The 142494-nt window shown below is 42.0% G+C and overlaps 7 protein-coding genes across 21 annotated transcripts; 5 read left to right on the forward strand and 2 right to left on the reverse strand.

Annotated features, from left to right (window-relative positions):
• Positions 1-2936: 2936 nt before the first annotated feature.
• dop1b (DOP1 leucine zipper like protein B) lies at positions 2937-24704 on the forward strand. Of its 4 annotated transcripts, none has more exons than XM_051403870.1 (38): positions 2937-3182; positions 5788-5965; positions 6436-6617; positions 6730-6900; positions 8431-8620; positions 8799-8897; positions 9263-9386; positions 9482-9591; positions 10087-10198; positions 10332-10452; positions 10584-10703; positions 10875-10983; positions 11289-11525; positions 11622-11932; positions 12030-12427; positions 12543-12814; positions 12901-13053; positions 13223-13323; positions 13904-14094; positions 14186-15785; positions 16295-16394; positions 16545-16736; positions 17538-17672; positions 17755-17889; positions 17990-18045; positions 18127-18231; positions 18485-18551; positions 18638-18797; positions 19622-19704; positions 19796-19905; positions 19987-20136; positions 21383-21444; positions 21694-21783; positions 21887-22023; positions 22112-22167; positions 22270-22413; positions 22504-22636; positions 23449-24704. In XM_051403870.1, exons 2-38 carry the CDS (start codon positions 5828-5830, stop codon positions 23704-23706), a joined length of 6912 nt encoding a protein of 2303 aa, XP_051259830.1. In that variant the 5' UTR covers positions 2937-3182; positions 5788-5827; the 3' UTR covers positions 23707-24704. The 4 variants fall into 4 exon arrangements, with proteins under 4 accessions (XP_051259830.1, XP_051259827.1, XP_051259826.1 ...); XM_051403867.1 differs by having other exon boundaries at positions 17993-18045; positions 21655-21783; XM_051403866.1 differs by having other exon boundaries at positions 2938-3182; positions 21655-21783.
• An 8422-nt stretch (positions 24705-33126) lies between these two features.
• Positions 33127-45536, forward strand: morc3a (MORC family CW-type zinc finger 3a). The gene is made up of 19 exons (XM_051404835.1): positions 33127-33230; positions 35302-35374; positions 35894-36026; positions 36656-36882; positions 37145-37301; positions 37388-37532; positions 38289-38417; positions 38542-38661; positions 38776-38873; positions 39039-39143; positions 39250-39378; positions 40262-40333; positions 40656-40698; positions 40868-40978; positions 41152-41257; positions 41351-41423; positions 41507-42581; positions 44536-44738; positions 44875-45536. The coding sequence occupies exons 1-19, from the start codon at positions 33192-33194 to the stop codon at positions 45035-45037; spliced, it is 3201 nt and encodes a 1066-aa protein (XP_051260795.1). The 5' UTR covers positions 33127-33191; the 3' UTR covers positions 45038-45536.
• A 2776-nt stretch (positions 45537-48312) lies between these two features.
• Positions 48313-58345, forward strand: chaf1b (chromatin assembly factor 1, subunit B). Its single transcript, XM_051404839.1, has 14 exons — positions 48313-48407; positions 49121-49256; positions 49896-50028; positions 50216-50336; positions 51401-51504; positions 51642-51738; positions 51901-51985; positions 52245-52338; positions 52470-52539; positions 52641-52732; positions 52839-52998; positions 53769-54344; positions 55704-55792; positions 57332-58345. The coding sequence occupies exons 2-14, from the start codon at positions 49131-49133 to the stop codon at positions 57430-57432; spliced, it is 1848 nt and encodes a 615-aa protein (XP_051260799.1). The 5' UTR covers positions 48313-48407; positions 49121-49130; the 3' UTR covers positions 57433-58345.
• Positions 58346-60147: 1802 nt separating this feature from the next.
• On the forward strand, positions 60148-70343 carry si:dkey-229b18.3 (zinc finger and BTB domain-containing protein 11). Of its 3 annotated transcripts, none has more exons than XM_051404836.1 (8): positions 60148-61638; positions 62003-62070; positions 62335-62563; positions 63825-65236; positions 65267-65851; positions 66098-66313; positions 68962-69102; positions 69367-70343. In XM_051404836.1, exons 1-7 carry the CDS (start codon positions 61293-61295, stop codon positions 69064-69066), a joined length of 2961 nt encoding a protein of 986 aa, XP_051260796.1. In that variant the 5' UTR covers positions 60148-61292; the 3' UTR covers positions 69067-69102; positions 69367-70343. The 3 variants fall into 3 exon arrangements, with proteins under 3 accessions (XP_051260796.1, XP_051260797.1, XP_051260798.1); XM_051404837.1 differs by having other exon boundaries at positions 66101-66313; XM_051404838.1 differs by having other exon boundaries at positions 65297-65851.
• Positions 70344-87281: 16938 nt separating this feature from the next.
• On the forward strand, positions 87282-114634 carry bcl9 (BCL9 transcription coactivator). Of its 6 annotated transcripts, XM_051404833.1 has the most exons (11): positions 87282-87458; positions 87682-87850; positions 89524-89689; positions 102813-103321; positions 106098-106411; positions 107630-107737; positions 107885-108071; positions 108884-108992; positions 109093-111268; positions 111757-112029; positions 112179-114634. In XM_051404833.1, exons 4-11 carry the CDS (start codon positions 103035-103037, stop codon positions 113216-113218), a joined length of 4494 nt encoding a protein of 1497 aa, XP_051260793.1. In that variant the 5' UTR covers positions 87282-87458; positions 87682-87850; positions 89524-89689; positions 102813-103034; the 3' UTR covers positions 113219-114634. The 6 variants fall into 6 exon arrangements, with proteins under 6 accessions (XP_051260793.1, XP_051260791.1, XP_051260792.1 ...); XM_051404831.1 differs by having other exon boundaries at positions 87282-87850; XM_051404832.1 differs by lacking the exon at positions 87682-87850.
• A 374-nt stretch (positions 114635-115008) lies between these two features.
• acp6 (acid phosphatase 6, lysophosphatidic) lies at positions 115009-121048 on the reverse strand. Of its 4 annotated transcripts, none has more exons than XM_051404841.1 (11): positions 120887-121048; positions 119471-119696; positions 119259-119387; positions 118430-118560; positions 118188-118267; positions 118009-118096; positions 117695-117827; positions 116774-116874; positions 116579-116671; positions 116317-116482; positions 115009-116219 (listed from the first exon to the last, which is right to left on the reverse strand). In XM_051404841.1, exons 2-11 carry the CDS (start codon positions 119687-119689, stop codon positions 116085-116087), a joined length of 1275 nt encoding a protein of 424 aa, XP_051260801.1. In that variant the 5' UTR covers positions 119690-119696; positions 120887-121048; the 3' UTR covers positions 115009-116084. The 4 variants fall into 4 exon arrangements, with proteins under 4 accessions (XP_051260801.1, XP_051260800.1, XP_051260802.1 ...); XM_051404840.1 differs by having other exon boundaries at positions 120883-121048; XM_051404842.1 differs by lacking the exon at positions 120887-121048 and adding an exon at positions 120319-120798.
• Positions 121049-122883: 1835 nt separating this feature from the next.
• gja5a (gap junction protein, alpha 5a) lies at positions 122884-133150 on the reverse strand. Of its 2 annotated transcripts, none has more exons than XM_051404844.1 (2): positions 132856-133150; positions 122884-125408 (listed from the first exon to the last, which is right to left on the reverse strand). In XM_051404844.1, the coding sequence occupies exon 2, from the start codon at positions 125309-125311 to the stop codon at positions 124160-124162; it is 1152 nt and encodes a 383-aa protein (XP_051260804.1). In that variant the 5' UTR covers positions 125312-125408; positions 132856-133150; the 3' UTR covers positions 122884-124159. The 2 variants fall into 2 exon arrangements, with proteins under 2 accessions (XP_051260804.1, XP_051260805.1); XM_051404845.1 differs by lacking the exon at positions 132856-133150 and adding an exon at positions 126514-126648.
• Between the last annotated feature and the right edge of the window lie 9344 nt (positions 133151-142494).

Raw genomic sequence — 142494 nt, forward strand, 5'->3', positions numbered from 1 at the left:
TCAAATCATAAGAAAACATCTCATACAAAGTTTTATTAGTATAGGGGCTAGTGTAATTTCCAAATCCAATAAAAGGCAAATGCTTCAAACACTATAAACAACTTCAGATCTCCTTACACTGAACGTTCAGAACAGGAAGGGCAGAACGTGTGGGTGAAGACTCACAATAAAGACTGACCTCTGGTTGACTTCAGTCCTGACTCACATCATCAAAGTATGCCATGAGTTGTCACAAGAGGTGATTGTATTTGTCTGTTTGTAATTGAATATGTTGTACAAAATACTAAAAGGTAATAAAAGTTGGATGGAAAGTGTTAGCATTCCCTTTCCCCAGGATGATGGTTGATGTACAAAGAATGGCTTCTTGGCAAAAGGGTGAGAATTTTACTCAGTGTAAAGCATTAAGTTCAACCTTGTGACATCCAGGAATTCAATTGCATTGTTTGTTTATGCTATACACTTAGCACCAGGAAGTAACAATATTCAAACGTGTTCCTGTAGTTCACACCTCTCCCTAATTTCCTCACAGGCTCCCATTGGCTACATACAAAGAAAGCATGTCCTCCTATAAGATTGTTGCTGATTTAGTTTGAACACCTGGATGTTGTTGCTATTCAATATTCTGTTTTCTGTATTCAGAATCAGAATCAGAATCAGAAATACTTTAATAATCCCAGGGGGAAATGATTTAAACTCATGCTAAATATTCCATTACAAGTATTCAGGTTTTCAGGAACACAGCTGTGCTATGTCAGGACATCTTTAAAATGATTCATTTGTATTGATACTTTAAACATAAATCACTCGTATTGACCACATAATCTGAGTGTTGGCAGTTGGGCAGTTGTAGATGGTAATAATAATAATAATAATAATACAGGAGCGCCATCTAGAGACACAAACTAACTGTACACTGTACAATCTGTGATCTGACTAAAGGAGTTATAACCAAAACCTCAGTTGAGAGTGTATCATTGTCAGAACCAATACATTTGACATTGTTATTCAAAACTATAGGAATGCAGAACAGGACTAAACACTGGACAGTATGTTACAGGAACAAGAAGATTCATTATGTGAGGATAGTGCTGTACTAATGTGATGCATAATATGCAGTATTTCACTCAAATTAGAAATAATAAAAACATAAAAAAACATTTTGACTTGTCTTAGAAGGACAGATAGCCAGTACAATATCAGGACCCTTAGTAATTATTAGGTCATTATTAATTATTTATGTTATTAATTACTAATTACACAGTCTCTTCTTGCTATGACATGTTTGTCATGAAAATAGTTATAGGAATCCAGACTAAACTAAATGTTTTCTCTTTTCAAGGTGCAGAAAGAGAAAAAATAGGGAGATTTCTGGTAAAAAATAAACAAATAGATGTCATACTATAACTGTATTTGGTGACTACAGAAATTATAAAATGTGCAGAGTCAAAACAACTGAACTGGACTTCCAGACTTATAATCTACAAAATTATTCTTATTAACTCCTGAAATAAGTTTGTTATGACCTTGTTTTGGCCACTGATACTATGGGTGGATAAAAAAAAAAAAAAACTTGGTCAGTCACAGTACCTGCACACACATGGTAAACCCACACATGTGATTTGAATTATTCCTGTTAAGACCAGCAGATTTAGTGGCATCTAGTAGTGAAGTTGCAGATTGCAACTAACTCAACACATTTAAGGTTCTGTTGCATTAAATGTAGCAGAGCATCTCCTGTTTGACCTCGGTTTGACAGAGCCTTAATTAGAATAATTGGTAACGCAACTGGTTTTTATCCTACTATTTAATCTGAAAATGGCTGCTATGAAATCTCAATCTCCTGGACGTAGCTTTATTACACATGTATACTTCTTATTAGTACTGTATGTTTAAAAATATATAGGATTATATTGGAATGTGGAATATCCTTACTCAAGTACTATACTTAAGTACAATTTGGAGACACTTCTACTTTACTTGAATATTTCATTTTTGTGCTACTTTATAGCCTATTCCACTACATTTCAAAGGAAAATATTGTTCTTTTTTCTCTACTACATTTACTTTACATATAAAACATATAATCAGGTTATGTGATACAATGCTTTACTTTAGATGAATCTATGCAACAGTGTATAAATAGTAAATAGAGTTAGTTTCACTGGGCAACTACAACAGTAAAAAGCTGCTCAGACACCAATGCATCAGTAATAATAGTCCAATAGATATAATGTATAATAGTGTAACACTGAAATATGTCATTGTGTTCTTTAATTAGTGCTTGGAGCGGTAAACTATATTTTGCTGCTGATATTTGAGTGAGTTACATTTTTTGTTGTTTCTGGCGGCCCATGTGGACAAAAGCGGTAGTGTTTTGTATTGGTACATTATCCGGTATTGGTGGGGGTTTTTATTTAGCAGCACAGGTGCTTTTCATGCTATGACATGTAGAAATATCTGCCTAATTTCATTGTATGTATTTAAAGTTATTGTATGTTGTATAATACGTCACACAATAATCCCTTAATTACCTATATCGAAACAAAACTAGACGATATCAAAACATTAATTTTTTTTTATTATTTGCAGTAACAAAATAAACAAATAAAATTCTGGCTAAGGTTGTTTTGTCATAGACTGCGTGGTTGCATTATTGTTAAATATCTGGCAGTGAGGTGATAGGTTTGTAAACACTGTACATCCTGGACTATACCAAAGCCTGAGGGCAGTGAGTTCACAGTCATGTGTACATTTGCGTTTAAAAGCTGCTCGGAAGAACTGGTTTATTTTCGCTCTGGGCGAGAATTTAGTCTAATTTCTTTTTCTCGTGTGCTGACTTTTCGACTTCGGTTTTAAAGAGCAAACATCTCCTTTACCGTATGAAATATTCCCGCCCCACCCCCCTCTCTCTATCAGAAAGTGAAGCGTCCGGCTGCGTCCGGCTGCGTCCAGCTCTGATTCAGCAGAGTTTGAGGATCCCGCCCCGTTGTGACTGTAACCCTCTGGGGATGATTAGTGACACTCACTCCTCCTCTGGACAAACAAAAGGGGTTTGCTACTTGTTTCCTCTGAAGCAATGATAGCGTGAATTGTGCACCATGAGGACCGGGCTGTCGCCTCTCCGAGTCGGACCACTTTGAAGCGACTGTGCTCCGGCGCGTCTCGAGCTCGTTTCTCAGCTGGTGAGTCACTGATGCACCTGATGGCTAGCTTATCTTGTTTATGCTTTTAGCTGTTTGCTCTGATGCTTATATGCTGTCTCTTTACAGCAGTAGTATCACACTTGCTGATTTATTATATTAACGTTACTTAAAGGTTACGTTTTTTTTTTTTTTTTTAGCTAGCTAAGTTATATTTAACGCTACGAATTTCCCCCTTGTTCGGTTTTAGTAGCTAATGACGAAAATGTGTTTCAGCTAGCTGTGCACAAACATATTAGACTAACGTTAGCCCACCTGGTTCTTAGTCTTGGAGGCAGTGATATCATAATCCAGTGTGTGATCTGAGGTCGTGCAGTTATATAATATACTCAGCAGTAGGCTCGACTGATGCTACAGTATACTCACAGGCCAAAAGCTGCAGCAGACAGCTGTCATTTGGCCACAGTTTAGTTATTTTCCTCTGCAATTTGACAGCTAAACACAGTGAGATTACAGCCTGTGGTGGTGGTGGTGTCAGTCAGGTGACACAGACCATCAGTGCAGCTTGTTGTGTGCCATAGTGCGTGTGTCCACCCTCAAAGCACACACACACACACACACTCCTCACATTAGCCTGTAGAAATGAATGCTTTTATCGCACTTGCTGGTTTGCTGATACATACAATGAGGAAGTGAGAATGCACTTTTAGTTCTGCTTGGCCTGCGCAATTTGATTATCTAGCTGTCACCTGTGATTAAACTGTTTTTTAGGATCCTCATTTGCTTGAAGGTTGCACACAAATAAGTTTTCTGTTTGCAGGAAGAATTATGGGCCATCTAAGGAGCAAACATCTGAAGTGGATCTGTGTAGAATAGCAACACCTAGATTGTGTGTATATATATATATACACATATATATATATATATATATGTAGCGTTTAATCCACTGGTAACAGGGTTGTAGCCAGGATTTTCCAAATACTGCAGTCACGGGTCCTGCATGTGGCTTTTAGGGATTAGAAGTGTTTTGATGTCATTAGTCTGTTTTCGTTAAATATGACTAACCAGTTGGAATATTTCACTCATTTATAACAACGCTGACATGGTTTTAACAGGGTTTTCTTTTCTTATCTCAGCTCTTTTTTTTTTTAATTTGTGTTGTAGTTGTTTAAAGTTGTTACTGATACAAATGTCCTGTGAAGTTCACCATGTGAAATGTGTTATAATGTTATATTTGCTGTTATTGTAACAACCAGCTGCACAATTACCTGTTAGGTACATTTGTTGGATCAGAATTAATTGTGGCGATAGTATGAAAGCGTAATCAGTTCATGGAAGGACTCTGGAGATGAGAGAGTTATCGCTCCTGTTTTCTCCACAAGAAATAAACCTCTACTACTGTCTCATTGCCGTGGGTTGAGATCTGGGTTAGCCTTTTTTCCTTTATTATCGCACTGAAGATCAGCTGTTGGCAGTATGATGCTTCCCCTAATACCAGTTATTATTTTCATTGTAGATTAACCTTAACAAATTCATTGATTTGACATTTATTTATTACTTGCTACATATGTAAAATGTCACAAAAAAATCAATTCACTAGAGTGATGTCTCCATATCGTTATTATTTTGATTGAGCAACGGAAAAAACCACAGTATTTGAAGATGGAAGATATTAGTACATCAGCAACAATTTTCACATTTTTAAAACATAAACCAGCAAATGTTGGGTGTAATTTAATTCCCATTGATTATTTGTCTGTCAATAGGCTGACAATACAAAGCCGCCCTTAGCACGTGTTGTTGGGTTTGTCCATGATGGTAAAGCCCCTCTCAGCTCAGGCACAGGGAGTCCAGATGTCTGTGCTCCTCTAATCCTGCCCTCCTACTCCCCCACCCGACTTTCTGTTTAGCTTCGTTCAAATACACTACATGCACACAGACACACACACACTCACACACACCACTGCCTATGCCATGTGCTTGAAAGCAGAAAGTTACTTTTCTCTTTCTGTCGTATATTTAGCAGTGGTGACCTTCTGAGTGTTGGGTTTTTTGCCTCTGTGGCCTATAATAAGATTTTCTTTAAAAAAAAAAGCTCTACAGACCTTTTTAACATCTTTCAGCTCACTTTACTGATTGGTTCAGTCTCATCACTCTGATTAACCTCGTTTCAAGCCCCACAGCAGGCAGTTATTTTCAGTGATAAAAGCTGAACAATACCTGCCTAGTACCAAACAGCAGACAGACAAAGTTAGCATATGTCAGTGAACGTAGTGGCGCTTTTAGTTGCCACTACGTTGTGTTTGTGCCCAGTCTATGACTTGTTTTTCTCTGGAAGTGCATGCAGGGCCACACAGTTTGTGTTAGAAAGACTCCTCCCTCTTCAGACTGAGAGACAGGTCAATAAGACAAACCCTGACCAGTCATGAATGAGGACATTTGTCTCCACAGCCTCGCAGCTTGTGTATATCAGTGAACAGCGCTAATTGGCTAATTTTATTTGCCATAAACAAGCCTCAGAGTCAGAGGGATATAAAGCAGGTTGCAGACAGACAGAGACTATCCTGTAACTGATTGCTCTTGTGAGTGTGATAAACGTACTGCCTCTTTCTCTTACAAACTCTTGTTTGTCTCATCTCTTGTCCAGAAATATTGTGCTGAACATGCTGGTATCAGACTGATGTATCATGGATCCTGAGGAGTTAGAACTGCAGAATGACTACCGTTACCGTAGCTATGCGGCGGTCATTGAGAAGGCGCTGCGAAACTTTGAGTCTTCAAGTGAATGGGCAGATCTCATCTCCTGCCTGGGCAAGCTTAATAAGGTATGATTTTACAGTGGTTTTAATGCCATATAAATACTGCTGTTCTACTGTGATATATTTATCTAAATATCTCAACATCCTAAGTCATTCAGTGTCATGATGATCTGTGATCTGTTGTCTTATGTAGTCTTTTCTTTTCTGGTGTCTGCATTTTGCGGGTTTCAACTTCTCAGCTGCTTTGTGTGTTTCAGTTCTCAGTACTTATGAGGAAGTTCTTGTTTCTTAGTGAGACTCTCTCTCTCTTTTACAACCATACTCCTCAAGTCTTCTGGCCATTTATTTTAGGCAATAAATGTGCCACTCGCAGAGCAGATATTTACTTTGGAGTGTCTGTGTGTTGATTCACACAGAATGGAATCCTTAAAGCACACAGGGAACATGAGACCAAGAACATTTTCATCTGTTAAACATGAAACTGTGCTATGACAATATGCACAGTGTTTTTCCTTTCTTCTGTCTTTTTCTTTCAGGCCCTGCAGAGTAACCTTCGCTACTCGCTACTGCCCAAAAGGCTGATCATAGGGAAGCGTCTCGCCCAGTGCCTGCACCCAGCTCTGCCGAGCGGAGTACACCTCAAGGCTCTGGAGACCTACGAGGTCATTTTCAAGATCATTGGAACAAAATGGTTGGCCAAGGATCTGTTTATTTACAGGTGATGAAACTGGCAGAAATTTTTTACTGCTTTAAGGAGAGTGCTGGCCAGATTACGTGTGCAGCTTTTTAATGATTAAACTTGTGGGTGTGTGTCTCTTACTGGTTTCCAGTTCAGGATTGTTCCCGCTGTTGGGCCACGCAGCCATGGCAGTGAAGCCTGTGTTGCTGACACTTTACGAGCGCTACTATCTCCCACTGCAGAAGGCTCTGCTGCCCAGTCTTCAGGCCTTCATAACAGGACTACTTCCAGGCCTGGAGGAGGGACTGGGGGTTTACGACAGGTAAAGACTGTGTTTGTCAGGAGAAAGAAAGAAATGATCTCAAACTGTGTTTTTATTTGTGTTTTTTAATTTTAAGAAGAAGGCTGATAATATTCTATATTTTCTAGTCGTCATCAAATTATGAAAAAGACTAAAACCAACAAGCGAGTTGCTCCTGCTAACAAGCATTGTCTGTGTAGACGAAGCCTGATATAGTTAATTCCTCTGAGCAATAGAGCTCCAGCGTCCAAAAACTATTAAAAACACATCAGTGAGCCACACTATTGCACTGGATGACATGTTCCTTCATTATGGTTAACATGAACACTGTAGTGAGTTGGAAGCAAATGAGATACATATTCCTAAATTATTAGAATCAGATCATTAATATCATGTATAAAATATAATTTATATTGTTTATAATATATTATGATTGTGTATTCTTGCCAGATTAGCTTGTGAAAAAATAGAACCAATGGCGAATCACTGCCGATCATGAGCCGCTGTGCACTCTGTCTGAAAACCTAAGGAAGTGGACAATGCTTCCTGGCACTTCTGCCTCCAAACAGCTCTCAATGTGCAGATAGACATGAGAGAGAGTGCACATATAAAGCACTCTGATAAAAGCACTCAGTAAAGTGATTCAAAGAAAAATATAGAGACAATTCTATCAAAGACAAATCAAGAGACATTTAATATTTACATTATAGACACTATCGCTGACCATACACAGTCCAGTCATATACAAGGTTTTGACCTGGTGTTGTTTTCAAATAAAGTATACATTACATTGACTCATTACAGAAGGAACAGATGGGTTTGGGGCTGAGAGCCACAGATAGGGTCTGAAGTGGGAAAGCATTAAGAGATGGTTTTTTTTTTTATAACAATATAATCCTTATCTATTCATAATCCGTCAAACTTTCACTGTTTATGTATGTTTGTATTCAGGAGGCTACACTTGGTATCAAAGAGTAAATTAGGAAGTGCTAAACCAAAAATTCCAGTGTAACAGCAGCAAAGTGGATAGAGAAAAAACAGTATAAATTAAGAGCAAGAGTAGGGAAATAATAAAAACACTGTACAAGAGAAAAAACTGTAAGAATCCACAACAACAGATAACACAGATAACACAAAATAGTAGCAGCAGTTGCACATGGGCAATAGATTGCACAGTAATTATTGCTTATTATTATTATTATTATTATTATTATTATTATTGATGCCGAGATGGGGGGGGTGTTACTGGGAGCAGTGCTGGTTGTTAAACAGTCTGACAGCAGCAGGAAGGAAAGACCTATGATATCTCTCCTTAACACATTTGTGGTGAAGGAGTCTGTCAGGGCTGAACATGAGTTTGGATTTACAACTTTGACCCCTTAGGATTGTACACTGCCTAAATAGTACTTTTATACTGAAACACCGTACAGTTCTGATCAGGATTGATTGGTATCACCAACCATAAGGTCAGCCTGACACTCTGGAGTATAGATTTATAAGTGGATGTATTCATGAACCTCATGTCAATGGGTTTTTATCCATTTTGTCCAGGACTGATGCACTACTGCTCAAGTTGTCACTGCTGGTGGGTCAGCAGGTCTTCTATGGTGCCCTGTGGGGCACTATGCTCATCAGCCCCATGGTGCGACTACCCGCCTCCGTCTTTATAGTCACACATTTTGACCGCAGTGAGTCCCTGCGCGAGCAAACACACATGCTAGGCTACGATCACCAACTGGTGGTGAGTTTCTGTGTTTGTCTGTTGTATGTATATACTGCACACATATGGTATGAAGCACATTTAATAATGAAGATCTACACTTATAAAGATATTTTTGTATTGTTGTACAGTCTCCTCCATCACTATCTTTTGTCATCTGTCTGAACATAAGAGCTTCTTGGTTTCTGTTTGTCTTCAGGTAAAGTCAGTTTGTCTTTCTCTGCAAGATTCAAATGTCCTGGTGCAGAGGAATATGCTTGAAATCCTGCTCTACTTTTTCCCCTTTGCTGAATGCATGGTAGGTACATTTCTAATCACCGTCACTTCCTGTCTTTCTGGACAACATCTTTGAGGTGTTTCTCCTTTTCTATTCCTGAAATCACTCAATCAACATCACTAGATTTAGGTTATTTAGGAAACAAAAACAGGAATTACAGAATTGTTGCATCCTCTGATGGCTATCACTGCTATTGTTAGCTATCTAATATTTTCTTTTGTTTATTCTGAGCAACCACTGTTGAATATTGTGTATTACTTTTGTGAGTTACCTCCAATACTACTTCTCTACCATTTCCATTGAACACAGGGACTGTACTGTCATTACACTCCCATGCTTTCTTGTTGTTCCTCAACCAACTGTTGCTATGCGTGTTGTTGGTTTAGGACCCAGCGGAGGCCAGTATTGCCATGAGTGTCAAAGACATGACCACAGTGGTGTCTGCAGCCTCGCTTACACTCCTCCGCAGAGACATGTCTCTCAACAGACGCCTCTACGCATGGCTTCTAGGTGCTGGTCATTTAATTACACTTCAGTAATGAATTACCAACTTCTATGTTTCTCAGTTAACTCAGTATTGTTTGCCTCTCTCTATGTGTTTTCAGGGACTAACATAAAAGGAGGAATGGTGGCACCACACCCCACCCTCTCCACTACTACAGAGGAACATACATCCTACTATTTTAACACCTACTCTAGAGATTACCTTGTGCAGGTGTGTTAGCACTCACATATTAGCACACAAACACACCACAAAGCCTAAAAAAGAGAGTATAACCTGTTTTGTCAGTGTTGTTAAAGAGTTTGACATTTTGGGAAATATGCTTATTCACTTTCTTGCCTAAAGTTAGGTAAGAAAATCAATACCACTCATGTCTGTATGGTGATTAGTAATGTGGTTATAGAGGGGGTTATGTATCAGACTATTTCTTGGCTGAGAGCAGTAACTTGTCTGTTATCACAGTGAGGTTCCAGGCAACCTGCAGAGATTCCAGAAAGTGACTGCGCCGGCCAAGTATTCCCATAATAACTAACATATTTCCCAAAATGTCTTAACTAAACTAAACTAAGAAAATATGTGCAGTAAACAATTCCTTAAAGATAATTCCTAATTTACATGTCACATCTTGGTCAGGTGTGTTTGAACACTACCAATGTATCTTTGCCACCTGTGTTTCTTATTCTTATGTGTTTGTTTCTTTCATTTCAGGCTCTGATTAACATCCTCAAACAGAAGGGTGTGGAGAATGACCGGGAGAAGGTGATTGAATACCTCCGGCCTTTTCGCATCATCATCAGTCTGCTGGATAAACCGGAGATAGGTAGGCAGCACTGAGCATTACAGTACACAAATACATAAATATGCTGAATTACTTGATCCACCACTCTTGTTGTCAATATGTCAGCTTTACTCTAAGCCTGTTTAACTGTCATAATGACAATGCTCCTGCACAGGTCCAGTGGTGTTGAGCAGCGTGTTGTTGGAGGTGGTCCGAGCCTTCAACAACTACTGTCGAGAGATGCTGGGGGAGGAAATGATCACTAGCTCAGGGCTCTCGGGCAACCAGCTAGCCAGGTGAGAGTGATAGATGATTGGACAGATGCAAGGATGTTCATTGCTGAATACATATTTAACTGAACATGTAACAAAATTGCAAATGACAACCACAAACAAATTATGCTTTTCTTATGTTTTCTTCTTAACAGTAAGATAAAAGAGAATAAGAATGCATCAGAGATTATAAAGACGGTGAACATGCTCGTGAGCTCCATGAACAGTGAATACCTGTGGGAGTACATGACCCGACGCTTGTGCACGTCTCTCAGGTATGGTGGGCATGAGGGTAAACCTAATTACCTGTCAGGTGTTGACTACACAGTATATGATGCAAACTTTAAAAAATGCGAGATTATAGGAAGAGGCATTTACATAGAATGCAGTATTAGAGCAGTATCAACTGTCAAGGATCACCATTTTTATTTCTGTCTTTGCTGTAGTGACAAAGATGATCCACCAATGCCTCCTCAGCAGGACCGCTGTCATCCTCCTCCTTCTGTGACGGAGATGTCCAATCTTATAATTTTTCTGCTTGACGTTCTTCCTCTGGTAAATAACTTGCGCACTTGCACGCATCTGTTCCCTCCCTTGTGAAACAAAATTGATGCCGTGAAACTTACACTGGAAGGGGGGTCTTTTTTAGACCCAGAACAAATACTAGAAAGGCAAACTGGTGTTATTTTGACAAAATAAACAAAAATTGATCTTTTTTGCACACCTGGTATTCACTCAGGTTAGGTTCAAACAAATATTGATTATTACTCAGCATGAGTTGACTCAAGTCTAACTAACACAAACACCTAAAGAAATTTCTGTATGCAAACAGTGTGTTTTACATGTATTTTTCCACACAGGAGCTCCATGCTGACATCCAATCACAGTTCCTCCCTGAGATGCTGAGCACCATGCTTTGCACTCTGCGCAGCCATATGGACACTGTTAGCCTGGAAGATGTCACACAGGGTCTACGTGCTTGCTTCAAGGTCCTGAGTAAGATCCAGATGCCTGTAGCTGATATGGATTCGGAGGCAGGGGAACACACAGAGAACATGGAGTTACAATCACCAGAGGAGGAAAGCAAAAAGACTCAGGTTAGGCATTTTGCCGCTAAATCCTACACACTGGTCCTTCAAATGATATTTCTGATGTTTAACTGTGCCTGATATTATTAATTATACTCTATCTAGGATATAGAAATCGAGGGAAAAAAAGATGGTGGTGTTAGTCAGGTTAATGGTCACCATGGAGATGAAGAGCTGAACCGAGAAAGAGGAGATGAGGCAGAAGCTGCAGATGGTGTTTACCCGACACTCAGGTCTGAAGACAGTGGACTGGGCATCAGCGCCTCACCATCAGAGCAACATCTCCCACCAGGGATGGGGTTGCAGGCCGAAGGAAATGGAATTTGCAAAGAAGGCGAGGGAGTGTGGAGGAAGGGAGGCAGTGTAGACACCATGAGCCAGTGTCTGCAGGACATCCTGGCGTTCATAACCACTAGGTAAACTACTCAGACATGAAATTAGCTGTAACCTACATGGACCTCTTTTTTTTTTTAACTGTGATTTCTAAATATTTGGCCTCCTTGTCTGTTTCAGATACCTGCTAGTGCAGGTGGAGGATGTCAGGGGACAGGAGGAAGCACCCCAGCCTGAGCTAACGGTTGCTTTGGTGGAACAGAAGTCTTTGATGTCGAATAAAGGGGGACAGGAAATTAAAGACAAACTGACTGAACTGTTCACTCCTAAGCTTAAAGCCCGGCCTACGTCTGACGCCCAGCTCTCAGCAGCCCCCATAGAGAAGAAAAAGGAGCGTGGGCATTTAGGACTGGACTGGGCAGCTGGCTACATGCCCCGGGGCAAGGCAGAGATCTCTGAGGCATGTCGACAGGCCTTCACCGCCACCTGCCACCTGCTGCTGGAGTGCACCACCTTCCCTGTCTACCTAAGTGAAGAGGAGACTCTGGCTCTTCACAACGACATGTTTGGTCACACAGGTCAGCACACAAATGGATTGTAATCTTCTAACAACACTGTGACCACCTTCTCAGTTACATAGAGTACTCTAGCACTTATATATTAAACATAATTAAAACGTTTTGTTTTCCATAGGCAGTGACATGGACAGCCTGCCAGTGTGGTTGAGGTCCTTGATGACACTGTGCTGCCTGTCCAGAGACTACAACATCCAGCACACTGCAGTGGCCTCCCTGCTGGAACTCATCAACCACTCCCAGTCCCTAGCACTGGTCATCCAGGACAAGCACAGCCGCTATCAGACATGCGAGTCCAACCCTCTGAGTGGGCAGCTGCAGATGGTCACCGTGCCACCCATCTATCCTGCTCTGCTTCGTGCCATAGAGGAGCACACAGATTTCTTTCAGGTGAGGTTATAGAATCGAAAAATGTAACTTAAAGCGATAATATGAATTTGGTATTTTAAGATTTTCTTTTATTTGGTGTGACCCAGAGGCTGTCCCAGGTACTGTGGAGCCAGCTGGACACAGAGCGGAGAGAGCAGCACATTTCCTGTGTGGAACTCTTTTACAGGCTTCACTGTTTGGCTCCATCAGCGTCCATCTGTGAGGACATAATCTGCCAGGCGCTATTGCACAAAGACAAGGTGAGTATACCTTAACACATGCTGAACCACAATTTGTTCACACATTTTAATTTCTCAGAGCATCTTCTAAATGTGTCAGTTTAATTAGGACACACAAACGGACCTACTACGAAATGTGACAAGTTGAGTAAAAAAAGCCAATGGTTTGTCTTGTGTTTGTCTTCCCCAGGCTGGTAGGCTGGAAGCACTACACCGCTTCACAGTTCTATGGCATCTGACGCGGGAGATCCAGAGCAATAGGACCATGTCTCTCAATCGCTCTTTTGACCGGTAAGTACATAGTGGAAAAGCAGTGCAGACTTCAGGCAAATGGAGTGTATTGTCTTTTTATTTTTGTCTATATTTATCTTTATCCCTGTGTCTTTGTGTAATTCTTGAATACTGTATATTCTGTCTAAGTAGTGATTTTATATGTCTTGCATCCTCAACATACTGTGTGTGTCAGGCTCTTCTGATACCTGAACCTGTCATACAAGGAGGCATTAGTGCACTTTATGCAAATATCCAACATTGAGCGCAGTGAAACCTGCAGAAGTTGAAAACAGCAAAAAGTCCCATTGAGTATGTGAACGTGCTAAATCTCATCTCGAAATCAAAAAAAAAAAATTAGACCAGACATGCCAATTTTGGAAAATGACAACTATGCATTATGTAAACTCTTTAAGGTAACAGTGCTACCTTCAGGCTAAAATTGTGTTTCCCCACTGGTGGCAAGAAATTAAGGATAGGAAATGTGTCTCTTCTTTATGTTTTCCAGTTTGTATTAACATTACATTGCATTCAGGCAGCTTCAGACTGGGAACCCTGAACCCCATCAAGCTTTCTATTGACACGTGTGTTTCTCTCTCAGGTCTCTGTGTGTTGTGGTGGACAGTCTCAGTTGTACAGATGGTTCCATAAGTGCAGCGGCTCAGCGCTGGCTGGTCAGGGCTCTTTCCCTCAATGACGTTATTCGGATCCTGGAGCCTATTCTGTTGTTGCTGCTTTACCCCTCCACTCAGCGCTGCTCCATTCTGAGAGTCAAACAAAATCTCACTGTTGGTAAGTGCTGTTGTTGGTATACGTTGCATATGTTGTGCAAGTGAATACAATTTCAGTTGGATGAAAATCTTTGGTTCTTTGGTTCTTTAAGGTAACCTAAAGGTTCTAAGCAGCAGAAGTCGAAGCTCCACCAAAACGTCTGGGACGTCAGCGGATGCCATGGCAACAGAGGTCACCACATTAAATCTCATGAACATTGTGGACCGGGAATCCCTGTGGGCAGAGTTAGACAGTGGCACAGAGTTGGCTAAACTACCAGACACTTTAGTGATGTCTAGGAGTGAGAGTGATGAGACAGAAGAGGAAGAGGCTAGAGAGGAGGTGGAGGAGGAGGAGGCAGAGAGTGAACACACTGAGTCAGCTGACACAAGTGGTGCCCAGGCGTCCACTGAGAACTCCAGCTCAGGATCTGTCCCCTACCGCAGCATTGAGGAAGGAGGTGTGGTCAACGGCCTGCGGAGGGCAGAGTCCGAGCACACGCAGGCATCTGATTCACTGTCAAGTGAGGATGAGGAGGATTTAGAGCTGGAAGCCATGGCCAGGTCTCGTCTGCTAAAACAGGAACGTGAGAAGAGAGAAGCCATCGACTCTCTGTTCCGCCACGTGCTGCTCTATCCTGTGGCGGGCGGCTGGCGCCATCTGCTCCAAGGCTTGGCACTGCTAGATAGCCTGCTGAGGAGCAGTGCTGAGTGCCCTCTGGTGGATGCCCTCTCCTCCACCTCTCTGGACACAAGCTCTGCTGCACATTTAAATCTGGTCTCCAACCTCCTGCAGCGCCACCAACAGGCTCAGGATGGTCATGGCTTCTACGGCTGCCTGCTTTCCCCTTCCTCCTCCCCCTCTGTGCCCCCGTCCCTGCTCATTGAGCTGCTGGTGTCCTTGTGTCTTCGATTCCTGCGCTCTCATTACCCTTCCTATCTGAGCCTGGGTCCTCTTGACATGCAGGGAAACAGGGAGGTTCAGGTGAAAAGTGTGGAGGTTCTGACTCGGATTGTCAACCAGCTTGGCTGCATGGCACGGGGACAAGAGAGCAATGGGGCCAGTCTGGAGCCTGTCCGCAGACTCCTCTCAGGGTGTAAAGTGCAGCAATATGCTCTGCTTACACTTTCTGCGTCCATGTATGTCAGCCAGAGGGGAACGGACAAGGGGCCACCCAAATGTGTGGAGCTGCTGGATGAACAGGGAGGAGGCCTGTCAGAGGAGAGTCTGGTGAATCTTGGAGCAGGAGGGGGGCAGGAACAGTACCCCTTACAGATGGAATTACTGAAACTCCTCCAGGCTCTCATAGTCCTGGAGTACCACGTGGGGCCTGGTGGTGCTGTCTCAGCAGCTGGGTCCAGTGGGGCATCTGGCCAGCCCGGGGAGCCTCGGGAATCCCCAACGGCCAGCACCCCCCTGGCTCGTGAGTGGCAAACTGCAATTCTTTTCCAGCAGTCCATCAAGGCAGCTCAGTATGTCCCAAGCCACCCCATCACAGCCCAAGGAATGTTTGTGTCTGCCGCAGCCAGGGCTCTGCAGCCACAGTACGGCTATACCATGCACCCACACTGGGTGTCACTGCTGTGTTCCTCTCTGCCATACTTGGGTCGTTCGTTAGGCATCATTGTGGCTCCACTCATCAGTCAGATCTGCAAGAACTTGGACGAGCTGGTCAAGCTTTACGAGCATGAGGGAGGAAAGACAAATCAGAGGTAGGCTGAGTGGCACTGAATATGTAATCCCACTGTTACAATCTGACAACTTTAAGTTAGTCTTTTTTCATGTTTAGGGGTGCCAGCCAGGTCAACCAATAGTCAAACACACAAAGGGCCAATGACTAATACCCATATAAAAAAGTAAAGGCAAGCAAACCAACCAAAGGAAGAATATTTTCTACTTGACAAGCACCATTATAAAACAGTACAAAAACAAACTGCTTAGTTTGCCAATTTGTTAATTGAAGCAGATAATCAGTTTAAGTAGGTATGTATGCTAGTGCATATCATAGTAAATGTGCAAGAACCAGTTCAAGTAGCCAACTGATTATTTGCAAAAGAAGGAAAAGAAAACAATAGTCCCTAAATTGCAGATAAAGTTGTAGAATTCAGCCACTGATATTTTTTTATCTTTACTTCTAGAAGCTTATTTGATATATTCAAAAATACAGTGAGGACATTTTTAGGTTTTAAATAAAATTATTTATGTATGTTTCTGTTTTCAGCCTGAGTGGTAGGAGGGAAAACATTGCCCCTGACTACCCTCTGACTCTGCTTGAAGGCCTGACCACCATAACACACTATTGTCTACTGGACAACAAGAGGGTGAGGGATGAATCACACAAACACACACACAAACACACACACACACACACACACACACACACACACACACACACACACACACATACATACACAGATGTACTTCTTCTATCAATGATATGACATTTTCCTCTCTCTTTCTCTTCCTGTCAGTCCTTGGTTGCCTGTGATCCTGTGGATGTCCGTAACGCACGCAGCGCCGTGATCGAGGCACTACCGCACATGCTCAGTAGTATGGCATTGTTATGGGGGGTGGTCATGAGGGAAGAGTTTCAGAGGCGTGCATCTGACTCCGCTCAGAGCACCAGACACACTTCTACCTCTGTCTACTTTAAAAGCACCAAGGTGTGTGGTACACAAACATATATAATGACACATATCGTTATGCTGTTTGTGTTTGCTCCCATACTTTATCCTATTTATCCATGTGCATGTGTTATGGGGCGTTCTATTTGTCCACCGAACTCGATCTGCGAGTCGGTTTCCTGAGTTATGAACAGGAAGTTGCAAACAGAACGCCCCGAGGTCGTATATATGACCCGTCAAGTCGTCTGAACTCAGAGGACCCTGAATTCAGTTACCAAGATGGCTACTCCGAGCATCACACTAAGTAAACATTGTGGTTTTCTACTATTTTAAGCACTTTTGTCTTTGTTGTAACCAAATGAAGAAGTCGTACATATAGCACTGTATACTGTTACCTATAGGCATGTCGCTACAGTCTTATTATGTGTTAAATCCCGCCTAATTAGTTATTTTGTAGCTTGTGCAGCTGAAATTGGCTGGAGACGCTCCATGTTGCTATGACAACAATGCCAAGTCTTGAGCAGAAAGCAGAGCAGTAGCCTAACGTTAACGTTAATCAAAACGGAATATTCAGATATCAGTTATATGTAATGAACATGTGAAATCCCCAGTGGGTGCACCGTAAACGAGATAATCACTATAACCGTTACGAAACGTCCAAACAACTATTGCAACTAAGCTCGTCGTGTTGTGTGCCAAACAGAACGCAAAAACCCACAGTTATTCGTTTTCCAACACGGATGTGACATCCCTCTCGAGCTGCAAGTCACGATTACAAGACAAAACGAACAATCCGTTATTATGGAGAATTTCATCCATTCACGTTGTGTTCATGTTTAGATCTTACGGCAGCGGATAGTGGAGTTCCTGGTCCCTCTAACTGGGCAGTATGGGGTTCAACTCATGGCCTCACTTGGAGAAGTGTGGAGCAGAAGAAAGACTAAAAGGAGACATAAAAACAAAGTAAGAACTACAGTAAGTCTAGAAACAAACAAAGGACACAGTCACACCTATCTCACTGAAAGGCTTTACATTCATTACACTCCGTCTTCTTCAGGTTTTACCTGTGGCCAGTGAGTCTCGTCTAACCATTGTGGATCTGGTGAAATCCTTGAACACGTTGCCCACAGATACCATCCTACAACTAGTCAAGGAGGTGGTGAAAAAACCACATCAGATCAAAGGAGAACAGGTACACAAACATACATGCATGCAAGAAATGTGTATTCTGGAAGTTTCTGAAGCCAAATTTGCTAAATTTTTGTAGCATTTACTACTTTTCTGTAAATTAGAAGTCAAGCCTGGTCGATATCCCCATGCTACAGTTCAGCTACGCCTATATCCAGAGGTAAATAGGAACAACATACAACACCATTCCTAAGTTTAGGTTTAATAAGACGTTTATAATAATCTGTGTTTCTGTATTCAGTATTTCAGCTCAGGCTCTGCAAGAGAATGTTGCTCCTCTCCTCAGTCTGTTACGGGAGTCTGTTCAACTCAACCTGGCCCCACCTGGACACTTCTTACTGCTGGGGTCAGTTTTAACACATTCAGTACTTATTCTGCACTCTGATTGGTAGTAGTTGTACTTCTATATTACCAAATACCATTAGGCAGTGATTACATAGACTGTATCGGGGCATACAGACCAAACCAAAAAATAAAAAACCAGACCAGACAAACAGCCATAATGATCAAAATCCATGTTGTGACACTGATAACAAGTCTGCTTAATTTATTCAGATTGTTGGAAAATATAATATTCATTAACGATTTCTGTCTTGCAGAATTCTCAATGACTTCGTCAATAGGCTCCTTAATCTGGACAACAAGAAGGACAGCAGAGACCTGCAGGTATGATGTTGTATTGCTGTGATTGAGATACCGAGCAAGTGCGTGTGAGGTACTGTGGTGATATTGATGGCGATACTGTCGTGCAGGAGGTGACTCAGCGGATCCTCGAGGCAGTGGGTGGGATCGCAGGGTCATCTCTGGAGCAGACTAGTTGGCTCAGCCGCAGCCTTGAGGTCAAAGTTCAGCCACAGGTGTGCCCTGAGGCAGACGAGGCTGATGACGCAGACATGGATGGTGACCATTACGGTAACTTTACCTCACATGGTACATGCATGCATGACCTCATCTGCAATTTCTAACCACTGGTTGAGAAAATTAACCCAGGGGATCAATATAGCCCTCTGTCAGATTGGACTTAGTAGAGCTTACAGATCACTACTGTTGCCATGGAAACACTGATCTTTCCGTAGTTCACTTGAGGTTAGTAATCCATGGATGGGCACGACTTTTTTACTCTCTTTTGAAATTTGACCTAAAAGTAAAGATCTGCCCCCGTGTCCATGGAACCCAACTGCTCCAGGTACCACCTGGAAACAGCCTTAATAAGGGGTAACACTGGGAGAGGCACAGTGGGCAGCTTTAAGCTATAATATTATAAATAAGGAGAAGCTTTCAAATTTAAGTTTATTGTTATTCCATATACAGATGGGTGTCAGATTAAATGCAAACCCTGAATAACCGTGTGGAGAGACAATGTTGTCCAGAGCTTGATGGCAAGAGGAAAATAACTCATTTATTTTATTAAATTCAGTGTTCATTATTGGGGCTCGGATAGCAGGATCTGTATTCATAAAGAATACTTAAGTGACATCTGCATTTAGATCTAATGGAACAGTACGGATTGGGCACTTGACTGTCTGGGGCATTTTCCTGGCATAGTTTAGGGGTATTTATCTCCTTAGAGGGAAGGGTAACTTAAAATCAGATTAAAGTTATTCTGAGGAATCACTTTTTTTCTATGATGAAACATTTCTATCCTATTTATCACCTATCTGCATTTGCACTTGTTGCTCTTATTACAAGCATCACAAGTGAACTCACTCTACTTTTTCTCCTTGTCTCCCGATCAGAGTCAATGGCTCAAGCTAGCACTATGGTTTCGTCTTCAGCTCCCTCCATTTACAGCGTGCAAGCTCTTGTACTCCTGGCTGAGGTAGGACTTTTGAAGTATTATTCATGGTGAGAGAATGAATGGGTTAATCTTTGTGTCTTTCTATTGCCTAACACATTTTCTCACCGTGTAGATCTTGGCACCACTTCTGGACATGGTATACCGCAGTGATGAGAAGGAGAAAGCTGTTCCTCTCATTTCTCGACTCATGTACTATGTTTTCCCCTACCTGAAGAACCACAGGTAACTACTGTTGCAGGGCTGTTAATGCTAACAGCTTTGGTCTTAATACACTTCGTCTAACTTGGGCCTGCTCTACTCTAGTGCCTACAACATGCCCAGCTTTGAAGCGGGTGCTCAGCTGCTTAGCAGTCTAAGTGGGTATGCCTATACCAAAAGGGCCTGGAAGAAAGAGGTCTTTGAGCTCTTCATGGACCCCCTCTTCTTCACCATGGATGCCTCCTGTGCTTCCAGGTTAGTAGGTGTGTTTGTTGGATGGAAATGTATTTAAACACAATTATTCACCAACCTTCTACAACCAGGAACTTATATTGCTTATACAATATATACAGTGGATGGCATCATATTAAACCCCAACATACAGGACTACACCCAGAGGGATGATCTTTACTGGATATGGACTAGTCAAATGATTGTATGCCCTTACACTTTTACCCACTTCATGATGCCATTACGCAAGGAAAATTACTAGTTAGAGACATGAAAACATTGTCACTTGAACTGTCTACCACAGAGGACACCTGCCTTTCTTGTTTTTGGATACAGATAAAGGTGTTTTTGAGAGAGTAAACTCTATGTCCTTTGCTCATAATAACACTGTCTTTGTTACAGTGAACTTCTGAAGAAAGGGGGATCGGACCAAATAACATATAGTTCTTGGGAAAGAACATCTTCTCTGTTTCTCACTTGGAAAGAAACTGTTTATCACCAAACAGGTTTTGAACAGCCAAATGGCCTCAGTCCCGTGTAGATGGGGCCTTTTACATTTTTTATGAATTTCGTGGCCACCATAGTTCCTTCTACAGGGGGAGGGCATTGTAAATTACAGCGCTAGATGCTACTATTCCTATATCCTACGCACTGGACATTTAAGTTGCAGTGTGTATTTTGACCCCCAGAATGTACTCCAATACATGTCATTACTCAGTTCCAGACAGGTTGTTTGAGTCTTCAGGAGATGTCGGTCGGAAGTTGTTGTTAAGTGTGTGAGGTTTTAGTTTTTTTGAGAAGAACTTACAGAAGGATAAATGAATAATGCTAGATTACTGTATCGTATTACTGGATTAAGTTTAATAGGTTAATCCTGCAGATGTGTTTTATCAGGGTTTTTGACACACGCTTTTTTCTTACTTCACTCTCATCTTTGGTAAAACTTTCATATGACAATATAAAACCAAAGGTATTATTGTAAAGAGTGCATACCGTGTGTGTGTGTGTGTGTGTGTGTGTGTGTGTGTGTGTGTGTGTGTGTGTGTGTGTGTGTGTGTGTGTGTGTGTGTGTGTGTGTGTGTGTGTGTGTGTGTGTGTGTGTGTGTGTGTGTGTGTGTGTGTGTGTGTGTGTGTGTAATAAAACAGTGAAAGGAACAATTTCTCCAATAGGGGATTAATAAAGTATATATTTTCTAATGTTATTACATTAATGAATTGAAGATCGCCAGTGTCTAATGTCCTCTGCCTGACTCCACTGTGTTCTCTACAGTTGGAAATCCATTGTTGACCACCTCCTGACTCATGAGAAGACCATGTTTAAAGACCTCATGAGTGAGTACAGCCTTTAGGAAATGTGTGTGGTGCTGTAAAGATAACTGTATTCAAATGTGAGAAGAAATCTGTGGGATAAAATCATTTATTAAAAAAAAAGAACAGAGGTAAATCCCTTCAGGTTTTCAAAGATGAGCAGGTTGAGTTCAGGTTTCAAACCAGTGCAGTCCATATGTCATATGTATATTGCTGTATTTATTTGTGCTTTAGGCATGCAGAGTGGGTCCCTGAAACTGTTTGCTAATGTAGACCAGAAACCGATGCTGTTGAAGCGCCAGGCCTTTGCCATGTTCAGCGGAGAACTGGACCAGTATCATCTGTATCTGCCCCTCATCCAAGGTATGGTACTGGATATTTACATGGATCTTTATGTAACAGTGTTCAGTTTAATGGTAGAAGCAGACATTCATATTGACTTTGTTCACGTCACTCCTCCTTTCAGAGCGTCTCACTGAGGCTTTGCGTATGAACCCTAGCCCTGCTGTTTCAGCCCAGATGTTACTGATGTTTCGTGTTCTCCTGTTGCGGATTTCATCTCAGCACCTCACATCTCTTTGGCCAATCATGGTCACAGAGCTGGTAAGATCCCATCTGTTGAGATGCTGGCTTTACACACAGGCCCAATACTGTAAAACTACATCTACATCTACATCTACTTGTTTTTCAGATTCGCATATTTGTACGTCTAGAGAAAGCTCTGCAGGCAGATAAAGACGTCTCAAAGTGAGTTGCTTCTTTTATTCGCAAATTCAGATTTCATTGACACTCTATTGATGCAAATAAAATATTTTACCTTATTTTCTTGTCTTCTTGTGTGCCACCTAGATTGGCTAAAGTGGTGCGTGGAGCCCTTGACAAAAATGGACCAGTGAATTTCTCTCAGACAGAGTTGGACATGTACCTGTCAGCATGCAAGTTTTTGGACACGTCCCTGGCCTTTCCTCCAGAGAGGCTACCTCTCTTTCAGATGTAAGAACCCAATTCAAAAGTTGTGGTGTTGAATTATTTTGTCTGCATATTATTTCACCTTTCCTGTGTAACTATCTGTTCCCTGTGCAGGTATCGTTGGGCATTTGTCCCTGAGGTGGATGTGAACTGCTACAGTGGCCCAGAGACTGCGCTGATCGAAGGCGAGCAGGAATGCATACCCCATGTTGTCAGAGTACTGGAGGGGATACAGCAGCGATATGGGGTAATGTTTCTGTGTTTTCAAACAGTAAATTTCAGACTTGTAGATTGTTATTCCCATTTAAAAGTCTAGACTCCTAAATTGTCATTTTTATGAGATACTTAGAATTACTGTTAGTTATAATATGCCCATGGAAAATACTTGTTTTTGATCAGGAGACACCTTAAACTTCCTTTAAGTCAGTTTAATCACAAATTTAGTTTTCACTGAAAAAACTATTAAAATAATAATGATGATGATAATGATAATAATAAACAAACATGTTTTCTTAAACCATAAACAAGATTTGTAGGCAAGGGACATTTACCTTTATCAAAAGCACCACTTCTATGTTTCCAGCAAAATCTCAGTGGTGAAACTAATCTAATCATTTTTGCCTTCCTTATTTCCTTTGATAACTGACTGTATAGTGTGGAATAAGCACAATAATGCAATCGGAGGTGTCCAGATATAGAATATAAAGGACATTAGTAGTTTCCACAAAACAAAGCAGTGTGGCATTTTCCCCATGTCAATTGTTTTCTTATACTGGGACACTTGGTTATGAATAGTCACACCATTTTTGATGATAATGTCACATAATCTGGGTCAGTTTTGGCGCAGGAGGTTCAGGAAGCTGATGTGTTATTGTGAAAATGGCATCATTTTAATGAATATCCCAGTGTCAACGCTGATAAACTTCAGCTTAAACCGAACTTTGTTTATATTGTCTTACAAGCAATCATACAAAGTCCAAAATTCATATTCATTCAGGCTTTGTTTTGTGAAATGACCACATCTCCCTCTGATTATGATGTCCTGTCCTGTTATTCCAGACACTGAATGGGCTGAGTGAGGAATCTTCCACAGAGCCTTTGGAGTTCCCCCTCCTGACTCAGCGCTCCCTGTCCTCCATCACCCAGCTGTTGCCATTCCTTCGCACCCTTTGCTGTTCCTTCCAGGGCCCTCCCCCCTACAACCACCCTACGTCCCACTTCCCAGTAGCAAACTACCCAGCAGCTAGTTCAGAAACTGTCCTGAAGAAGCTGGAGTTCATCACTGAAGATGAGTTCCTGGACTCCATGGAGAGTTAGAACCCACACATGAAGCTTTCATAAACTAAGTCTTCTTCTCAAGCTTTCTGACCTGCAGCCATACGAGTGGGATGCATAAAAATAGGCACAACTGGTGATAATATTGTATCGTGAACTAGAAAAAAAGGAATGTTTTGAATTCTGTTTTTTAATGTCTTAACTGTCTCATCTCCACATGAATTTGTGTACCTCTGAGGTGCTCTCACACTGAATCTGTATAGGAAAAACAAAGGGACCTTTGTTGTAGTAATTTAAATGGGTTTTTTGGATATCTGATAAAACATAGAAGTATTCATTACAAATTCCCAATGACTGCTTTTGAGTATCATCTCAGCTGCAAAACATCTCCACATGTAGATTATGTCAGTGTCTACTCTTTTTGCTTTCTATGGTTTTAGGCAAAAACAATGTTATTATGTAAACCAACGTCAAATGATTAACTTATTGTTATTATTAAGCATGCAGCTTATAATAACAGTAGTTGCAGTAAATATTTTTTGTTTGACCTCAAATAGCAGATTCACTGTGAAGAACCTTATTAAGTATTGTTAATATGTTCTTTTAACTTCTTCATAACCTCTGGTTAACCATACTCTCTAATACGTGCATACATTATGTCTGTTTGACTGAGAATGTAGAAACTACAGTATCTGTCTGTAGAGGTACTTCCTCTTTTATTGTTATTGGATACATTATGGGACCTCACAAGCTTTTTGCTAAGATTTATGTTAAGAGTTTTATGAGTAAGTTACTGAACGTGATTTGTGTTTTGAAATATCATTGGGTGTACCTCGCTACAATACGTGCTTACCATTTGTGGTGTTTAAGGGAAATCAGCCTTTCTTTGTAGTTGTTCATGGATAGTTTTTACATCTGCCTGTTGTCTTTTTTTCCACAGTGCTGAATGCTTAAGTAATTTATTTTGGATGTTTAAAGGACCATGTCAAGTTTTGAATTAACAGAAAGACGACTCATTAAATTAAATATTATGTTAAAAAGTGTGTGTCTTCACTTTACAGCTTTAGTTGCTTGTTTTTCTGCCTTTGCATTGGGACTCAAAATGGTGTGTGTGTGGGTGTGTGTGTGTGTGTGGGTGTCTGTGTGTGTGCGTGTGTGTGTGTGTGTGTCTGTGTGTTTGTCTGTGTGCGTGTGTGTGCGTGCGTGTGTGTGTGTGATCCAGTTTTACGACACTGCTGAAAAAATCCCATGCACGTATAGCGTAACTGAAAAACACACACACAGCTTTTATGAACAAAACAAGACGTGAACTCCAAAGAGATCAGTACAGGAAAAAACATCCTGAACACCGTAGGACATAAATTACAATGTAGCCCTTTCATGATCATGGGACAGCCTATCAGAATCATAATCAGAAATACTTTAATAATCCCTGTGGGGAAATTACTTGTTGGGGGGGAGGAAAAGGGGGAGAAAACGAGGAGAGGGGAGGCTATGATGCACACACCACTCAACACCCCCCCACCTCCATTCCCTTCTAACATTTAGCTATTCAAACTGAAAGTACAGCCCTAAATAATTAGTGTTGTTGTGCAAAAACAAAACATTACTCATTGATATGATTGTATTTGCCTCACTGAGTAATTTAATGCTTTGGAGTTTATTTTGTGTGATTACTCTTTCTGTCCTTAGTTGCCTACTTGATATAGCCTATAGCATTTAAGCAGAAATAAAACTACAGCACCCATGAAGCTGTCAAAGGCGGTAAAAGTATGTTTTTTTTATCCATTATTATTATTATCCTAACTTATAACTGGTGTATTTACTGGTTCACCTTCATCAGATGATGATGATTGGTATATAATATAGTATCACAGGAAAAACGTATTAAATTTGAAGATGTAACGCTTTTATTTTGGAAGAACTGGAAATGATCCTAGCTGAGTTAACAGCTTCTAAACAACAATATCGTACAACTATTACATTATTGTAATAACAGTGACAAGTAGTGACCAGCCTTGCCCCTTCTAGAGAAACACTGGCCACACCCTGGGTACCAACCTCACATAAGAAGTATTTCTAGGGGCAGGATATGATTTTAGGAACAAAACCATAGAACAACCCCACAGAAGACTTACCGAACTAAAAAAGTCTAACCTTTTCAGGAGCCTAAAACAGTACTGGAACCAGACCTGTCATGGATCTGGTCTCCCAGCCCAGTTAAAGCACAAGCAAGAATCACCCTCTCCACAAGACAGAGCACAAGCCAGGGTAGACTGCTGTTAGCTTCCTTAAAGGATGTATGTCAAATAGATAGACTTTATTAATCCCCTAAGGGAAATTGAGTTGTCATAGCAGCAAAGTACATTTAAATAAAACAACAACAATAGAATAAAATACTTGAGGTTAGAGATAAATAGGTAGATAGGGTGCAAACAAGTTGTAGTTGCAAGATGGTGGTAATAATACTGATGATATGAAAATAGTGTTATTGTTAATACCAGTATATAATATATAATAATAACAATAAAAATATTATTAATAATAATAATAACAATAATATGTATATATAATATGATGACTGAACAGATATACATGTATACACATAGATATAATACATGAATATTGACATAATGTAGATATGTGTCATATTTATCTGTGCAAGGTGTACATACATACATAATGCAATATATAATATGTACACACATATGTAGGACCTTGTCGTCGACTCATCATTACAAGAGATGCTTTATCCGTCTCTTAATTCAACAGCCATCATATTATTTTGATGCTGTTCCACCAGGAGAGTTTTCAAGGCCTCTTCTTTCCCTTTGACCTTTTTGACCCAGGAGGGGAGGTGAGACTGTAGCGCCGACAGTCTCCTGCACAGAGAGCCTGGTTCTTTTCAGATTCTCCGATGGGATCTCTAGGTATCAATTTGTTTTATCCTCTTTCACAGAACACTGACTCCTCCACAGATCAGAACGACACTCTACACTTTTTGGGGAAACGCTTGTTATTCTACAAAAGATGGGTTGATAATTAAGTGCCTTTTTGATTGTAAATCAGGATTAGATATCCCTGAAATGTGTTTACATCTCTTTTAGTCTGACAGGTTCACGTCCAGAGAGAAACTCCTCTGAAATCCACATCTGGTCTCCTGTTACTCTTTTCCCCCTTTCCTTTAAGGTGATTTATTTATTTTTTTTAAGTATATTTTTTGGGCCTTTGTTATGGTTGGCAGCTGGGGGTGGGGGGCAGGGAGGCGGATGGCACACAGCAAAGGGCTGCAGGTCAGCTTCGAGCCCTGGTGATTTATGAGGTCCATTTGCTAGTGGACATTCCAATAGATAGCAGAAACAGCATTTGCACTGATATAGATTTAGTTCTAATTTAGTACTATTGTAAAATATCATCTTCTCAACATTAACAGATTGCCATCCAGCATGAGAAAGTCGCAAATGTAATGTTTGTCTGATGTTGCTGTCCTCAGGTTGGACTAAGTTACAAAATCATGTGTAAAATGTCTGAATGTTTGATGGAGCCACAGTTCCCCCCCTTTTGGTAAGATTCTGGTATAGCTTAAGGTATCTTCAAAACGGTCTTTGTTTTATAATTGTGTATTATTCCAAATAGTAAATGCCTGACACATGATCTCATTCGTTATTTACTCTCGTTCTTACATTTAATTTCCGTACTTTACTTTACTTCGTTTGCGACACGTGTTGAATTTTTCTTCAAGTTATATATTGCGGCGCTGAAGTACTTTTCAAGTACTGTTATTTTGAAAGCTCAAGACACGCACCAATTTAATTCAAATACTTTTTGGAAAGTTTATATATATATCGTCAAGTATTGTCGCCTTATTCACAGAAGTTGAATTAGTTTGAAATCAAAGCTGAAGACCAATGTTATTAAGACATTTATAATCAGCCAGAAGGACGTCGCAGTAGTTGACTGCTCAAGAACACGTACAAAAGTTTTCAGCCGAACAAAGACATTATTATCCAGCCACCTTGCCCCCAACGCTCACAAGCGCAAAAGCCGCGCTGGGTTTTCGGAACCGGATCTCCTTCCACTGCTAGGCTACCAAGGACGTCAGTTTCTTCAGGCTGATTGGAGCAGTGATGAACCGCAGGAGAGCTGTGAGAGCTGGAGGGAAGCCAAAAGGGCCTGGAATTCATTAATCTCCAAACCAAGTAGGCTGACTCTAGGGTACACGACCAGATTTCACCCACAAAAGAGCTGGTGTCTGTCTGTAAGCTTTGATTCCCATCGTTAAGCTTAGAAGAATTTTTGATTAGGGCCTGGTAGTTTTAAATAAGTAATATTTTAAATCCACTAGCCGCATCGCAAAATCCACCATCTCTCCTGAATCACCCAATATTAATAATTAATTTACTGTCCACATATTCTGTTACTTGTTATTGTTTGTTTGAATTGTCATTTCATGCTATTTATTCTTCATTAATTTAGTTAATAAACATATATAACCATGTAAATGAAATCACCACTTCAGAATATAAGATTGAATATAGATTTTGAAATTGAATAAATTGATTTGAAATTGATTTGATTAGATCTGTGGAATAATTTCCTCTGGATTATTCCAGTAGCTAAACAACGGAGGTGGTGCCCCATTTACGAGTGTATTAATAATCATCAGTGATTAATTACCTTTATTATTAAGTAGTGTAACCCCTACATTATATATATATATATATATATATATATATATATACATGAGATATGAAATGATATATAGCATATGTATAATAGATACTCAACTATACAAGATATACATACAATATATAATATATTATAAATATAAATATGTACCTAGAAATGTGAGAAAAAGATAAGGATATTGTAAATATATTATATATAATATCAACATGGTTTATATTAACACATATCACATATGATATGAAGTCCAGTTCTGTGATTGTGGATCTGACAGAGGCAGATGAGTTATAGGGTCTTATTGCAGTGGGGAGGAGCGATTTTCTGTATCGTTCCAGAGCAGCGGGGTTGAATGAGTCTGTTGCTGAAGCTGCTCTTTAGCTTTTCCAGTGTTGTGTGGAGAGGATGAGAAGGATTGTCCATGATTACCAGCAGTTTTACCAGCATCCTCTCTTCCACCACCTCCTCCAGGGTGACAAGCTTAGAGCCAACAACTGACTTGGCCTTCTTAATGAGTTTGTTCAGTCTGTTGGCGTCCTTTGCCTTGATGCCCGCACCCCAGGACACCGCAGTAAAGAAGATAGTGCTCGCCACAACAGACTGATAAAACATCTGCAACATCCTATTGCAGACATTAAAGGACCTGAGCCTGGCCTCTGAGTTTGTGGACCAGTCCAGTTTGTTGTCCAGTGTGACACCCAGGTACTTATACGCCGACACCATATCCACATCTGCTCCACCAATGCTGACACGAGAGGGCAGGGGCTTGTTCCCCCTAAAATCCACCACCATCTCCTTTGTCTTTGCCACTGAGGAAGAAAATTGCAGCCGGCTCGACTACCCCCTACTGGTTGTGTCCTTTTCACGCTTAAATGTATATTCATACTGTCTCCTGTGGCAGCCGGCTCGGCTCCGCCCCCCCTTACTGGTTGTCTATTCATACTTCCTCCTGTCCCCTTGACCAAACCCCATACCCACCCCTTCTGCCACTGTTAATCACATTTGGTCTGACCACTACCTTTTGTCTTACTTCATTTCAAAACAACAACAACAAAAAAAGTATTTCTGATTCTGATTTTGATTCCCCCTGACTCCGATGTTAATCATGTAACGTCTGGTGACTGCCTGATCAACGAATACCATTTACATATTGTCTATTGTATTGTCCATGTATAAAAGTACCTTGTTTCATTTACTCTGGGTCCACTTACCGACTCAGACTTGTGCTGTGTATGTAAGTCCCTGTACTCAGCCTCCCTCCCACTCTCAACACCCCCCATGATAGCCATGTCATCAGAAAATTTCTGAAGATGACACGACTTAGTGCAGTACTTAAGTCTGCAGTGTAGGTGGTGAAGAGGAAGGGAGACAGTTCCCTGGGGGGCGCCGATGTTACTAATCAGACACACAGTTATTTATCTATTTTTTTAATTAACTTTTTTATTGATTCCATTCAGCATTTTCCCATTAGCATTTAACATCTCACACATATGTTTTACATGTATACAGAGCATACAAATACTTCACAACAGGGATCAAACACATACAGTGGGTACGGAAAGTATTCAGACCCCTTTAAAATTTTCACTCTTTGTTTCATTGCAGCCATTTGCTAAAATCAAAAAGGTTCATTTTATTTCTCATTAATGTACACTCAGCACCCCATCTTGACAGAAAAAAACAGAAATGTAGAAATTTTTGCAAATTTATTAAAAAAGAAAAACTGAAATATCACATGGTCATAAGTATTCAGACCCTTTGCTGTGACACTCATATTTAACTCACATGCTGTCCATTTCTTCTGATCCTCCTTGAGATGGTTCTGCTCCTTCATTGGAGTCTAGCTGTGTTTAATTAAACTGATTGGACTTGATTAGGAAAGGCACACACCTGTCTATATAAGACCTTACAGCTCACAGCGCATGTCAGAGCAAATGAGAATCATGAGGTCGAAGGAACTGCCCAAGGAGCTCAGAGACAGAATTGTGGCAAGGCACAGATCTGGCCAAGGTTACAAAAGAATTTCTGCAGCACTCAAGGTTCCTAAGAGCACAGTGGCCTCCATAATCCTTAAATGGAAGAAGTTTGGGACGACCAGAACTCTTCCTAGACCTGGCCGTCCAGCCAAACTGAGCAATCGTGGGAGAAGAGCCTTGGTGAGAGGTAAAGAAGAACCCAAAGATCACTGTGGCTGAGCTCCAGAGATGCAGTAGGGAGATGGGAGAAAGTTCCACAAAGTCAACTATCACTGCAGCCCTGCACCAGTTGGGGCTTTATGGCAGAGTGGCCCGACGGAAGCCTCTCCTCAGTGCAAGACATATGAAAGCCCGCATAGAGTTTGCCAAAAAACACATGAAGGACTCCCAGACTGAGAAATAAGATTCTCTGGTCTGATGAGACCAAGATTGAACTTTTTGGCGTTAATTCTAAGCGGTATGTGTGGAGAAAACCAGGCACTGCTCATCACCTGCCCAATACAATCCCAACAGTGAAACATGGTGGTGGCAGCATCAGGCTATGGGGATGTTTTTCAGCTGCAGGGACAGGACGACTGGTTGCAATTGAAGGAAAGATGAATGCCACCAAGTACAGAGAGATACTGGAAGAAAACCTCTTCCAGAGTGCTCAGGACCTCAGACTGGGCCGAAGGTTCACCTTCCAACAAGGCAATAACCCCAGCTAAAATAACAAAGGAGTGGCTTCGGAACAACTCCGTGACCATTCTTGACAGGCCCAGCCAGAGCCCTGACCTAAACCCAATTGAGCATCTCTGGAGAGATCTGAAAATGGCTGTCCACCAGAACTGGAGAGTATCTGCAAGGAAGAATGGCAGAGGATCCCCAAATCCAGGTGTGAAAAACTTGTTGCATCATTCCCAAGAGTACTCATGGCTGTACTAGCTCAAAAGGGTGCTTCTACTCAATACTGAGCAAAGGGTCTGAATACTTATGACCATGTGATATTTCAGTTTTTCTTTTTTAATAAATTTGCAAAAATTTCTACATTTCTGTTTTTTTTCTGTCAAGATGGGGTGCTGAGTGTACATTAATGAGAAATAAAATGAACTTTTTTGATTTTAGCAAATGGCTGCAATGAAACAAAGTGAAAATTTTAAAGGGGTCTGAATACTTTCCGTACCCACTCTAAATAGACAAAAATTCACAATCAAACACAAAACTCAGTAGACTCGAAATCAGTAAATTTTTCACTTCAATCCACATTTTCATTCCGTTGTCAATGTCAGCAGGGGCGTGGCGGTTGGGGATGACGAGGGTGGTGTGGGGCAGGAGGTGGTGGGAGTGTCTTGAGGTTCTTCCACAAAGGAGCATTTGAGGGGCTGCCGGGGGTAGGGGAGTTATGGTGCTATCCATTTGTCTTGTAAATCCCCCGCCCGAGTTGGAAAGTGTAAATCTTGCAGCTATCTCGCAACATTTCTCCAAGACACACCCCCGTTTTGTCGGAATTTCCGCCGTCCAGCTCGGTGCTCCTCAGAGTACACCGAGCTAAACAAGGGTGAACCTATTGAAGAATTGGTTCAACTTGTTGGCTCGTTGTTCGTTCCCCCCAGCTGCACCCCCTCCTCTCCTCTGAAAGCCAGCGATCTCTCTCATCCCACTCCACACGTACCTGGTGTTGCTGTTCTCCAGTTTGTCCTCCAGTTTTCTCCTGTAATTGTCCTTGCTCTCACTGATGCTGAGTTTGAGCTCTGTTTGTACGCGTTTGAGTTCTGCTCGGTCCCCTGATCTAAAGACCCTCTTCTTCTCGTTGAGAAGGGACTTCAGGTCGCTAGTTACCCATGGTTTGTTGTTTGGGCCGCAGCGCACCTTTTCAGTGGGGATGGTGTTGTCTATGCAGAACCCAATGCACTCAGAGACACAGTCAGTAAGGTCATCAATGTCTTCACCATGTGGCTCATACAGAGCATCCCAGTCAGTGGCCTCCAACTCTCGGCGCAGTGTTTCCATGGCCTCAGGAGACTATTTTCTCACTGTCCTCACTGTGACTGCTGAACCACAGGCTTGTATGATGGTGAGAGCCGGACTAGTTGTGGTCTGACCTGCCCAGTGGAGGCAGGGCAGTGGAGCTGTACGCATCTTTAACATTTGCATACAGCAGGTCCAAGCTCTTATTGTATCTGGTGGTGCATGTGACAAACTGGTAGAAGGTTGGGAGTGTGGATGACAGAGAAACATGGTTGAAGTCCCCTGTGATTATGATGAAGGCCCCAGGGTGCTTTTATAGCGTATGATACATTTTATAGAGGGACTATAGGTTCAAAGCCAGGATACATTGCAGTGTGGAAGAAACCCTTCAACTGGGCCAGATGTCTTTGCGTCCTCTCACACACATACACACACACACACACACTGCTTAATTCTTTTTCAATATTGCGAGGGCAGTATATTCAATAAAACACTTTGGGTTGATTAGAGTTTAATGCAATATAGATTTACTGGAAGTTTCAAAAGCAGATTACAGGTAAACTGAGCTGGTCCATGGAGCAGCTAACCTATCTCTGGTGTGTCTTTGCTTCCATCCCATTGCACACTCCTCCTGTTGTGGGCTTTAGGTTAAGACCCACCTATCCTGATCCTATTCTATCTTCTTTTGACGCCATTATTTATATAAGTAACAGTCCGATATAGCAGGTGTGTTTGTGTGTTAAAGATGCCTTTTATTTATTTTAAAGGGATTTAAAGAGTGCTCTACACTCCGGAGCAGAGGGGGCGGGAATGCACCAATAAGCTTGATGCGCACTGCCGTAAAACAAGGAGAAGAAGAAGAAGTAGCCCTCACCTCCTCGGCTTCGCCCCGCCGCTCCACGGATCGGTATTTACGCAGCGATGGCAGCGCCAGGTGACCGCGGGGTCCCGCTCAGTACAGTGAGTTCAATTTACTCTTTTTATTTGGTTTTTAGCCTTTCTTTTTTTTGTTTACTCTGTGACGTCGTTTTAGATCCACACATGACACCAGTTCACGTGAAGTCGTGAGCGGATACCCTCTATTATTGTGGACAATAAGAGTAAATATATTGTTGATACAGACTCCTCACAGCCGTGTGAGCGACTGTAGCGCTGTGTAGATATGTGGTTCATATTGCTAACAGCGTTGTCTTCCTGCAAATCACTTCACATCACGGGTTTGATGATGGTTATAAGGGTGGTTTCCGGTTTTCTTGTTAACTATTAATGTTATTACTCCGCTTAATAACATTTGACAGATAGGGGAGAGTGGGGTAAGATGAGCCATTTTTCATATTTAGGATCACTACATCAAGGCAATCATAGTTTTGTCGCTAACTAATATATCTGCATATATTTCAGGATGTTGTGCATCCCTTCAAACAAACAGAATGAGTGTAAACAAAACTGTTGTGATAATAAAGCAAGACCAAAAAAAGTGGTCTTGTGGCTCAACTTACCCCACTCTCCCCTTCTGTGTGTGCAGTTTGTATTTAAGAAAGAAACGCTGCAAGTTTCAATTATGTCAAAACGAAAGCTAAATGTTTCCCCCAAAGCTGTGAGACTATTTATATTTGTTTTTTCTGTTTATTACACTGTGGGATCAAACAAATGTCTCAAACTTTACATTACGGTACACTTAATTGTGAGTAGTTACTCAGGAGTGAGCGGGACCTGATAATTAATGAATCATTAATGGGTAGTTTGTGAATGGGCAAGTTATATAGTAACGTTAGATAATCATTTACGAGAGAACTCGATTTTTGTGTTTGGCCCTCTAACAGATAAACAGCAGTGTTGTAAACGTGAACTGTCTTTGATGTTGGACTGTGATAGATACAAATGCAGATCCCACTGTGCTGGTTGCATTAAAAACCTTTATGCATAATGGTGTTGTGTTGTTTTATACTAGTCTGTTTTCATAGAATTAGATTTTTTTTTTTTTAAGGCAATATATTGCCTTGTTTACAGAATCATAACCCCTGTATCATGATATGTATCGTATTGCTAGATTCTTGCCAATACACAGCCCTAATAATAATAATAATAATAATAATAATATTAATCAGACAACTCATGAAGAAAGTGGTCAGCACTCGTTACCTGATGTTTTAGTAATATAGTAGCTCCCAGTCAGTTCTCTAGTAAATCACCATTATGTACCAGTCCTCCATTAAAAGTCCATTGGGTTTTTCCTCACTCGTTCCTTAGTAAATATTGACAATTTTTGTGTGCCTGTATTGTAAAGTATTAATGTCAACACACAATATCACAAAAGAGTCAATGCTGCACTGTTGTTGTCACATTAATGTCTCTGTCCAGACCCTGTAACACATGGGCTGTAAGAGGCATGCAAATTTTGATGGGGGACCTTTGACCCGTGACCTTATTTGCATTTCGTCCCACTCTCATTCTTTTCCTCTCCAACATTTTCCGTTTTCGGCCCAAAATAAGAAGCCGCTGTGCATAATGCATTCATTATTACATTGGTAGGACTAAGAAATATAATGTGTGTGTGTGTGTTGTTGTTTTTTTGAAAGCCAACAATAAATAAGAAAAAAAAAGACAAATTAAGCTTATTCTAAAGACTCTTTAGAAAGTTTGCGCCATGTACAGTTGCACATGTACAGTAGTTTTTATAGTTAAAAGAGAAAATATTTTTTAAATTGCACACCATTGTACTTAATACTATAGTACTATTTAGTGTATATATTTTTCAATTATAGTTTTATATTTTCTATTATATTTTGTAATATTCTTATTTGCAAACAAACGGATACAACACACTGATCTGTTGGTGACTAATATCTCTTAAATTATCTGTGTGCTCAGACCGAGTCTTAACACTTAATGTGTATGTATAGCATCTGTTCTCAGCATTTAAATGCACTTAAGACCAAGCACTCCTTGTCTGAACTTGAAGAGATGTAGGTATGAAAATGAGGCCACTTTGGAAAACAAATTGTGTCATTCTGATTTGCTCTATTTGCAGCTTTGTCCCAAGTTTCTTCATACAAACTCCACCAGCCACACCTGGCCCTTCAGTGCAATAGCTGAGCTCATAGGTGAGTCACCACACTGTTGTAATCAGGAAAAGGACTGTATTTACCACATGCTCGTGATGTCCCCGTTTGATTGATTGTCCGCTTGCCCGGGGTAAACAAACTCTGTGTTGGGCAAGTGAACGCCTCATGCAGTTGTTAGATCGGGCAAGTGAAAAGTTAATGTGATATCTTTATCTATTAAGTAATTTCCCCCTGGGATTATTAAAGTATTTCTGATTCTGATTCTGATTCTGATTACCGTTTAAATTTAAGCAGAAGACAGAAAGAGGTGGGGCGGGCAAGCTGGTGCGTGTGGACGAATTACTAGCAAGTTACTAGCTGCACTTTTGGCATTGAAAATAACCGTTGGAATTTAAAAGGAAAAACCTGAACTGAAAAACAAAACAGTCAAACACTTCAGAATGCAAAATTAAATAAGATTGTAAGTGCATGGTTATGAAAGTAAACTTGCATGAAACGTTCATTTATTCACTTATTTTAATTTTAATTTTCCCCCTACAAAATGTTTCCTTTTGACAGACAATGCCTATGATCCAGATGTCAATGCCAAACAGTTCTGGATTGATAAGACTGTGGTCAAAGGACAAGAATGCCTCAGCTTTATGGATAATGGAAATGGACTGGATCATGACACGATGCATAAGATGCTCAGGTACGGACACTGCTTCTTGTTATTTTTTGGGGGGGAAATGATGGAGAAATATGTTTGATAGTTTCTCCACCGTCAGCATTTTTGGAACTGGAACTGTCATTTTTATTTTTAATATTTGTTTGTTATGGCCTCCATAAATAAACAAGGCTCTGTTAGAGACCGAAACATATTAAGGACGCCATCACAAAGATCATGCGGAAAACCCACATGCTTTTCTATTTTTTCTGAAATTAACCCGTCACAAAATCAAACACTCTACATCGTGCTGGGGAAAACAATTTGGGCGAGCCAGATCCTTTCTCCTCTCCCTGATGGATAATTAGTTTCAGGTGTTCTGCTCCCCAGGTAGAGAGAGAGAGAGCATCATAGAGCAAGGCTGAGTGAGAGAGAGAAACAAAACTACCGCTGTGTATGCAGAGCAACACGTATATTTGTTGTTCAGAACTTGTTTGTTGTCCCACAGCCCCCTCGATATTCCACTGCCATTACTCATATACATCATAATGACCACTGCCTTTAAAAATGTGTGACATTTTAAAAAGTCAAATTTTCAACGATGACTTTGTATGAACCGTGATGACGTGATGTGTCACTTACTGACTGCAGAATGTATGTGTTTCCCTCTCAAGCTTTGGATACAGTGATAAGATTGCTGTAAATGGTTTACAGCCGATTGGTATCTATGGCAACGGTTTCAAGTCTGGGTCCATGAGTCTCGGCAAAGATGCCATCGTCTTCTCCAACTCAAAGAGCGTCTCATGCATCGGGATGCTCTCTCAGACGTACCTGGAAAAGATTGAGGCTAAGCAAATAATTGTACCTATTGTTTGCCTTGAACGGAGAGAATCTAACGAGTATATCCTTTTACCTACTGCGTTAAGGCATGTTGCATCATGGAAATTAATAAGATGTAAATATCTTCTTGATTCACTGGCATGATTAAATTATCGTGTTTTTCCAACTGAACTTGGAACAGGAGGACTCAAGTGTTGTTTGGGGGCAACATATTGAAATGATTTGATTCTTCTTTTTTTCGTCGTCGTCTCTTAATGTGAAGTTATTTATTTTTTGAAAGTACTTCATTTGGGCTTGATAAAAATCCTTAACTTGAGCTTTACTCAGTGTAAGAGAGGAGCACAAAGCCAGTCTGGAGGACATCCTACACTATTCCCCTTTCGAGACGCAGGAAGAACTGCTCCTCGAGATCGATGCCATCAGTTCCTCCTGTTCCACACGGAAAACTGGCACACGGATCATCATCTGGAACCTCCGCAGGTCTGTCTAGGCCACACATGCAAAGATGTAGGTTTTATTTCTTGCTGGAACAACAGGATTAGATTTTTCTGTTTTGTTTTCAATAGAACATCTACCGGAACGACAGAGTTTGATTTTGAGAAAGACCGTTACGATATTCAAATTCCATCTGATATCTACGAGGGAATGAACAACCCATCTCGACATCCAGGAGTGACATCATGCATCCCTGAGAGTGATTACTCACTGCGGGTAAGGGGCAGTAATACACACATCTTCATTCTTTATGATTCTGTTAGACCTAAGACGTCATTTTTATGCTTTATCCACACACAGTCACTTGTTAAACGTACATTTCTCTGAGTTTGAACATTGTTGGAAACATTCGGGATAATGTAAGCACACAACTTAACAAAATATGTAACATAAACTAGTGTTTTTAGACAGAACTGTTAAATAAATCTAAAGCAAGTTCCATAATGTTACATATACAGGCATCAAAACCTTACATTACATTACAAGTCCTCCACCACTCAAACAACAACTACAACTTACATGTGTCACAAGTGTTATGTGCAAACTTAAAGCCTCCATTGCACATACACTGAGACATCTTGCAGTTAAACAGCGGTCAAACTTTTTGAAATAAACAATATTTGCACACCCACTGATTCTGTGTTTTTTAATGAGGGCTAAATAGTAGATGTAGTTTTTATAATTTAGCGTTTTTATTAAAAAAAAACATATCAAGCACAAATTATTCCAGGCAGATCGTTTTTGTGCATCTTAAAACAAATCTGAAGTGTGTCTGTAATTAAAAATAGTCTAATCATAGGTTTATTACATATACATATTTCTATATTTTCCTTGTTAGTAAAGATGAACTGCTTATTTTACGTGAAATTGTGGATCTGTGTGTCTCCATGAGAAAAATGCCATATATATTGACTCTCGATTTGACTTCCCATTTGCATGAATCACTACATTGATTGTGTTTAATGGGCGTAGGCATATTGCAGTATACTCTACCTGAAGCCTCGGATGCAGATCATCATACGTGGTCAAAAGGTGAAATCTCAGCTCATTGCTAAGAGTCTGGCCTACATCAGAAAGGACCACTACAAGCCCACTTTCCTGGTATCCTTTCAGGTCCTCTGAAGCATTGCCTTTTGTCTTTAGTTTCAAATATATGTTGAGTATTGGTTATTCATTTAAGACATTTTGTATGTGCACAGAAAGTTTTCCTTAAATGTTATTTCAGAACAAACGTGTTACTATACATTTTGGTTATAATACCAAAAGTAAAGACCAGTATGGCATTATGATGTATCACAAGAATCGGCTCATCAAAGCCTACGAACGTGTGGGCTGCCAGCTTAAGGTGAGTTTCTGTTGTTTTGGTGAGTGTGTTTGTATATTACAGGTAGCGTATTTCTAAAGATCTCTAAATGTTATCATCTGGTGTTGATCTCTTATGAATCTTTGCCTTCCACAGGCCAACAACAAAGGTGTTGGCGTCATTGGGGTCATAGAGTGTAACTTCCTGGATCCTACCCACAACAAGCAGAGCTTTATGGAGACAGATAAGTACAGGTAATGGCACAGATAATGCATTCAGTTTTGATCACATTGGTCTAATTATAGTCCAAATGAGATTGTGTTTGGATATTTCACACTAAATATATGTTTATATTCTTTATTATATTATGATTTATTACACTTGGGGACAGAAATGCAGTTCTTCATGTCTCGGTACAGGAAAACTATCAACAATTTGGGGATCAAATTGGAGGAGTACTGGCAGGAAATCCGCTACAAGAGAAATGCAGAGCATCCGAACAGCGTACCAGTGGAAGATACCATGTCAGTACATTTTGCAGTGACTGGCATGTATCCTACATGTATACTTGTCTATGTATACTCTGACCGTGTTGTTTACATGCTCTAATACGTGTCTCTATGTTCTCAGGAAGCGACCAGATCAAAACTGGGTGCAGTGTGATGACTGTCAGAAGTGGCGCAAACTCCCCGATGGGATCGACAGCAACAAGCTGCCAGATAAATGGTACTGCCGTCTGAACCCAGATCCTCAGTTCAGGTAACCAGCTGATTATTCCTATCCACAAATCTGCAAAACTTGACAGTGAAAGTATTGTAGATCTACACATACATTTGTTACTGTTCTGTAAACACCATCTAAAATGTAGCATCATTTATAACAACGACATGTAAACATAAACAGATACATAAATTCTTGAATTACAATTATTACACATACATATGACTCCCAGAAGTTGAGAACTTGATCTGAAGGTGTAAATTGACTCACAAATACAGATTGAACAAATCCATGGTAAGGCTCTGAAACTGTGTGCTAAAAATATTAAAATACTGTAAATGTGTTTTAACTACATGAAAACAAACTTAAATTCACAGCTATGTATTTTTTAAATGATCCTACAGTTGTGTGTATGATAGATTTCAGAACACAAAAGTCATCTCATATGTAATTTGGATTATCGTGATACAGATAATCAAACAAACTCAACCTGCTCGGCCACTATCGCGTTTAATGGAGTTTCTACTGTAGCCCAGAATAGAGTAACCAAACACTGACTCTAGATAGGGCTGTTTGTGTACTTTGTGGCCACCGTAGTTACTCCTTCTTTATGGAAGGGGAGGGTGAAATGAGGGAGTGGGAATCTGCAACTGCAATGCTCAATGAAACAGCTCGACATGAAATAGGTCACCTGCCTTTTGCACATGTGATCGTCCCTTTAATCATCAATATACGATCTGATTGCCAATCGGCACAAGCCTATCTTATACCAAAGGGACTCATAACTAGTGGCTGTTATATATGTATGGCATATGTTGTATAAGCAGGCCCTGTCATTCTAATGGAAGTCTAACCAAAATGTAGCTCGGACTCAGTGGATGTTTGCTAATGTTTTTAATCTCTACCTTATTTCCACTGCCAGGAGCTGCCAGGTGGATGAAGAGTGCGAGGACTCTGAAGATGAGCAACCATATCAAAAGACCTATAAACAACAGTGAGTCCCATTGCACTTAAAAACACTACTACAACTAGGGTGGGTGGAGGGTGAACCCAGGGAGAAAAGAAAATATAAAAATGTCAGACTTCTCACTTACAGTTAATCTGTGTCCTGCTTGTAACATGCTTTTCAGTTTGCTCAATAAACATATTTAAAAAAATTAAAAAAAAAAAAAAAACACTACTACATTAGCCCAAAAAGGGAATTGATTGATTGCATTAAATAAGAATGCACGTTGTTGTATTAAGCTGCCAAAATGTTAACTGAGCATTATAAATTAAGTGACTTACCTCTGTTATATATATATCTTTTTTTACAGAGAGAGGGAACAAAAAAAGAATCAAGAGAAGAAAAGACAAAAGGTATGGACACATCGACTGCTGTAAATCAACTGCCATTTTTCTCCCTGCTGTTGATGTTCTTGCAACACCTCCTTGCAATTTAGAATAGTTCTGTCTCTAATAGTACTGATCTCAGTTTCTGTTGAGGTTAACTCCTGATTAATACCACTTTTGGGATTTATTTTTCTAGGAAGAGGAGGAGCGAAAGCGCCAGGAGGAGGAGCGTTTGGCTGAACTCCACAAGCAAAACCAGGCCCTTAAACAGAAGCATGAAAATCTGAAACGGCAGCTGCGTAAAAAAGTATATTTTCCACTTGACACCCAGGGAGTGGTAACTAAAGTTAACACTAAATATAATGACGGTGTTAACAGAAGTTTTAATAAATACGTTGCGGCAGGTGGATATCATTTAGGAATCATTACAAATAAAAAAAAAACATATCTCTGTTTTCTTTTTGTTGTTGTTTTTGACAGCCTGCCTCTACCCCCTCCACCCCTACTACACCAAGGAGTAGGTTAAACACTGCTTTAACAAGAAGTAGAATCGCAGGGGATGAATCCTCCACCGTTTCACCAGCAGGTTAGAAAAAATTGCTCTTTCTGTGTGTGAGAGAAAGAACGACCATGTAAAAGGTTGGAGAGATTCAAAAATGTTTGTTTTCTTTCTCTCTAGCTTGCAGCCCCTCCAGTAGCAGTGGTCTTCCAGTTATTTCTGGTGTATGCTCGATGTCACCAGGCCCCCAGAGGTATGAGTTTGTGCTGTTTGTGATCTTAAATATGTACATTTTATATATATAAGCATATTAAGTCTGCTTTGTGTGCACTGCAGGGGGAAAAGAACACAGCATACTACCCCACAAGAAACACCCAAAAGACCTAAAGTCAGTGGTTTAGAAGAGAATAAGTGGTTTCCAGATACATGCCCATCAATGGATGGGAGCTCACTGAGCCCCCCATCAGTGCCTGCTGATGATGATGATGATACTGATGATGACATCTTCATCTTGGAGACTGGCAGTACCCCCAAGCCACAAAAAAGCTTTGATTTGGCTAAAGTGAAGACAGAACAAGAGCAAAGTGACGATGGCTTGCTGTTGGAATGCAGTGACGAAGCTGCTCTGGATGTCGCCTCAAAGACGAACGCTGCAGGAACGGGCTGTGCAGAATCTGCAGCTGTGGGAACAGCTCCCTCCCCAGCGCCCCCCGGAAAGGTGGCCAGCACCACCACCCAGACAGAATTAACCAAAGTGAAGAAGGAAGAGGAGGACCAAAATCAAACTGAAGGGAAGGAGAGAGAAGGGGTGAGTTCAGACATGGACTGTGTTGAGCAAGGAGTCGTTAAGCAAAAGAGCAGTGGAGACAGTCACGGTGAGAATCAAGAAAAGCAGACCTTGCAGAAAAAAGTGACAGATTATCAGGATAGTGAAGACGATTCTGGACCTTCCCGCGTAGGTGCCTTTGGTGCACAAAACTCTCCGCTTCACCACCCGAGTATGATGGAAGTACAGGAACAGCAAGACCAGCTCCTAGAGCTCATGCAGGCTACAGCTCAGGAGAGAGACTCCTTTAAAGAGCAGGTCCATAAACTTACCTGCCAACTTCAAGACGTGCAGAACAGACTGCAGGAGCAGTCTCAGATCAATGTGAAGAAGGAGTGTTATCACCAGGCCTGCCAGACAGAGGAAACCGAAGGTGGGAAGGACTACAAAAGTCTGTTCGAGAAGGCCAAACAGAAAGTCGATGAATTGATTAAGGACAAAGAGTCCCAACTGGTGACCACTGAGACCAAGCCTGGTTCTGCCCCAGATGAGGAAGAGGACATTGATGAGATTGCACTGCAAGTTGACCGACTGGTTCGGCAGGTGGATCGAATTACCAAGGAGAGGGATGAACTGCGCTCACAGGTCAGTGTTCCAGTTGTATTTTGAGCTTAAAGTAAAAGACTGGTGATATTCTGTATTTCTCTAATTGTCAACAAATCTCCCCAAAAAACATGAAAAAAGGTACATTTCCTCAATACTTTTGTGACTTCCCCTGCCTGACGTTGTCTTTCACCCCAAGCCCCGTTCTTACTGAAGATGTACAAAAACAAATTACAAATATATACTTACAAATATATAAAAATAACTGAGCACTGTAGTTTTTAGCTGTTTTTAACACTAAAGCAGGGGTAAATAGTGATTTAGATAGGGACTAGTTTCAGCTGCAGATTTAGTGCTCTAGTGGCAATACCATTTTTTTGGCTTTGAAACTTCAGTGAAAATGACTTCTAACATAACGTCCCTCTGTCTGTGTTTTCTCTGCAAAATGGCTAAAATGGGTCGCTGGGCAGCACGCCCGAGTAAAGTCTATGTGGTATTCTGTATTCAAAACCAGAGCATTTGAATACTGATTTGGACGTTGATTACAGTGGCAACGGTCGAAGCTTTGAAGCATTCAGGTTAGGCCTAGTATCTATGGCAGCAGGACAGTGTATGTGGGATTGAGTCTAAATAATCTTGAGTTTTGAGCAAGGCATCTAGTGGTTGCAGATTGCAAATAACTGAACACCACTTGCGTATGTGGTTGGAGAACTGGGAATGAGAAGTGTGTAGGAGAAACTACGGTGGCTGCAAAAGTTGCAAAAAACGCAAAAGCTCCTGTCTACAGCCATTGTTTGGTTTGTCCATTCTGGGCTACTGTTAAAACATGTTGGTACAACATGGCGGACAATGGACAGAGACCTGCAGATAACATCCTCCTAAATGTTACACACTCCTAGCTTTTCAAAGCTTTTAACCACATTTCATGGTCTGCATCACGAATAGAGCTTGCTCTGGTGTCATCAAATGACCTCATTATGGAGGACAGTGACATTCAGTTAAAAGCACTGAAAAGCTACATAGTGGATTTTTGAGCTAATATATTACAACATTATGATTCTGTACATATATACAGATTTTACATGAATATACCTCCAGAGGGAAAATATGCCCATTTTACCTCGATGTTAGATATTCTGTGGGTACATTCAGCAATTTCTGTCTGTAAATTTTGTTGATTTGTGGGTGCAGCATTCCTAACAGAAGGCACACTGGACCCAAATCCAGTTCTTTATTGAAAACCAAATTTAACTTTGAAAGTGCTTTTACCCTGGTCCATATAGGGAGTACAAAACTAGCAACCTCCTTACTGCATTTAACAGCTTCAACAGATTCTTTGGGTCCATCTTATTTCTGAGTTAATGCGGATGCAGCAACCTGAGTTGTAGTTCCTTTCCTCTGTTACACTTGGATATGTTATTAGCATACTTCCATAGTGTAGGAACCTAAAAAGATTTATAGTCTTTAGTTTATAGTAGCTTATATTTTTTGTTGATCAAATGACATCATTCTGGGCTAAGACTATTTTGTTACATATGGCTTCAAGTCTTCTCCCTCTTTACATCCTCACACTGATTATGATGGATCAAACCTATATGGACAAGAGCTTTATTCCCTACAAATCCAACAAAATCATTGTCTTTTACATCATGCTCTCACTCTCTCTCCATATTATACAGTGTGTGTGTGTATATATATATATATATATATATATATATATATATAGATATATAGATATATAGATATATAGATATATAGATATAGATATATAGATATATAGATATAGATATATAGATATAGATATATAGATATATAGATATATAGATAAAAGATATATAAAACCGCCATAACATTAGGACCATTATTATTACATTATTATTTTGTAGATTTTTGTTAACTTTTGCACCTTTTGTTTTGTTGATGTTGACCTGCCTACCCTTCCCTACCTTTATTCATTGTTGTTGCTCCTGGGATTCACTGTGTGCGACGCCACCAGTTGGACAGTCTAGAGGAGGAAAGGGCAAACCTGGCATCCCAGTGTGAAGAGCTCAGGTTGAGCCTGCAGCAGCAGAGAGAAAATGCACAAAAGGGAAGCACAACTCCACACCGAGCCACTGATTCCACTGTACAAACAGATCCAGTGGAGGCAGGAGAGACAGCGGCCTCTGGCATGGATTCAAGCTCAAATACATCCAGAAGGTTGGATTGTTAGAAAATCTTTTTCCTTTTATGTTGTGTGATTTATCGCTGTCTGACAAAGCCATTTATGAACTCAACAACCCAGCAGAAAAACAGTGTAAATCTGATTTTTACTCTGTGTCTCTCCTCCCCTCAGTTTGATTGAGCTTCGACACAACATCGGGCGCCTTCTCATCTCCTTCGTGCCAGCTCTGGACCTGGGCCAAGTGAATTATGAGTGTAATGTAATTGATGAGATCCTAGAACAGGTTCTGTTCGATGTGGAGTCTGTCGTACCGGTGGGTCGGAGCAATAAATAAATAAACACATCGTGAGATCCTGCACTTAGTGCAGTACCTCACCTGTAAATAATTAACACAGATTCCTGTGAGTGTGGGACATGAAGTCATATTTATTTGAATGTATGTACATGTTTACAGATTGTATATTGATACACATTAAATATTAATGTCTTTATCTTAACAGATGACAAATAATTTAAACAATATAATCACAGTGTACATAAATTAATGTTGTAGGGCCATTCACTTTGCTCTTAAGTTTCCAGGTAGAATCACAGTAATAATATTTTAATCATTGTTTGATCTGTTGTTGATCAGTTCATTCCAGTCACAATTGTGCATTTTGTTGGTTATTTTAAAAAGATCCTGATTCTGCATCTGCTTCTGTTTCTGTTTAACAATATCAACTTATTGTTTCCTCTTTGGTTTGTATTGAAGCATATTTTGTATTGATTGCGTTGAATATATTTTTATATTTCCTGAATTTTCTCTCTGAATAAATACTCTATGGACCATGTTTATTGGTATTCTTTTGGATCTTTCTGATAGGGAAAACGTTATAGAAGATAGAGCTGGCAGCGAGCCTTACAGTCTGTTTCTGAGTGATACAAACAAACTTAACTGAAAGGGTTATCAAGAACCTCCATGAAGTCCTTAAACTGGTTGTGCTTGCTTGTGTAATGTGTAATTGACAGGCATTATACAGGACTGAATTTGCATGGTGTAACTGCAGGCAAATAGTTCCTCCTCTCTGGGCTGAAAGAGTACATTGTCATCTCTATGTAGGAACTATTGCTGTGGGGTTTTACAGGCTTGTAAAGGACACAGTTTGGGGTTGTGATGATGATTGGATTTTTTTAATTTTTAGATTATGTTAATCTTTATTAAGGAAGCCTTATTAAGATCAAGATACAATTTGCAAGAGAGACCTGAGAACAAATTTCCTTTATTTAAGCTCATAACTAGACGAGCAGACACAAAACAACCATCACATGCTAAAACACTCACAAATATTAGTAAGTAGAACTTTAAAGTTGACTTTAAAGTCTGTTGTAATGATTGCTCACTAGGAACTCAGCTAATGGTTGGATGGTGCATATCTTGGCAACTATACTTTAAATGAAAATGTATGTATGAATGTAAAAGAAAATATGTATGTTGGTCAATAGTGAGTGTGATAGTCGTCAAATCGAATGGTGCTTTGTGTTAAGTGTCCATAGTGGCAGCGGCATAAGCATAAAGGATAACAAGTGAAGTCGGGGGAAAATGGCTCTGACTCCCAGACCATCAGCACCGGATCCCCCCAGGGCTGCGTTCTTTCTCCTCTGCTCTTCTCCCTGTATACAAACAGCTGCACCTCCAGTCACCAGTCTGTCAGGCTCCTGAAGTTCGCGGATGACACCTCCCTCACTGGGCTCATCTCTGGTGGAGATGAGTCTGATGAGCCTACAGATAGAAGATTGACCATCTGGTGACCTGGTGCAGCCAGAACAACCTGGAGCTAAATGCTCTAAAAACAGTGGAGATGGTTGTGGACTTTAGAAAGAACCCAGCCCCACCCGCCCCCATCATCCTGTGTGACTCCCCAGTTGACTCTGTGGAGTCCTTCTGCTTCCTGGGTACCATCATCACCCAGGACCTCAAGTGGGAGCTGAACATCAGTTCCCACTCTAAGAAAGCCCAGCAGAGGATGTACCTCTTGAGGCAGTTGAAGAAGTTCAACCTGCCAAAGACAATGATGGTGCACTTCTACACCGCCATCATCGAGTCCATCCTCATCTCATCTATCACCATCTGGTACGCTGCTGCCACTGCCAAGGACAAGGGCAGACTGCAGCGTATCATTCCTTCCGCTGAGAAGGTGATAGGCTGCAACCTCCCATCCCTCCAGGACCTGTACGCCTCCAGGACCCTGAGGTGTGCAGGCAAGATTGTGGCTGACCCCTCCCACTCAAATGTGACACTTAAAAATATCTCCTCAATAAAACAGTTATATAAACTTGACTGCAAACTACATATTGCAATTTTTTTTACTATTGTGTTATTTAATTACTATGTGTGTTATTTAATAAACTATAATTTGTGAATAGAACATTAACCATTAGGACACAAATTGTAACCATTAATTACTTATTAACTAAATGGTTTCTAAGTTACAATTATGTTTTACAAGAGACAGTTGGCCAAATGGCAGAAAGTAGTGAGGGTGAACTAATATTATGTGTTATATTGTTATTCCAAGACTAGTAATCAGCAGTTATATCCAGGGTGTGGATTAGTTCATAGCCATTAGTAAAGCAATAAAATGCATCTCTGAGATTACACTATATTTTACATTCTTAATCCCTTCGCCACTTGCCCGACTATTCAAACTGCTTTCTGCACTTTTTGTCTAATTTTTCAGTTGGAAACTACATTCAAACCTTATGAGATATATTTAAGTTTTTTTATTCCCATTCATAGTTATTAGACTCTTTTCCACTTTTCCAACTACAGTACTCTTTCAGCTACTAATACAAATTAAAGCCAGCAACAGATGAGATCACTTTATTGTCTTCAGAATGACCACGCCCCATTTTGGGTGAAACAAGCTGTAAAATTGCATCACATCTTGCATATCAGACAATATAAAACCCAGGTTATGACTTTCTTCACTTCCCCCAAAGACCAAAGGGCAGTAAAAGAAGAGCTCTGTGGCTTTAGGCCTAAACTGGTAAAGACCTCAGAATTGATATGTAAAGGTTTCACTCTTTACAGGGTGGCGGGGCTTGAAGCAAGGCCGAAGTACCCAGATGGGCTGCTCTCATCTATTCAGTTTAGCATCAGCTTTTCATCAAACCCTAAAATCACCTTTTACAGATCATTTATACTAGGTAACTTTTACAGCCACCGGTTTAGTTTAGTGTCAGCTTTTCAACAAATCTTCAAATATCTTTCACACAATTTGAGAGGGTAGTGGAAAGGTAAATGTTTAAATTAAACTTTGTTTACATAAACCATTAATGTATGATGACATCTGTAAATGTTAATGCAGACTGACTGAACATGAACAAATAAAATAAACAATTTAGTCACAAACAAATAAATTATTTTCTTGATTTTATGAATGATAACTTTTATTTTTATATTTCAATCTAACATCTTAATGCTTTGGCAATAGTGTGTTTTCTACACTAAATGTAATCAATGTGTTTTCCACTGTAATGTGATTACTCCTACAAGTTTGACTAAAAGTGAACGTGCCAAAAAAAGGGGGCAAGAACGTGACGACACAAAAAGTCTCCTCTCTTCCGGGTTTGCGTCCAATCACTGCAGCCTGCTCAACCGGAAGTTTTGAACGAATCGTACGCGGGAAATTATTGCTCGCTTCAGCTGGACAACGAAGAAGGTAACACACACTCTAAGCTACTTCGATATAACTTCAGTTCAAAGCATAAACTGATAAAACTCGGTTGTATTTGCAGCGAACATAGTTGTGAGCGAACAGTGGCTCACGTATACACATACATGTTGTTGTCGTTCGTCCATAACTTTAGCCACAAATCACACCAACAGAGCCGCTAAGTTCACTGCTAAGGGTGTTAGCTGGTTGTAGCAGTCCCAGTGACTGTGTCGCATAATTAGCAATTGTTTCTTACCTTACTTTACTCTGCATTCCTTTATACAGGGTCCATATTGTCCAACATGTAGAGATATACGACTGTGCTAGCTGCCGAGCAAATATCAACCCATTTAAATTTGTCTGAAGTAGAGCTGCACAATTATTTTAAATATTATCGACATTGCAATATGGCCAAGTGCAATATGTAAATCAACAGAATAACAGTATTATCATGAAGCACTGTAGTGCTGCAGAGATGCTCTGGCCTACAAATGTTGTTCTTGATGTAAGAAAACAGGTTTGTTACAGATTCAGACAAATATAACGTCATCATGATTTTAAAAAAAAAATTCCCAATAAAAATTGTGATGCAAAAACTATAATTCCCACTAATCATGAATTCTACTGCAATCGTAATATCTGTCAACATAACTATGTATGATTTTTTACCATATATTGTGCAGCCCCAGTCTGAAGTATCATATGTTTTCTTTCCTGAGGTTATACAAAATGAAGTTGGTAACGTGTGAGATCGCATGGCACAACAAGGAGCCAGTCTACAGTCTGGACTTCCAGCACAGCTCAGATGGACGCATTCATCGGCTGGCCACAGCTGGAGTGGACACCACAGTCAGAGTGAGTGGAGATAGAGAAATTATTGCATCTGGTTAGTAATGCAGTGATGAACCAACAGTTTTGTAAAATGTAAATCTGTGCATGCACGGATTTATCACACAAAGTAAATGTTACTTTACCATAAAAGCAAACTTAATGGTTGCCGGTGTAAGGGCAAATGTGCAGGTCCAAAAGAATGGGGTTTGCGCTATTTGTTGAAGAAAACGTCACGTAATATCAATATATATCAAATAAATAATTTTCATTCTGATATACTTAATAGGACATAATTAGGGCCTTTCCCAGGACCTCAAATGGGTGAATGTGTCTCACACAGGATTCCCCAAACAACATTTAATCAGATTTGTACACATTTAACCTGTTAGAAATACATCAATAGGTATGAAAAAAGCAGTAAAAATAGTCTTCTTTTTGTACATTTGTAATCAAATTGCAGTATACCGTAAGACAAGTCATCCTCAAGCCGCCATATTTTACAATGGAGTTGTATGATTGATATGCAAATTACTAGCAAAACACACCTTACATATGTTTACAAAATATTACTTTGAGTAAAAATTAGTAAATAATCGGTTTATATTTACCTTTAGCTGTGGTATGTAAGCTGTTTAATGACCATTTACCCTGATGTTGATGCAGCTGTGGCGGGTAGACACGGGCCCAGACGGGAAGGCAGTGGTGGAGTTTCTGTCTAATCTGGCTAGACATACCAAGGCTGTCAACGTAGTGCGCTTCAGCCCTAATGGAGAGCTGCTTGCTTCAGGAGGAGATGGTATGTCACATATAACACACAGATGCAAGGTAAAATCTGTGCTATGTAAAGTCTTAAGGGTCACTATTAAGGTACCACTAAGGCATTGGGGATGTTATTGTCAAAACAGAAATTATACTTTAATACTACGGCTAAAATACAAAATACAATAGCCTTTAGTAATTGTGTGGTTTTTATTTGGTTTCAGATGCAGCGATTTTGCTGTGGAAGCTCAATGACTCTAAGGAGCCTGAGCAGACCCCCATCTTCCAGGAGGATGAAGATGCTCAGCTCAACAAGGAGAGCTGGTCTGTGGTCAAGACACTAAGGTACACAATTCTGCCAGGCCAGTCAAGAATTTAAGACAATTTCTACCTCTAACAACCCTCAGGCTGTGGCCCTGTGTGGTTAGTGTTACTTTGTTGTTGTTACTACTGTTCACCTTGCAGTTGTCCAGGCAGGATAAAATAATTCACACTAGGGATGACCTGATCCAATCTCAAAGGTCGGTATCGGCTATATTGAGCTGTTTCAACCCAATGGTTTTATGCCAGCTGTCACACAGCTGTTTTTATTTGTGGAGCTTTCATGCACGGTGCAGCCATTGTCAGATCTGTGTGCTGTCTGCCTCTCCATTGTGCTGAGCTCTGTGAGAGCACGGAGAGCCCCGCCCATGGTGAAACAGTGAAAAGAGAGACAGACAGTGGTAGAGAGCCGACACAACCACACTGACCACGCCACTCAAAGTGCAACAAGAGCCCCATGAACAAAAAGCTAATAAGGGTAATTAATTAATGTAATTCGCACAAAAGCTGTAGAGATGACAGAAATAAATACTCATCAGAATACAGACAGTTCATTCAGGTAACTTGAGCAAAGGCTGCACCGAATGCATCAAACACTGGAGAAAATCCCTCCAGACAGCAACATATTTTCTACTTTAGTCTATTGTCAAGTCAATTGTTAAACCATATATATTGGATTGATTTTAATAACTTAAATGTTCTTTAAGTGTGCACTGTGCCCCTGTATTATCTTAAAGTATCGGATCAGGACTCTGTATCGGCAGGTACTCAATGTTAAATGACTCGGACCGGATCAGCAAAAAAAAACTAATTCACCCTAATTCACACCTTGAGGATATTTGAAGTTGTAAAATCCTGCCCTGACGTATTATAGTCCACAGTGAGTGCAGTGATTTTGTATGGTCATATTTTATCTTCTCACTGGTGTCTCCCAGTTTAGCTTCCTTTGCAAAACTGACTGTCACATGTCAGACATTTTCAATGTCAGCACTTAAAATCACTGAGACAGACAAGTGGGAGAGATAAGAGATGTCCATTTTGCAATTTGCTATTTTAATGATCTAAATTTGTTTTTGTCTTTTGTTTAGGGGACACATAGAGGATGTTTATGACATCTGCTGGACACGAGATGGAAATTTCATGGTGTCTGGGTCTGTTGACAACACTGCTGTTATGTGGGACATCAACAAAGGTTTGCTTAGATTCATAGATATCTATGTATATTCCACTGATTCAGTTTAATCTGTTATAAAGTATTTTAGTAATGCAAATTCGATTATTTTGGCTTTGTATAAATTACATTGGTTCCAACTGTTTTTGTGTTTTTAGGACAGAAGCTATGTATCTTGAATGACCATAAGAGCTATGTCCAGGGGGTGACCTGGGATCCTCTGGGGCAATATGTAGCCACTCTCAGCTGTGACAGGTAGAAAAACACAGACACCCTTTTTCAAACAACATATGGCCTGCCTAATGGGTCTAACCTTTCTCTTTCTGTTTCGTATTTGCTGTTGCTTAGCCAGTCACTGACAGTGTGGTTTCAGCAACCCTTGATGCTTGAGGTGTTTTTATTTTTTCTCTCTTTCAGAGTGATGCGTGTGTACAGTACTCACACCAAGAAGAAGGCCTTCTGTATCAGTAAAATGAGCTCTGGGCCGCTTGCAGAGGGAGAGGTCAGTAGAAACTTTTGATTACTCTCAGTTGAGTCACCCTATTGAGTTTTTTAGATGAGATTATTCTACATGAAACTCTATTCTCACTCCTGTTGCTGTTTTTGCCACCTGTTGGCTAAAACTTGTTCATGAGACTTCTTAGTATTTGTCTTATAATTCCCTATTTGGGAATTTGGTCTTGAAATAAAAAAATCTATCTGCTTTGCTGTCAGGTGAGTGAGACATGTAACATATATACCTTTTCTTTTAATCTTTGCAGGTCAAGCAGTACCGAATGTTCCATGATGACAGTATGAGGTCATTTTTTCGACGTCTTTCATTCACACCAGATGGGTCTTTCCTGCTCGCCCCAGGTACCTACACAGCATGCTCAAAATATGAGTTTTACTTGGCATTTATCTGGTGAGGTTTAGTGTATAATATCCTAGTAATGATAATTTATATACCAAGTTCTATCTTCTGCTGTCACCCCTTTTAACCTCAGCTGGATGTGTGGAGATAGGAGAAAATGTCATAAATACTACCTACATCTTTTCCAGGAAGAGCCTCAAGAGGTAACTTTTGTGACATGCTGTGATATTTATAGTTTTTCAAAGTCAGTGTTGGATATATTGACGCTGTTATTGATGCACAAATCCCTGTGTGTGTGTTTTAGGCCTATTGCCCACTTACCATGCCCATCTAAAGCTACACTGGCTGTGCGCTGCTGCCCCATCTACTTTGAACTGAGAACCAAAAAAGGAGAAGGCAAGGATGATAATGAAGTCCTCCCTTTTTTTATTGTCTGCACCCTTTAAGTCCCTTCTGTTTTACTTGTATGTGCTCCTCATTTTCTTCTCTTTCTTCTCTACAGATGGTTCTATACAGACTCTTCCCAATGTATTCCAGTTGCCGTACCGCATGGTGTTTGCTGTGGCATCTGAGGACTCCATCTTTCTGTATGACACACAGCAGACTCTTCCTTTCGGCCTGGTGTCCAACGTCCACTACCACACACTCAGCGACCTTACATGGTAAAGTCTTGCATAGCTAAAAACCTTTTTGAATAATCTTTGTGGGAGTGAATTGTGGTGTGTGTCCTGGTAGGTACACACATAAGATTGTTTCATGTATGTATAAAAATAATTTTAACTACCTTAACAAAACAGAAGGGGTCTCAACTTTACTAACACAATACACAACGAAATAGAAAAGAAACACATCCACATACACGACTGGGATGACATAAATACATTTGAATTACTCAATATGTTGTTGTCAGATCCAATATTGTCAATTACATCGCACAAAGTTCAGACCAGAGGGGTCCACCGTGTCTAATATTGGCTGACATATCTTAATAAATCCATCAACATTGTCACAGAGAGTCAGCTTTTCTAGAGGGAGTGGTAATATTAATTTTATGGGACAAATATATTGGGTTTTTTTATGATGATTTTCTATGTTTATTTTGCTACTTTAATGGTCTGCCTCCAAAGAACCAGTGAGGACAGCTGCTTTGTTTAATAACAAATGTAGGAGTAAGAATAGAATCAGAAGAGTTCAGATGTCTTGAACCAGACTAGGACCGAGGCCTTTTAGCATTTAAAAAAACAATCTTATTTGCATTTATTAAAATGTAGACAGTACATTATGCCAATTCAGTTTTTTCTTTTTCTTAGTTTTTAGTGTCTGTCATAGTTTCTACTCTCCATTCCAGCCATAAGGAAATTGCTTCCTAATGCAATTCCGTTGTATGTGATGGGGAACAAAATCCACACGTTTTCTATTATATCCTCTTTAGGTCTCGTGATGGTTCCTTCCTAGCTGTGTCCTCTACAGACGGTTATTGCTCCTTCCTGTCCTTCTCTCCTGGGGAGCTGGGCACCCCACTGAAGGAGCCCCCCACCCTGGAGGTCTTTGCCCCAAACAGTGGTGTTGAGAAAAGGGGCAAGAAATCGGCCAGGACCTCATCTCCTGTGACCCAGCCACCAAGCTCAGCCCCGACTCCCACATCCCAAACCAGCCATGGCAAAGATGTCCCCTCTGTCACCCCTCCAGAAGAGAAGAAGAGCACCCCCAGTGCCAAGTCTAAACCTCAGCCCCGTAGGATCACCCTCAATACCCTGGAGGGCTGGGGAAAGCCCTCCACCCCTAAAGCCACAGCTCCTTCAGCACCTCAGACTCCAACATCAGCAAGCACAAGTGCACCCTCTACTCCCCAACCATGTGTTGCTCCTCTCACCCCTACCAACTCCTCCAAAACACAGCCACGCATCACCCCCCTCACTCCCTCCACCCCAAAAGTCCACAACAGTGCAAATACTCCAGGGCCCACTACGCCTAAGGGTACAACCACCCCAAAGGGGCCCACCCCAAGGTAAATGCATATCGAGTGATCATGTTTTATTCTGTCACAGTGAGTAAAAGGCAAAGCGTGAGTTACTTTATTATTAAAGTGTGAAGCTCTGTATAAAGGCACAGCAATGCTTTGATTGTTGGCATGTAGGTATTTCAGTGCATATGAGGGAAGGTGAGAGTTAATGATAATGATTATTACATTGTTAATTAATAATTGAATGTATCATATTTTAGAAACTTTGTTTTATTTTGTTATGGCAGTATTCAGATAGGTGATTTGGATGCTTTTGTCTCCAAGTTACTGACCCCTGTGAAGAATGTCCACACTGCCAAAATCACTTGTTATTTATGTGAGGATTTTATGTTATGTAATTGACATAATTTTATAAGTAAAACTTTATATAGCACTTTTCAAAATCAGGGTTACAAAGTGCTTCACAGTTGCAAAAAAAATGATAAAAGCATCTTAAAAGCTATTTAAATAGTGAGATCAGTTTTCTGACTAGGTCAACAAAAGCTTAGTCATTAATAGTCTTAAACTTTGTCTATGGTGGAGCTAAATTGTATAACACCTCAAAAGTAGCCTGAAGGGTTTTGAATTTAATCCTAAATGTGTCAGGAAGCCAGTATAGTGAAACCATCACTGGGGGTCATAATGGGGTCGCTGTGAAATTTTAGTTAGTAATCGTGCAGCAAGATTAAGGTAATTTAAATGTTCTCTTGCATTACGGGTATTTAAAACAGTGTTTATATGTACTGTAGGCAGTGTGAAGAAAGCACGTGCTGCCTCACACAAGCGTACATATGGTAATTTATGGAAATAACTTGAACTATTCAAATAAGTTGTGAGTCAGACTGAGGAAGTAACTACACAGAGCATACTGCATCCACCTCCCTCCCCCACTAATGATTAAAGTAACTAAGATGGTTATATTTAAAGATTCAGTTTACAGAGATGAATACTAAAATGTGTAAAAGGAGTATTTTTTTATGTTTTTCTACTAATTCAGGAAAAATATAAATAGCTGTAATGGGATGTTTTTTTGGTGTGCATGTGCTTAGTACTGGCAGTGAGAACAAAGCCCTGTCTGGTATGAGGGATTCGTTGGACCCCCCACTGACGATAAAATAATAATCACTCTGACAGACTGTGTGTAGACAATGGCAGGTCTGCACAAGCTTTTGTTTTTGCCTCGTATCTGTAACTTGGAACGTTTGCCTTGGCTAGTCTTGACTAGTTTTACTAGTATGCAACAACTGAATCCAGAGAACAAAAACAGGGAATTAATTAAGTAGAAGAGTCCAGTTATTGTCCTATTATATGCCTGTGTGTTTTCTGTTGGTCTTTACCATTCGTGCTTTTTGTCTTTGTTTACAGGAGAGTATCTTTGACTCCCGTTGCATCAAGAATTCCAGCTGTTAGTTCACTGTTCCGCACTCCCTCCTCCACTGAGAAGGCCAAACATGGTTAGTGAGAGCAACTACTTTGGCTGCAAATATCACAACAGAAATTGAATGATTCAAAATCATGTACGATGCTGCCTTCTTTGGCAGCCTTAGTCCCCGCAGTCGGTTATGATTAGCGATGCATCAATCCAACTCTTCTCACCTGATACCGAATGGAATAAGAGTATCCGACTATACACTTTTCCCCAAATTTTAAATCTGTATTCTTCACTGCATCAAACTCCTTGTAGGCATTCTTATGTAAGGTAACGTGAGGCCAGGGGTTGCCATTGCGCTAAAAGGTCCATTCAATCAGGCCAGAACCGGACTGGTGCATCCTTAGTTGTGATCAGTGTATTTATAAAGAAACTGTGCTCTTGTTGTGCCTCGATATACAATATTATTATAAGTCCAGGCACTTAAATGACATCTGCTGTATGTATTATTCTTTATAGTTTGGCAGAAAAGCAAGAGCGTAAAAACTCGAACGATTTTACTATTTACATTTTGGGGCTTATTTTTATAGTTTTGACCATCATTTCCAGTGGGTATCATAAACTTGTAGTAAACTTGTGCTGAAATCTAGGAACACTGTGACATTGTTACACTGAAGTCCAATGGAGCAAGAAACACAAGCTATGAGACAATCGGACAAATAAACTAATAGCATAGCCTGATAACCCAAACCACGTTGTTTAGAGGTAAAGGAAAAGTTAGCACACTCAAACAGTAATAATCCTTCATTGTGTGTGTTTGTGTGCTATGGCAAGCATGGTAGGCCAAAGGCCAGGGTGTGGGTCTGTAAACTGTAAGGTATTTGCCTTGTAGAGATATAGTGCATAAATGTTGTCCTGAGCTGAGAATGAGCTGAGTGACTGAATCTGCTGTTTTTCTCATCTACGTCGGTGAATTAAAGTTTTATTTTGAACAAACCAGAGTTGGTGACTGTAGAAAGACTAACAAAGACAGTTTTAGTGAGTTTTATTTTGTTTGTCCACTTTGAATGAAGTTGCAATGTTTTTATTGAGTCTGGTGGCCAGCAATTGCGATACTGTGGCTTTTCCTGGTTAAACAAAAGGGCCAAATCTGTAGGGATTACTTCTAGTGGCTTTGACGGGCGTATTTGTCTCCAACATTGGCTCATGTTGCAGCCAATGCAGCCCTTTTGCCTGATATTTTCTCATCTAACTCTGTGAATTAAGGGTTTGTATTGACAAAAACAGTATTGGTGATTGTTAGAAATACTAAAAGACTGGTGAGTTTTTATTTCCGTTGCATTGTTCTGGTCTAGCTGCTGGTGCTCTAGTGCAACATCCAGTTGCAAGTGAATTTTGTATATATAACCTTTAAAGCTTGTATGTTCATTTTAACTGCTCATGTTTCTTGCTCAGTCGGACTTCTTTTGACTTTTTACTGCCAGGTTCACAGATCTCAAAATAATAACTAACTATAGTTCCATACGGTTTCTTACATCACAGCAGAGGACCATAGTCTACACAGAAACAGGCTATAATGTGTAACCCTTCTGTCACTGATTTGTCTTCATTTCTATTTCTCCAGAGCGTCCTTCTCCTCCCACAGATCCAGTGTGCCAGCCTCCAGAGTCCAAACGGCCCAAGACCAGCGAACCCCCAGCAAACACCAGTGTCACCCAGGCTTAGTGTTTACTGGGAACAGCGCAGTGCTATGATATCAGAAAAGAGTACATATAGCAGAGGGGGACAGTTAAAAGTCCAGTGTGTAACATTTAAGAGGATCTATCGGCAAAAATTGAATATATTATACATAACTAGGTTTTTATTAGCGTATAATCACCTGAAAATAAGAATAGTTGTTGTTGTTTCCTTAGAATGAGCTGTTTTTATCTACAGACATCCTGTGTCGGCATCCACGGAGGTTGCCATGTTAAACCAGCATGTTTCTACAGTAGCCGTAGCAGAACGGACAAACACTGGCTCTACATAGTGATGTTTTTTGCAGCCATCATAGTTCCTCCTACACACTTTGAAGGGGAAGAAGTTGCAATCTTCATCTTCATTGCTAGATGCCACTGAATCTTACACACTGGTCCTTTAAAGAAGCCTCAGTACAAAACCACTGAGGCTCCCCGTGGATGTAACATAGTACAAAAGCATTGTGTGTTTGGCTGATATTGTCTGTACTTGATGTTAGTAGATGAAGCTTGAACCTCAGATAATGTACTCAGTTATACAACAAACTGCATTGCAGTAAGTGTCCTTGAACTAACTTTTATTTTAGTCGTGTGTGTTTTGTATCATACAGTTTTGAGGTAATTGTATTATATTTGATTTTTGTTTTTACATTCAGATGCTTAAGTGCTGTTGTAAAAAAAGGAAAGTTCTGTCATCTCTTTTCACTAATATGTGATTGTAAAAAAAATTGCCCTTGAAAGCCTGAGAAAGAAAAAAGAAAAGCGATTCAGGTTTTATTTCCTTGTGACACCTTTGTATAGTCTTTATCTTAAGACTGTTGACCAACAACTTGAATGAAAAACTCAACATTGTCAAGCATTTAAGAGTCATTTTCTCATTGTCTAATAAAGGATGTTTCATATATGGGGCATTTTTAAGCGGTTTGCAGAAAATGGCTGTGGGATGATTCATGCTTCCTTAACAAGCAGCTGGTAGTTATGTAAAAGGTTATTTTCTATTTGGAAAATGATCATTCATAGGCTGTCTGTGTTAAAGCTGAATGGATTAGAAGGCTTACACCTCCTGAGACATATTTACAGGAATACAGGAATGTAGAATTAATGCTACAAAGTTTTTAAGTAGATGTGCATGGCTGTTTGTCTCCATGAATTCAGGTCTAGCCAGGATTTTAAAAATCCTCAGGTCAGAAGTTTTTGACTGCAAAGGAAAAGCAGGTCTATTTTTTCTTATTTGTGGTTTCCAGTTATATGTTACATGTAACTGTTATATTTTCTATTGATTTTAATTCTCTACGTCATCTAAATGTTCTCCATACTGCCAGGAAAATGCTGGTAGAGAAACAATGAATACTTCACTTTCTAATTGTCACAAAATAAATCAAATTTAAACCTAATGACACTTGAATACAGGGATCATCCAGTAAGTTACCCAGCACATGTATGTTTTAATACTCCAAGGCTGATAAATCCTCCAAATACAGAGGATGTGTCCTGTGTCTTCGATGGTGGCCCTGACTGTATTTAAAGTATTGTATGATTGATTTGGCTCAGGTTTCACTTTGCAAACCTTTTAATACAAACAACCAACAAGAGTTGGTAAATTCTTACCTTGAAACACAAAATGCCGACCTAATATACAAAGAGTAAAACTAAATCTTACACCTCTCATATACGTTTCAATGCTTATAATTACATGTACAGATTGTGCAGCATGTGTTTGCAAGCATTTCTCCTTATTTTAATATTGCCATAATAATTGCTAATAGAGTTCACCGCTGTGGCAATGCTGGAAAGAAATAGAGGAATATTGGTTTGTTCTGTAGTGTAAATTGTGTTTTAATATTATATCCTTTGATTTTTGCTCGCTGCATTTGACATGAAAACTGTAAACTGAATAGTGACTCAAAAACAAGGTTTGGTGTCCTTAAATTAAAACCAAAACAGATGAACATCCCAGTCCTCATTTTGTTTTGTATGAATGTAGGATGTACTGTGGGTATCTGTATTAACAAAGGTGCAGCATAATCAATTACTCGACATCTCTCTTCACAAATTGCCAATTTCTTCTCGAATAGTCTTTTAATTTACCATTTCTTTGTTTTAATGACAATTATCTACTGTTTGACAGCAGTATTCTATAATAACTTGTTTTAATGCAACAAGGATTAAATACGAATTAATTCAGTAATGAACATACAATGTTGTGATGTTGACAGTGTATTTATTTGATACAGATGTTTTCATTTTCTGTTCTGTGTGAGGTTATCAGGCTAAAATAATTTGTAGGTTTGAATTTGGTGTTTTGAGATTTGAAGATTATTTTGTGAAATTGGACCCAAAACAATTATATTACTGAAATACTGTATTAGAATATTTGTAACAGACATTAACATGATAGTGACAGCTAACATTTTAAAGTCTAAAATAATGTGATGGTATTTGCTCTACCTAAATAATGTCAGGTCATTTTCTTCAGAGGATAAAAAACTCGACAACGTTGACATCCTATATTTAGAAAGAAAGGTGTATCATCTTTAACTTGACTGGGCAGCAAGTGAAGCAAATACTAGAATGCTGGCGTCGTGTGCGAACAACCTACCTTGCTAGGAATGGTAAAAAACTAACTTGAGTGACAGCTCCATCGTCCAATCACATTTCGTCTTGCAGAGGCTCTTTAAAGCTTCTGCTAATGGCCTTTGTCTGAAGGCGGGGGGAAGACTAGGCTCAGTTAGGCTGCTGATTAGCAACAAACAGAAGGTTACGAGTTTAAAAAATTGGACTATTTGACCGCCAGACTGGATTTGCGGCAGCGAGAGAGGAATGAACTATGTCGGGTGTCTAACCGGAGCTTGTTGGGTCGCTTTTGAGGGGACCCGGCGGTGATTTGTAACATTTCGGGCTGTTAGCGGAGGCAACCTCGCTGTTAGGTCGTTGAAGTGGCGATGCTGAGCTGATAGCTGCGTCATCATGTTGCTTCCGACTCGAGTTGGCGAAAAGAAATCTCAAGTTAACGCCAGCGGCGAGGCTGTCCGCCGTCCCCCAGCCCCGGAGGCCACTCCCGGCCCCTGAAATAGATGGAAGACGGACGGTTGGTGAGCGGTTGGTGAGCGGTTAGCGGTGAAGCCTGTTTACGTGGTCGCCGTGAAAGTGGCGACTTTACATCACTTGGCTCGGCGTTTGTTGGCGCGATACTCCTCCTGGCTGCATTTATTATCCACACTTGGATGGAGAAGTCAAGAACATTTTCGTGTGGATGTTGTTGCGTAGCGTTACAAAAAAAAAAAAAAAATTAGTACAGAAATATGAGCCAATGTTTTTTTTTCCCGAACAGAAAGTGGAACTATGTTGATATTTTAGGGATGTTAGCAGAAAGTGTTTGGATAGAGAGAAGTGATGATGCCCTCACTGACAGCTAGGGTACAAAGCAGGAGCCTCCAGTGAAATGCTGCTGACTCCCATCTGATGGTGACTTTCTTCCGTATCCCCAGAAAAGAGAAAATGTTTTTATAAGCCACAATGAGAGACGTTACGGTTCATTTTAGCTAAGTGGCTTTGTAGCCGTCCACTGGGATACGCCGGTCTGTTAGCAGGGTGTCTACAGAGAGTGTGTTGGGACTTATTGTTAGGTCGGTGGTCTGTTTGCTGTCACCGTATCCACGTGGACTTTGTTTCAGGTCGGTGGGTAAAGTTTGGCTCGCAGCTCTCCGCCGGGAAAAGCGCCAAGGGTTAGCGACCCAGCCGGAGCTAGAGAGAGATTTTTTGGTGTTGTTACTTCAAAGAGGAAGAAGCTGTGGTCTCTTTCAGCCTGGACAAAGTTACTTTTCACACCAGAATATAAAACCGGTTAAAATGGCCGGCGACTGCACCCACACCAGCGCTCATTACGCGAAAGCAGAGACGTTTTGTCCGTCCAAACCCGGGTCGGATGGAGACAGAGAGGGAGCCGGAGGGATGGAGTCAGCCGGGATCTCGAAAGGGTGTGGACCATCGGCACGGTGGGCGCCTAACTTTGAGATGATAGACGGGATGCTGTACCGCAAGAAGCTGGAGAGGGGCTTCATCAACTACCGGGAGGTTCTGGATGAGGACCGGAGACATGAGGCCATCTCCACCTTTCACCGGCGGCGGCCTGGTCAGCGCCATCTCTCCCTGGAGGAGACCTACAAATGCGTGGCTGAAAACTACTGGTGGGAAGGTATGAACATCACCGCCTGCCTTACATCTCACAGGACAGCACACTGTAAACTAACTTCTGTCTTCTTACTGGTTATCTTGACTGTTTTTATTTAGAGGGGTTTTATTTATTTACTAATGATCGACTCAATCAAAGAAACTTACCCAAACCTGAATGACAGCTGTTAACTATGCTCCTGGTCTGTGAGATGACACATTTCAGCTCCTGGCTTTTATCAGGAGCAAAAGGCAATACTGCAAATGTCTGTGGAGTTGTGGCATTTTGAGATTATTGTCCTTCTCAAGGAGTCTTTGAAGTTGTACCACAGAATGAAGTCTTCTTTGCCATATATAGTCTGATGTTTGCATTAATGTTTTCTTCACAGGGATGTACTTCCAGATCAGAGATTTCGTCCTGGGCTGTGTAGAGTGTCAGCGCACCAAGAAAACAGAGGTAAATCGCAGCCCAGAGTCAAAGAGGGTGTTGTAATCCGATAAGTAAAACTATCCTGAGGTAATTTTCCTCAAACCTTCAGCCCCCTCTTTGTTTTTATCCGTTCCTCATCTTCTTCCTCCTCCTTGCACATTTTAAATCTCATGTTCTCGCTCTCGTTCTCACTTAATCCTGCTCTCACACTTTTTATGTGCTTTCTCACACGTTACATTCCTGTAATGATGCCTCTCTATCTGCTTCTGGGCTCCTGTCTTTGCCTCTCAGGAACTGGGCGGAAGAGAATGTGTCACAAAGACGATGGAGTCGCACAGCGCTGACATGCTGAGCAAGCTGAGGAGTCAGCGGGAGGCGGGGCTGTTCTGTGACATTACCCTGCGCACCAACGGGCGACCCTACTTGGCCCACAGAGCTGTTCTGGCGGCCGTCAGCGATCACTTTCAGGAAATTTTCACAGAAATGGACTCGAGCATGAAAGCAGACATAGATCTCACTGGTAAGAACAGATGGCTTGAGGCCAAAGTGACACTAGAAAACATCACTGCTTTAGCTCTGCGTCAGTTTAGGGGATGGATCTGGACATAAAGACCTGATTGAGCCTGCACCATGTCCTCAGATGAGTCAGTCAAGCTTCAGAGACAACAAAATGAAGCATCTGTGCATTAAAGTGTTCTTCTTTAAGTGTACCTAGTTATTAATAGGACTGCAACTGCGGATTAAAGTGCCAGTTGGGTCGGCTGCTTCCAAAATTGTTTGCAACTTTCAGTAATCGACAAGCAGTTGGCAAGATGTGTGGGGATGAAAATGAAATTGGGGTTTGAACGTCTCAAAACACGTTCTTTTAAACAGAACGTGGACTTTTGTCAATTAGTTAATATCCAGAATATTTGATTGTTTACTCTATAAAATGAAATATAAAAAAATATATAATTTCCCGGAGCCTAGGGTGATGTACTCAAATTACTTACTAACTTTACAGTCCAAATGCGAAGATATTTCTATGACTACGTGTGACACCCTTGCATTTGAGAAGTTGGTACCAGCGAATGTTTGGCATTTTGCTTTAATAATGATTGAAACAACTATTTTATTGTCAATCATTTATTTAATCAGCTAATCGACTAACTCTAGTTAATGATACATTTAAATATAAACATCAGTGTTTCTGTATTGTCCTTTTTGATTAACATGTCCAGGCAAGAACAAACAGAGGGGATAATGCCATTATTTAGCTCTCTCCCATTGGTCTAGTAGTTCATTCACCAGTGACTGATGAATGAAGTCACATGACAATTCCTCACTTGAGTTTACAAGGTTAATTTCTCATAATCATTCAAACACCCACCAGGTTTTTAGGAAACAGAGCTGCAAACAATACGCTGGTCATTCAGGCAAAAAGGAGGCTGCATTTCAAAGTCCTTTTGAAAATGGTCTGGCTTATCAGTTTGTCGTGCCGTATTTGGTCAAGAAATCCGGAGTTGAAGGATCCAGACCCTGAATTGGGACACAGCCATAGTCTGTCTTCTCATTTACTTATGTCTTTTGATGTGTGTTGTCAGATTGGAGCAGAAGTGGCCCTGATTAAAGCAGTTGTTATATTGTCTCCCGTCATATTTATACGTTGCTCCCACTCTGCCTGCTGTCTCTCTGATCCTCTGTTTACACTGAGTCACTTTCATCTCACGCATCTCACTCACTGATTGACCAGGGTTCAGCATATCTAATTAAAGGCTCTTTTTTTTTTTTGTCCCCCTCAGGTTTCAGTGAGGATAGCCTTCTGTCTCTGCTGGATTTCTCCTACTCCTCCACTCTGTGTGTTCGCCAGGAGGACCTACCTGAAGTCATCGCCATGGCCCGTCATCTGGGCATGTGGCCTGCCGTGGAAGCCTGCTCGGCTCTCATGAAAGAGCAGGAACAGCGACTCTATCCTGGCAAGGGCTTTACCTCAGCTTGTGCAGGTGCATGTCATGAGCGTCACTGCCAGCGGAGGGAAATCAAAAGGAAAAGGGTTTTGGGATTAGAGCACAGTATAACCAACAGTTTCAGTGTATCGCTGGATACATCAGATGAGTCTTTAGAAGGAAGTCCAAGACGCAATTTGCGCAGGACGCCGAAACCCCAAGGCCATAATGGCCTCCCTCTGAGTCCCTCACACAGGATGAAGCTCATGGACTTCAAATCTCCCTCTTCAAAGAAAGCTACTGCATCTCGACACGCCATGGCTACCCCACAGTCACAGAATTACTCGCCCATAACACCATCAAACACCCGTCTTCTCCGCTCCACTCCTGGTGCTGCCAAGGAGGTTCAGAGATTGCTTCCCAAGCTAGAGACCCCTCGGAGAAACAAAAAACCTCACTCTGTCACCCGGCTCTCGTGCAACTCCAGATTGAGGCCTAGCGCTGTGTGTAGCCCTGTGAGAGTGAAGCAAGAAGTTGAGGAAGTTGGAGAGGATGAGGAAGATTATGCGAGAGCACAGGAGAAGTACAAGCTGATGAATGTTCTTGGGTTACAGAGGACCGCCCTCCTCCCCAGACCAGAAGATTTGATCGGCTGGAGACAAAAGAAACGACTGAGGAAGCTGAAGGCCAACAACTATTCCTTGACCAAGCGGCGGAAACCACGTTCCACTTCTCCAGGGCTACCATTTACTGATGTGACACTGTCACTTCCCCTCTGTAACCCTGTTAACACTCGTCTCCTCAACAAGTCGGTAAAGACCAAGCCTCTGGGTCCAGTCAGCAAGGAGCAGATGAAAACAAAGAGGCCAAAGACTGTCCCGCGACATGTCCCTCCAAGTGACAGGAGCATGCGAAGTCAAGGTGTGTTACCAGACATATTTGCACCATCCTTCGGGGGGAGGGAACTGAGGCGGTCAGTGAGGAAGGGTGACCGTGCCCATCATCCTGTCCAGCAGGCTCTACGACACAACACCAACAAATCTCTGATGAGAAACAGAGTCCGGATCAAATCAGAACCAGCTGAATACTCTATCTCAGGTCTCCCTCTTCCATCAAACAATCACCACGGCCACACACCCCACGATTCAGCACCCTCAGAGTGGACACAGACCAAAAACAAAGCCACTATAGAGGCGGTCAAAGCGCTGCGTTACAACAGCAGCCGACCAGCAACAAAGGGCAAGCTTAGGCGGGGCTCCACAAGAGAGGTGGAGAAGACAAAGTGTAAGCCCAGAGAGGTGGAGAAGACAAAGTGTAAGCCCAGAGAGGAGGGGAGGAAGGTGGGAACCCAGGGGGTCAGGGGGGTCATGGACACTAAACCGAGAGTGAAGGTTAATGAACCTGGTGGGCTCCAGTTCTCAGAGCAGGCACCTCCTCAGTCTATCTACAACCACCCTCTGTACAAAGTCATCAAAGAGGAGCCAGCAGAACCTGTGCCAGTCGGACAGTTCTCTGATCCTCCCTCACCAGACCTGGGCAAGCGCCAGAGCAAGCCCCCCATCAAATTACTGGACTCAGGCTTTCTGTTCAGCTTTTGTCGGCCAGCAGGGGGTGCGATGGCGGCACTGAAGAAAGAGGAGGAGAGCGTGGATATCTGCTTAACACGCTCTGTGTCACAAGTTGGGGAGAAATTTGGAACGGAGGAGTCCCCCCACAGGGCCCTGAGAGCCAGAGGGACACCCACCCTGCCTGTAGTGAAGAGGGAGAGGGAGGAGAGGAGCGTGAGCCAAAGCAAGGTTCAGAGACTAAGGTCAAACTCCCGAAACAACACTCTTCACCTGGCCAAATCTGCAGGTTCAAAAGCCCCAAGGACTGTGCCAAAGGTAAATTAAAGAGAGGGTAGTGATTTATGATGACTGCGGTGATTCCTTGAGGGAACATAGTAAACCATATAGGAAAAATGCAGTAAAGGAACAACACTGTAGAAAATCACTGTAATATAATCAGGAATCTGTACTTCTTACTTTCCTTTTTATCTAATAATTAGATTTTGCATGTATATACATATTCAAAATTTTAGTTAACTCATCTATACCTGTTCCCTCCCTGTCTTTTTCCTGCATCTCCAGCAGCAAGTTAGACGCCCTCTGAGCACCAGGAGCTGTGTCATGCAGGATGCTGTACGACGTGCAAGGCTAAAGCAGCTTCGAGGGCCTCGTAGTCAAGCTCCCAAAGTCCCAAAGGCGGCCCATGCCTGTCTTCAGTGCCCAGCCTCCTACAAGGACTGTGATGCTCTAATCATGCATCGCCTCAGGCACATCGAGGGCAAGCACTGGCCATGTCTGGTAAGCCCTGGCTTCCTCAAACCTTAACAATCCAGAACCACATGACTCTAAGGGATAGAAAATTATGACCCAGAGCACCGAAACACTGCACATTTTATTCCCGCTATGCAGTAAACTATGTGATTTAGAGTGAAATACAGTTGTGTAGTGAGATACACGATTGGTTGTTTAAAAAAAAAAAAGGAGCAGACTTTTATAACACATGGTTGCCAACTCATGGTCCTAGGCACTGTGGTGCAGTAGTGTAAAATAATGAACATGAATTACCATTATGAAGTACTTGGCTTCTCCATTTAATGCCACTTTACGCTTGGATATATTGTACTTTGTTATACTTTATACAGATTAAGCCAACAAGACAACTGGTAGTTGAATTCTTTCAGACAGAAATGCACTAACTCTGTCTCCAGCCTTTATGCTAAGCAAAGCTAACCAGCCACTGGCAGTAGCTTCATATTTGTCGTACAAACTTCAGATGGTCATTGAGCTTCTCACCTAAGTCTCATCAAGAAAGACATGCTCTCAAAATGTCAAACTATTCCTTTTTAAAGGGAGACTTAGAACCTGTTTTGTATTATTATAATGTGGGTAGTATATGCAAAGGAGCATGTTACCTGCACTCAGAGCTCCCCGCTTATTTCCGCAACATCTGGCAGACTTTTGCCCGTTCCAGGTGTGTTGTTCAAACTACAGGTTGTACTTCTACGTTTTTACATGCCTGCCTCCTCAGACAGTCTGATTGAAAGAGGGGTTTTATAAAAAAGTGATTCCCCCAACACCCTGTTCTCACTAGGCTACTACCTTAATGTAAAGAGTCATTTCTTATTACTTCCTATGATAAGCAAGCATACTACATCACAGAAAGTGCTGGGAATATTTAAGTTCTCATCTTGTTTTATTTCAGACCATAATAAACACATGGCTCAAACTTACAAAACATTGATGAGTCAAACAAGTTCTGTAGCTTTACAAAGGGAATATGCTACAACTTCTGTAAAAATGAATAAATAAAATATAAAAAAATAAAATGTGTGCTTCCTGTTTAACAGAGGTAGCTATACAAAACAGACATCTTCTGTTAAAATAAGTGCTTCCAATGCACAAAGTGCAATCTCTTACTGTAACGTAAATTTACATACTACTAATGTACTTACAACTGTAAGGTTTTTGAAACAAGTATGATTTAACCCACTGGTAACAAAAAAGTGCAATCTTACAACTGTAAAGTTGCACTCCTGAATGAAACTACAACAGTCCACTGTGAAAATGAAAACTATAACTATATAATTACATCACTTCATAACGTTCCCATGGCAACAGGGGAAAATGGCTGCTCTTGTGTGAAGTAAACGCAACATTTTTCAACTTTCTGTTAAGATATGTGACTTTTTTGCAACGAAAATGCGGGGATTATGAAATCATGCAAGCCCCGCATATTTTGCGCAGAAATCGGCAATTTATGTGGCAAAAGTGCGGCATATTTGAAAAAATGCGGCCCCCGCATAAATATGCAGACTTTGGCTGATTATGCCTTTAATTATGCGATCGCATAATTGCGTTTTTCTGGAGGGACTGATAAAGATTCTGTAACTAGTCTATTTCTTGCCTCAAATGTTTTCAGAAACATATTTTAGTGTTCTGTTTCTGCTGTAATACAAGAAAGTTTGTGACCAGACCGCCCATTTTTTCCTGCTTGAAAATGTGTTTTAGGTTTTCTACCTTTTATGAGCAAGAGGCATTCTTAATTTGTGTCTTTCTACTGCATAGACAACAAAGTTTTATGGAAAGACAATTTTTTCAGCTGTGAAATCATATTTCCTCATCCGTTGCTATGGTGTCTCATAGGGATGTCACGAGAACCGATACTTCAGTACCAAGCAGTCTTAAGACATGACAGTACTGTTTAATGTCACAACTGCGCAAGTGTTTGTACTCACAAAGCTTTCGTGCCCAGTACAACTCGTCGTCCACTCTCAACACTGTCTCTCCACTCGGCTGTGCTGTGTGCGTGTGTGCAGAAGTTCAACCCCACCCACCGCGGGGGGTACCTGAGCTGCTGTTTGGTGGAGAGAGACGGACAGCAGTGGAGAACACATCACTGCAAGTGAGACAAAAGCCAAAAAGAGTAATTTAATAATCTAATCTGCACAAAAGATGCACGGACGAGGAAAATAAACGCTCAGCACAATACAGTTCATTCAGGTAACTCAGGCAAAGGCTGCACTGAAGTAACAAACACTGCAGGACACTAGGATTACAGAGCGGATTGTTAAGCTATTTTATAGCAAAGCTTGTTATTTAGTGAAGTATAAAAAAACATTAAGGAACAACTTGGATGCAGGCATTTTTTTCTTAATGCAGTGAAGACCTTTTCACCTGTATTATCAAGTATTGGATGAGGACTCTGTATCAATAGATACACTCAATATTAAATGGGGATCCATGGCAAACATTTTTACTGTTGTATCAAATCTTTACAGAGTATCATGGAATTTCACTGGTATTTGTATTTACTACAAATTTTCTGGTATTGTGACATCCCTAGTGTCTCATTTGTAGGGTTGGGGTCAATCACAAAGCTTCTCCGTTGTCCTCTTCTGTTCATTCCTGTGCCATTGACCCTTTGTCTTACCCTCTCTGCTGTGTAGCTCTGCAGCAAGACGTTCTTTCGTCTGAGGAATGTACGGAACCACATCCGCACCCACGACCCCAAGTTGTACAAATGCCGGAGCTGCATTGTTGCCGGTTCCTGAGGCAGCTGGAGGGTCTGCTCTAGCAGCGAGACTGAGGTGGGTGAAAGTGACACCTTTCAAGGCTGAGCTACACTTAACCAAATAGCTGAGATGCTTCATTCTTGGTTTGCACATCTGTTATCTTGTGCGACGCTGTCTGCAAGTGAAGCTCCATTTGTTGAGGGCGTGCAGATGATTCTTCTCACTCTTCAGACTTGTTGCAGAAGCTGTCAATACACCCCTGTGCATTGTGATCAACATCCACATTGATTTTCTTTGGAGTACCTCTTCTGTTCCTTAACACTCGTGTTTATTTTCCAGGATGAAGGCTGTCAGTGTCTGACACCAGCGAACAGACTGAAGCCAGAGGCACATGATCGATCAGCAGCTTGTACATAATGCATCTGTCACACACAAGCACAACGGTCTGTGGAAAGGCATAATTACTCTATTTCTAATCATTGCTGTTGTCAATGATTGCTAATGTTATTTAAATAACCAAACCAAGGTTGCTGGTCCTGTTTGCTTTTCCGTAGCTACAGAAGGTTAAACTTGAACATTACACTCAGGGGGCGGGGAATGTGATGCCACGGTATAAAGTGATTTAACGTCACAGTTGTGTATAAAATGAAATGTAAAGTGATTGTTATAACTATTACTGCTACTTATTGTTATCATTATTTTTCTATGTATAGATGAATTTTGAGTGCACTTATATCATGGCTTATGTTGTAAACCTAAGAAGTGGTAATGAAATTGAAGGTTTCCACGGAGGGAATACTTGAAGTGATGCGAGTGCTGGAGGGAATACTTGAAGTTAGAGGGAGTCTTAGGAGTGAGACTGTCCTTTTTGGGTGTTTCAGTGGGTCTTTGTCCTTTGGTGTGCTAACTTGACTAGTTTGCCCCTCCTTTCGTATTGATCTGCTCGTCTCTCATAGCCCATGAGTCGGGATTTGACAATGGGCTTTTATGGTGACACCACTGCATGTGTATTTGCAGGCTGTTTGTAGTCCACTGTCTTTTCTAAGGCTGCCAATTTTAAAAAGGGAAACGTGTCTGGTTTTTAATGTGAATTTCTCAATATTAATCAACACAACTGTGTCATTACAGATGTTTTATTGATCTCTTCTTCCACTTCAATCCAAGACACTCGTCTTGTTCTACTTCAAATTCCCCTCCTACTGAGTCAATGCAATGTGTTCACATGAAGAGATGTTTATGTTTCACAAATTGATTTTAGAAATAAATGAGCTGTCTCTTGCTATCTGTTAAAAGACTGAATAAATTTTTGCTTTTTATATCTTGTTATTCTTGCTTTGATTGCGGGGTTTTATATATACTGTACACTGAAACTGAAAGAGACACAATTATCTGGAGTTGGGAGTTATGTTTGGAGTTTGAGGAGGATTGCTGAAACAATTAGTCGATTAACTACTATTAATCAGCTATTTAGATTGATTAATTGTAAAATAATTTTAGTATTTGCTTTTTTTGTCTTCTGTAATATTAAATTTAATATATTTAGGTTTTTTACTGAAATAACAAGGGGTTGTTTTGGGCTTTAGGAATTTTTTCTTTAATTAAAAAAAAATGAATTTAGAAAATAATTAGCACATTAAGAGAAACAAAGTAATTGTTACATGCCGTCTTGGGAGAGAAAACATTTCCATACAAAATATGAACTGTATGACATTGTTCTACTGCATACACAAATATAGTGGTGGTGAATAGACACTGGATTGTTGGATGCATCTGCAGTGGGTTATGCATTTCTGAGCGCTGCGTTTATCCAGGCGGGAGGAGGATGAGGAGTTTTGTCTGGGGAGGTCATGATCCAGGAAGAATGAAGAAGAGCGTTAGGCATGTATCACACATCTTTGCATCCTTTCTTACTGACTCATCTGCAGCTAAAATAGAGGTCTTTATATTATCACGTGCAGCTGGATGAGATGAAATACAGACTTGTGTTCAATTAAGTTAAAATGAAACTCATGATCCCTCTGGAGGACATTTGGCCACTACAACAACAGACTGGGATAGGAAATACACAGCAAGGATGGGTAGAAGCAAATAATAGTTCTAGGAGACAAGGAAGGCATATTGAGGTGTGGAATGAAGCAGCAGGAGTTCACAGCAACTGTAGAAATTAAGGCTGCTGAATAAATTAAAGGACTAGTGTCTAGGATTTTAGGGTAGCGTGTCGGAGAAACTGTATGTGGCTGCAAAAGACACCAAAGGCTCTTTGTAGAAACATGGCGGTTCAACATGGCAGCCTCCATGAAAGAGGACTCACTCCCTCTGTAGTTAAATTCAGGTGATTACACACAAATGAAAACATGCCAATGAATATTATATTCCAATTCTGCCAATAGATCCTCCTAAATGTCACACACTGGACCTCTAAATGAAATATATACTGTATAAATATACTGAATGTCCAAACATATACATGAATTTGGGGAAAGGTATGTGTGCAGCATTACTCGCCTAAACCAAATGTATTCTGACTGCAGATGTAAATCAAAACGACAGAACAGAAAGTTACAAATTTGCATTTTGTCCCGTTCTCATTAATATTAGCATAATAAGAAAGCACTGAAGGATGGAGAGGCATATGCAGGGAAATTGCACTGCTTAACAAAAAAGATATGCAGATAAAAACAGATCACTAGTGCAATAAAACCAACAACATTGTTAAGATAAATCCCAGCATGGAAAAAGTAATCCAGGATGGATCGTGTGGACAGTGCAGACATCCGAAGCTGTGTGATTAGGGAGGATTTGATGTGCTGTCAGTACAAAAGAGCATCTAAAGTAAGGGTGAGCCGCAAGCTGAAGGTGCTGCAAGGAGTAATAGCTCATTATAGAAGGTGGGAGGTGCTCTCTTAGATGGAGTTTAATCTCATCCTCCCTTAGTAGCTGTCTCTGCAGTCTTTTCTCATTTGTTTATCTCACCTCCTTCTCGGTGTAGTCAAACTAGTCTCAGCACTGGTGATAGGTCTGTGATTCATGAATAAATAAACGTCCAGTATTCTACATGTAGTATGCAAAGCCAACGTGAAGTTCATCATTCTAACAGCGTCCCCCTTTTGAATGTTTAAAACGATTTTTATTGTGGGATAGATCAACAAATTAAATGAAATGAAATCAAAGCTATTGTTGCAGTGTTGAAATATCACCTTTTTTCCCTTCAATTAAAATAACTTTTTAGATATCTTTTTCTTTTTTTTATTTACAGATGATCACACAACAGTTTGATATTGTATTTAGAGTTTTGAAACGCTTTAATCATCCTGTAATCCACAAATGCAGGTTGTGTTTGAGTGCTGGTGCCTCTGTAGATATATGTCAACTTTTTAGACATTTGTATGCACAGGAAGAAGGTTGAGTCCTTGCTGCAGCGGCCCAGGGTTCGCTGATGTGCGGCCCTTTGCTGCAAGTCATCCTCTCTCTCCCCCCTTTCCCTGTCACTCTTCAGCTGTCACTGTCAATTAAAGGCAATAAAACCCCTAAAAAATCTAATATTGTCAGATATACTTCCTTTAGGCTGTCAATACATACATGGAATACTTGACAGATATTTAATTGGGTCATATTTGTCTGTGGATATGAGAATGCATTCACAGCCTGTTATACATTGCACTAATCGCCCCCCCCCCCCCATACGTCCCCCTATTTCGAGTACAGGACATAAGTTAAAGGCTCAGCATTTGCACAAGTGTCTTTGAGGCAAGTTGCTGAAACCCGAACTGCTCTGCTGCTGAATCTCTCACAAGCTGTGAAGTGGGACGAGTCAAAAGAGAATTTTTCAGCAAAGAAATCTCACTGGTATATGTGCTGTAACGAAAATGTTCATCAAACCAGACAGACAGAGGAAGCAGGGACTTCTTTGTTCGCTCTCTGTCGGACTCAGCAAAAAGCACCACGATTCCCATTCATATTTCTTTCTCCTTTAAGTGTATCACTTCCCATTTTTTGGATTAATCAGGTTTCACTGCCAGTGTCTCCACCAGCAGAACCGCAAACATATAATTGTTTCTGTTATTCTATCTCTGATTTCAAGTGAATTAATTGTCCTTTTTGCTACAATATTGCACAGGTTTTGAAGTGGCACTTATTCAACTCCTTAAACCAACAGTACCCAAACCTGACACTAGATGACAGCCTACACTAGTGGATAACAATGGCTGCTTGACAACAATAAGTCTACAATGCAAAATGGTTCCAGCCATATCAACCACTACTTCTGGAAACCTCCTGACACCCCCAATGTGTAGTATCTGAGAGTGAGGGAGAGAATTATAAGTCAAATCAATTTATTCCTAGAGCACATTTAAAAACAAGTTCTAGAATGATGACACCCTTCAATGACTTCTGGCTAGACATAAAAAATGCATTGCGTTGACACGGAGTAACCCTGCTTGTGAGTTGTGACTTTGAATAAACTGTCTTTGATTGCAGGAGAGGACAGAGCAGTACACAAAGGTGACATTACTAGTGTGACACCACTAATGAGAGTGTGTTAATGTGTGCATTAATGAATTTAAAAGGCCGAAAAGAAAGTATGTTGACGTTAACCCCGCAATACCATTAGCCTCAGTATCTGTTGCAGCTTATTATAGAGTGAAACTCTCAGTGCCTTCACGCTGCAGCATTATTCGGGGGCCTCGGTATACTTTTTCAGACTCATAACCAACAGGGCTTACTTGGGTTACCCTTGTCCCACCAGCGACTGCATATGTGGGCTTATGTGAGTTTAGGGAGCCATGGAGAGTACGCCCAGGAACAGCTGACAATTTATGCTAGTGGGGCCCCAACATTCTCAGAGAGAGAGAGAGAGAGAGAGAGAAGGGGGGGAGGGAGGCATGGGGGAGAAGGAGAGAGAGAGGACAGGAGAGAGGAGGAAAAAGAAGGGGGGATGGAGAGGGGAAGGAGAGAGGACGGCTTGGAGCAGAGCAGACCTAGGTTGAAGGGTTGAGAGAAAGCGAAAGAGAGAGAGAGAGAAAAAAAAGGGGAGAGAGGGAAAGGGAGGCTGTCTTGTTTGTAGCTTGTCAGCAATTGCTTGAGACAAGCTTCCCCTCCATGTGTGAAAGCTACTTGGCAGGAATGCTTGGGCTGTACCAAGTGCAGCCAGGCGAGCGGGGGTTCCATAAGAGGAACAGACCCGGATTGAGGAGCCAGTGTGTGGCTGAAGTAATCCTTCGGCGGTGTCGGCTCTTTGATGTTGTATCTTTGTGGATGTGTGTGTATGTGTGTGTGTGTGTGTGTGTGTGTGTGTGTGTGTGTGTGTGTGTGTGTGTGTGTGTGTGTGTGTGTGTGTGTGTGTATGTATGTGTGTGGGGGAGAGGAGAAGAGGGAGGGAGCGGTGTGTGGGTGTGAATGGGGCTGGAGAGAGCGTTCTGTATGGATATGTGCTCTCTCTCTCCCCAGCAGCAACAAAAGAGAGGGAATGAGACACCCCCCCTCCTCCCCTCGCTCCCTCCCTCCCCGGCTCTCAAGAGAAAGAAAGCAAAAAAAAAGGAAAAGAAGATGATGAAACCTGAAGTGGTCCTGCAGTGTGAATTGTGTGTGTGTGTGTGTGTGTGTGTGTGTGTGTGTGTGTGTGTGTGTGTGTGTGTGTGTGTGCATATACACACAGATACACACAGATGCTCCTATGTGCATTTGCATATTTGTCTGTGTGTGTGTCTCTGCATGCATGCCTGTGTGAATAGCTTCTTCAATTTAATCTGTTTACTAACAATCTGTGTGTATCCTGTGTGTGCTATTTATGTGTTTGTCTGTGTGTGTGTGTGTGTGTGTGTGTGTGTGTGTGTGTGTGTGTGTGTGTGTGTGTGTGTGTGTGTGTGTGTGTGAAGCCCAATCTGTGTGTGGGTTTCTGCATGCAATTGTCCCTGTGTGTCTGAGTGGTGTGGTCATGTTATATGTTTTCTCCCCAGTAGAGGCTGTTATTGTCCTAAGAATGTGTGTTTGTGTGTGTGTGTGTGTGTGTGTGTGTGTGTGTGTGTGTGTGTGCGTGCGTGCGTGCGTGCGTGCGTGCGCGCGCACAGGGTCAATCTCCAGTAGCCTGTTGCTTTCTGCTCCTGACTGCTCTCAGCTCTACATCAGGAGGAATGCCGACTGAGATGGATTCCTGCAGGATTCCTCTTCTCTGGCTTCATTATTCCCACTGCCACCGCTGAGCAAACACGCACAAAAACACACACATTTCGTCTGGTTTGCTGACACAAACAGGAATATCCTACAACCTCAATTGATTGGTCTTAATGATGAACACACAGCAAGAGTTTACTTCTTTTTCTCTGAAACACTTGAACAACTTTCTACTTAAAATAACTGAACTACAGCTCTCCTGCTCCTATTTTCTTCTGTTTCACTCCCCCCCCCATCTCTCTCACTCATATTCTCACAAATGCTCGCTCTGCTATTGGCAGTTACAGGGTTTTATTTCCACACTCATCCTTTGTGTGTGTGTGTATGTGTGTGTGTGTGTGTGTGTGTGTGTGTGTGTGTGTGTGTGTGTGTGTGTGTGTGTGTGTGTGTGTGTGTGTGTGTGGAAAAGCAGTAAAGTTTGAGAATGTCCAGTCAGCAGCAGTAGGCTACCGAAGAGCAGCAGCCTCTATTACACAAGGATCTGAAAGCTCCTCTCATCCCCTCACCCCTACTCATCATCTGTTTCCAGGGCTTGTGGTACAAAAAAAAGAAGGGAAAAAAAAAAAAGGAGGCCAAGAAATGGGATGCAATTTTAAATGAATTAGGCCGTGAAAAATTTTCAGGATGTCAAAATGTATTGGGGTGAAGGCGTTTATGTAATTGGAGCACTTGGTTCACTGGTATACAGCTCAAGAGAGGAAATTCTTTATTAGGACTGGAACGCACCACACACACGCAACCCCGTAATGAACACATACACAAATCCATAGACTTTAATTTGTGCACATATGCGTTGGTGCACACCTACGCTCACACCTGAGTGATGCGGATGATGTACTCGACTGCGCTGACCTCATTTACATGTCCTCTTGAGGAGGTGTACTGTAAAGAATGGAGGGGACAAGGCAGAAAGAAGAGAGAGAGAGAGGAGAGAGTATAGGACAGGAGGGGAGAGGAAAGTGGAGAGAGGAGAGGGAGACAAACAGAGGGTAGAAAAGAAGAAAGGAGGGAGGAGAGAAAAGGACAGGAGAGGAGAAGGTGGGGGGGAAAGAAAGGAGAGAGAGGAGAGGGGACAGTAGGAGACAAAAGGAGAGGTGAGGAGGGGAGAGGTAAGGAGGATAGAGGGGAGGAGAGGAGAAGCAAGAAGAGAGAAGAGGAAAGGGGTATAGAAGATGTAAGGGCAGAAGGAGAGAGGAGAGGAAAGGAGAGGAGAGAAATGTTTAGTGAAGAGGTGATGATAAAAGAAGACGAGTTGTGCAATGTAACGTGAAATGAAGGGGAGAAAGGGCTGAGATGTGAGGAGAGGAGCGGTGAGGAAAGGAGAGAGGAGATGAGAAGACGAAAAGAAGAGGAGTAAGAGATAAAAACGAAGGGGAGGAAAGGCTAAAGGAAGAGGGAGGGAAGGATAAGGAAATAAGGCAGGGAAAGAGGAAGCGAGGGAGGGCGTTTGGGGAGGAGAAAAAGATGGGGTGTAAAAGGGTAGATGAAAGCGAGGGAAAGTTGAAAGGTAAAGGGGGCGGAGAAATGAATGAAGACTGTGGCGAAGGAAGGCAGGGATGGAGAGAGGGAGGGAGGGAGGGAGGTTGGCGGAAGAGGAAGGGAGGGAGTGAAGGGAAAGGGAGGAGGGTTGATCTCTGGGGTTTGAAGCACATTAGTATTCATGGGGAAGAGGAGGCCACAGACAGCAGAGAAACAGAGGGACCAGACTGAGAGCAGCATACCACACACACAAACATAAATACACTCACACTGCATGTAAGCAAGCACTCACACATCTCTCTGTATATGTGCCCACACACACACACACACACACACACACACACACACACATACACAGAGCCTATGTATCATGTGGATTTAGATGCTTCAGAGGGCCTAACCACTCCTTGTGCTGAAAACAGAGACAATTGCACTCCATCTCTTTTAATATCTCCAGGTTGCACACATTAATGTGCATACAGGCCCTGAAAATATTCTCCCAAGAGATGGTTTAGAGGTTCAGGCTTTCCGAAAACCGCACGCACCCCTGCTGGCCTCGGATCGAATCCCGCTTCAGAAGCATCTCTCCTGTGCTTTCACCGCTTCGCATCACCTTCCTCCCTCGTTGCTCTGTCAATAAAAGCAGAACATACCGGAGGGCTGTAGATGACGTCTGCTTGCTTTACTTTTCCTTTTTTAAAAAGAAGACCTCGACCGCTAGTGTATATCTACAGAAGCTGAGGGGAGCGAATGAGTGCAGGTGACTCATTTCACTGTGGGAGAGAAAGGGGCTGGGTTGAGCTCTGGGGAAAGGGTGGAAGACAGAAAAGATTCCTATCGTGTTGGAGGCCACTTGCAAAACACCGCTGACGGTGGCAGGAGGAGAGCAGGGAGAGGGAAGAGGAGGTGGAGGGAGAAACAGCAACACTCTCTGGGTGTTCTATTCTTAGTCTCTTTTCCTCAGACTTTGGGTGTACGTGTGTGTGCGCGCGTGTGTGTGTGTGGGCAGGCAGGTGGTGTACAGCTGACAGTTGATTTGCTGTGACACCAGACACACTGGCTGCCTTGGACTCCCGTGGCCTAGATATCAGAGTCTCCTGGAAGCCCCTCACACTCTATTTCACACACACACACACACACACACACACACACACACACACACACACACACACTCAATCACATGCACACACTCATCTGTGTCACTATCTTTTCTCTCTTTTTTTGCCCCTCTCTCTCTCTTAGACCTATATCATTTTCTGATTGGCAAGCAGGTGGTCTCTACTGTATGTCCTTAAGGGTTTGGAGCAGAAAAAACTTAGCCTAGTAAAGATAACACCGGCAGCAAGGCAGCAAGGCGAGAGGAGCCAGAAGAAGAAAAGGGAGCTTGAGACAGAGGAGTATAGGGGAATTGTGACAAGAGAAAGACAAATAGTGAGTGAGAAACAGGAAAAAAAAGAAAAAAGAGAAAGAGAGGAGTGATAGAGTGCAGGAAGCTGATCGAGAGAGCGATGGAGTGAGAGGGAAGAAGAGACTGAGATCCCATCATGTAAACAGTCTGAAGCACCGCATAGAGATGGAGGAGGCTGTTGCCATGGCGGCAGAGGCTGCATCCTTTTGTTAAAGATGTCACTCAGGGGGAATCAGGGCTAATGAGGAAGGACTTTGCGCCTGCGCGTGCATGTGTGCGTGCAGTTGTTTAGTCAATGTGTATCTGAGCAACACGGTCTGCTGGTATTCTTGGCGGTATAAATGGTTCTCACTTCAGGAAATAAAAAAAAAAATGTAATGGTTGATAGGGGAAAATACAGTGGAGAGTACAAGAATGAGTGGGGAATTAAAAATAGAGGAGAGCTGAAGTCAAGCAGGGGTGACACAGTCCATGTGGAGAAATGTCAATGTCATTGGTGAGAAGGGTGTGAGGCAGTGAACTACAGATGAATGTAGTGTGTGTGTGTGTGTGTGTGTGTGTGTGTGTCAGCGTGCACGAGTGAACTGAGACTTAAGCAAGTGATGTGTGTGTGTGGTTTGGTGTGGCGCTGTGCTGCGTAGGTGGTTTGTTCTCTGTGCTCTTCATCTCAGTGCAAATTAGTGAAGAATCAAAGGGAAACAGGTTTCATTTAATCCTACCCTCTCTGTCTCTCTCCGTCTTTCTTTCTTTTTCTCTTTTCCCTCTCTTGTCTCTCCGTCCTCGGCAAACAGCCTTGAGCCTCCCACAGAGTGAATGCAGACATCTGCCTGCACTTTCTCTCTCTCTCTCTCTCTCCCCCTCTCCATCTCTCCCTCGTTTTCTGTCTTAGAACCGGCACACAAATGCGCGCGCGCACACGCACACACACACACACACACACACAGTGTATTTGTTTTGCTGTCACCACCGTCATCAAAGAGAGTGAGAGAGGTCTTCGCGCCATTCTTCCATTCTACTCCATTCTCCTCTCCTCACTCATTTTCCCCTTCTGTTCCCCTCTACCAGCCCTCTTTTTCCTGATCTTCCGCTCTTTCCCTCTCTTCCTCTGCCTTTATAGACAGGGATAAATAATTTGATCTGGAGGGTTTTTAAATTCCACCACTCTGAGAGGCGTGACGTTAATCTTTTATTATCTGCTCTCTCATTCTTCCTCTCCCTTTCTCTTCCATTCCTTTTTCTCCTTATCTCTCCACCAGACCCTCCCTCCCCCCCCAACCCTCCTGCCTCTACCCCCAGCCCGTCCTTGCAGTATTCTAATGATTCATATTTCACATCCACTGCCTTTTCATTTAGCCTGTCTACACCGCTTCAGGGACAGCTACTCACGATCTTAATTGACTGAGGAGATAGAGGGGCTGGGTAGGTGGCAGAGGTAGACCCACCATCCAACCCCCCTGCCGCGCACAAACAAGGGTGAAACAGAGAAAGATGCAAGCACATGTATTGCCTCCTCTCTCCACCATCCTGAACAAAAACACATCAATGCACGGGCAGGCATGCAGATTTGCACGCTGTGGTAATTAAGCTGTCGATTTTTCTTAGGGTCAGGGGAGTGACGCAGGAGAGCAGAGCAGAAATGATGATGTGAAGGAAAGGATGCTCAGATGAGGAGAAATGAGAGGACTCACTCCCTCCCTTTCTCACCTCTCTCTCCATCTCTGCCTCTCTCCTCCTCTCTCTGTCTCTGTACCCCCCCCACCACCCCCCACGCACACCCAGCCCACCCCCAACCCATCTCTCTGTCTGTCTGTGCCTCTCTTTGATCTCAGCCTCTGTCCCACACTGCATATTAAGATGCCCGGGCCCCTGTTTGGTATTCTGAGGCGGGCACCGGGATGCCAGTCTCCATATCCTCTCCTCGCTTCTCTCTGAAAGAGAGCAAAAACCCCTCTGTCTGTCTCAAGATGCTTATCCCGCTAAATGGGTCTGAAATAGCTGGAGAAAAGGGCGGGGGAGCAGTGGTGGCGGCAGGGTAGAGAAGAAGAGAGATGCATGGAGGGGGAGAGGGCGGTAAGGGGAAGTATTAGACACACCACAGACGGGTGGCGGGGGAGGAGGGGAGCGGGAATGAGTGGGAAGTGAAGGGAAGCGGGGTAAGGGAAGAGAAGCAGAGTGATGGGGCTGATTTTAGCTGAGAGGATAATTAAACGCTATTATCACAATAGGCCAGTAATACAGCTAGCTTGTACATAGAGAAGCCAGCCCTCCCATGTTTGCCTCACTGAAAGGAGGGAGGAAGGAATGAGGGAGGAGGGAGAGGAGAAGCACAGATTAATAGGCGGAGGAAGAGCATGAGAAACAGAGAGAGGAAGACAGAGAGGCATGGAGGGGGGGAGAGTGAGGGAGAGTAAGGAAAATAGGCAAACAGAATTAGAATGGGAGAGTGAGTGGGAGAGTTTAGTGGTGGGGTGATTGCTCAGTGTTTGGGATTAGCATGACTCTCTCTCTCTCTTTCTCTCTCTCTCTCTCCATATATCTCCCTCTTTCGTTCTCTCCCTTTCCTTCTATAAGCCCTGGGGATGGCACAGCTTTAGTTAAACTGCTCTATTAAACGGCGCCTGCTGAGAAAATCAAATTATAACTTCCTTTAATCAGCGAGTATCAGTGGCCCACACAGGAGCAGCCGGCTCTGACAGCACAGAGAGAGAGAGAGAGAGAGAGAGAGAGAGAGAGAGAGAGAGAGAGAGAGAGAGAGAGAGAGAAGGAGACTGTGACTGGAGACCTGAGGGAGGCCGATATGAACCTGTCTCCCGTCTGCTTTGGTTCCCATGGCAACAAGATAGAGTGAGGGGGAATATGGGTTGTGGAATGTCTGCATCTATCGTTTCCTCTCGGTAAGCATTCATACAAAAAGATAGGAGAGAGGAAGGGAGTACGCTCAGTGAGTCAGGGTGTTATTCTGTTTGGGTGGTGTTTGAAGGTGGGTACACGCACTCGCAGCTATTGTCATCTATGTCCCCATTTCTGCTAGCCCCTGTGAGACCTGAGCAGTGGTGAAAAGTACATTTACTCAAATACTTTACTAGTATTTCCATTGTCTTCCATTTCTACTTCTATATATATATACTTCTATATTCCCTTTTTTACTCCACTACCACATGTATCAACAGCTTTAGTTACAAGTTTTATGTTCCATTAAAAACATATGATAAGATTACAGAATCATACATTGGTCCCTTTTTGACTTGTGACCACTTATCAAGAAAAAAACTGTTTACTTGGAGTTTCTCCCATTGGCTGTTGCTCTTTCAAAATGAATAGGAACACAAGTCCTCAATTACATCCTCAGGGGTTTTTACAGCAGTTCACTGACTGCCGCTCTTTCCAAATGTCTCACATGCTAAGAACAAAATATTCTGCTGGTTTTGGAGACTAATCTGAGGACTGCTTCATTAGAAGTTCTCTTTCAAATCAAACATCTTAAGATATGAGTGGAAAGCATTGTTCTTGCAATGGCATGTCTAACATTTTTTTTGACTCGAACATAGCTTAACCATGTCATGTGATATGCTACTTCAGTACACTTTACTAACAGATTCTACAGTGACCACTTCAGAAAATTGAAGATGAACATTTAATATTGTTATTCATATTATAGAGTGACTGTCCATGCAATAATTCAACCATAATTTAGCACATATACAAGGTCACATACAAGGTTTCAACCTACTCTTGTTTTTTGAGTGAATGGAGTGTTACATTTAAGTGGAGGTGCACGGACCAGAGACCCGGGTTTGAATCCTGAGTCCTGACTGTGGTTTGGTTTAGGCAACAGATGCACTTTGCTCAAGGTTAGGGAAAGTTTGTGGTTTGGGTTAAATGTTACCTATCACGTTGTGTCTCATGATTCTAGTCACTGTAGACTTTTTCTGTATTAAACTAGACCATGATCTTTTCCTGACCTTATTGAAGTGATGCTTAAACATAACCATTACGTAGTTTAATAATGCTCTATTCACTACTAGCAGATATTGTATTGCAAGATCTGATATTCCGGCGGAAAACACATTAAATATTTTGTCAGTGAATATTTTACTGATACATTCAATATCAACATTTTTGTGACTTGCCACATTTGTTAACAGCATTTCCAGCATGAACATATTTGGTCTTGCAAATTAGTTGTATATAAATGTAATTTCTAGGAGACATGGCTGCACATTTCAGAAGTCTGTGAGTTATTAGTAGTTCCAACAAAAAGACATTTCCAACCACAACTTCTCAAATGGTTTAACTGAAATAACTGTTCGAGGCCCAAATAGATCTCGAACAGAACAGAAAAGTCCAAAGCAACCAAATGTGTGTAACAGGACTTGGTTGAAAGAAGCTCCATCTTGACAAGTAAAATGTTTCCAAATCATTGATTCATCAGTATTAACAATCTAATAATGTAATAATATATCAGTCTGTACATTTAGCTGATTACACTTGTGTTCTTTTACAGAACTAGGATTAGATTTAGATTAAGACGATTTACTTTTAGTGGAGTATTTTTACATTGTTATATTGGTACACATCCTCCAGCACTGGAGCTCAGTTCCTCACTGTAAAGGCCTCAGCCATATAGGCATAATAGAGTCGTGCAATCATAAATCTTTCTCGTTAGGAGGCGATCTAATCGCTCTTGCCTCTGATTAGTCATTAACAGTCCAGTTAGTGAAATGGTGAGACGCAGGTGGGTGGGCAAGTGCTTAGATCTCCGGGGTCTGCCTTGACTCGTTAATGATCGGTTAATTAACATTGTTTCAGTCCTCTGGCTTGTTTACACTCACCTGCCACGGGGAAGAGTCAGAAAACACTGCTGCGGGGGACAGTAAACAAGAGGAGAAGAGGAAAGGGATGGCAGGACAGAAGGGAGGAAATGTGGGGATATGATGAGGAAACTTATAATTTAATTCAATTTTTATATCTGAAATGTAAGTTTGGCTTCAGCAAGACCGATACAAAGAGAAGATGTGAGACTGTCTACAAAAGAACAGGACTGCTGGGGAAAGTGAGGCGAATACAATAGAATAGACTAAGCCAAGTGGTAGCATCTCAGTGCATCAACCATCATTAGGGATCTGCAAGGCAGTGCTTGTCTCTGTTACTCATAGCAACACTGCATACCATGATAATAGGCTGACTGATGATTGGTCAGGCTGCCACACTCCGGTAAGTGACCTCACCGCTGTGTGAGTGAGCTCACTGTCTCAGTATTTTGATAACCCAGCCGTTCTTCGCAGCAACGCGCCACCAAGCCTGTTAATGAACAACAAACCTGAATACGACCAGCCTATCCTGCTGTAAGCCAACACAGGAGCCCTGAGGATACAGTACACACCCTCGATCCCTGAACCCACCATGCATCCCAGTCTCCCCACAGCCACTGATCAGAGGCCAGCTGTGTGTCTGTTTTTTGTTAATATTCTGCATGTTAATTTATCAGTTTCTGTCTTTATAAATAAAATGTATCACACCTCCAACCCACCTCATCCCTCCTCTGCGTCTACAGTGTGTCTCTCCAGCATAAGACTGTTTATCGAAGCTTTAAATAATGCAGATGGTAATATGATAAGTGAACAGTCAATGTTGGTGTCCTGCTTAAACACACACGCTCACACTGATGATGCACACACACACACACACACACACACACACACACACACACACACACACACACACACACACACACACACACACGCATGCAGGCAGACAGATGGGCAAACACACACACAAAGTGCTCACAGAACAATAAATACGATTCAGTTTTTCTCCAGTTGTTTTAATGTAACATTGGGCAGAATCTGGATTCTGTTTTCCAAAGTATTCTGGGTTAGTCATGCCAGAGAGTTGCAGCGCTGGAGAGCCAGAACATCGACCTGAAGAGCTTTGCTAGTGTGCATGTCTAATGCAACCCAGTCTGGGAATACTGCCAGTCTACTGTTACTCCACCAGTGGGGTTTATAATACACACATGCACACACCCACACACTTACACACACAGAACCAGAGAGGGAGGCAGTGTATGTATGTAAGTGTGTGTGTGTGTGTGTGTGTGTGTGTGTGAGAGAGAGAAAGCGCGAGAGCGAGCTAGGGAGAGCAAAAGAGTGTGAGAGAGAGAGAGAGAGAGAGAGAGAGAGAGAGAGAGCTTTGTGGTGTGTCACTGATCTCTGCTAGCATGCACAAACATGTCCCACGTAGCCATGGCCTGCTTGTCAAAAGTCACAAATATGCAGCTCTCATCCCATGATTTTGTGTCCTACGTACAGTATTTCATCCCACAATGCTCACTGCCGTAAAAGGCTTCAGCATTGCTGATGCTCCACAGCCATGTATGATATATGCAAAGACTGTTTTGTCAGGTGTGTTAACATATGTTAACATATGTTAACACACACCTGACAAGACAAACAAAGTTTCAGTGGTTTCAAACAAACCAAATAACTAATTAGGTTCGCATAGATTTACTTAAAGATTTACTCAAGAGTTACTTGAATAGGTAGTAATGAGAAATTAGTGTTTAAGTAATCTTTTAAGCAACAATACAGAAATCCCAGCCTCTAAAATGTGAGTATGGTGTGAATGAGAGTGAGTTGGTTTTCTTAGTCTTCTATGACTGTAAACCCACTGGTTTTGGACTATTAGTCGGACAAAACAAACAATTTAAATAAGGTGACTTGGGCTTTGGGAAATTACAATGGATGTTTTACACAATTTTCTTTTATATTTTATAGACCAAACGATTAATCAAGAGATAATCAATGCCATGTTTAGTCAAAAAAAGAATAGAAACATTAGTTGCAGCTCTAAGTATTGAGCACAAAAGAAGCAAACCAAACAACTTTTGAGCATGCCAAGTCCAATTTTCTGTGTGTTCAGTTACAACTATTCTTCTACTATGGGCCAGCTAAGTTGAACATTGCGAGCAAAAGAAGCCCTGTTGGTAATTCATATTTATTGATGCAACTCTGGTTAAAAATTCAAAAGAGACAATCCACTCCTGATTCTGTCCTTGTACATTTAAACTGTCGTGCACACATAAAACTGAGCCCTCAGCCTCTTGAACAAAAACGTTCTCAGTTTGCAAAAACATCTTCACTTTGAGTGTCTAAATCAGTTCTCTGAGAACCACAGGAACTGATGCGCACACACACACACACACACACACACACACACACACACACACACACACACACACACACACACACACACACAATCAGGTCAGCTAATAATGTGTGCACTTAAACACCAATTCATTCAATCCCCATGCCATGATTACACATTTGGGTTAGATTTGAAATGTATCTTGATTAAATATTGAGGAGGACCACTCTCACATTGCATGTCCTTAATGTTTCACTCTTCCTTTGAGGCTTGTGATATTCTGATGTGTGTGTGTGTGTGTGTGTGTGTGTGTGTGTGTGTCTTCTTGTAACATTAAATGGGTAAACCATGTGCCTCATCAATGACGAACACATGGTTGGATTTGTATGGTTATATACACTGTATGTAAATCTGTATAGGTGTGTTTGTAAAAAATACATTTATCATGATGACTTGATGCTTACTTCTCTGCATTAAATACACTTCTTCTTTCTTTCTCTGACCATTCTTGTTTTTGTTTAAATTAATTTACTTTAATGGTTTATTTTGCTCATTACAACCACAACTGTCGAGATCTGATGATTCGGGGATCACAAACCTAGAATTGACTAATATATTGACTAATTTGTAGTAGTACAAAATTAAAAACTGATGTGTTTGTAAGTGTCTTAAGGGGGGGACACCACCGATGTTACGTGATGACATTAAAGGTCAGTTTATTTGTCATGAGGAGTACTACTCAGCAACACTTCTATAACATCTTCTGAGACTCTGAAAGGGACTTTGTCGAGTCTGAAAGAAAAAAAACCCTAATGATGTCATCAGGGTATCTCAGTGTGTAGGGTACAAATTTAACACAGAAAACATGAGTCACAAACTGGAGGTTCGGAGTTTGAAAGACATGGGCATTTGCCTGGCACGGAGCATCTAATGAAAATGAGTTTCACTATGGGAGAAGTACTGTGAGCCAAAAAAACAACAAAACAAAAACATGGATACATTTTGCAGTCTTTTATGCTTTAATTGTGTCTTTCTCTTGTGAGTCTCCCAACTTTATGGAAGTAGAATATTAAATGGCTGCACTCCTTTTAATATAAATGCAGATGTAGCTAAGTAAGTGCCAAGACACTTTAATACAGCTGCTGCTAAACTGACAGCTTCATTAAGGGGGAAAACATCTGGACAAAAAAAAATACAACCAGAATGTTAATTCCATAAATGGCTAACTACCAGCAATGACAGTAACACCAGACGTCAACTACCAATAATTCATTATAGATTCATCTGCTAATTATTTTATGGATCAGCTGATTAATAATTTCGTTCCGCAAAATGCCGATTACAAACTCCTAACAAAACAACTAGTATCACATAAGACAAAGAAAAGCAGAAACGTGTCAGTATAGAGAAGCAGGAACTAGAGATATTTTACATTTTGGTTGTAAAATTACCAAATTTAGGTAAAAATAGTTGTCAATTATTATAATTCCCATCAACTAATCAATGAATTGACTAATCGTGTCATCGCTAAGCACTACATTTGCTTTTTTTTTTTTAAATTACGCTTGATTCTACCGATAATGACATAAAGGGTGTATTTGCACTTAAAAACATCCTGCGAGGAGTTCCACAAGTTTGATGCTTTACTACTTCTGAAGTTGTTTCACGTGGGGAAGCTCGATGAAGACGAGGGTATAACACCGCTAAATAAATAAAAAATCTATAAAAAAAAAAAAAACTACAAAATGTTTAAACCACAGTTTATGTGTGTTTTTATGCCTCTGTGTGTTTGTATGTGTAGTGTTTACCGTGTTACGTTGAACGGACAGTGGTGTCTCGCTGCTGTCCGACAGTAACATTCTCACTGGCACACAGACCTGACCTAGAATTGCTACTTAGAATTCGGACTAAACCATCGCGCTGGAGCGGAGGGGTGTGTGTGTGTGTGTGTGTGTGTGTGTGTGTGTGTGTGTGTGTGTGTGTGTGTGTGTGTGTGTGTGTGTGTGTGTGTGTGTGTGTGTGTGGGGGGGGGTGGGGGTGGGGGGTAGAGAGAGACGACAGGAAATCTTGACTGGGATGTAATGGAGTAGGACCACTGGAAAGCTCGGGCGAAAGGGGGGGAGACACATTTCTATTTTATAATGTTACCGTGATAATGTTGTGATTTGATAAGTGTACGGTATGAATCCGTCGGTCGAGGAAAACGGAAATTAAGCAAACATTCCAGGTGAGTGTTCTTTTCTTCAAATCCAGGTGGAAAGTGTCGGTACCAGAGCTCGCCTCCTGGCAACGGGCACACGCGGGTCCTCCTCCCGGGGACATCTCACTCCGGTATCCGTTCTTCTCTGCCTCTGTCCCCGAAGGCTGGCTAGCAAAACCCACGTCGTGTCTGGCCTGGCAGACAGTGAGCACCCTTTCAACCGTGAATGCCGATTTTTTTCTCCCCCCAGCGCACCAAAAAGCGGATTATTCACGATGTTTTCAGCATGGTGTAAAACCCGCGGAGAAATATTGGTTTTTACCCCATTATACTGGAGGACCGCCCGTGCTTCGTGAAAATGAAAAAAGGATACAATGCAGCATGCATGTTCTGCATTCTTCGGGAGTACCACACCGCTGGTATTGTATTTCCTTTATTAAAAATGTGTGTGATATGATTTATAAACGCGTAGCGAGATTATAGGCCTCGGCTGCTGCTGATTGTGTCGGCCAGCCCTATCATCTGCCGAGCGATTTAATTGTTACATTGTTAACGGAGCTAGCACAACTTGAAAATGAACGTTTGCCCGAGGAGGGCCTGAATTGTTTTATTAACAACCAAAGCCGTGAAATGAATCTCATTTTATGTGTGTGTGTGTGTGTGTGTTTTTGTGTCTGTGCTTGTGGCCGACGTCGTTGTTCTCGCTCTCAGCCGCCGTCCAGTGCCTCCCTCTTCGGGGAAGACTTTGTTTGCGCTGGCCGACGCTCCATGAATGCAAGTGCTGAAGTCCTCCCTTCCCCCCCAGTTCTCTGGCGAAACAGGAACAACTTCTTTTAGGAAAAAGAAAAAAAAAAAAAAGTTCCTGGAGTTTCAAGCGCCATGGAATTACTTTGTCCGCCAAGAGTTGTCCAGTGAGGCGCTGAGATTTCAGTGGTGGGGGGGAGAGGAAGTCTTAGTCTCTTGTAGTTGTTGTGTGCTTTACGTTTATTTGCAGAGTTTTAGGTTTGTAGATGTCTGTGTGTATTTCAGGACGACTTCCTCGAGTAGGCCCGTTTGTGAGTAAGTTGTGTGGCATTGTGCTGTGTTACCTTGGCCAAGACCAAGAGAGCTAAACATAGCAAAGAATGTGTTTCAGTCTTTTTTTTTTTTTTTTTTTTTTTAGTTTTCTTTTCAACCAGGCTTTTTTAAACTTGTGAGTGAAAATAATCCACAGGTCCTGTTGTTGTGTGAAAATGTTTAGTAAAAAAAAAAAAAAGACATCTGATACCTGGGGGAATTCTGTGAACCTACTCCTCTGTTAAATGAAGTCTTAACTTGTAACATTTTCACCAGTTTATGAAACATTTTTTTTTTTTTTGCAAAAGGGCTCACATGAAATATTTCAATATATTTGTATCCAGCATCATTTTAGCCTTAATGCTACTGCTGTTTTCTCCCCCATATAATTACAAAGAGGGCAATCTCAGCGGCTTTTGTGCTTTTGTTGCAGTTTGCCTTCTAGCCCTTAAACTGATGCTGTTATCCAGAGCGACTTCTGAGTTGGCAGGTAGGGGATCAGTGTCTCGTTCAAGGACCGTTTTGAAGCGTACCTGCCAGTCGCTGAGATTGAACTGCAGACCTTCCTTTTACAGGACTCTGGTCTCTTCAATTGCTAGGCAACACTGCTGACTGCCATCAACATGCATCTGTTGCATAGTCTTAAGGGTGTTTTAATATTTATCACTTTTTTTATACTTATTTTTTCTTCTGCGTTGTTGAGGTGAGGCGGAAAGTCACTTTTTTTCCTGCTCCCTGCAGTTGATATTTGAAAGTCCTCTTGGATGCAAAGAAGCAAGGAGACTCTTGATAGAGTATCATATGCTGTCTTGTAGTCCCTTATGTGTACACTGGTCGATAACTGAAATATAAATGAGTGTCTGGGTTAAAAAGGCGAGTGTACACTGCTCTTGTAGCCCCTAATGACCTAAGCTTTGCGCTGGTTATGTGTTTGCTACACGCTGGTCTTGTCAACATGAGCGACTGAGTGCTTTTCCTTGCCATTTGCTTGTTTGTGTTTCACCCGATGAGCAAAGTTCTTCTCCCTCTGTTCCAGGTGTGAATGACTTGTGGCTGTAGGGTGTCGTGAGTGGCCCAGGTTCCTGCACAGCCTCCGTGGCTGACTGGGAGGAGTCGAGTGGAGAGCAGACATCAGTGCCCAGGGGACCTGAGACCTGGTTCTCCATATGAGGCCCTGCTGAAAGGGCAGGGGGGCTTCTGAGGTAACCCAGCTCCACTCTGTTTCTCCCTCTTTTTTTAAATTTATTTATTTTTGTGTGTCACATCTCGGCTCTTCTCAAAAACATACATCAATGACGGACGTAAATACAGTCCTCTCATCCTAATTGCTTTCTATGAGCATAACTAGAAATGCTAAGAAACAAGTACCATAAGATATGGCAGGAATATATGAGCTGTGTCCAAAATCACTTCCTGTTCACTACATACTGCTCCACATTTACTGTTCGCCATTTTATTAGATTTTTGCCAAATACAGTGAATACATTGCTGCTCTTTGTAGTGCCCTTGAAAAAAAAAATCCCACTATGTAACAAAAAAGCAGTGTCCACGGCATGCACGATACGTTCTCCTTACAATCCCACAATGCAATGTGTCAGTTTCTTTTAAATAGGGAGTAGTGATTTCACACATGGTCATAGTGTAGCAGTAAATTATTTGTTTTACCATAGTTTAGGACTTAGTTAGATTAAAAATGATGAAAGATGCCTGTTTTCCTCACTAGCATTTCATATATTTTCCCGACTATAATTTTGAACAGTTTTTAAGTCAAAGACCAACTTTAGTTACATTATCAAACGCTTTCTTTCTTTCACTCAACGACTAACTTGGTGCCACAACTTGATAGCGTAACGTGGCTCTGATGCAACAGAAACCGGGCGCAGGCTCTTCCTAACATCTGTCACTATCTCTTTGACATTTATCTATGGAGGTGCCCACATTGATAGCTGCATTCTGATGAGAGAGGCCTTGAATTGTAGAGCGGTTCCCCCTGTGCAGCCGCTCTTGATGCTGAGGAAAGCAGCTCGAGCGCAAAAAAAAGGACCTTAGAGTTGCTCTGCTTCGGACTATCTATGCAATGTTTGGTCGTATTCTCTGATCTGCAGATGCCGAGGACACAACACGGTCAGGGTGCTCTTCCTGAGAACGCTGTCCACACTGTTTATTTATCTGCTATCTAATCCGAAGTGTGTTAACCAAAAACCACAGTGAGGTGAAGGACGCAGGGAAATGGATATTGATGTAAAGTGGCAAAGGATTTATTTTCTCCTCTGTGTATTGGCCTCTCATGTTTCCATGCATGTGTTTGCTTCATGGGTTTTCTAATTAAAACTCGCAAGCTGTGTGTGTGTGTATGTGAGAGAGACATGGAAGGATGTGTCGGAGGGGTGGTTTGTCTCATCATCTGTGTAGTGGGTGGCAGTGGGCTCCCCTCCCCATTCATACAGTAGGTTAGACCCAAGTGTGTCTGTTTTTTTTCTATTGCTTGAAATGTTTACTTTCACTCTGTTACAACAATTATGTTTACTTGGACATTCACAGAACATGAAAATATGTTAGTATAATACACAAAAAGACAATTCACAAATTGTATTTGAGGGTATTTTCTCCCTCCTTTTGCAAAATGTGCATTTGTTCCCCAGTTTTCGGAAACTATGGCTTGACAGAAGACATTTCTCATGCTTCAGTTTGAAGTAACATTTCAGGACATAATATGAGCTCTGAAGTTGATGGCAGACGTGGGTTAAAAAAAACACTTTTGTATCTATCGATTTACAGCTTCCTATCAGTAAGTAGTGATCTGATACACTGAATCTGTATCGGCACCTATAGCGACTTTAAATTAAATTGATTGCGTATTGGGACCAATCCCTAAAAATAACAGCTGTATAGCAGTTGTGTAAGGCCAAACAACAAAGCAGAAGTACTCAAGATCAAATGGGAGACGATACATTAAACATTTTATTATAATTTAGAAAGCATACGTAGGGATTGATAATGGATATATAATATTATATTATAGTGGTTTTAAAATAATGCAAACAAATCAGTTTTCAATAAATGCGATCTTGATGTCTTAGTAGTACTAACACCAGCTATTCAAAACCAAAACTAGTGTTAAATGCTTTAAATGACACAAGTACCTATTAATCAATTCATAATTATTCATGCCACACAGCATTTTCAGCAGCTACAGGAATAAGTGCAGCAGTTGTTTTCTTTATTTATACGTTTTGATGAAATTCTACACTAGCCAACATAGAGCAGCCATCACTTAGAAAACCCAGGTATGATAAAGATACAGTATTATAATAAAGGAAATTGAGGGCTGGAGGATGTCATTTAAAAACATTTATTTTAGGACTCTAAGCTTCAAGTAGTAACTCATTTATAGCTTAGTTCTCCTTTCCAAACAGTCACAGCTATAAATATGAATGTGTTTTTCTAATAGCTGCATTTCATATCTTTTTTAGTGTAGGAGGTCTCAGTCTCACATTTGTGGATATGTGGTGGAATTGTTGCCCATACAGGATCCTCTGGGATGTTTTCTGGCTGGGTCAGAATGTACCTATAATTCTGCTTTCATGTTTCTCTGCTCTGATTGACAGTTATTGCACTGAGGGCCTGCTCCTCCTGCCACGAGTGGAGGGGTCCTCTCAAACAGAGCTGCTCTCAGGTTGAACCTGGGGGCTGCAATAACCAGCAGTCAATTTAACTACCCATGCTAAATGCTGCCAGCCAGGCTAAGGTCCTGTCCTGCTGACCTATTGACTGTGACTAGTTTGTCTATGACACAGTACTAACCAGTGACTAGTTTGCCCATGACACAATGCTAACCAGCAGAGGTTTAGAGAGCAAGGCATGTTTTTAAAAGTTCACACAGGCCACTAAACTAGAGACAAGCACTGGACAGTGATGACACTCAGGAATAATCCTTATCTGTTCACCGCAATCATCAGGCTGAAGTGTTTGAAGTTGAGATTTTGGCCACTACACCTCCTGAGTTTTTTTCTTTATTTGATATTTTTCTTTGTTTAGTTTTTGTCCATGTGGCTCTCCAACAGGAGGAGGAGGAAATTTCTAATATTCTTTTGTTTGTTAGTTTTCCGTAAAATGTGGTGCTTGTGAGACAATTAAAATGCTTCATCATCAGGGGTTCTTTGATACATGTTCAGGCCTGTAGTACCGGTATGTTAAATCCTTTATGTTCTGAGTTCCTGGTGCTGTGTATGGGTCAGTCTTTAGTAGTCTTTCACATGAGTTTGTGAGAAAATAAGCTAAGCTTTACAAAACTGAATATTGTTTGTATATACCATGCTGTCCGTTTAATATAACTTTTCTCTTTTCAGTGAGAGCGCACCAAGATCTTTGGTGGGATTTTGAAATGTAAACATAGTAAAAATAAAAACAAAATTATAGTAGACTGTATATGATGAGCAACTCAAGACCGGTTCAGTTTGAAACTTTAAAGAAAGAGCTTTGGGCTATTAATGCATTCATGCAATATCATTGAAAATTGGTAGGATGCGACAACCTTCTGTTATTCCAGCTTAATATTTTAGTCCAAAATGGTTTCCTCCATTTTGCCACCACTTAGTTGACATCCCTGTAGTTCTTTCTGCTAAGAGAACTACAAAACGTTATGAATCTGACTTTTTCCCTACTCAGCTGCTCAGTAATTACAGTCTAATCAATATGAAGTGAACAACACAGACATTACATATAGTCGTTTGTTTATCAGTCCTTCACTACTAATGCTAACATGCTACCAGCTATTGTGATTCCTTGAGTACTACAATTCTGTAATGTTTTGGTTTGATAGGACTGTTTTCTGGTTGCTTTTGTAGTATTGGATGAAATTGTTATCACGACAGAACTTACCGGGTTGCGTCTGGAGTTTTTATGAACAGGCAAATCAACAGGTTCCCTCCTTTCTGCTTCTACAGTGTTTAGTTCTGGGTGGTGTTGAGCTGGACTCCGCACCTGCGTGTTGGTTGTTTTACTGCCATTATTGTGGTCTTATCATGATTCACATTTTTTTTTTTTAAATTGTGGCTTAAATCTCATATTCATCTTCCATGTTTTTTTGTCTCTCTCACTGTCTAGTAATTTGAGCTATATGCTTATAAACAAATAAGTGGATGTGTTCAATTGATAAGTTTTACCCACGTTGAATGCAATGAAAAAACAATTATAATGTATGCCTTAAAATACAGTGCAAAAATGTGTATCATATAGCAATTTTAAAAAAGGTGACAAAGAGTGTATAACAACATTATCATCTCCTCCTCCCAGACAAGATACGGTTTTAAGACTAAGGGAGGACGTTTATTGTGTCTGTAATATCAGGATTAATTGGCATCTTTGTGTTTTAAGCCACTTTACCTGGGGGTACATCGGCAATATTATGCAAGGGTTGAACCTATTATCATGTGGGTAATAGCAGGGTAGACATGTGCGGGTGCAGAGCATTCACAGTTTCAGAGGAACGGAAATGAGGCTCAGACAGAAATGCATATAGTAAGCAAGCTCAGACTCATGGGAACAGTAGATGCCACAAACCTGTAGTTTTCAGTGCATCTCAGACATTATTAGGACCGCTAAGTAGTGCCGCATGTGGGTGTCTCTGTGTGCAATGGTATAAATATGTGCACGTATATTGCTCTGTGCCTGTATATTTAATTGGGCAGGTCTTAGCCAGTGTGTTTAAAATTCCATGGGAATGACACACAAGTGCAAACTGGGGTAATTCTGGCTCATATCCTCTCCAGAGTGCTAATTTTGTTGTATGATAGCGGAGAGGAGACGGCACATGTGTTGCGTTTGTGAATGTTCTGCTCAGAGTAAGATATGTTTTTGTTGTCATGCCAGGTCAGTAGAGATGCCTGAACTGTGTCACATGGTCTGACAGGTTGAGATGTCACTTTTTGTTTCTGTTGCGTAGGGATTTGTAATGTACAAAAATAATCTATGGGAAAAATATTTTGAGCAGCAGAATTTAATTCCTTTCCTGCCTAATAATTGGCTGCTGCTTCAAATGTGGGTATTTGATGTTTCTGTGCTGTTTGTTGTGAGACTCTGTATCATGACATTAATGACAGTCATGTGTTTTTACTTGTGGCAAGTGTGTAATGTATTGGCAAGTGGAGGAAAACAAACCCCCTTTACACTTTTACGTCTGCAAGGCCTCTGAAGGGCCTGGCCGTTAGGGTTTCCCACAATGCTTTTAGCCACAGGGAGACGTCCTCCCAGCATGAGCAAGGGAGGAATGTGGCCCGAGTGTGGGAGCGACCGTCGGGATGGAGGGAGGGAGTCACGGACCAGAGAGCATGGTCAAGGGAAGGGAGGAAAGAAGGGGTCTGCACAGAGGGCAGCAGAGTTTCTCTTAAGCAAATGGTGTTTGTGTTTCGCTTTTCATTTGAGCCACAAAGAGAGAAACCTGCTGTATGGAAAAAGGAGTTCTGTATTTGCATATTTGCTTTATGTGTATGCATTTGCCACAGGAGCTTTACTATAAATACTGGTAATGTCACTGTAGCTATTGTTGATTTCGGTGGGCATGGTTAACACTGCACCTTACTCCTTCCCTACATTAGCAGTTTTACTTTGCTCAGAAGGAAGTGCATTTTGTGTTCAAAAGTTTAATCCCATGGAAAACCTTTTAACACAATGTGCATATTTTAATATAAAACGGGGACCCAATCTGAAAGAGAAAAGATTCAGACCCAGTCTGAACTAGACCTGAGGATAATTAGAACTAGATCTGAAATGTGGTTGACCCCAACAGACCCCAAAAGAGACCACAGACAGTTAATTGGTGGTGCAGCATGATCCACTGCCAATCACAGGTAGCCGTAGTTGAAAACAGTAGCAATATGTAATGTTTCACTGTGTTTCAGTTTTCTCTCGCCTCAAAACATTTTCTTCTGCAGTTTGGCACAACCAGATAATCAGCACTGATTGTAAATTTGCTAAGGTCCATTCCTGTATTAGACATATTGATTCATATACTCAAAACCCTACCTGGACGTGACTCAACATAATCCGTACCTGGCCTAACTTGGGACCAGGATTAGGTCTTGCTTAGGTACACCTGTGAAGAGCTCTGCTTTCTACTGGTCAATTATGGGCAGAAAAACCTACTGAGTTCTTGTCAGTGGCCGTGGCTTGTTATATTAACATTTGCTAGTCAGCCCATTCAAGTGTAACCACTTTGTGGGTGCAAAGTTCTAAAAGCAAAGTAATGTTAAGTGAAAGTAAGCATAATTTTTGGTGCCTGACAAAGAAGAAAATCTTCCCTCAAGATTGCACATGTGCAGGTGTTTGTCTTCACAGGTCAGCTTCATCTCGGCTCATGGTTTTTCATTTAGCTTTCATTGCTCCCACTTCCCTGACCAGCGGAGGAGAGCGAGATTAAGAACCTATTTGTTGTATGCTTCTAGAGATAGTGTGGAGAGGGGTGGACTCTCATAAGAGCCCAATGTAACTGTGAAATAGTCTGTCACTATTGTGTTTGGTGTACATTTACAGATATTATGCCTGTTTGAACATGATCGGATGTATGAAATTGAGGAGACACAGGCATGCTGCATTTAAGGAAATTTCAAGTAAATTGTCTATCATTTAAAGCAAAAATACTATTCGATATTTACAGGGAACTATTTAGCCTGGCTCGTAGCTGGTAACTAGCCTTGAAGGATGATAGCAAGACCTTCTGGTGGTGTTCATGAACAGGAACTTTATTTCCTCTGCAAGAGCGAACACAATACACAACCTACTAACAATATTCCACTGCAACCTGAGCATCTAGCCCACCTCTTAGCGCCGTAGCAAATGTTAAACTACCCTTGTGCGGAAAAGAGCCAAACTGAACGTGCCACTCCTATTTTACCGGCAGTGGTAGTAGCGCAATACGAAGGTAAATACATTATTTAAGACGAGATGATAGTTGCATAGTTTGATTTTTTTGTAAAGTAATTGAATTACATTTTGAAAGCCTTGACCCGTGCCTGGTATGAATATTGTTTGTAATTGTATTTTTTGGGTACAAATGTTGCAATATATGCACTACTTTCAGTTGCATATAAACAAGGTGTTTAACTTTAACATTACATATTTGTCCACAGTTGGATACTGGCACATCCCTAATTTGCACCTATGCTTGTTCTATCAGCAGAATAATGGCACATTGTTGCCAGTTACCTAGTCTCTTTGTCTCGTATTGAGTAGAAAGGTGAGAGTGTGCGTGTGTGAGTGTGTAAGTAAAACACACCCACTTAGCCAGAGATTCAGAAACAGTGGGCAGATCGACAGAGATGGAAGTGCAGGGGTGAAGTGTGTGAGACGGAGATCACAGCAGGCCGGAGTGCTGAGTGCCAGTCCTGCTGCTGGAGCTGGCCGCCACACATGGCACTGTGCCCAGGCTACGCCAGCAGATGTGTCACTAGTGAGTCAGCTAGTGAGTGTGCGCGTTTGTGTGTATATGTGTCCGTCTGAGACAGACACAGACACCCAGCCGCACACTCTGTGAAGAGAACGACTTGTGTAATAACCCCCTCCTCTTCCTCCGGGTATATCTGTAATCGCACCCCTTTCCCATCCTCCTGTTTTCATTGCCACTTCCATCATTGTGATGGACACGACGAGGCTTCTGTCACCATGATATGATATGACAAAATGTGACATTACACACATGTCGCCTCCCTGGGGATTGAAGGGGCATCGTCTGCCGACCAGAGTAGAGGAAGGTTGAAGAGTTGAGAGTTGTTATAGAAATGCAGGACAGATACACCAGTGGAGAGACAGCTGATAAAGCGAGTAAAAGTGTGAGTGAGGGGGCTAAAATACACTCATAGAAGAAGAGGACAAAACCTAGATGCCGAAAGATGGAGATGTAGCTTGCGAGCAGTTACTATCTAGGAGAATGTGTAAAAGTTCATTGTAAATATTTGTGTGGCTTGGTTTCAGTAGAAACAGGAGCTCAGTCATACTTATGCGAGTGCCTTTGTTCCTGTCACAGTAGATGCATTATGTCAAATGTTACATGTGCGGCGCCGCAGCTCTATCCTTAGTGACACTCAGCATTCCTAGCATTTTGTATGTACCAAGCGTGAGTCATGAGTGCTATCTGCAGGGTGTGGCATGTTGGGACAGTACTCTCAGAAAGCCACTTCAACAGGTGAGCATGCAGGTGTTTCCTCGGTAAGGGTGCTGCGGGATATCCAACTGATCTTTGCTTGGAGAGCAGAAGAAGTCTTGCTTTTTTTTTGTTGTACCTATTTTTAAGTAGAATTAATGTTGTTTCTTCTGTCTGCAGTTACTGTCTCACTAGCAGCCAAGCAGGTAAGTGTAGGAACAGTAAGGAAACTGGTTATGTACAAGGAAATGCAGTGCTTTTCACTTGATTTAAGACTGCAAAATAAACATTGGATTGATATTGTCATCATAGTAGCCTTTCAGTGATATACTTTTTAGTAAAAAAAAAAATGAAATTGTTACAAAAAGTAAGTTATCACTGTTGGTTTAGGATTAATGCAAAGTAAACAACTTTAGGATCAAGAAGTAGAACTTTTCATTTTATTAACAATGATGAGTTTAATTTAAAAACGGATTAAAGTAAAACCAATCATTATTTGCTAACATGAACTTGATGTTGTCTGTTGTTTTACTGATTTAATGACTCTGCTCTCTGTAAAAAGAAACATTTGAGTTTGGTTTATCACAATAATTACAACAAAGTGCTTATAGGCAGGTAAATCTGATTTAAAACAAAACAACAACAACAAAAAACCTGTGTGAAAGAACCAACATATTTGGCACCTTTTCGTCCATCACTTGTACTCACTGTATTCATGATGTTTCAGTCACTCATCAGGTAAAATTCAGAGTTCATAATGTCAGAAGAGTATTCAGGAAGTAAACATGCTGCAGTATCTCGTGTGAAGACTTTGACTGTTGTTTCCTGCTTTTGGTCCTGTTACACTTGTTCTCAAGACACTGACGACAGCATTAAAGTATTGACTCGGGAGGAATTTTGGAATTTCGAGTACAAAATTGAAATGTGCCATTATCCCACAATTACCACCTGTGGCTGCTTTTCAACAAAAGTTACACGGCTCACTTTAAGATTTGTATTTATTCCATTCTTTTCAGAGATGTTTTTTTTTTTTTAAAATAATTTGACTTAAAATGAATTTGAGACTCTTTACCAATTTATCAGACCCATCAGATTCTATTTTCTCTTTTCATTGAAATTTTATTGCAAAGCTTTGACTTGAGACTTTATGTGTGGTAATTTGATTTGAATGAATATTGGGTACATGTAAGTTGTGGCTGGAAAGGCTTCTCTGTTCAAGAGAGCTTGCTTTTACACACTGCGAGGTCCCTTGCTTATCGTTGTGTGTCTGTATATTCTTGCAGGGGAAAAAAGGAGAGGTGGAAATAATGTTTCTGATATTAGCCTAAACAAATAATGGACTAAAGAAATTCTTGAGATGGAAGCCGAGCAGACGGAGAGCGTAGGGGAGCTAGAGAGCGAGAAAGAGAGAGCAATACTCCATTGTGACTGAACTGCAAAATGGGATTTGCATAAATAAGGCTGAAACATCAGCAGGCCCTTTTACAGCCAACAGCAGGACTGAGATGAGGTGTGTGTGTGTGTGTGTGTGTGTGTGTGTGTGTGTGTGTGTGTGTGTGTGTGTGTGTGTGTGTGTGTGTGTGTGTGTGTGTGTGTGTGTGTGTGTGTGTGTGTGTGTGTGTGTGTGTGTGTGTGTGTGTGTGTGTGTGTGTGTGTGTGTGTGTGTGTGTGTGTGTACTCAAGTGTCTCCCCCCCCCCACCTGCTTTTTAAAATAATGTCTTTATAGCATTGTTGGGTTCAAAATTTCAACCAGTGGATGAGGTTGGCAGCAAGGTCATGGTTCCTGTCATGTTATTGATCCTAGTGGATACTCCAGTGGTATAAAGCCTTCCATCTCCCCTTGAGAGGAATTTGGGTGACGTAGCAGGGAAGGGTCTACTCTCTACCCTGTGCTCAGCCAGCGTACGATAACTGTTACATAAGCATGAAATGAAATGCTCCCTTTTAGTGCCACCCGCATTTGAAAACACAAATCTAATTGAATTGAACTATTTTCTGCCCTCTTTTCATGTGGAACCTCATATTCATATCAGAGGCAAAAAGCTCATTTTTGGAGCCTCATTATACTGTTTTCCCATTAACTTGTATGCACTGCAGCTCCTCGTGTGTGCTATGATAGACAGTTCAGCGTCTTTACTGGAGATAGAGGAAAGGAAATCTCTGTGATTACCTCTTCATTGCTTTGTTGTGTGCACGTGCGGTCGGCTGCAGTGTGCACGCTTGATGTCTGTGTATGTGTGCCAGTGTATTCCTTATGACAGTCATGTCAGCAAGCTCCCCAATTAGTGTCTCGTTAGTGTGCGATTGGAAGGAACAGGTGATTGACAGGTCCTGCTGTTTGTGTCTGTATGCGTGCACATACTGACATTACACGGATTCGTGTATGATTGGGGTTTAGGTTTAGATAACACCCCTTTAGGACATGAATGCTAGTTAGGGCTGAATGAGGTAGGAAGCCGATTCTTTGATATAGTAAAATGAGATCTCCCTTAGCAAACTGAATACATTTTCCAATTTAATCGATTGGCCATCATGTTTCACATTGGCCCCTGTGGTAGATCATCTCAGGCTCTTCTCTGTGCTCGCCCCACAATGAAGCTGGGTCACTTGCTGCACATCCATCTCCAACCACAGTAGGAAACGTGCCTTTTTTTTAACTTGTTGTATGAACTAGTTTGTTTGAAGCATAACCTGGCCTTTATGTACACTTAGCACTTCCCTGACTTTGGTAAAAGCACAAAATCCTGAATGTTATTATTGACAGTGTTTTGGTTCAGAGTGGCTTTCTGGCAGCTCTTTTCTACTGTGACTTATGCAAGCCAGTGCTTCACTTTGATGAGCAAATGGCAGTCAACAGCAAAATCTAACTGCATCTGTGTTTTTTTGCCACACTTTTGTCTAGCCCTCCCTCACACATTGTCTTCCTTCCCTTAACCCAAACTCTGCCCTAACAAAGCCCCAACTACTGATCCGAAGGGGTGACGCCAGTAGAAAATGTACTTGTTTAGATACAGAATTGAAACTATGAGTGTTCCTCATAGGCCTGTAGTTTGAGCAAACTGAATTTCTGTTGATTTCTTTTTGTTGCACATCCCTCCTGCCGAATTACTCGTGTATAATTGTGTGTTGCGGTCTACGTTTCTAAAGTTATGTATGAAAGCGTGTTGTGTCGCAAAATAGAAACATGTCATTTCACTTAGAATAGAGGTCTTTCAAGCTGTTCTGTTGTAAATAAATATAGAGTCAAATCACTAGTTCAGCAATCAATAATCAGCCCAGCACTTCTGGAGAACCTCCACTTCTATGTGACAAAGTGTATTTTTATATTTAAAAGGTTAGTCCAATCAATGTAGTCTGGATACACAAGGCTTCCCCCTTTCTGTCCCTCCCTGTGGAGAAGCCAGCCTCTGTTCGTGTGCAGTCGTGATCTGTGGCCCTGATAGTTGTAAATCACTTCTCCCGTAGACCAGTGAGAGACGAGTGTTGCTGCTGCTGCTGTAGCAGGAGTCGGTGTATTTGTCTGGTTCCCAGTGACGCCCCCCCTCCCCTTAAACCCCCCAAACACTCCACCTCCTTCTCCCCAGGGGAGCTCTGGAGCCAGTTACAATGTTGAGTGTTTTGGAAGAGCTCCTAAATATTTTCAGGATGACAATGTAATCTGACTGACTGGCCGCGCTCTCTCTAACAGGATTCTCATGCAATTCTCATGCTCACACGCACACATACACACAAACAGAAACACACACAGGGGTTGGTTTGGACCACATTACTACCTCACCCACTCCACCACCACCACCACCGCACCTAACTGTTTGCTACAGTTTCAATGCAGTGCTGGTCTTTATATAGTTCATTTTTGGGTGGGGTTACAAGTTAATCGGAATATGGCCAAGTGCAATATGCAAATCACAAGAGCTGTAATGTTTTGATAAAGGTAAAATGTCTGACAAAACGGCATTATAATGAAGTGCTGTAGTACTGCAGAGGTGCCCTGGTCTACAAATCTTGTTTGTGATACGATATGATGCTTTACCATATCGTGCAGCCCTACCAAAATCGTATTTTTAGTATCAAAGCCTAACCTGACTTGCATTGGACATTTTAGGCCAATACCAATAATATTATCTGAGAGATTAAATGTCCGATCAACTTTTTCCATTAACATATAACATAACACATAACACCTTCAATTTCAGTTTTTGAAGAATAACCACAATAATTAAACTTTTCAGTTCTCTCTGGTGGCCAAACTAGGTAATGGTGACAGAACATATTTTCTGGTATTATGGGTTGGCATATACACTAAAGTGACTTATCTGCAATAAGCTATTTTAGCCAATTTATCAGTCTAGCTCAGGAGTCAGCAACCTTTACTATCAAGAGTCTGTCTGGAGCCATACGACATATTTGAACCTTATAATTTTTTGCCGTAGATCAAGCATAGTTTGTGGTAAAAGCAAATAAATCTGTCCACACACTATTAAAATCTCTATTGTCCTCTGAGACTGTCATTTTTTGGGGGGATTTGGAATCCATCTGTAGCCTAGTGAGGAAGACTCAAGACTAGTAGCCACTTCTGTTGATGTTTGGCAAAATGTAGAGGAAAAGGCGCCAGGTCAGGACCTAACGTATGACGCACATTTTAGTTGATGAAATGTTAAAGCTTTTTTTTAATTTGGTGTGTAATGGCTACAGATTTGTACGATTTGAGAATGAAAATCACTTTAAACCTACATATGAAAGATGAAAATGTTAAAAAATAACCTCAGATTTTTTGTGAAAGCCACAGGAGCCACTGGAGAGAGGCCTGCCCCTGGTCGAGCTTCATGAAAGACTAAATGAAGTGGTGAAAGGTGGCCGTTGTTACAAACACTCATATTTTGGTTCATTGCACTTTCCAGTTGTGCCATTAGTTGTTGGCATTGATCAGATATCTTTTATTATTTAACACTTGTGTTTTTCCTACTGGGACAAAATGTTTGCTGTGAAAGAGACCTATTGGAATAATTTCCATGACAAGAATTAAAGCTGACCACAGCCATTGTAAAAGAGAAAATTATCAACTTTCAACAGCCACCTTTCAAGCCTACACTAGTAGATTGATATTAAAAAGATCAGACTATGGCCCTGTTTTCCAGTTTTTTTTAACTGTCTTTTCTCCTCTCTCCTCTCTCCTCTCTCTCCACAGTGTGCCCAAGGGCCGTTGAAAGCCCCCTTGGGGGAGTTTCATAAATACACACAGAACAAGAAAAGACTCCTGGACTATTGTTATTTTTCTACACACTTTCTCACACACGCACACACACACACACACCACATAACCACATATACACACGTGCACACACGCACACACACACACACACACACACACACACACACACACACACACACACACAAGGACATAGAGAGAATGTTGGAGGTCCAAGAGGAGAGGCCAGCGGCGGCAGGTACAGCAGCGACACATTTCAACAAGAAGGAGCGAGGGAAGAAAGAGCGAGAGGAGGCCAAGGACGGTCGGGGAAACCTCTCGAACATCGGGAATCCTGTTCCTGGATCCAGGAACGTGCGCGCAAAAGCGCCCCTCTCACACACAGGCAGTCCTCACCAGCTCATCACTCCACCCTGTTCTGTAGTCCTGGGAGCCCCATCAATGCACTCCAATAGGCTAAAAAACTCCCCGTCCACCAACACACAGAGGTGAGTGGACTCACACACATTGACAACCTGTGGGTCTAGTGCTGTGAAACAGTTATGCAGTGCTGTGATGGTAGTAATAATAAGCAAGAACTGCTTTGTGTATGTATGTGAGATCCTGATGATTGTTTTAACAAGCTAATCAGCCAAACACTGATCTGAATGCTGATTAAAATGATGCATTTAATCCAGACTTTCTATTAACAGCTGCACAACTGCACAGCAAGCAGAAGTAAAATTTCAGCTGCTCCATGTTAAACAGATTGTTTTTATGGCTGCACAACATTGTTGTTGCCAGGAAGTGACACTAAATCTAGTTCTTATCCGAAGCATTGTTGTTATGTTCTACTAACAGCTGATGACTGAAGTACTTAGTTGCATCTTCCCACATCAATAACATATAAACAGGTTTTACTGGAGAGGCGCAATCTTCTGTCCAGTCCATAAACCTGTTTCAAGTAATAAACAAAATCATCACACAATATTAAAAATGAATAAACATTAGTTGTCAGTGTTTATTAACAGTTGCAAAATGAGAATAAATACAAACACTCAACCCTCTGTTTAAAAAAGAATGACGCGTAGAAAACGGCTCTTTATAAAAAAACACAACAGTGAGTGTGCTTGAAGAATATATGAACTCGTCTTCTGTAAAAAATATAGCATTTTGTGCAATTTGGCCAAGTACAGATGCCAATTAAAGCAGTATTTTGGCTGAAGTGATTGGTTGTAGAGTGGTCAGTGCATCCCTCATCCTACTGTTTGGTATGTTGTGAAACTCTCACATCTTACCATTTGCAAGGTGCATAATATGCTGAGTTTTGAATTTTGAAAAAGCTGATCAGGAGCAAGTCACCAGAAAACTTCAGCCACAGCCCTTAAACAGCATTTTTTTTTGGCCATACTTTATTAATCCCTGTGGGGAAATGTGACCAATCCCAACTATTTAAGTAGACTGAGCAAACATTTCTAAGGCCAGTGTCCTGATCAGTAGCACAAGGCTTTATATTACTTAACATGCAAATTTTTTAATTCAGATGACTTGCAGGAAATCATAGACTGTATAAATAAAAATGGACGATGTCTCAGAGATGTCACCCATAGGTTTATGAAGAGCCATTATAAAGCTATGTGTGGTCGGCTATAGCGTTGCCATCGTTGCAGACCTGGCTCCGCCAGTTCCCGGCTAATCCGAAAATGGGCAAAGATGTGGAACGTGCGTGGAGCTCAGGCGGCTGAATGAAGCCTGGTTACTGAAAACAGCCACCTGTTAGGGCACCCACCTGTCACTCAAAGCTACCATGCTCATAATTATGCATAACTTTAACCCTAAATATAATATAAATGGGTGAGTCATATAAAAATTCACCTCATACAATGAATGGGGAATTTTGCTTTAGAGAGCATTTTTTTGTACCGAGCTGTTAATATGTTTGTTTCTGCTGTAAAGTTGGGCATTTTAATATAGGGCCATGATTGATCACTTCTGTAGACAGCCTCAAGTGGCCATTTGAGGAACTGAACTGAATCTTTTGGCACTTCCTTGTTGGCTTCACAGAGTTTGCCACTTGGTGGAAACTGATTTGAAAATTTGAAGAGAACGTACCACACACAAAGGGCCATAGCTGAGGCCTTTTGAGGTTTTAAGGTGCCGGTGTTAACTACCTAGCTATTGTGCAGCTATGGCAAGATTACCAAGCTACCAAGTGTGTGTGTACATGGTATATGATCAATGTCTTGGCAATGTGATTAAGTGGACACAAACCTGAGCATGTCACATTGGCCTTACCCATTCTGTTTAGAGAAGTGTAGGTCAGGTGTAATGCACATCTAAGATCAGCTTCTTGGATCCATTATTTTACCTGAAAGGTCTTGATGTGTGATCCAGAGCTGTTCTAGGGTCAGGGAGTACACTGAGCTTGGAAGTTTTCCCTGCTGACTCATGGTTCTGGAGCCTCTGGAAACGGCTGTCTGGACTGCCAAAATTCTGGCTTTGCCTTCTTTTTTCTACTAGCTGTGTGTCTGTGTGTACGTACATAAAGTGTGCTAGGCTGCGGCTGTGCTTTTTGGACATGTTGGCATTTGTTTCATGCTACTTGTACAAGAGTGCGTGCATGCGTGCATGCGGCGTGCGTGCGAGAGAGCGAGAAAGCGAGAGACAGAGAAAGAGATTAGGGTGTGGTAAGGGAATTCTCTGCCAGTTGGATGTGTCCTGCTTGCCTGAACTGAACTGCTCTCATAACTAGTAAGCAGCAGTCATTTGTAGATGGCCTGTGTCTCTACAGGCTGTTCCTTCAGGTTTAACTGTGCGCATGGAATTCATAACTTGTGCACATAGACATCTATACCAAGTGCAGGATGCCATAATTATGTTTAGCCAGTTGCAATCACATTTTCCTTTCTGTCTCGTGGGCACCATAGTGGAGAACATGGGTACATGTTCTAGTGGGGCGCTGGGGGATATCAGACGTCATGGATAGCCAGCTGCCTGACTATGTACCCCTCTGCTTGTCTGGTTTTTGCCAAATTCTAGATCATGATTACTGGCTAACTTCAAGCCCCAGGCTTTTTGCTTGATATGCACCATTTCCTCCCTGTTGTGTGTTTCATAAGTGAAAACAAGGTCACAAAAAATGTAGGAAGACAACATTTGTTATATAATTGTTTGTTTTGCGCTGTTTTGATAAAATACAAAATATCTTTTGCTCTTCTCTTAATGGACAGTATTAAAAGTATTAATTATACCTATGATCCTTTTCTCTTTCCTTTTGTCTTTCAGCCCTAAACCTAAGACGGAGGCCATGGTACGCTCACCTCCCGTCATGTCCCCCTCCACTGCCTCCCAGATGGACTCTAAAATGCCCAATCAGGGTAAACCTGGGAGCACTGGCAGCCAATCACAGGCCTCACCCTGCGACCCCAAGACCCTGGGTGCCAAAGGGGCTCAGAATGTGGCAGGGGGCATGGGACTGAAGAATGGCCAGGGCTTGACCTCTGGCTCAAGTTCCAAGGTTAAAGTCAAAAGGGAGAGAAGCACCTCAGTGGAGTCATTTGAACAGCCAGAGAGCGGCACACCCACTAGTGAGGAAAAAGGTAAGAACCACCATAGCAAGCACTCATTATTATCAGACCATCTACAGTGTTTCCTCTAGGATTTTTTTTAGCAGCGGCGGCAGGCCTGTCCGAATACCCCCCCCTCTCACGCCGGCAAACGTTTTACGTATGAAACAGAAGTGACACTTCGCTGCGACACAAACAAATATATTTACCGTTTTAATGTTTCCAGATGTTTGATATCAGGACGTTGAGCTGAGAACTGACAAGTTGAACGTTGTCCAATTAAAACGGACCCACCGCGGTGACGTTTTTGGTGGAGCTGTTAGTTTAATAGTCGACTTGGAAGAAAGCGAACGTTTTCACAATAAGCTACATCAACACGACAGTATGTGGAGTTAAACTGGACAGCCCCAATAACCTCTGAATAGTTCTGCTTGTTGTTAAATTGCAATGTGAGCGGCAGCCAACGGGGGTGCATTATGTCGGCAGGATCATTTAAAAGGCAACCGTGACTACATTGTGCGTCTGCCCCATTTCTGATACCGTGGCGGCAGAAATTTAACAGCGGCAGGCCGCCGCTCCAAAATCAACATAGAGGAAACACTGATCTAATTTTCAGCAGGTAGCTGGATGACAAATTGTCAGATCCTTGTGAAGGGCTGCAGTCTTTAAAGTATGAAAAGTATTTATTGAAATATCTGAAACCATTTAAAATGTCGTTTTTATTCTCACCAGAATGATAAAATAGTTGAATTAAGGTAGGTGGGTAAGGTGCACAAGTTTCTTGAGCTTTTTAGTACAAACATTAGTAGCTTTCATTCTTTTGTTACCGAAGTTCTTTCTTTGAACTGCTCAGTATAGATGATAGATATTCCTATAATGCTATGATAAACAATGCCATGTCAGTAGTTCTTGTGTTGTGATCGTTCCTATACATCTGGTAGTTTTACACATCATTTCCCGTAGAGGCAGTTTATCAAATTTATTCAGCACTGATTAATGGAGGAAATGCCACAAACTCTCCCTAATTACAGCCCATGGTTGCTCTGTTGTGTTCCTCTTATCCTTTACCACTGCAGTGCTGTACATATAGTTATTTATTTTTTCTTGGTTATACAACACAATCTGCCCAGAGAAGACATCAGTTGGACATCTTGAAAAAGGTACTTTGCAGTCCCCTTGTCAGTCACACAGATAAATCCAAGCCCACTGATGGCTGTTTGTGTGTGTGTGTGTGTCTGTGTGTGTCTACAGACAGCAGCAGGGTGAAGAGGATGTGTGTGGCAGAAAGGAGGCAGCCGTACAGTGGAGCTGACTGGTGCTCTGGGGGAGAAAGTGACGAAGATGACAAAGGATTCTTCAGTAAGTGTGTTAACGTGTGCATCCAAGCATGTGTAGCAGTCCCTCCTGCTGATCAACTTGACTTATGACAGATCCTCAGTAGAACTACAGTGCCCATAAGCCTGTGCTGGTCCTAAAGCCATGGTCTTCCTTGTTTTCTCCCTGTAGACTGCAACTCCAGTGACGTGAAGCCCCAGGATACGGTCACACATTCTACCTCCAATGCCGGACTCAGTCGTTCCTCCACACCCTCCCACAATACGCTGGGAGGCCAGGGCTCCACAACAGAACCTCCTAGTGGCCAGAAACCAGGCTCAAAACTTGTTTATGTCTTCACCACAGAGATGGCCAACAAGTAAGGAAGCAAAGAGTTAATATTTTTACCTGTTGTGGCTAGTATGTTCCATACTATTGTAGCAGAAATTTCCCTCTCTAGGCATAGTTTGTTATCCAAATTTGTATGTATATGATATATGGTTCATTTATGTGTAGTTTTTTAGTTATGATTAGAATTTATGGTCAAAGCTTATCACTACATGTTTTGAATATTAATGTGTTCAGACAATTAAATCACCATGTCAATACTTGGACCTTTTTTTTTTTTTTTTTGCATAAGCAAAACACACCCACAGAGAAACCCTTTGTGGAATTGCAGTTCAAAATTAAATGGAATTACTAACAATGTCAACTGCCTGAAGTATATCTCTGTGCCCCGTCACCAGTGGTGGTTGTTGTCTTTGATGTTTTTTTTAGCTGTTTGTGTGCATGGTACTAAGATACTTGATTCCCACCCCTTCTCTTCCTTCCCCCAGCTTTCCCAGTTATAGCCTAAATCCATTGTGTGCATCTGCACTATCAAATGTGCTCAGTGGGAGCATACACTTGGCTTAGATTAATACTCTTTTGGGAATTAGAGATCAAAGATGTGGATGCTCGGTAGAAGGTGTGTGTGTGTGCGCAATAGTTTACTTAGTTTGTTGACCTTGGTTTTACCTTCATGGTCCCATCTAGTACTCATTCATCCGCCTCACCGTCCCTCAAATGCGCACACACAGATCCACACATACACACACACACACACACACACACGACACCCACACATACACGCACACACATATTTATTGTGTCTGATGACTGATATCTGACTGTCTGCCTTCTTGTCCTCAGGGCAGCAGATGCAGTTCTAACCGGCCATACAGAAAACATCATTGCCTTCCACATGAAAAACATCTCCAACAGCAAGGACAAAGCTCACCTCCTTCTGGTAAAGACACAGGCAGGCTCTTTTTTTTTATCACATACATATGCATTCATACACCAACATGTTGCATGAGAGTGTCATAACTTTATCCTATTTCCGTCCCTTTCTGTTAAAGAACAATGCAGCAAACGCCCTCCGAAATGACTCCAAGCCTCCCCAGCAACCACCTTCCCATGCCCAAGATCAGAGCCACCAGCCTGGATCCAAGCCGTCCTTACCTGGCATGGCAGAGCCAGCCCCATCCCAGCCTTCAACCCAAGGGAACCAGTCTGGTGTTCTTCCGCAGGAAGGGTCATCCTCTACAGGCATGGAATCCAAAAATCTTCCTGGTAGCAGCCCCAGTAACACTACTGCCCCAGTTGACCAGGCCCCTGTCACCCAACCTGAGGCAGGCCTCAACCCTCCAACATCAGGTGAAGGAGGGCAGGGTGGAGGCTCTGGTGGAGCGGGTCTGACACCCCAGCAGCAGCAACAACAGCAGCAACTGGCCCAGGAGCTGTTGAACATGGAGGCCAACACAGAGGGTCTGTCCCAAGAACAGTTGGAGCATCGCCAGCGCTCTCTGCAAACCTTGAGAGATATTCAGCGTATGCTTTTCCCTGATGACCGTGATGCCCCACCAACTGGACCCCCACAGTCCCATGATGGAGGCCCTGATGGCACACCCCGTAGGTCTGAGCAGGGCCCCCTACAAGCAATGATGGCGCAGTCGCAGAGCCTTGGACCACCAGGTGGGCCAGGAGGACCTCGCCCACAAGGTCCACCCTTTGGCCCATCCCATGGTCCCAGGGACATGCCCCCATTTCCACAAGATGAAATGAGTGCACACATGGGGGGGCCGGGGGGCTGTGGAGACGGAGATCAGATGACACCAGAACAGGTGGCTTGGTTGAAGCTACAGCAGGAGTTTTATGAAGAGAAGAGGAAGAAACAAGAAATGCAACACCGGCCACTTCCTCCAGACATGATGATGCATGCCCATGGTCCACGTGCCATGATGCGAGGGCCCCCGCCTCCCTATCAGATGGGCCCAGGAGAGATGTGGGGAGGACCAGGTGGTCCACCAGACCACTTCCAGGATCGCATGGGCATGGGCCCTGGCCCTGGCCCTGGCCCAAGGGGTATGCCCACACATATGCAGAGGATGCCTGGCTTCTCTGGTATGATGAATGCTGAAATGGAGGGACCCCCAAGGCCTGGAATGGGCTGGCCTGACGACATGCCTCCTCGCATGGGAGATGCACGAGGCTTCCCTGGAGGACCTGGGGGAATGTTTGCTGGACCAGGGGGTCGTGGTGAGCGTTTCCCAAATCCTCAGTCAGTCCAAGAAGCAATGTTCCACCAAGGTATGGGTGGAGAAAAGGTCCTCCCTCCTGGGATGATGATGGACATGCAAAGGATGATGGGGCACCAAAGAGGTGGAATGGAACCTGGTAATGGCATGGGTATATTTCCCAGAATGCCCGGTGATGGTCCTATGAGTCCATCCTCTAGGCTTCAAGGAATGGGGGGCAGGGAAATGGGGCCTGAGTTTGGCATGGGGCCTGGCCCTGGGCCAGGACCTCATATGCACCCTTCCAAACTACGAGATCCCGGCATGAATATGAGTCCTGATGAGATGATGAGAATGAGAGGTGGTGGAGGGCCTCCAATGGAGAATATGGGTCCTCAAGGCAGGCCTATGCAGGGTCCTCCCTTCCCTGAGCAGACACAGCCAGGAGACTTTCCTATGGGGCGGCCCTTTCCAGGTGGTCCTGGAGGAATGAGGGGTCCACATGGAGACCAAGCCTTTGGACCAGAGCACAGAGCTACACCAACAGGAGGTAATGGCCGTATTAACCACCTCCCCTCTGCTGGTGGCCCTTCACAAGGTCAGAGGGGCCGCAAGCCAGCAGATCTGAATGTCCAAGCAGGAGGAGGGAACTCTCCCAGTGTCAACCCACTTAAGTCCCCTCCTCTAAGGCAAGTGCAGTCCCCCATGATGGGCTCTCCCTCTGGAAACCTTAAATCCCCTCAGACACCGTCCCAGCTAGCTGGCATGCTCACTGGTCCCACGGGCCCCAATGCTCCACCAGCTCCTCCATCTTCAGCACCAATGAAGTCGCCCCACTCCATGATGGGATCAGCTGGTGCCTCTCCTGTTCATATGAGGTCTCCTTCTCTTCCTAACCCCTCCCCAGGATGGGCTTCCTCACCAAAACCACCCATGCAGAGTCCCGGTGTACCACCTCAGGGTGGCAAGCCTCCCCTCAGTATCACCTCACCGAACATGATGGGGGGCATGGAGCAAGGTATAACAATCTTACCTCCTTTCTCTTTGTTCATCAGCGCCTGAGCAGCTTCTTTCAATATTTAATTCCCCATCTTGATTCAGTGCACCTTCATTAAATCCCATTCCAGGTGTTGAATGTTATTTGTATTGATTTTTGTAGTCATAATCAGTTATTGTTAATATCACATGTACAATACCTGACTTAGGCTGTCTGACTTGTGCCCTTCTTATCAGAATCAGCTTACAAAACCAAAAACTGAAAATAAAATAGATGGAAGTTAGTGGAAGCTATCAAGTGCATCACTCATTCAAGTTAACACATCTGTATGAGGGGTGGGGTTGGGTGGGTTATGGTCCAGTGGCTCCCTCTTGTGGCTACATAATTTAAGTCTTACTTACACACACTATTGCTATGAATCATCACAGATAAAACAAAGCAGTTGAGACTTCATTCTGTGGCAGATTGTTTTTATCATGTCATCTCTGTCTCATCATGTCAACCTCTAGGTGGAAACGGTCCTCCCTCAGCCCCTCCTTCATCAGGGGCTCCATCTGGCTCTATGTCCCTCCCAGGTAACGTCCAGTCTGGCAGTCCGTACACCATACCCCCTGAGCCAACTTTATCACAGAACCCTCTCTCCATCATGATGTCACGCATGTCCAAGTTTGCAATGCCCAGCTCCACCCCACTCTACCATGATGCCATAAAGACTGTTGCCAGCTCCGATGACGACTCGCCCCCAGCCCGCTCCCCTAACCTGCCATCAGTGAACAATAATGGTAAGACATCTGAAAAGTAATTTTCTTTTTTCTTTTTGTTGTTTAATTTGTCGTCCACCTGTGGCCATATTGATACTAATGTCCCTTTCATCTGCTTTACAAGAGCTTTTACTTAATATATAATCACTTCTTTTGTCTTGCACATACAGGTATGGCAATGAATCACCAAGGCAATCCACGTATGATGGGACCTGGAAATGCTGGACCCATGTCTGCCCTCAGCCCTCTGGGTATGAATCCAATGGGATCCCAGCCCCTCTCCCATGGTATGCCCCCACAGATGCCCTCCCCCAATGCCCCTAATATGGGCCCAGGCATGATGCCTCATGGCATGATGATACCACCAAATCCCCAAGACCCTGGTATGGGAAACCCACAGATGATGCCCCAAGGACGCATGGGTTACCCTCACCGAAGCCAGGCGTACCCCCTCACCCAGTCCCCTTCCCAACAAGGCCCTTTCTCACCGCACAACGGTCCTGGTCCCCAAGGTTTCCCTGGCCATGCCATGGGCTTCCAGGGAGAGGGAGGGCCTATGGGAGGACGCATGGGGAACATGCCTCACGGGGGAGGGGGTGATGGGGGTATGTGTAAGCCTAATACCCCTGGAGGGCCAGAGTTCAACAACATGCAAGGTGGATTCAGTGATGCAGACCTTCATGAGGTGATGCGGCCGGGAGCATCCGGCATTCCTGAGTTTGACCTGTCCAGGATAATCCCGTCAGAAAAGCCCAGCCAGACTCTGTCTTACTTTCCCCGAGGTGGAGGAGACAACCCTGGGGTAAAACCACCACACCCCACTGGCTTCCCCATGCAGGGCATGATGGGCGATGGTCCACCGAGGATGGGGATGTCCATGCAGGGGATGGGGGGGATTGCCAGGGGGCCTGGTGGGGGAATGGGCCCCCAAGACATGCCAATGGGCAACCCTGGCCACAACTCGATGCGGCCACCAGGATTCATGGGCCAAGGCATGATGGGCCCCCAGCACCGGATGATGTCCCCTGGGGGTCCAGGAGGGATGATGCAGGGGAGACAAATGGCCCACCCAGGCCCTGGCGGCTCACCTAACATGATGATGTCACTGCAGGGCATGGGCGGCCCCCCACAGCAGACAATGATGATGGGGGGTCAGATGAGGCCACGTGACATGGACATGGGGTTCAGTCCGGGCCCTGGAATGTTCTAATCCAACAGAAACCTTGTATCTAGAATGTTCTTAGACAGTACGCAAGGATGGAGTCACGGCGTGTGGAGGGTGTTCAGAAAACTCTGATGGACTCAAGTAAAGGAAGTATAATACAAGAGAGGATGTACTCAGAAATGAACAGAATGGAGCTAACCAGTCACCTAGTAATGTCCTGTGGGAACTATTCCAATGGAGACTTGGACAGGCCCAGATTGGAGTACTTTTGCCACAAGAACATTTAATTTTGACTCATGAACTTCAGAATGTATGGGATTGTTGTGCATCAATTTCGCAAAAACTGTTCTTGTGTTTTTTGATTATCTGACTATAAAGATGACTTCAACATCAAAGAGGAATCAACCTAACAAGTCAGCGTGGAGATGCTACAGTATATGTCTACTTTTTTCAAATTTAAAAAACAAATTTGTCATGAAAGTGGTATGGAACAAGAGAAAGGAATAAGAAGAATCTGTGCTTTGTGAAGACTTTAGTGGAACTCCATCTTGTCTCTCGCTCCATTGTTTTGACTGTTTCTGTACAGTATATACGTGTGAGAGTGCGTGTGCGTGCTTGACAGACTGTATGTTTGTGTGGTATGTATGTATGTGTCTGTATGTATAGGCATTCTATCAGTGACCTCTCAACTCCTCTTACCCAACTTTCATTGGGGGGAGGAATGCCCCCTAAAAATACTGTACTGTTTACCATTGGTGGGCTATTCGAATTTTAGTCTATTTTAATTTCCTTTGTAACTCCAGTGTATAACAAACCAAACTATGACCTCATTAAGATAATAGTATTATTAAAAAAGCACAAACATGGACCGTCTGCAGAAAGCGTCTTCTTTCTCTATTTTTACCATTGAGAGCAACACATTAAGTGTGAGGATCCTGGCAGCTTTGCAGCACAATGATAATCCCCAGTCAATTTCAAGTTGTGGATGACATTTGACTCGGTGCTCCAAAACTTTCAGGACTCAACTTTCGCCAGCGTGAATAATATTGCTAATACCCAGATGTGCTATGTGTGTTCTTCTTGTTCCTGTTGTGTTCCTGTTTTGTTTTGACTCTCTTGTTGACTCTGGGTAATAATCATTCCCACAGCAATAATCCCCAAATGGTCAGCAGAATTGGACAGGAGTGGCTGAATGCCACAGCAGGTATGCCAGGTGTTATAGAACTAGAGCTAGGTAGATCTGGTTTAAAAAAAAAAAAAAAAAAAAATTAGTAAGGCAGGTGTGGTGTCCGGAGTGAGACGCACAGAAATGTAAACACGTACTGCTTACCATCCAGTTGACTTCCTCTCTTTTCTCTATTGTATAAGCTTGTCATGTGTTTCTCCATTGGCTTTGGTGCAGAATAGCCTACCAGGGCTGTGGTGATGGACTACAAATAAAAGATATTGTTTTGGTATATACATGTTGTCTATGGAGTGTGTGTGTGCACACGTGTATTTGTCAACGTGGCTCTCGACTATTCACATCTAGTCAATTATGTGGACCAGGTGGTGTCTTTGTCATTCTACACGTCAAACCTGCTTACCAACATTTAGCTACAACAACGAGAGCAAGTCATACTAAGTAGCATTGCAGAGTTGACCTTTTATCAGGTGGTACTTACTGAAGAGCTATTTTCAGAGGACATCACACTTCCAAAATAGACGCAAGCTTGTTGATGCATTTGAACTCGACTAAACTAATTGTGCTTGTCTAACCTGTGTTTTTAAGTTCTACTTGGCTGGGAGGAACAGTACAGAGGCCCTTATGTGAAGAGACACAGAAAGAGACTTGACACTGATCAAAATCTTTATTTATGCCTCACCTCTACAAACCAAACCATTTACATTTTAAGCAGCAGGTCAAGGGAAACTTCCCCCTGATGAAATACGATGCGTGTTATTGTAACACATTAACTCAGGTGCAGGTCTGATGCCATTAACAAATCTCCACAAGTAGGCAACCTATTGTTTCATTCTTCAAACATACTGCAGCAGAATGATTCCCCTTCTGCAGCTTCTACGTGATTATGAAGACATTCACCAACACTTAGACACGCACACTAATATACAATCCACTTCTGCACCCCTTTGTTAGTAAACATCAGATACAGTACATAAAATGAAGTATCCCCCTGAGGAATGAAATTATTGAATATGATCTTTCGATTGAACACAACCAAATGGGCAGAATTATTGCATCAGCAAATACAGGCACTGACGATGCCACATATTTTTTTTCAACACCACCAAAAAAAGCAAAACCAGCAAAAAATTACCTTAAATATTACCGATGTAGGTAAAGCCTGATATAGTTTATTCATCTGTGCCATATACCTCCAGTGTTGTCTAAGAACTATTTAAAAACACATACAGGATCTACACCACTTCACTGGTTGGCATGTTCCTTTATAAGCAATGAACTTGGGCATGGTAGTTTATTGTGAGTCCATTACACATACCATAGACTGTCCTGGTGCTGTAAATTCACTCACTAGAAAACCAAATTTGTATCAATCCACAGCTGAAAAAAGTAGTTGCTGACAGTAAGAAAAACATGGAATATCGCCAGCCTTCATTATGAAACAGACAGATGAAGTGCATGCAAACGGACATCTGTGCACTAAGCATCTGATATCGGGGAAACACTGTATAGGAAGATAGTTTAGTGTGATGTAAACTAAAAGATCTAATCCAAGATCCAAAAAAGTTTCCCCTGGTGTATTCCGACAGTGAGGTATAATGTCTGAGGGTGGTTGGATGGAGTGAACTGAGTACGTCAAAAAATAAAATTAAAACATGATGTGTGGTAACTGTCAGAGTCTAATGTAATGGGTAGCACTGTGTTGAGAGGTGAAGGTTTGTTGAGGGTTCAGGGCTTGGTTAAGCCCTCGACATTGTTGCAAAGAGACTGGTGGAGTTCGGAGCTCAGTGAGTATGCTGAGAGGGCCTGTTTGAACTCCTCCAGGGGGCAGTAGACTCCACTACAGCCTTGTATAAGTTGATCCTGAAAAAAAAAAAAAGCAAGCAATGTATAATAAAACACAAAGGGAAAAAGAAATGCGACAGCTTATTGAATAAACAGACACATTCTCACCCCCTACCTGGCCTATGTATGACACTTTCACGAAGGCCTTGTTGGTCTGCCTGTGTTTGTGCAGCTCCAAAGTGATATCGGCGGCATACGGTGGCCATCTCATGTCAAAAACTCCCAGCGCCATCAGACAGGGGATCAAAGTGGTGTCATGTGCAGAGTACAAAAACAACTTCCTGTATGAGAGAGGATTTCAACAGTGGTTCGTTTAAAGACCACACACAATCAAGTGTGTGCAAGAAATGAGTGTTTCCATCCCCGACGTGTCCCACCTGTCTGGCTCTGATGAGGTACCCTGTAGTTTCTGTTCAATGTTGGCTAACATTGTGTACAGGAGGGGTCCCACACAAAGCTGCAAATTCTCACTGCCAAAAACACAGCAAAACAAAAAAAAATTAAAGATGGCCTGTGGAAAACAAAACAAGTAAAGCCCCCCCACCCTCCTATGCTGACTTGTTTAATCTAACCTCTTGCTGGGTTCGTACACGTGGCAGATCATGTCCACAGCTCTCTGTTCCACTGTATTCCTCCATGTGTCCAGCACTGGTGGGCAGGGCAGGCCGTGTGTCTGTGAATGTGCAGAGACTTGACACGGTCAGTATCAGCTATGCTGCTAAGCAACATAAAGCCTCCAAAGGAAACGTCTTGCATGGCTGAAGGTTTTGTTCACCGTTTTCCAAAGCTATCATTTTATTTTGAGATATTTACCATTTTCCCCTTTATCATAGTTATTTTCTAAAGTGGTGTCTATTTTAAGCCATGACAGCAAAATCTACTGGTAGCTCTATTTTTTTTTTTTTTGTTTCAGTGGATTATCACTGTACTGACTCAAAAATGTGTGGCTGTAATTTGTTAGTTTGAATCCGTTGTAACTGGTAACAGGTAGATCCAAACATGATCAGCGAGAATGTCAGGTAGCTTCAGCTTTGGTTGGTGAGCGGAGAAGATAATTCACCAAAGCCTAATAAAGATGTCCCTTCCGCCTTGTTTCAGATCTCATACTGGCCCCAGTGTGCACATTCAAAAGATGGTTATTTCAACAAAAAATTATATTTCAGTCTCTTGTCTAGAAATGAATTTCTTTCACTGACTGCATTAGAAATCTTTAGATTTGCCATCTGTGCAATTATGAATTAAGTGGGAACATATTTTTAAATATCTTCGGCAATACGTAAATACTATTAATGTAACTCAAATCATGCTTAATCTCTTATTTTAGCTTGTTAATAACTGGATGAACTCTGCTTTAGAGTTTCATCTTACATAACTAGCAGCTTACTAGGTTTACGCCTCTGGCCAGGCTAAGTCTTGATAATAATGGTATGTATTCTGATAGCTTGTGGGGAGACCTAATAAAAGTCATATGAATCATGATGTAGCAGTGTCACCTCTCTGGCAACCATGTCGTCCCTAATGAGGATGAAGTCGACGTGCTGGTGAGAAGCAATGCCCAACGCACTCTGGATGCTCTGCAGGTCTGCTGCAATGTCTGGCAGAGTGGACGACTCTGCCCAGCGGTGGCTGCACAGAACACACAGTGTCAGCCACAAAACACAGACACACCATGACAACCTGTCAGAGGCATCTCAACTCGGCTTATAATTTTGCACAACACGTTATTCGAGAATCCAGTTTTGGGTGGCGAGTTTATTGGATATTTGAGTGCTTGGTGCGACCTGGTATGAAAATGTACTCCACGTACCTGCCAAAGATTTTGAGCATCTTGCATCCGTTGTAGTTAGGATACAGGATTTCAGATTCTGCATCCGTTGTTAATATAGGCACAATTTCTTCAAGTGGAACAGAAAATTACAAAAAGCAGTTTAGATGAGATCCAGAATAGAATAAGTAACATTGTGCACATGTGAATTTCTACCCTACCTTTTTGTTTTTGTTGGAAGAGTCCTGCTACCAGACACTTGGCAGATTCAATGGTCCTCACAATGTTAGTGGAGCGCACACTAAAAATGGAAAAAATAGGTCATGGAGGGCGGCCAACTTCAAAATAGCAAAGCATTTAGGCTGAAATCCTTTGTACTGCACTCATAACACAATGTATCAAAACTGAACAGTACATTCGAGTGTTCATGCTCTCACTACCTGTCATGATTTGCAACACTTACTAGACTTCAGCTGGGTTAAAGGTGGAGCTGAGGAAATGACTCTCCTCAATGTATTTCCTCCTCAGCCTCTTGCCCAGCTCATACACCTGCTGCATGCCCACTGCGGTCAGCTGACCGGGGAATGTGCCACCCTGCAACAAACAAGGTCAAGTTTTACACACAGATGTGGCCTAACAGACACACACCTGCGATGGCATGCAGGAATCCAGAGGGAATGTGGTACAAGGATGGCAGGAGTCCATATTGTGGGATTTAGTTTTTCTAAGCTAAATCCAGCGCAGTAAACCTCTTTAGCAAAGCAGCTGACTCAGCACAAGAAACTATCATTTCCATTGACACTGGCAAACAGGGCATACTATCTCACTGAGGTGGGAAGCTCTACACACAGTTCAGGAGTATTACAGAGAGTGAATGAACCTGCTTTAACGTCATCTGTACGGCTTTGTAATGAATCCTAGTTGCCACTAGAGGGAGAAAGGCTAACACAACACAGGTTATTTTATAACATATAAAACAACAGTCCTTTACCACAGAAGATATTAATTAGTCATAGCATAAAAACACACAGATTTAACTAACACTACTGGTGACTCTTGTCCCAGTAAATGTGCCAGATTGCACAATTTCAGGGCTGTGGCACAGGCACACCTACATGGAATGGCATTGTGTTACTTATTACACCTGTGCCTTTATAACAAACGTTATCACATAAATGTCTGCAGTGAAAACCTGTATTTAACCATCTCCTTCCTGAGAGCAGCGGCTGAATTCGGTCATTCAGCTCTTTTCGTGTCTGACTGCATTCACACTACAAAACACACCTACTCACGGTCAGTATGTTTTTCCGATAGCTGTCTTCTACAGGAGCTGGGGGCTTGGGGCCACCTTGAAGATCCGTCACTACATAGTTGATGTGCGTGTGTGCAGGAGGCTCCAAGAGTGTTGGAACCCATTGGGCCTTTAACGAGACATTAAAGAATGATGTTGTTATATACAGATATTACGTGAGATTACATCTTTTAGAGAGAGAAAAAGGTTTACCTCCATCACATCAGGTATTGACTTAAGTGGGGTTCGAGCACCGTGCCGGAACAGGACTTGGACCAATTTTAGTTCGTAGGGGGAACTGGGATTTGTGTCTGTAGAGGTGTAATGGGAAGCAGTCTGGTCCGGTTCTGTCTTCTTCTGTGACCACAGCATTGAACCAAAAGCCATGGACACCGAACCTAAAACACCTGCTTTGGTCCAAAAAGTCCTCATGGCTGTGCTGTGAACGAAACAGACCATTTGGTTTAGTGTATGTGAATTATCAACACATGCATTAAGGTTAAAAGTAAGAGGAAGAACAAAAAGACATGAAAGTAATGTTAACACAGCAGTCTTGCAACACAAGCTCAAGCTTCCTCTGTACTCCGTAAAACAGCAACTAATGATTACTATTCACTATTTCACTATCAAATAATCTGAAATTAAATTATTAATTGTTTGACCTATTCATGCTGCTTATTTGGCCTTACCAGCAGTCCAGATCTCAGAGATATAAGACTACAAGAACCAGTAACATATTCACTTTGGAGAAAGATTTTTAGCATTTCTGCTTAACAAAATAACACACAGTACATGTATTGATTAATCTGTAAAATAGGTTAATCTCTCAACTAGTGGGAGAAAATGCTCATCAAATTGTACCCAAGGGGGCGTCTTCAGGTTTCTTGTTGTGTCCACAAACAGTCCAAAAGATGAAGAAACCTCCTCTTCACACTTACGAAGCTGTAACATTTATTTTGGCATTTTGACTTAAACGATAACGTCTGACAATTATATCTATTGTTTTGTTGATCGACTACCATGTTGTTTTAGCTCTACTTTACCATATATTGTGTACTAACCTGCGTTAACTGATACAATTAAACTTCCTGGTAAGTCCACGATGATGATGATGATGATGATGATGCAGTAGCAGCAACTTGACGTTAGCTAACTACGTTAACTGTACTAGCTGAAGTAAGGCAGAGTTAAGGTCGATAAACAAATAAATATTTTAACACATTTACGTTAGATATAACCTGCTGTAGCACTGGCTGGTGTAACGAGCTCTTCAGGGGGCGTAACGGCGTTTCTACTCATACCTTTCCTCGTCCATTAAATATTTAAGGTTCATATAACGCTAACGTAACAGTTGTGCAATAAAAACCCAAATACTGTAAGATTAGGACTGTTCGCGGAGTTAGCGAACAAACATTGCTTAACTCGTTTCAACACTCGTCGAAGAAGCACGTTAGGAAAACATCACTTGGCACAATGCTAACGTTAACTCTTTCAAAACTAGCTAACGTTAGTTGCAACACAACACGATAGCATGAAGTTTAACCGCCGTCTCAACGGTCGGCCTAGCTAACTGTGCCATGGCAACGAAGCTCACTCTTCTCACGGGTACAACTAACGTTACTTACTTACTGAAATGTAGTTCTTGTGCTGTCCTGGGTAGAAAACACAGCGTTCAGTCAATGATAAATTCACTTGTCATTCGGCGACTATAGCCACCGGTTGAACCAAATGAGATGTCGGGAACTGTAGGGTAGCAGACGCCACTCTACAATAAAAGTAAAGGTGATAGTTAGGAGGATAAAACTACATTTCCCAACCTCCGGTCTGGCGTGACGTTTTTCTTCTTCTTCTGTTAAAAGATGGTGGAGGAGATGCGTCAGAATGTGCTGCTGCCCTCTGCAGGACGTAAGGTGTATCTGCACATCACAGTGCTCTAGTATTTTAAAGTTTGCTATCACAAACAGGACCAAGCGCGGAGCTCCAGACCCAAATGTTTGCTCAGACGAATCTTTTAGGGTCTGAGGAGTGAGAAAGAGAGAAGAAAATGAAGAGGGATAGAGAAGGTGAGGAAAAGAATAAAGGAAAGAATAAATAAGATTTGAAATGTGAAAACTTAATGATAACAGGTGAAGGGGAAGAGGGACAAGAGAAGGGTACAGAAAGAGGGATAAAGGAGGTTAACAGGGATAACATATATTTGTATTTTTTTAAACTTTATGATCAGAAATCTTCATAGTTTGTTTGTTTTATATTTTTTTCACTCAGTGGAAATTTCCAGGGTTAAATGAGTGGAGCTGAGAGAATGAGAGAAGTTTAAAAGAAAAGAGGAGGAAAAAATAGCGACCAGGGTTAGATCATATAAGGTATATATAACAATATGTTTATCCTACTTTGCTCTAAAGAAATTAATTATAAGATAAAGTAATATAATCTGAGTAAATGTTCTTCTGTTGGCCTGATATTGAATTCACATTATTGACTTTGCAATGTAGGGAATCCTTAATTTGCAGGTTATATATAGGTTTCATGATTAGTAATACTGTTTACACTGAATTCCTACACCTATGTTATGTAACTTAGAAATAATAACAAAAATAACATAACATTTTTGTCCTCTTTAGGTAGCAGGACTTACAATTAGTCATCCTCAACATTTGTAAAGAAATTTGTACAAAAAACCCAGCTTCAATGGTTATGTCTCTTACACTTTGTCATTTTGAATTTCATCCTACATCCTACTATTTATATTATTTATAAATATATATAATACTTTTTATTTATACCCATTTTACAGGAATGACATTCAAATAATATACAGTGAAAGAACTTATACTTTTTATTATACTCAAGGTAAGTTTTGATTACCTTTTCAATTCAGTTCCCTTTTAATTGATTGTCATTATACCAGTTCAGTATTGACAAAATCTGAATAATACTCACCTTGTATCCTGAAAATAAATCTCATACAGGTTTACGCCATACTGTCCAAAAAAGAAAAAGCCTGACGACTGAAATCTGAGATGCATATATGAATGTCTTGAATGGTACATTTTTTAAGAAATAAGAAGCCAACAACAAATACCCACACAAGTGCATAAGAACATCCCCTCAGCCTTGCCTTTGAGTGATTTACAGAGAGATGATTTTATTGAATAGCAACGTGCAGCTTTCAACCCAGTCTCAGATTGTGACAGACCAAGCTGGATATTACCGCTCAGCTTCCTGGCAGAGATGACTAGACAGTCTTTGTTTGTGTAAATACTGTACATCTTCCCCAGTCTGTCTCCTTCAGGCCCCTTCTGCTGACTGAAAAATGCAAACGGTGATAAGATACTGATCTACAAATGCAGGGAACTCTTCATCAATGTATTTCCTTCACCAGTACATAGCTGGTAGTTCTTTATTTCCGCTTGTATTTTAACTTACAGCATTTCTGTATTGACCACCATGATTTCTGATGTGGTACAAGTTGATGTATTCTCTCTGATTTTCTGAGCTCAGTGTAAGATATTCAGTGTGTACATCTACATTTATATCATTTAGTAACGTATATGCGTCTGTATATGTTGATGTTGCATGAAGATCTAAGAATGCTTACATAAATCACTGACTTGAGGACAACAGAGCAGATTGTACAGCTGATGATTTATTAGTTTGTGATGGGTTAGTGATGATCTTTATTGCATAAAGGTTTGTGTGAAAGAACCAAAAACTGCAGTGAATGTACAGCAAGCTGAATGTTTGCTGTGGGAAATATGTAGGAATAATCTTCAAGTTGCAGTCAGTGTTCATTTAGAAACTGCTGTCGTACACAGCCTGTACAAATATCCTGCAAACTTTAAGAGCAAGACACTAGAAAATGAAATAAAATACATTCAAAGACATCAACGGAAACATATATTGCATAGGGACAAATTCACTATTTACACAACGGCTCCAGGAGAGCAGCTGAAGGACTTAAGTGCAATGTTGCCACCCAGTGGTCGGATCTTCTCTTAACAGCGTCCGAGCAGGACCTCTTCTTTTTCTTCTTTCTTGGATCCCTCTCGAAAGGAAACTCCTAAAACAGGCTACATTCTCTTATCACTTGTGCACACCAAGGCTCCAGTCAAATGTATAACTGATGAATGAGTTTTACTCACACTATTTTTAACTTTAAAGTGATCTGTTTGTTGGCCTGTGGATGAAGTGCAATCAGGTTAGCAAGTCAACATATGGCTTAATTTAAATGTACAGTCTTTGTCATGGATTTGCAAAAATATATATAGAAAACATGTTTTATGGAAATAGATATATTTTTACACTTTTTAAGGCACTTAACCTTGTTAATTGAAAATATGCTGCATAAAAATACCCAATTTATATACTGCTTGTATAAGCTTCACAGTTTATTGCATATTAAAGTCCTTGTTTTCTCTTAATGTATCTTTTATTTTTTGCTGCAAGAGAAAGAAACTGTTGGTTGTGGCTATTAAAGTTACCTAATCTTAATTGTATAGTTGAGATGTGTGTCATATTATGGATTATAATGAAAGGATTCTCACACCAATACAGTTACCCTGTTCTCGATTCAAAATTATTTTTCTTTTGCAGTTTGGTTGTCAGTTTTTTAAGCTCTGGGACAGATTGGTTCACAAACACTATCTGCTCACAGAGTTCACACATGTCAAGTTTACACAGTCCACTCACGGATCTCAGTGTCACTCTCTAAAGTCTCGTCCATCCTCTATAGTCAAGTGTCAGGCTTCAGTGTCAGAGTTTGCATAAGTAGCCTGTGCTCACGTCGTGACCCCTTCACTCAGACTCCTCTTGTCTGTGTCTTCCTAAACTGATCTTTCTGTCCCTTCTCTTTGGCTCTGAAGGTCAAACCCGTCCTCTCCTCCTGATCAACCACTTGTGAATCTATACTGCCAGGTCATCTTGGCGAGCCCGGCTGCTGCCCCCACTGGTCTTGCTCAGGCGGCGTTTGTCCTTCATGTAGCCGGAGTGCATCAGAGGCGATGGGGAGCAGCTGTTGGTCAGCTCTGTTGGGGCTTGGTCATATCTCATCCTCAGGAAGTCTTCCCCATCCTCCATGTTGTCGCAGCTATGATGCCGCTCGGTGGCCAAGTTGACTGAGTTCTGCTGCAGCGCCATCCTGTTGTTGAAGGGGTGAGAGGCCATAGAGGTCATGGCGTTCAAGGAGCTCGGGGCTGCCAGGCACTGGCTGAAGTCAGGGGGTGGGGTGCAGGAGGCCGAGGGCCGGGGTGGGCTGTTGGGCTCCAAGGCTGTGGACACGGCCACTGTCACAGCTCTCTGGTTGCTCCTCTGTAACGCCCTCTCGCGTACACACCTCCTTGCACTCTTCCATCCAAGGTGGTAGAGCTCCAACACGGAGAGCAGCAGAGACACACCGGCCACCACCAGCATGAAGACAATGAAGACGTTCTTCTCTGTGGGTCGGGACATGTAGCAATTGACGGGGTTGGGGCAGGGCCAGGCCTTGCACAGGTACAAAGCCTTGAGGAACACCCCATAGATCAGGTACTGCACCACAACAAATGTCACCTCCATCACTGTACGGATCATGATGCTCAGCATGTAAGTCTGCAGCAGTGCTCCTCTGAGGCGAACATGTCCAGTCCCATCAGATGTCATAATTTTTCCGCCCTCCTTCTGCTGGAGGTACTCCTTCTCCCCCTCCAGGTCTCCTCCGCCTTCCCCTCTCGCCTCCTTCTCCTCCTGCTCCCTCCTCCGCTGCTTCTCCTCCCTGCGCACCGTGTGCATGGCGTGGCCCATGTAGATGAGGGATGGTGTGGAGACAAAAACAATCTGCAGCACCCAGTAGCGGATGTGGGCAATGGGGAAGGCACTGTCATAACACACATTGGTGCAACCGGGCTGCTGAGTGTCACACAGGAAATCGCTCTGCTCATCGCCCCAGGAGGACTCAGCTGCCGTGCCCAGCACCAGGATGCGGAAGATGAAGAGGACGGTGAGCCAGACTTTTCCGACTGAGGTGGAGTGTTCCTGGACCTCCTCTAGGAAATTCCCCAGGAGACTCCAGTCCCCCATCACTGCTCACAGGCCGAACACACACCTGAGACACAAAGACTGGAGAAGGAGGAGAGAAAGGGCGGAAAGAGGGTGCACTAGAGGTGAAAAGGTGTCACTGAGGTGGAGAAGTGAAGGAAGGACAGAGCAGAGAGGAAGGTACAAAAGGAGAAAAGAGAAATACAGATAATCAGTTACAGTCAGCTGTAGGTCCTCTATACGCTGCTGATGAAATGACCTGGGCGTGTGTGTGGCATTATAGGCATAAAAATAGCCTGTGAATTGCTTGAGGACTGGACACTGGCATGAGAACAACCATTTTCCCATGAAAGAAAGAGAGAGACGAACAGATAGAGGAAGGAAGAGGAAGTTTGGGAGTCATGTAAAAGTAAATAATGAGGTTGTTTTAAGAAAAATAATTAAATATTATTTTGTGTGTGTTTACATTCCCCCTGTGCAATCCAAAATTATGTATGACATTGAAACCACAGGGCACCACAGGGCAAATTAAAGCTAGGAGACTTTGTCCTTTTAATGCTGTGACCCAGCCTGAGCCACACAGTCCCCATCTTGCCTGTGGACCATGACCAGCAGATTCACTCACAACAGACAGAACGGCAGCTTTGATGTCCTCTGAGCAAAAATGAATTCCTCCTACACGCTGCAATCTGGATCTATCTGAGAGCGTCAATCAGATCTCTCCAACTATTCGCTGTGCATGTATGCTTTCACCCCTTGACTCCAGCATTAGTAAGAGTTTGGGTAAGACCCAAACATGGCAGTGACAGGCTGGCAAGTCTCACTGGAGAATGACCCTATAAGGCAGTTCACCGGACAGCTTTAAGGGGACAATAAATGACCCCGTCTTTGAGGGGTTAGGAAAACCCATCAAACTCCATCAAGGGGTGACCTCTGACATCTATATGCACTATGTATGTATGCCTACTGCCAGCTTTTACTGTGCAATTAGAGATCAAAGACAGATGAGCTATAACATATAAAATGAGGGCTGAAAGTAACAGTTTGACAGGTTTTTCCGACACGTCACATATCTGAAGTTACTGCCCTACTTGGCAAGGTTATAGAAAACGTACACATTCTTCAAAAGCTTTGTGTTAAGACTAACTGTTATTCTAATGGTGTGCCAGGTAGAATATACAGTATAATCACCATAACCACAGAGGGTGAAAAAAGCCAAACAGGGAGTTAATATCCTCTCTTACCCCTCCTCTCCACGAGCAGTTGCTTCCATAATAAGTTTCTCCCATTGTGTAGTCCACTGTGCAGGGCTTTGAACTGCCTGGCTGACACTGACACTGGTTATGTGTGTGAGAGAGATGGTCTAAATGACCATGACCATCTGTCCCTCTGTCTGTCTCTCCCCCTCCCTCTGTGTCTCTATGAGGTATATATATGGCAATAAGATGGAAAATCAGAGCGTGCTCTTTATCTCTAAAGCAGAGAGAGGCGGGAAACAAAACACCCCCAATAGAACATGTGGGAGAGGAAATGTTCAAACTATTCACGCACAAGGCTGATTCGCAAATGCATACCATAGGAAAGCTTGGGGTCTGACACACTGTTTTCCAGCATGCAACTAATACCCGCTAACGTCAGACAGACTGGTCACAGTTGGAGACCAGTGGGATCATCAGTTAGTTAGGTCCTCGTCCCACTCAGGGAACTGGCTCAAAGCCTTCCTTGGATTAAGTTGATGATCTTTACTGGAAGTAAATCACAAACAGGCAGAGAGTTGGAGGAGGAAGGGAGTGAGAGTCCAGCCAGCACAATAACAGGAGGTGCACAGAACAACGACCGTGTTCTTATCAGCTAATACTGACAACAGGCTTTCCTCACCTGTGCAGACCCTGCTAACAATAAATCTAGACTTCAAAGCTATCCTTTGTGATAGTTTTTAATCGCACCATGACAGGCCTCTACATGTATTGCATCAAGTACAAAATACAATCTTTAAAATCTAAGTGGTCTAGTTATAGGAGACAACAAAAATGCTGTTGTTAAACAATGTCTTCCTATTCCATCTATTCCTTGAGTCGTAAAACGTGAACATGTTAAAAGAAGTGAGGGTTTACTGTCACTGGTGTGGTAGGCCTACAATGATATTCAGATACTTTAGTAGCAATACTCCTTTGTAAAAATATTCCGCTACACGTAAAAGTCCCTATAATGAAAAATGTAGTCAACAAACACCATATAAGTATCAAAATGAAAACTACTAATTTTAAATGAAAAAGAAAAAAAAAGAATGGTCCCTTGAAGGTGGCCAAATGTCATTATATTATCGGATTACAGTATTATCACTTATCACTGATGCCTTAACATGTACGCAGCATTTTAATGTTGTAGCTGGTCAACTTCATATAGTGTTAGTTAGCTTAATCTAAACAGGACTAGTCTCCAGCCATCCTCCATCCAGCATCTCTGTGACGATGTAGATTTAGCTCAAAGCCCCTGCTAGCATGCTAACATGCTAAATAGGTATAATGTTTACTCTGCTCACCATCTTAGTTTAGTGTGTGAGCAGGATAGTATTTGCTAATTATTACTAAACAGTACAGTTGAGGCTGATATTTGGTCACAAACTGAAGTATAATAGAACAATAAACATTTTGGCTGGATGTCAACTTAAGGGATCACCAAAGTAATAACAATTTATCCTGAGGGAAATATGAATGTCTGTACCTAATTTCATGGCACATCCATCCAACAGTTCTCTCAAAGGCACCCACAGTACACACACTACTATTCATACACTGTCATGGGAATGGGAGCTTTCTTTTCCTGAGAAAAGTAAAAGTGGAATTCAGATCAGCTGGGGAGAGGAGTATAGTCTCTTTGTCCTTCCCTCAACTACCTCTTCCTGTTCTCAGAGGAAGCAATCCCAAACAATATGATTTCCGAAGGACAAAAGAAACAAGGTATTAAAAAGAGTGGGAGGCCGAGGGGCAGAAAGGTTAGAGCCAAGCTAACTTCTCTGCTGTAAAAGCACCTTTTACTGCAGACTGTCTATCATACCTGTGCTCCTGTTGGCTCTCTGGAAGCCTGGCAATAACCATGGATTTACTGTCATACACTGGGCCCTTTGCGGAGCGGTCTGGTTTGCCTGTAGACCATCATGGCTGTCATATTTGTTTATAATCTCTGTGGCAGAGTAATGGAGAAGTAATGGACAATCTGGTTATAAGGTATTTGGAACGGTGAACTGCGCAAATGAATGTATTATGCACCTCTGAGTTATTTCTCTTTGACGTAGATCAAAGCGTCAGCAGAGATCTCTGAGTCTCTCCACGGGGGTTTTATATGCGTCCTTTACTGAGGAAGAGTGTTTGTGAGTTCCATGGAAAAAAAAGAGTCTAGGATAGGTGTGCGAGAGATATTATGATAAACTAAGTGAGAAAGTAGACTGTATGATCTGTCGCCAAAAACTACAGCCATTTCACCATTTCAATGTCAACTCAAACTTAAACTGGACTAACAGGCTATATTTAAACTTCCAGTCAAATGTGCATGAACTAACACTGAGTGGGTCTGGATAGGCACCAGGCAGCTTCGAGAGAAATAGCAGCTACTACACTGCATCACTGTGAAGTGACGGCTGCCGCTGTGACTCGCTGCAGAGCAACAGGCATAAATATTGGGTATTTTCTCTACTCTGCAAGACAACAATAAATCTTGCGGCCTGTTGGACCAGCCACACTGTTGCCTTAGAGGGCAGTGACTCTGGGCTGTGGCAGCAACTCAGCCTGGAGAAAACCCCTGGATGGAAGTTTTAGGATATCATAGCATTAGAGTGCGGAGATAAACAGCATTTCTCTGTTGTTGTCTTTCATTTTTAACTCTCTGAATGTAAAAATAATCAATAAAGTTTGTGATGAGTTTAAAAACTGAACTCTTTGCCATCTCTCTTCCAGTCTGTTCCCATATTATCTCCCAACACTAGCTGGTTCCCCTTCAGGCCGCAGTGTATCCACTGGCCAGGAACAACAGGGGGCAGGGTTGATTTAAACATTCCTTCAGTGATCTGCAGCTTTCAGAACTAAGCCCTGTTTGACAGACTGCGGATCCTCATAGAGGACCATGATACACTGCCTGCTCTACGCTGTCCTCATAAACAGACAGGCAATTAGATGGTGGGGTATACATTTTCTCGGCCTGCTTCCCTTTAATTGGACATGTTTAGACTAACATCACTGGAGGAAAAAGTATTTACACGGTGTTGTGCATTAAGTACGATTGTGTTATTATGTATGTCTGGGGGGATTTGCTGGAGATGAAGTCAATCTTTAAGCAAGGATCCCAACGCGCTGGCTTAACAACCACATAACCTGACAAAGTCATTTATCGTTTTGATTAGAAAGTAAAACACACTCAAGAAAACTCATATTTTTCCTAGAATAGTGTCTACAGTATTTGATATATCCTAGAGGGACAAATTAGGCCACACAGTCTCACATTGGAGGGACCCGATTCTAAAAAATATTGTGAAGAGACAAATTTGGCCGGCTGGAGTATGATGTCTTTATAACTACATGGCTCTACTATTTGTTCCAGATCACAAAGACGTCAAATATTTGGACTTAATGGCCTCGTTATGTCTGTAAATAGATCATTCCATATCTGAACATTTAATCTTGAGAATTGTATTACCTGACACCTTAGTGTATGTATTACCTTAGTGTTTTCGTAGTTTTTCAAAATAAAAGTAAAACCTCCCATTAAGGTTTCACTACCTCTTTTCAAGAAAGTCCTCAGTGTTTATTTGACAGAAGAAGAAAGAAGACAATATTAAAGTCATATAAAAATGTTTGCCACTCAATGGTTACTGCTGAGAATAATTGATGCATCATTGCGTTCAGTATCAGGAAGTTGGATGGACTTTCTTGTTGACATAAATTAATAATAATCTATAGCACTCTACTGTAAAGCTTCCAAATGTCTCTCACTTAAATCTTACAATCGTACAAGATCCGATAGATACTTTGTACATATTCCATATCCATGTGCTAATCTTTATCAGGTATTATCAACCTTTTAAATAGGATGGACTGCAAACTCTCCTCAAGATTCCTTCATTCCCGTTAGAGATATTAAAGCTTTATTATCCTGAAATTTTTAGGACTCTTGTAATTGCTTTCTTTAATTCTGTTTGTCACTTGATTGTTGTTTATCTGACTTTTTATTTCCTGTTTGCTGGTTGTGTGGTTGTCTGACTATCAGTGTTATTTGTTCCCAGTTCTCCTTTGAGAAAAGAGACTTCCTCACTGAGTAAAGTTACCAAGGCAGATAAACTCTACATTACAGCTCTTATTAAATGACCCCAAATGAAAAGCCTCTGCCGGGAGCTCTATATACAAAATATCTTTGCCGGTAGTGGTTCACTGTGCAGTGTTGTGACAGCTCAGCAACGTTTCAGCGGAACAGCCGCAGCAGAGCACGAGGAAAATGTCAGACCAACCACACAACTGCTCTGCGCTAACACATTCATATACAAGTTTCATCAGTCTCGTTTGACATCAACAGACATGCCAAACATACCCAGGCTGCAGTTATTCAGCTCAGTGATTATTATTTTTACCCTCCAATGAAAGCTCTTTCATGAGGTTATTTAGGTATAATAAAGGAAATAAATAAGGATTATTTATTTTATGTGACATTTTAGAGATTTTATTAGATTTATTGCACCTGTGTGTCAAAGTTGAAGCTTAAAAGGCATGAAGTATATATGAAGCATGGCTTTTAAACTTGGATTTTAACACGTCTAGAGGGTCAATCTCAGTATGCTTTACAGCAGCTGCAGGACTGCATGGGTGGCGTGCGTATCACTCCCATGAGTGCTGGGATTACGATCAAGGATGAGCATGTTTAAGTTTAGCTGTTTTGGCTTTGTGGAGGGGTGAGTTAAGGATAGTTTGACCTACAAAGTGGATCTGATGCGGGATGCGGGATGTAAGTCACCTGTTGCCACCGCTTACAGGCCGGCGTGGATCTGGGCTGCCATATATCAGTCACACCAGCAGAAGCCAGCGGGCCGATGTGCTGCCTGCTACCCTACATGGCTGTCTGGCTCTTCATCTGCCCACTACTGTACACAGACCCACAGCCCTGTTATGATCTATTGTTCAGCTGCATATGGCATTACACTGGAACCCACAGGCCAGACAGCGGCAAGGTGTTTCATGGAGGAAAATTCTGACTAACACACTCCTGATTGAAATTCCTGGTTAGCTGCTATTTCTGGGGGGATGACAGATTAGATGTTTGGCTGGTTTCGATCTTATGTTTATTTTGTTTTTTATGTCTTTTTTATTTTGGAGATTCTGTAATGTAAATCGATCCTTGAATGTACACAAATCTCACCTGCTGTTTGGCTTGTTATGTTCCACTGAGTCTTTTTTATGACCGTGCTGGGAGCCGGGGTGTCACAGTGCTGGTTATTTTTCAGACCACAGACCCAGGCTGAATAACTTGATGTTACTTTGTCTGATGGTGTATGAAATAGATTTGTTTTGTGGATACTCATTTAAGTGACGGCACTTTTTTTTTTACTTTATTCAAAATCTCATCTTAGAGTCATAAATATATTTTGTGATGAAGACTATAATAAACTACATTTAGTCAAGCACTGAATTGCCCTTAAATACAGTCCTGCGGTACTTTACTTTCTTTACTTTACTTTAAAATTTCATTATTTACTTACTAAGTACTTTAACTTTTATACTATACTAGTACAAATTGCTTCTGCTAGTGCCTCTGTACTTTTAATGAAGTAACATTTTGATCACAAGACATTTACTTATAATGAAGTATATTTACTCTATTATTATATATATTTAATATAGCAGACTTATCAGATTTATTTGTTTAATGTCTACCTGTAAGCCAGCACCTCTCTAAAATAAGTGCGCATTTTCCTACAGTTCACAGTTCTCTAGCATTAATTTACGTGTATTTTGTCAATTCGAATTAATGAACAGCTATATGAAAGCTAGTTTAGTTCACCTAATCAAAACAGGAAACTTGCAACTCACATATTTTTAGTCATTTCTGTGTAGAGACAAGAAACCTTCATGGGAAATTTGTGATAGCATTCAAACAGAATTTCATCTTGAGACACCACAGAGATAATAACTCCTCAAAATCTTCATACCGTATGTACACATACAGTATGAGCACATACAGTACAGTATGTGGCTCTATCTTTTGAGGTCTCCAGTGCTGCACTTTGTTTGAATATATTGTCTCTTTTGAGAGTTATGAGCAGAGAGGAGGTACAGAGACAGACAGAGTGCGATGAAAAGAGTGAGAGCGAGTAGGGTGATAACTACCTGCCAGGGAGGACAGGGATCCTTTAAACCCACTGGCCCTCTCACCCCATCTCACCCCATTGCCCCAACACTACCAAGATATCATCTCTTTCTCAGAGACCTCATCGCTAAGTCCACTGCTGTAGTTTTTTTAGTCAGATGCTTAAAGCATTTTCCCAAATGTCTTCTAGTCTTTTACCTGAGTTTTATGTTACTTCTGATGTTCATTTCGTCACTTACCTGCTGTAGGATAGCGGTCTGGAAGGCTGTTTCTGATCAAGCAGAGGCTCCTTATCTGTCCCCTGGTGAGACAAGTCTTCCTTCAACTCAGTGGCCAAATAGCAGGTGATGGTGCAGACATGAGCAGGCTTGGCGCAGCGGTGGGACTACCTTCTTCTTCTTGTGAATATCAACAGGAGCTGGCTCTTGAGGACGGCGTCTGAGCTTCGTGTCGTCTCACCACCAAACTGTTAGTCCACACAGGGGGGCATGAGAAGAAAAGCAGGGGCATCATGAGAGAGTGTTTCCCCCCATGGCCCTCCCTTCTGTCTCTCCTCCTCCATCTCCCCCTCCTCCTCTTCCTCCCCCCCTCTGCTCCCCCTTTCTTCTTACATCCCTGGTACTCTATTTTTTGCTGGGAAGCATTCTTCGGCAACAGGAGGGGAAGTGGAATTGTTTTCTGGGATCAATGGCAATTCCACTCAACTTCCAGAGTGCTCTTGTTTACTATGTGGTCCCTTAGGTTTACAGCTCTGCTGTCTGTGCTGTGTTCAGTCCCAGGCACAGTGAAAGTCCTATAATGCAAGATTAAAAAACAACAACAAAGTATTCACAGTAATTTAGCTTTTTCTGTGAAGGTAGTAGTAAGTTAGAAGTAAGAAGTAAAAACAAAAATCACAAAAATGTGATTTTAGCTTTATTTTGGTGATCCACAGTTCACCTAAATGTGGGTTTAAAGAAGTTAAAAACAAACCAGTGGACACAGAAGAAACAGTCACGAAGTCAGGTCTTACCTTACAGGCTTTGGTGAAAATACTGTATCTACTTTGTTCATTTGTGTGTCTCTGTCTCTCTGGCCTCACTCCTCCGCTCAGAGCTCGTGCTGGTCTGAAACCACTTGCTGAACTTTGGGATGTGAACAAAGAGTCATAGACAAAACTCAAAGAACTCATCCTCTTTCTTTCGTTCCACCTCTTTTTCTTGTTTGTCATACAATGTGCAAGCTCTAGCCTATGTCGCTCTGCTCTGCAGCCTGCCTGGGGATACATGCTGCATTATATAATGGGAATCTTTTAGGTTTGATTCCTCCTTGCTGAAGGGGCAACGTGCATTCAAATAGCTGTAATTATACAGTGAGGGCATACAGTTCGTATAAGCACTCACTCATGGACAGACAATTCTAATGTCCTTTCACCAACAGATGTGACTTTAATCCTACATTTGCATTATTCTTTGACATGTTAACATGACATCTATCATCTCCTCTTTCTTCCTGTTCTCTTCCTTTGGGAAATACACTACCGCAGAATCTGGTTAGTTTAACTCCAGGAAGACTCCAGAAAGTATCAGCACCCAGCCAAGAAATAGTTTGGCAAATGACCCTGTAAAACTACAACACTGTCGTATTATGACAAATGAGATATAACATGTTAATTACTGAGCTTCAGAGGTGTTGGTATCGTTGGAATTTAAAAAACTGTCCTCCCAGGAAAATTAGAGCAACAGTCGTGTAGGAAAATGCCTAAAAACAGGACTTTAACATGGGAGATTGCTGCTAGTTTCCCAGTTCCTTCCAACAATCAACAGTGGTTCTTTTCATCATGATTTGTCCATTATCCTAATCAAGTGCCAAAGGCCCTGAACCTCAGCAAAGTAGTACTTAGTGTTAACCAAAAACAAAATGTTTCCCTATTACAAAAATAGCTATTTAAGTAGTATAAGTTCAAGTCATTTTTTAAACCCAAAACCAAGTTGTTTTTGTGTCTAACCCATACCAAACCTTTAGTATGCACTATGGATGTATTTTGTTGTTTAGTTTGAAGACTTGCTGGGATTTTGCTACCTTTGAACAGAGTTCAGTCTTTGTGCTAAGCTAAGCTAAGCTAAGCTAACTGGCTTCTGGTGGTAGCTGCATTTTTAAATGTACACATGTGATTCATACTCATTTAACTCTCAGCAAGAAAATGAATAAGGGTAGGTGCGTAACATTCGGAAGGATCAATTGGTAGAAATAGAATATAATATTTAAGGTATGTTTTCATTAGTGTATAATCAACTGAAAATAAGAATCGTTTTGTTTTCCTTAGAGTAGCCCAGAATGGATAAAACCAAACACTGACTCTTAATAGAGCCTTTCCTATATGTTTAGAAGGTATGGCCAATTTTTTTTTGCAGGATGGCAAAGTCATGACCATCCAACTCTGCCTCTGATCGGCTAGTACTCCTTGCTTTCAATGATTTGGTTGGTTAAATTTAGGCCAGAGGAGTGAGATTAGTTAGGATAAGATTGTCAGGGTTAGTCAGTCAGAGGCAGAGAGGGGCAGGTCATGACTTCGCCATCCTGGGAGAAAAAAAACATGGTAAACAGGAGGGTGAGGCGAGGACTTTGTATTCTGCAACTATACTGCAATAGATTCCACTTAATCTCACACCGGTTCTTTAAAGTAAATTGGCACTTTATTTGAATATTTGAATACTTCTACTCAGTTTTCACCTCTCTGCAAATGTCACAGTCCATTCAGTGCTCTGAATGGCCAAATTTTCTTCTCCAACAAGTGCGCCTTTCACCACGGAGCAGAAAAAATGCTATTGCATGTATAAATAGCAGGAGAAACCAAGTGATTAGGATCTCATGACAATCCTTGCCAAACCTCTGGCCAGTAGCTGTGGCCCTGTCTGTTGTACTTGTACTTGTACTCAGTGGTATTCATTTTAATATTTCATAACGGTCAGGGGTTACCTCAACTTGGAAAAACAGTAAGGCTGAAGCACCTTTTTCCTTAAGTATCTTAAAGGTTGCCGGTCGTCGGAAAGAATTGGCTGTGATTTCCGAGTTTTCTTAAACAAAAGCCCACGGAGCACCTAACATTGCTTCAGGCCTCAGTCAGTTAAACTCCACTGTTCAATGGAGCGTTTGAAGGGATGGAAAAGCTGTTGCTAATTCCTAATTACGCAGCTTTCCTTAGTTTAAAATCTACTCTGACGTTTCCATTGTGCTGCTCATCAGGGCGGATTTAGAAGTGGAACAGCATTCACACAGCATAACAGCATGGAGTGATTTGTAACAAAGAAGTGATGTTCCACGACTTCACTTAATCTCATCACTTACAGCTTCTCAGCAGTGCCAGGATGAGGTCTGAATGCTAGTGTGTTACAGAGAGATCAAGAGCAAGAAAAGGGAGACAACAACTGCATGTGTTTATGTGTGCCCCTGTGTGTGAACATAGTGTATGTGTACTTGAATGTTTGATGGAAACAGCCCACACTGCCAGGATGCATTAGTGTAACCCACCCCACCCACCCACTAGCCTGACCCCAGCCTGCTATTCTGCTTGTGACACAAACCTATTTCAGCCCTGCCTCACCCGCGTCCGAGGGAAGCCAGGCTTGATGGACACGGGCTCCTGAATGGCCATCCGAACCTCATATACACCCTCATACACTCATCTCTGTAACCCACTAGTGGCTGCCTGGGATAAGGTTATTTATTTTCCTTTGTACATTATTCCTCTTTTCCCTTTTTAATAAATATTAATTTGTTGTATTAATGAAATGCTGATATATGCTTGCGTGGAAAACAAAGAAAAACAATAAATTGGGGGAAAAAACAAATCAGTTTTCTTTGTCAGTAGAGACTTCAGTTTCCTTGTTGTTGTTTTAACTTTACGTTTATTAAAATCAGTTATTGTATCTAAATGCTTTATGAACTGTTACTAAATCATTTATTAATGATTCATAAATCAATACTAAGCCATCTATAAGGGCAACTGCAACTCTTATTGCGCTCTAAATCAACATTTCTAATGGACAGTTGGATCATGTGCAAAGCCGCAGTGCATCTGGAGCAAAAATCATTTCTTCACATCGTATTAACATGTATAACTGTGGGCTGTGGATAGATTATTATTAGAAAGTGAGTGAACTAGAAAGTCCAAGTTCAAGTTCAAGCCTATTATTTGTCCCAGGGGGGCAATTGGTGCTGCAGCAGTAAAAACCACACAAAGGGAGGCACACAACATAAAAATATCCAACATACATAACCGCACATAACATGGAGAGGGTTAACTGTCCATTAGAGGGGCCTTCCTAAAAATGTGTCAATCTATCTCTTGGCCCTGAACCTATTTATTGTTACTAAGAAAAAATCTTATTAAGAATTGGTCACAAATTTAAACTTAGGAATAAACTATATGAGGCTTTGACCAGAGAAGCAATACTTGTTAGTAAGATTAATTCATTGTCAACATTAAATCCAATGCTGCTCTTACAAATTGCTTTTATTTATTTATCTATTCATAATGCATTACTAAATTATGTATTAACAATAAATAAATCATTTTATTACTACATATAAACTCCAGTAGTATTGAACTGGGTCACAGTTCACTCAGTTTAGCGCAAGACATATCCAAGTAACACAAACTGTGTTTATTTGGTCTCAGTGTGAAATAATGTACAACACCATCAATCCTCACTCTCAACTCATCAGCATCTTTACCATTAAAACCAGGTTATTATTAAACCAGTGCAGAGAAGAGAGCACATGGTTACGGGCAGTAAGTGTTTATCCATGCTGTTTGCTCATTATAGGCTGGCAAATCTTTGAGCCAACAGGTGAGGGATTGCGAGAAGCTGACATGGTGGACGGTCAATCGTTCATCGGGTATTTTAGACTCCTGTCACTTAGGACTCCATCTGTTTCCAACACTGTTTGAGTGTACATATTTAGACTGATGCTATTCTTACCAGCTTGTCTCTGACCGTGATGAAATGCTGTCTGGAAGCATTGATGATGGATAGCTTATGAATGCATATATGGGTCACACAGGCATTATCATGTGTGTCAAGGATGGCTGTTTTGGTTCTTGTTTATCTCTGTTTTTCCATCAGCCCCATGCGTCTGTGTGTGACTTCTTGTCTGGACACAATTTCTTTAGAAGAGGACATTTTCTTGAGTCACTCTAAATACATTATTGCTATACCATCTGACTGAGTGTAGAAGGACCACAATCAGCAAACAACAAATGTATTTATTTATTTATTTTATTTGTTTTTGTTTCACTTTTGTGATAAATCCATTTAAATGTTTATCTCTGACATTACAGAGTCATCAGCCAACAAAGAGACTTCAGTAGTTACATCATTATCTGTCTTTAATTGGCTATCATTACCTAACCATAGCCACCAAAAGCTATGGTCATACTAGACCAAGTAAGACTGTTGCAGCATAATCCTTTGCGATTAATTGATAAAGAGTCTTTTCTACTGCTTTAATGTTATTTAGAGTCACTCAAAATCTGCTTGTAGCATGAATTAAATCAAAAACACAGAATGAGATTTTTTTTTAAAAGTGAGCTAAACCATTGATTTCAAACTCAAATTGGCTTAAGCCACTGCTGGTATTGTCATAGGAGGGCCACTTCGATGTACAAGTACTACAAGAAAGCACAATATTAAAAATTAAACAATTTTTATTACCAACATCACACTTAACAAAAACAAATACAAACAGCAGTTTCTTTCCTTTTTTATATCATCATTTTATATAATTTTTGTTGTTTCGCTGCCAAACAACAAATTAAGTCCGACATCTGCTCTTTTCCTTTGACCTTTGCCATTATTTTGTGCCAAATGAAATACATTTCATTAAATAGAATTGTGTTTTTTCTTAATTGTATATATCAAGGGGTAGTTTAATTAAATTAATATGAAACAACTAGAATATAACAATAAAATAACAACTATAAATAATAATTTCCGTACAGATTGTAATCTAATATTAATATAATATCTATTTTTCTAATCTAATCTAATGCAATCCAATACAACTATACTATACTATACTTTTTTTTTGTGATCAATCTTTTATTGAAAAATGTACAATATATATATTCACATTGTCATGGCTCTGCTCCCCTCCTGCTCCCTTTGCTCCTCCTCCTTCCCTGTGTGCCTGATGAGGGTGCAGCCTCCATTCTCCTCACCTGCTGTCTCACCTGCTCTCAATCATTCATCATGCCTCAGCCTTCAAGAACCCGGTTTTCCTCCAACTCATCGGCAGATTGTTTCAGCCAACTTAGTGGTAACTTTCGTGGCTCCTTTCAGTGTCTAGCTTTCCACTACATGTCCACCCGTGATTCTCCTGCTCCAGCTCCCTTGTCTAACCATTTCTCTCCTGGCTTCAGGAACCCTAGTGTGCAGTTCAGTTCCCAGAGTCAGTCTCCTGTGCCTCCGTGTCTCCGGTCTCCCTTGTCATTTCACCTGCCTGTTCCTGCTGCGGCCGCCCCTCTTCCCCCCCCCAGTGTGTGTGTGCGGAATAAAAACCCTTAAACCGTCCATCTTGTCTGTGTGTCTGCTCCTGGGTTCAGTAAACTACCCCTGTCAGAACAATCTGGCCAACATGGACCCAGCGGACCCAGACTCCGTCCGAAGCGCACTGGCCTACCAAGGACAACGAGTGGGCCAACACGAGGAGGTTCTGGACGAGATCATGGCAGCCATCCAAGACCTTCGCTGCAGTGTGGCCTCCCTTGGATCCAAGCTCGATCAGGTCTCCACCCCTCCCACAGCTCCTACCACCGCCACTGAAGCAGCTACTCCCTCTGCCTCCCCAGCCATGCCGCATGCAGCTTCTCCTCCCCCCCGCCCCGGGAACCACACGTTCCTACACCTGAACGGTATGCTGGGGATTTGGGGGCTTGTGGGCGGTTTCTGCTTCAGTGCTCGCTAGTTTTCCAACAACAGCCGTTTACCTACAGCTCTGATAGCGCCCAAGTGGCTTTTGTGATTAGCCTATTGTCAGGGAAAGCAGCTCAGTGGGCAACCGCCCTGTGGGAGAAGCACTCCCCTATTTGTGATTCCTTCCAGCGATTTTCTGAGGAACTAAGAGAGGTTTTTGATCATCCTGTGCAAGGCAAAGAGGCAGCTAAGCGTTTACTGAATCTTCGTCAGGGATCAGGTTCAGTAGCTGAGTTCTCCGTCGAGTTTAGAGTTTTAGCGGCCGAGAGTGGTTGGGATGAAGAGGCGTTACAGACTGTTTTCGTGCATGGGCTGTCCGAGGTTATGAAAGACGAGTTAGCGGCTAGGGATAGCGCTGCTAGCCTCGATGAGCTAATCTCACTAGCGATTAGGCTTGACAATCGTCTTCGTGAGAGACGGCGTGAGAAGTGGGGGCGCCCACAAGCCTCTCCTTTCCATGCCCTACCCAGAGCCACCATCTCGGTAGGTCCCCAGTTAGCAGCCCCATCCAAACGCCCCTCGAGCCAGGTACCCCCCGAGCCCGTAGAAGAGCCGATGCAATTGGGCCGCACCCGCCTCACTCAGGCAGAACGCCAACGCCGGATTAGGTCCGGTTTATGCATTTATTGTGGCCAGCTCGGTCACTTCTTGGCTGCCTGCCCCCAGCTGCCAAAAGATTAGGCTCACCAGAGAATGGTGGTACTCTTGTGAGCCAAGTCGCCACTTCCACCTCAGCCCCTCTTACTCGCATGCAATTAAATGCGTCCCTTCGCTGGCAGTTAAACTCCATTCCCCTCACAGCTCTGGTCGACTCGGGTGCCGAGGAGAGTTTCATTGACTCAGCATTCGTGCTTCAGGCAAGAATCCCCACTGTCAAACTCCCAGACAACCAACCCGTTAATGCCTTAGACGGAAAACATCTAGCCAACATTACTCGACAATCCTCTCACTCTTATCCTTTCTGGTAATCACCGTGAGGAGATTAGTTTGCTGGTCATTTCTTCACCCAACGCTCCCGTAGTATTAGGTTTTCCCTGGCTTAAACTTCACAACCCCCAATTTGACTGGTCTACAGGTTCACTCTCTAGTTGGAGCGCCCACTGTCATTCACATTGTCTCCAGTCCGCCAGTGTTTTGTCATCTCCCACTGTTTCCAAACCTCCCGAGCCCCCCGATCTATCCGCTGTCCCTGTAGAATACCATGACCTAGGGAGGTTTTCAGTAAACATCGAGCCGTCATATTACCTCCTCATAGGCCATATGATTGCGCTATTGAGCTGCTTCCTGGTTCCACTCTGCCAACTAGTCGCCTGTATAACCTTTCCAGACCAGAACGCGAGGCCATGGAGAAATATATAGGTGACTCACTAGCAGGGCTAATTCGACCCTCTTCGTCTACGGTAGGGGCTGGTTTCTTCTTCGTGACCAAGAAAGACCAGACCCTCCGCCCTTGCATCGACTATCGAGGGCTTAACGACATCACCATTAAGAATAAGTACCCTCTCCCTCTCTTTGATCCGGCATTTGAACCCCTTCATAAGGCCCAAGTGTTCACGAAATTAGACCTCCGAAACGCATACCATCTTGTCAGGATCAGAGAGGGAGACGAGTGGAAAACTGCCTTTAACACCCCCTTAGGCCACTTTGAATATCTGGTGATGCCGTTTGGCTTGACCAACGCGCCAGCTGTGTTCCAGGCTTTAGTCAATGACGTGCTGAGGGACATGCTGAACAGGTTCCTATTTGTTTATTTAGATGACATACTCATCTTTTCCCAGTCTCAGGAGGAACACGTTCAGCATGTTCGGCAGGTCCTTCGAAGACTCCTTGAGAACAAGCTCTTTGTGAAAGCTGAGAAATGTGAGTTTCACGTGACATCCGTGTCTTTCCTGGGGTTTATTATTGAGCGGGGGCAGGTTAAAGCAGACCCAGCCAAGATTCAGGCCGTGGCTGATTGGCCTAGTCCAACCACTCACAAACAGCTGCAGCGCTTCCTGGGGTTCGCTAACTTTTACCGTCGCTTTATTAGAAATTATAGCAAGGTAGCTGCCCCCCTGACTAAACTCACCTCAGTGAAAGTACCGTTTGCCTGGTCCCCTGAAGCAGAAAACGCTTTTCTAGCCCTGAAAGAACTGTTTACTTCTGCCCCGGTGCTGCATCACCCAGACCCCTCTCTCCAGTTCGTGGTGGAGGTGGGCCTTATTCCTGGATCGTTTTGTTTTCACCCTCACCTACCGACCTGGGTCCCGCAATGCCAAGCCCGATGCCCTATCACGCCAAGCTGACCCCGAAACGCAGGAGACTGAACCAGAGACCATCCTCCCGGCTTCTCGTGTGGTGGCAGTAGTAAACTGGCGGATAGAGGCTCTGGTGAAGCAGGCACAACGCTCACAACCCGACCCAGGTAACGGCCCCCCTAACTGGCTTTTTGTTCCAGACTCTACCAGGTCCTTCAGTGGGCTCATGCCTCAAAGATCTCTTGCCATCCTGGTTACCAGCGGACACTGGACTTCCTTCGGCGGAAGTTTTGGTGGCCTTCCATGGCGAGAGACACAAGCTTTTGTGGCCGCCTGTTCTGTCTGTGCCCACGGAAAATCCTCCCACCAGCCTCCAGCTGGACGATTACACCCCTTGCCCGTTCCACGTCGCCCTTGGTCCTACATCGCTGTGGACTTTGTTACCGGACTGCCTACCTCTGAAGGTAATGACACTATTCTCACCATTGTTGATCGTTTTTCTAAGTCTGTCCATTTCGTGCCTCTGCCCAAGCTCCCCTCGTCTCTGGAAACTGCCAAACTCCTGGTCACCCACGTGTTCCGCCTACATGGAATCCCTCAGGACATTGTTTCAGACCGTGGTCCACAATTCGCCTCCCAGGTTTGGCGAGCCTTCTGCCAGGCCTTGGGCGCTTCAGTCAGTCTC

Source organism: Dicentrarchus labrax, unplaced genomic scaffold (assembly GCF_905237075.1).
Source record: "Dicentrarchus labrax unplaced genomic scaffold, dlabrax2021, whole genome shotgun sequence".
NCBI classification, from domain to species: domain Eukaryota; kingdom Metazoa; phylum Chordata; class Actinopteri; family Moronidae; genus Dicentrarchus; species Dicentrarchus labrax.

What these genes read in the sequence shown, in the direction of transcription:
- morc3a (XM_051404835.1), top strand. Translation starts at nt 33,192, where the DNA reads ATGGCAGCGCCAGGTGACCGCGGGGTCCCGCTCAGTACA. An exon ending in GTGTGGGCTGCCAGCTTAAG is followed by an intron (nt 38,662 to 38,775) that starts GTGAGTTTCTGT and finishes TGCCTTCCACAG; the next exon opens with GCCAACAACAAAGGTGTTGG. An exon ending in GTACCAGTGGAAGATACCAT is followed by an intron (nt 39,144 to 39,249) that starts GTCAGTACATTT and finishes CTATGTTCTCAG; the next exon opens with GAAGCGACCAGATCAAAACT.
- gja5a (XM_051404844.1), bottom strand. Translation starts at nt 125,311, where the DNA reads ATGGGGGACTGGAGTCTCCTGGGGAATTTCCTAGAGGAGGTCCAGGAA.
- dop1b (XM_051403866.1), top strand. Translation starts at nt 5,828, where the DNA reads ATGGATCCTGAGGAGTTAGAACTGCAGAATGACTACCGTTACCGTAGC. An exon ending in CTGGCGTTCATAACCACTAG is followed by an intron (nt 11,933 to 12,029) that starts GTAAACTACTCA and finishes TGTCTGTTTCAG; the next exon opens with ATACCTGCTAGTGCAGGTGG. An exon ending in GTATCTGCCCCTCATCCAAG is followed by an intron (nt 21,784 to 21,886) that starts GTATGGTACTGG and finishes TCCTCCTTTCAG; the next exon opens with AGCGTCTCACTGAGGCTTTG.
- si:dkey-229b18.3 (XM_051404836.1), top strand. Translation starts at nt 61,293, where the DNA reads ATGGCCGGCGACTGCACCCACACCAGCGCTCATTACGCGAAAGCAGAG. An exon ending in TGAAAACTACTGGTGGGAAG is followed by an intron (nt 61,639 to 62,002) that starts GTATGAACATCA and finishes TTTTCTTCACAG; the next exon opens with GGATGTACTTCCAGATCAGA. An exon ending in AGCAGACATAGATCTCACTG is followed by an intron (nt 62,564 to 63,824) that starts GTAAGAACAGAT and finishes TGTCCCCCTCAG; the next exon opens with GTTTCAGTGAGGATAGCCTT.
- acp6 (XM_051404841.1), bottom strand. Translation starts at nt 119,689, where the DNA reads ATGAGGACTTTTTGGACCAAAGCAGGTGTTTTAGGTTCGGTGTCCATG. An exon ending in ATCGGAAAAACATACTGACC is followed by an intron (nt 118,561 to 119,258) that starts GTGAGTAGGTGT and finishes TGTTTGTTGCAG; the next exon opens with GGTGGCACATTCCCCGGTCA. An exon ending in AAGTGTCATACATAGGCCAG is followed by an intron (nt 116,220 to 116,316) that starts GTAGGGGGTGAG and finishes TTTTTTTTTCAG; the next exon opens with GATCAACTTATACAAGGCTG.
- bcl9 (XM_051404829.1), top strand. Translation starts at nt 97,782, where the DNA reads ATGTTGTTTCTTCTGTCTGCAGTTACTGTCTCACTAGCAGCCAAGCAG. An exon ending in CCGTCCACCAACACACAGAG is followed by an intron (nt 103,322 to 106,097) that starts GTGAGTGGACTC and finishes TTTGTCTTTCAG; the next exon opens with CCCTAAACCTAAGACGGAGG. An exon ending in AGATGACAAAGGATTCTTCA is followed by an intron (nt 107,738 to 107,884) that starts GTAAGTGTGTTA and finishes TTCTCCCTGTAG; the next exon opens with ACTGCAACTCCAGTGACGTG.
- chaf1b (XM_051404839.1), top strand. Translation starts at nt 49,131, where the DNA reads ATGAAGTTGGTAACGTGTGAGATCGCATGGCACAACAAGGAGCCAGTC. An exon ending in GAGTGGACACCACAGTCAGA is followed by an intron (nt 49,257 to 49,895) that starts GTGAGTGGAGAT and finishes ATGTTGATGCAG; the next exon opens with CTGTGGCGGGTAGACACGGG. An exon ending in CACTGAGAAGGCCAAACATG is followed by an intron (nt 55,793 to 57,331) that starts GTTAGTGAGAGC and finishes CTATTTCTCCAG; the next exon opens with AGCGTCCTTCTCCTCCCACA.